The sequence below is a fragment of the Syzygium oleosum genome, unplaced genomic scaffold (assembly GCF_021117445.2).
Source record: "Syzygium oleosum isolate NSW1041296 unplaced genomic scaffold, Sole_v2.1 Sole_v2.07, whole genome shotgun sequence".
NCBI classification, from domain to species: Eukaryota; Viridiplantae; Streptophyta; class Magnoliopsida; order Myrtales; family Myrtaceae; genus Syzygium; species Syzygium oleosum.
In genome coordinates, this window is record NW_026607491.1 from 3876441 (window position 1) to 3978260 (window position 101820).

Here is a 101820-nt window from a genome sequence, read left to right on the forward strand (position 1 = left end):
ATTCTACCATCACTTATGCTTCTTGGCAAAAAATGGGAAAAAAAAAGCTTGGAAATAAACTAAATCTATGTACTTTTATTTTGTGCAATTCCAATTGAAAATGGTAATGTACGGGGATAATGACACAAATAGTCCCTGAAATTTAGCCCAATGTGCAATTTGGTCCCTGAACTTTTAATTTGTTCAATGTAGTCCATGAACTTTGGCCTAATGTTTAATGTGGTCCATGAATTTTTAATTTGTTCGATATGGTCCCTGAACTTTTGGTGCATGTTCAATGTAGTCCTTGAACTATATGAAAATGTTCAATGTAGTCCGTGAACTTGAATTAATGGAAGGACTACATGGAACATTTTCATAAAGTTTAGGGACTAAATTAAACATGCATTAAAAATTCGGGGATAACATTGAACAAATGAAAAGTTCATAGACCACATTGCATATTGGGTTAAAGTTCAGGAACTACATTGAACAAATTAAAAGTTCGGGGACCACATTGAACATTGGGCCAAAGTTCGAGGACTGTTTGTTTCATTTTTCCTAATGTATGATAGAAACTTTCAATTTGAATTGAATGCAAAGGAGAGTTATTTTCCATATAAATTCATTCCAACAGGCAGTCAGTTTTGGATTTTGATTAAGCGAACAGCATGCTGGACAAGTTCCCACTATATTTTGATTAATCACTTCGGCCACTTTGTGGTTGCAGGAGGATGGCAGCCGGCGCCCAAATCTTGTACCGGCCTCGCCCGAAGGGATTGGAATCGGAGCTCTCTCCCTCTCTTTGCATTCACCGCTGCAGATGTTGATATTGGTAAGAGAATCATCATCCTTCATCTTGCTCGAATGGAAACGCGAGCTCAGGTTGTTGGACTTGGACCGTTGACATTATAATATTCATTGTCGTTGTCAGCGAATTCCAGCTCGACGCCAGCATCTTCGACGATTGTTGTGGACAATCTGAGTGTGTACATGCAGATCACAGATGTGGCATCGATTTCAGTGGATTGTGACATTTTAGACCGCTCGTTTCAGTTGTTCAGGGATTGTTGCCTGGCGACTTGCTTAAGGAATTGGAGTGTCGAGGCTCTTGCTACTGCTGCTCTGGTTCAAGCTATTAGGGAGGCACAAGAACCTAGAACTCTTCAAATGATATCTCAGGATCCGTTACTTCTAGATAACTTAATACATTGCTTTTTCAGTCAAACGTGTTTTTGTAGAAACAATCGATAGCATTTCTTCTGAAAGGTATAGTTGGATGCTGCTATGCATTACACTTGAAGTGTGCGCCTGAGGTTGATGGCGGTCCCTGCAGCACATCCCTTTTGTTTGCAGATGCTACTGTGGTGGATGTAAGACTTCATAAATCGTTTCGTGCGATTATCCTATAATGGAATGCGTATCTGCAGAGGAATCCATGTTCTGCATCTTATACAGCTGGTTTAGTTGGAACTATGCTGCTATGCAGTAGACTTCCTGTTCCTTTATCCAATACTTAGTCTCAGAAAGATCCCTGGTGATGTGTTGTGGATGAGGATGCTTATTTGCTCTCTAGGCTTTCAAAAATGTCTGTATCTTAATAACGGAACTTTATGCTAGGATAGGATGGTCTGCGTTTCTCTTAGGTTGAAATTTTTTTAATTCATGTTGATTTCCACTGTTTCTTGGCAATTAAAAGTGGATCTTGGGACTAATTACACAAAGAGGGTAGGCTAAAAGTATGTTCTGCTATTGGAGAGACTGATGAATAAAACCTTGACAAACCTTGATTGTAACGATCTGATCCGATGAGGGTGGGGAGTGATCTTCGGGGCCAGAAGGCTCGAATAAGGAGCGGTCAGGCTTCTATGATGGCAAAGGGAACAAGAATTGAATCGAACTGCACACCTAATAGGGAGAGAAAGTGCCTGAGATATGTGTGTGTGTGAAACCTGGAATTAACTCACGAAAGCACATTTTGACATAAAATGGCTTTGCTGTGAATCTCCAAAGCTAAGCTTGCCTAACAAGATGGGTGACCTCCTGGAAAAGTGCCTGCCTATATGTCAAAGGATAAAATCGTGAGGCTCGGAATGGGACAAATTAAACCTGGACAATATCTCGAGTGAGTTTAGGAATGTCACAATATGGTATCAGAATGGGACTCCCTCTAATAGGTGTGTAGTTCGGGGACGAACCACATGAAAGCTAGTGGGCCTATAATGACCCAGTCTGACGAGGGCGAGGAGTGGTCGTCGGGGCAGAGGGCGAGGACAAGGAGCGGCTCCTAGCAGGCTTCTAGAATGACGAAGGGAGTAAGAAGGAACAGAATTGCACACTTACGAGGAGAGAGCGTGCCTATATATATATATTTATGTCTATGTGCGCCTGTGAAATCTTAAATTAAATCATAGATGCGCTTTTTGACGTAAAACATGCTCAAGCTAGAACACTACCAAGATTGGTAACCTCTTGAGAAAGTATTTGACTGTGCGCCAAAGAATAAAACATTGAGACTCAAAATGGGATAGGCCAAAATGAGCAATACCTCGAGTGGTATCTCCCGTTTGTATCATGCAAGATGAAAGAAATTGGCATCATGTGTAGACATGGCCACTAATCATGTGCGTGAAATGGTCTTTGTCTAATAGTTATACGTCCACTCAAAATCAGCTGTCGGTGTCGAACTCTCTCTTGGCTGTTTGGACCACAGCTGAGACAGTGGTCCAGGAAAACACGCTGCTAGCCACACACCTCAACCAAATACAACTCTATTAGTACATCTTTTCCGCAGGCCAATTGACTTTCAGAAGGTTATCGGTCATATCTATGGCATTAACAGTCTCAAAACCCGAAGATAGGTCTTCGTACATAACAACAGAACATATGTGCGCTCTGCAGACCTTGCGGTACTTAGGAAGAAATTAATGAGTTTTCTCTTGCCGGCATCAGAGAACATGTTATGGGATGCTTAATGATTTGCATCGTTGGTTGGAGCACAATTTGCATTCTTTGATGATTTTGTCGCACTTCTTCATCGTTTATATCTTTCTGGTATCTTCTAGGAACTTGCTCCTAAGGGAGATCTGCCACAAGTTACTTGTGTTCCATGTTCTGCCGGTGTTAATGCCCTTTAATTACAATCTTTAGAGCCTCTCAGACTTTCTTCATTTCCTTCATGGGCATCGACGTGAACTTCCTACTATATTCTTTTGCCTTTGTTTTTATCTTCTGCATTTGCGCTCGACAAAGAGTGAAGACGGTTCCGTATCATCTCGAAATTAAACTCATCGCAAAATGTTTGTAGGTAGACCATCCGAAATGAGTCCACCATAGCTATCCCTTGGAGACATTTTGAAGGTGCTCCGAAATACGCCTTCCCCGATCTACCCAAGCAAGTCAAATCGCGACAAACTGTACAAATTTCTTTGTTCTTTTTTACTAATATTCCTTATGCTGTAAAAACTTTGGACAGACGAGAATGTTGGTGTTTCGAGCAATAAGATTGCAATTTACTATTCGACATTCTTGAGTTATTACAGTACCATATCGAGGCAGTTACTTGAATGAAAAAGAATTCCAAGTGTCTCGGGCCACAAGAAAGAACCCAGACTCGGTTCAACAAAGCTTCTTCGCAGGGGAGGTGGGCCGCCAGAACGGGTGATCGGCCGGCCAATTAAAGAAAGCCCGGTCCACCCGAGTCTCGTTCTCTTTCTTGAATGTGATAACTGATTACGACAATGCATCTTTAACAAGCAAAACACTTAAAAAAAAAGTTCCAGTACCAGCACAGTGAGCTTAGTTTCTTTAGTAACTCTGGCTCTTTGTGCCTAGTTTTATCCAACATCAGAAACCTCTACATGGCTCTGCTCTGCTCTGATTTAACGCTATGACCTTGCCCAAAATTGGAAAGTACAGAAAGAAAGGGAAGTCAAAGGAGCATGCCAGGATGAGATCGAAAAGTCGAATGGACAATCCTCACAAAAACCTCGGTGGCATCGGGATCGCGTCACTCATTCCATGTCACCACCCATCCCCTCAAAGGCCTCGTACTCGTAATCCTCGTCAAGATTCTCCATTGTTTTTCCAAAGACGAAGGATTTCGTTCCCATCGTCGTGAAAGGCATGAGGCCGAAAGCTCGAGCGGTTTTGATCTCCCTCGCAACCTTCCTCCGTGCCTTGGCACTGATGCGAGTCTAAAAAAAGGGACAAACGGCAAATAAGCAAGAAAATCAATTTGCAGCTCAATTAATTTCCATAACCTAACTGATATTCGAACTTTACCGAGCTCCTCTTGATTATTATTCCAGCAGGAGTTATGAAATTTGCAAGGAACCTCACATTCTGCAGAAAATTGAACATTGAGAAAGTAAACCTCTAAGCAAAAAGATACCAACAGAACATGACAAACCATCCAAGCATGCAAAAGTTTCATGCAAGCTATGTCAATCATATATTATTAGGCGAACTACAGCGCTTTGAGAGAACTCATGCTGACATCGGGATAAACTCTGGCAACGCCTAAATTTATGTCATTCACCCCTTGATCTGAATAAGAGGTTTGTTCTTATAAATACACGGGATTACATTACAGAAACGGGATTGTGGCCTTCCTTCACTCTGGGGAAAATGTCCGCTCTTTACATCAGTAGATCGGGCATCTAGGCAAGATTGGTCATTTAACAGCTAGAAAAGCAGAACTAAGCGGAGCAAAATGGAAGAGAAATGTCAATGGAGCACAAATAACCAGAGATACGTATTGCCTGTAATACGAGTCACATGGTATCAATGGCCCCTAGAGATATACAATCTCCAAAGAAATATCAACCAATTTAAGAGCTTCAGCATGATGAAGGTATTAACCATATCACATGAAGCAGGGAACATGCTTGAAAAAGGTTTAATCAGAAGGGTATGAATGATTAACAGTGATCATCAAAGCACCTCTGGCTCATAAGAGGTGTTGTCAGTTCAACACAGCTGGTATACTATTTGACAATTCTAAACAAAACAATATGATCAACCCAATGCTTACCCTGAAATCAGCTTTTCTCAGCACTTCCGCTGTAGTAACTTCAAATTCCCGTCTTTTGGTGAACTTGCGCACTCCTGGTTTCTTAAGATCGAGATCCTAAAAGAAAGATAGATAAAGCACAGCGAAAATAAGGACACTTAAGTGAAAAGCAAAACACTGCAGGAGAAAGTTAGCAACATACATAAAGGACAACAGGTTTATGTATAATAGCTAAAACCATGACCCAATCCCTATAGGCCAATTAGTTTCCTGCCAAACACCGACGAAGTACATAATTCATAAGTAGCAACAGATTTCTCTCCCAAATCATAATATCCGGGCGGCGTGTACAGCACAAGCAGATTAATATAGAAGATTCACATAGGAAAACCCTCCACAGAGAGTAACCCTGAAAAATTAAAGTTATTCACAACAAAAATGCAGTTGATCAATCAAAGAGCATGAGAAAAAGGTAGATATAGTGCACAACTTCTAATCCCTCAACCACTTTATGAGTTTAAAGTGTTTTATTGGACTACATAGAATCACACTACGGTACCTTTATATCATATTTCATTCCCGGAAAAAATTTCATATCAGGTCTAAATGAATAATCTTCTTGTTCTACTTCGTCCCAATCGAACTTGAAGTACATGGCTTCTTTCTTCAATCTCCCATCCATACCATCTGATAATGTATTTAAACTATCTTGTAAGCCATCAAACATCCGGAAGCTATTATCTTCACCATTCAGTCTCGAACCATATCTGGCCTTGTCAATTCTGTCAAACTTCTGGAAAAAAGCATCAGTTTTTGAATCACTTCCAGAAAAGCCACCAAATATCCGCCGCTCAAATTCATCAGCAGGCTCGGATGAATTAGAACTTTCTTTGTCATTACTGTTATGACCTGCAGAACAATACATCAACAGGTTGGCAGAATCATAAAAGGAACAGGGCACATTATGAAGTTTTCTCAAGAACACCCATGTAAGAGAATTGCAAAGGAAACCAAACCTACTTCACAAATCTGTTCATGTAGTTTCATGTTGAGTATTTTCAAACATACATTATATCGATGGTTGAAGATTATAAGTCAGCCCCAGAAAAATAAGACAGGCCGCTTGTCAACAATGTTTACAACCAAACGCCGCTGAAGAAAGGAGAAAACAAAGAGAACCTTATTATAACAAGCAAACTCCCCACCAAGTAACGAAATGACTCACCCACAAGACTAAGCTTGAATTTTACACCTACACCATTTACAGTAAAAGGTATACACTTTGCATAAGCTTATTTCCCATGACAACAAGGAAGCTTAAGAAAGAAGAACCGCAACCCAATCCAACAAACAACACTCTCCATTCAAAACAAAACCAGACAAAAGAGCGTTCCCAACAATGCTTGGACCACTCCAACAGCTCGGAACGGCACCTGGACAATGAAAACCCAAAAGTACCTGACGCATTCACCGAGAGGGTTCTAGCTAAATGGGGACGATGGAATTGCCGCGGTAAGCCATTACTCAAGGATCGCATCACAGCCCGAGAAAGCGTCATCTCTCCTCCTAACACCAGAATCTTCCGTGTGCACGGCCGTTAAAGTCGGCTTTTGGACTCTTGTGAGACTGAATCACAGCAAGATCCTACAAATTTGAGCAAATCACTATCCAAGAAACGCGAATTCTTTACATTGCTCACGCCGACAGAGTTATCCGACATCATGAGGATTGCGAAGTAACTTCCAATGCTAGAAAAACAAACGAATTACCGACAGCTTAAGGTAATAGATGGCCACAGTCCCATTCAATACTCAAGAAACTAGAAAAAAAAGAACAAATTTAAGCTCAAGAAACAGCACAGGGGAATGAAACAGGTCAAAGTTCGCAAATTTATGGAGAAATGACGCCAAGAAACGCCAGAGATCCAAACCCAGAAACGAGAAAGCCCCCAACAAAGCGAACGAAAAAGAAGAAAGTGGAGGAAAGGCAAGCAAACCCAGCATCCCAAGCGGGCGTCGCCGATTTGGGCGGTGACGGCGAGCGCGCTCCCAATCGATTTCGAACAGAAGTGGCTTCAAACAGTGTCGAAGATCAACGCAGAACACGAACCATGCGTCGGTTTTGCAGAGGAATGGCTCGAATTCGGGTGCAATTTTTTGGGGGGGCTGGGGTTTAAGCTGGGAACTAGGGTTCTTTCTTTTTAGCTCCAGGAAACAAATTTCAGCATATAGAGAAAAATATCACACAAATTATTCTGTTTTATTGTCGTGAGAAATCCAATTAATTTTAGGTTAATACCGACAAACTCATTTACATATTTACCCAAAATTTAATCCTAAATCGATGCACATGTGATAATTTTCCGTTAAATTTTACTATCAATTACATGTGTTTGTCACAGGTGTACCGGTTTATAATTTTTCGTGGTATTAATCCAATTTAACAGAAATTAACGGATGGTAAAACTTGTCACAAATATACTATTTTTAGGTATTTGATAGTCAACAAATTAATATGGAGCAAATTTGTCACAAGTAAAGCAGTTTGGGATTTTTTATGAACAAAAAATTAATTTTTGAGTAAATTTATCACAAGTGTACAAATTTGAGGTTTTTCGTGGTTTTAATCCTTAATTTGAATAGAAAAGTGAGATAATTAATATGTATTAGGAATATAGGAGATAGCTTATTCCTGATTAATGTATATGATTTCCGGGGCCCAAAAAGATATACATTATTTCCTACTTTTAAAATCTAACTTAATACAAAGTTGCAGAGATACAGAGAAATTGAAAGTTATGCAAATTGGAAAAAAATAAACAAATGAATTGGAGCAATTTTAAAATGGTAGCTCGTTTTATTTCGACATCATTTGGTAGGACGAGGCAATGGAAATAAGATAAGAGAAATCGAGATGAATTGTGAAGAATTGAAAGATGATTTAATCAAAAGATTTTTGCTTTTTACGACATGTTGAAATGACATGTTTTGTTTTTTTTTTGTTGTTTGAGTTTTTTCTGTTTGTAATAGCAAAGTAAAGAAGTGTGCTTACCAAATCAAATTTCTTAATGAGGATAATTTTATTTTTGGTCTTGCAACTTATGTCGGTTGTGCAATCGAGTTCTTTGATTCTTAAATTGTCAAATCAAGTCCTTTTAACTTGATATTGTTTGGGCATTAAAATGAAACAAGAATTCTAAGGAGAGAACGAGGACCGAATTGTTGGAGTTGGCGAATACTTCGGGGACCCTTGTTTCTCACACCGGGTACGCCCACGTGAGCTTAGGGAAACTGAAGTGTTATCCCAGACGACATGTGACCCCTGCGTGTGGAATGCGGGGTTCGGGGGGACACGGGTGTCTGTTGCCGGTCGGCGAGCGGGGTTTGAGGGCGGCGTTGCCCCGACAAGGTTCCCAGTGGCCGGTCGGCGGGCTGCACCAGGGTGGCGGGCGAGGGCTCGGGCGGGCGCCCACGCATTCAACGGGGTTTGAGCTTTTATTTAAGGCTGTCGTATGGTGCGAGATTAAGATATTTCGTATAGGTTTAGGTTTTGGGCCTATTTGGGGGCACATATATATTTTGCTCGTTTTTCTGATCATTGTAACAAGTTAAGTGGCTGTAAACCGAAAATATAGCGAAATCTCTTTGCAGGACGTAGCCCTATTCGATGGTGGATCTGGGTAAATTCGTGCATCGTCTATTTTCTCTAATTTCTGCGTGATCGTTCTGTTTCGGTTCTCGATACATCCCTTCACGAATCACGTCTCGAACGGTGCAAGTGAAGCAACACGAGCATGCTTGCCCGAGTCGCAACCGTAAGAGGAGGTCACGCCTCAAGCAGAGGTGACAGCCGCATGGCATCCCCGACCCTCAAAATGAGGATCGAGAGCTAAGGACCCTCTCGACTCCGGTGAGGGCGGCTGATGGTGGTGATCGACCGACTGCTGCCACAATTGATCTCAGCCAATGCTCTAGAGTGGGTTGGTGGCGGCCGCCAACGTGAACCACCGGAACCACAAAGCGGACCGAAGTGACTGACAAACCAAAGAAAAGTAAAAGAGAATTTGACAGAAAAAGAAGAAGAAGAAGAAGAATTTGTCCAGCCAGGTTGGATTTCAGGAGTCGTGGTCAATGCGCTTTTGTTATTATTTGAGTTTTATTGTTTCAAAATGTCACGAGGAATAGCAAAAGTAAAGAGGTGTGCTTATCAAATCAAATTTCTCAATAAGGATAATACCATTTTTGTTGGGGCTAATTTAAAAAAAAGCAATAACTTTACTTCGAGCGATAATTTTAATCCGAATTTTTCTTTGTCTCAATAAAAAAAAACGCGAACTTTTACTCGAGTTCAAAATCTGGTCCCTGTAATTTAAAATTTTCACGTCTAAAAAGAGGGCAGGGGATGAATCATGCCTCGAGCGCAAGTAAAACCAAACAAGCATGCTCGCTCGAGCCGCGACCCCAGGCAAAGGTCACGCCTCGAGGAGAGAGGCGACGGCTGCACGGCGTCCTCGGCCCTCGAGTGAGTATTCCAGAGCTGAAAGACTCTCTCTCTCTCTCGCGACTCCGGCAAGGGCGCGCGAGACCAGCGGCGGTAATCGACCGGCCAACCGACACCGCCATCAATCTCGGTCGATGATCCACAGTGGGTTGGTGGCAACCAACCACCAACGTGAGCAACTGCAACCACAAGGCCGAAGCGATTAACAAACCAAACCCAAAAAAAAAAAAAAAAAAAGAGAGAGAGAGAATTTAAAAAAAAATGAAAAATTAAATTTGTCCAGCCGAGCTGGATTCCAGGAAGTCGCGGTCAACGTCGCCACCCCGAAGCTCGTAAGCGCCCACGTCAACAACCGTCGCGTAAAACGCCGACCGACGGTGACGGTCACCACGCACCGCAGTTCCAGAACCTTCTTCCCCTCCCCTCGCCACCGACACGTCACCGGGGCGCCGTGACCCACCCGCGGGTGACGCTAGCGCCTCCCCCCATCCTCCCCACTCTCGCCTGCCTTCACGCAACTTCCCCGAGGGCCGAATCCCCTCTTTCTTATCTAATCTTTATTCTAATTTAATCATTAAATTAAAATAAAATAATTAAAAAAAAAGGAAACCCTTTTTCTTTTTCTCGTTTTTCTTACTTTATTTTTTATTATTATTATTTTTAAATTTCGGGGATAGTTTCCTTCGTCTCCTCCTTTACCTTTTCGCCTTCAAAGCCAAAGCCCCCCCCCCCCCCCACCCCCCACAAAGCTGCGATCTTTACTCCTCCCATTCGAAATCCCAATCCCCCCGATCTCTCTCTACTCTCTGCTCTCTCTCTCTCTCTACTTTCTCTCTCTAAAAACCCTAGCTGACGATCGGCGGGACGTCCATGGGGCGCGATTCATTGGCGAAGTTGCTGGCGCCGGGGTTCCGGTTCCACCCCACCGACGAGGAGCTGGTCCGGTACTACCTGAAGCGCAAGGTCTCCGGCAAGCCCCTCCGCATCGACGCCATCTCCGACGTCGACGTCTACAGATGCGAGCCCTGGGATCTCCCCGGTAAATAATTCATTCCCCCCCTTCCTTTTTTCCCGTACAGATCTTGCTCCCGCGGTTCCTGATTTTGTTTGATCGTCTGGGCTTCCGGCGCGTCATTTGGTGCTTGCTTGTGAATTTGACTCGCTGTGTGTTTGACCGTGAAGACTCGCGGCGGGGGTTCTTTCTTTCCTTTCTTATCTTTTGCTTTTTGGGGATTTCGGCTTAGGTCAAGTTGGGGATTTTTTTTGGGTTCTTGGGGGATTCGCCTGACTGGAATTTGCATTGGTAAGCGAATTATCTTGCTATAATTGAGACGCTGTGTCTTGGGAACTTCAATCGGGCAGTGCAGGGGAGGCCAAAAAAATCTTCTTCCTCTGACAATTCTTTATGACCCCGCCCCCGCCCCCCCGAATCCAACAAGCGGAATTTGTTGAGACGCCTTGCGATTTTGACTGAGCGCGTGAACTGATCTTTTAGGTGTGTGTCGTTCTACTTCGTATCCTGGACAAAGGTGAGTGGGATGAAATTCAGTCTAGCTTAGCGGTGTCGGGTTCTGGCAGTTTTTTTCTTTGGTGTGGGTCCACCCTGGAATCCTGGATAGTGAGGACCCATCGTCCTCTACATCCTGAGGCCAGCGTGGAAGCTCATAATGCGTCCTTGGCGAGGATGCGTGATCGATTCTTCGCCCTGAATTTGTTGTGGTTGTATTGACTTGGTGGTGAATAGTGAGATTGAGGAGCTATATCTCTGGCGGCACCTTCCAGTTTTGCTGGAACAAGCATCAAGAGGCGAGGTAGGTCTGCAATTCGATGGATGAGGCAAGTTAGCTGCGGCAATCGATATGCCGTATTGCTTGTCGAATGTTACAGTGGATGATATTACTGGACAAATGTTTTTTTCCATGTGGCAAAGCCACATCCGGTTGACTACTATCAAGTCCATGGTCTGAAATTATAATGGAAATGGGTCCATTGAGGTTTTAAATTCTGATTTGGTAGGAGGTGTATTTCAAAAAGTAGTCGTTTCTTCTCTTCTATTCCAATTCATTTTCTTAATGAATTCAGTCGAGGCAAACTTATTTTGATTTCATTTTTGATGTTCCAGATAAGTCGAAATTGAAAACTAGAGACCGTGAGTGGTACTTCTTCAGTGCGCTGGATAAGAAGTATGCAAATGGGTCAAAGACAAATCGTGCCACAGAGAATGGTTACTGGAAGACGACAGGGAAGGACAGGCCAATCTTTCATTACTCTCGAACAGTTGGAATGAAGAAAACTTTGGTTTACCATAATGGGCGAGCTCCACGTGGACAGCGCACTAATTGGGTTATGCATGAATATCGTCTCACCGATGAAGAATTGGAGAAGGCTGGAATTCCGCAAGTGAGTTTATTATGCTGTAAAATTGTTAAACATAGATGGCATTTTGTTTTTTCTTCTTGACATCTCAATTACTATTGACACTTAACTTTTTGCTTTTTGGTTGTTTGTCGGATTGTTTGGGTCCCGAAGGATTCATTCGTGCTGTGCAGGATTTTTCAGAAGAGTGGTCCCGGCCCAAAGAACGGGGAGCAATATGGTGCCCCGTTCATTGAGGAGGAGTGGGAGGATGATGATGTGGCTCTGTTTCCTGATCAGGAGGCAATGGTGGTTGTTGATGATGAATATGTTGAGGCAGATGACTTGGATCAGGTTCGGTTTTCTTGTGTTACTTCCTTCAACAATTTGGTGTCCATAGTGTCACAGTAAAATCACACTCCTATAGAAGGTATTAATTTAGCGGATGTCCAGATTTATCTGTAAAGGCAATTGGTTTTGTAATCACGATTTGGAAGTGGGAAAAGAGCGATTTTTCATGAAACTATCAGAGAGGGAGTGTAGAACTGAAAAGATGCAACCGACTTCCATGGACTTGATCAATTCACAATGGGCCTCCAATTATAGGTGTCTCCTTGCAGGGCTTACCTTTGTTGATTGTTGGCAATCTTTAGTTGAAGCTGTTATATGAACATAGGTTTTAAGGGTTCTCCAGGGTTTGAACCTTGAAACAGTGTACTGGTGCCAAAAATACTTCAAAAGTGTGGTAACACAAACGGCAGAGATATCTTCTGCATCCTGAGGGTAACAAGTTGGGAGACCTTAACATGAAGTCGAGGGAATTTTGCTTTCCTTTTCCCCTTGGCGCTAGAGAAAATCCTTCATTTACAGAAGCACCTTGTATTTTATGTCTTATGTTATTTGTTATTTTTTTTCTTTGTTAATTCTGTGTTTTATTTAGCGGACGGAATTGATTCTGTGTGTTGCAAGTGTAATAGTGAGCTAGATTGTTTAAACAATTTCACAAAAGGGTGACACTTCTTTTATTAAGTTATAGTACATTCTTGTTACAAAAGAATTATAGTCCTTCCCATGAAGAGAGAGAGAGAGAGAGAGAGAGAGAGAGAGAGAGAGAGAGAGAGAGAGAGAGCTGAAAGTCAGGAGATCTGGTCATTTGAGGGATAGTAAAACATGAATAAATTTGGCAAAGGCATTGTCGACTGACCTGGACCTACCCTCTTCTCTTGGAAATGGCGATGAGCCCCACGAGCAATAGAACTGCCCTCTAGGTGAAGAAATTTTCAAACTACTCCGGAGAGAGTCGATTTTCTAGCCATTGTGGGCATCCTGATCAATGCCTCAGGAAGATCCATATATTTTAATAGTATTCACATGACCTCATGTTTATACCTGGATCTCTAGATGCCACCGCCCAATATCTTAAAGTGATATGGAAAGCTTAAAATTCTAGAAGTGAGGTGCTCTATCACCATCAAGCACTTGGCTATGTAAAGTGAGGCTCTTTTTGGAAACTCTCTTTGACTAATTAATTGTATTAAGGAATACTAGGTGATCACCTTTGACGGGACCCAAAAAAATCAACTTGCACGATAAATTAATCCAGGCAGTTGTTGGATATCTTATGCAGTCCATTTCATCTGCTGGGCAGAAAATTTTGTCGTGTGCAGTTCAACCTAATTTTACAGCAGCCATGCATCATTCTTTGCTGGAGAAGTAGAGAATCAAGATGAGGACTTGACCTGTGCAATTTTAATGAAGTTCATGCACTGTCAAGTGTCAGCCAGGATTGGATAACTAGAAAAGAGGGTTAGAGGGTGGAAAATCAGAAGATACGTGTACGGTTAAGTTTTTCACAAGCAAGTGGCTTCCTGTCAGGGCAATATGAAGTTCTGTAAAATCTGCTTAGTCTTTGTTAACTCTCCTCACATCACGAGATTATTAAGTCCTTGCTTTAGCATCTATTGTACTGTCTCTTTTTCTCTTCTTTTTTGGGCTTGGAAGGTTGGTCCTGATCATTGTATGTTCTCGTGTTTTAGTTACTTCCAATTATTCTTCTGTCATGTGTGAGATAATATATGTAGGACTACTATTTTGGCTTCTTTCTTTGCCCTTGTTTACACAGAGCCTTTATCGGAGTCTCCACTTGCATTACCTTAATTCTTACACCATTTTTGTGTTTCAGAGTATTGATGTTGGAATTGAATCTGGAGATGCTCCAGTTCCTCTGAACTTCCATCATGGTGAGACAAGCCAGGGCACTGAGCACTCAAATGACCTCACTGAAGATGAGCAAAAGCCTCTGATAGAAACCAATGCAGTTCAAGCCGGTTCGCAACAGCAGGATGAGCAGTTCTTTGTTTTACCAGAGCAATACCGGAGGGAGATGAAAGCCATTGAGAAGGGATACATTGACCAATCAGATGATAATGCCAATCCTGTGGATGCCAATTACTTTCTCAATGGGCCATACTTAGATGGAGCTGAAGATCACCTTCCAGGAGATGAGTTCTACCTCCAGACAAATGACCTTGCTAATCTCCTTGGGGAGGATGCGGCAGATTTTGCTGTTGACGACTACCTAACATTCTTTGATGCAGATGATGAGAACGTCTTGCCATATGAATCCTCTCAACTTCCATCTGAAAATGCGCTTTCTGATCACACACTTAATGCCGAGGTAAGTCTGCTTCATATTTTGGAGAAGTACTGTGGCATTTCCAGTTGCCGCTCTATTGAATCGTTTGTCTTGCAGCATGTTAATGGAGGAAATGAAGAAGTCCCTCTGGCAGGAGGCAATCTTCCTTCAGAATCTTGCAGTAAGGACTCTGCGTCAACTTCGAAGCCACATTTGGATTCAAAGGACCCTGACGAAAGTAAGAGTTGACCTTTATTATGACCTGGCACCATCTGAAATATCTCCTTTCCTTTGCGTCTTTAATTGTCCCTTTATTTCTATATGAATTGCTTTTCACATTTGCCTGAGCATAATCTGGATTTATTCCTGTAGGTTTCAAGTATCCATTGATGAAAGCAGCCAGTCAAATGTTAGGCAGCTTCCCTGCTCCTCCTGCTTTTGCTGCAGAGTTCCCGGTGAAAAATGTGGCACTTCATCTCAATTCAGCTGCACAGCCTTCAAGTTCTGCTCATGTTACTGCTGGCATGATAAGAATAAGAAACATGAATTTGGTTGGCAGTGGAATGGATTGGTCAGTTGGTAAGAATGGAGAACTCAATATCGTTCTATCTTTTGGGATGTCCCAAGCTGATGTCAGCCCCATCAATTCTGGCCTGCTTTCTCGCAAGACACCATCAGTGGTTTCATGGAGCTGGTGCTTCTTTTTGTTCTTTTGGATTATACTTATCTCGGTCAGCGTTAAAGTCGGGACCTCTATCTACTCAAGGTAGCAGGATACTGGAAAAGGTGGCAATCTCGGCCACTGGAATGGAGATAGCAGATAAAAACTCACATAGGAATATACTATTCTAGTTATCTTTCTGGAGGACTCTGACATATTTTGCTTAAGTTATCCTATGTCAAGTGCAAAACTATTGCTCGGCCTTTTTTAATATGTACCGACGATGTTGAACCCCGATGTTGATGGGTATCTGTTGTGGCGTTTGTTGTATTTGCTACAGCCCATGGATAGGATTGGAATCATCAGATCAATGTGTATGTCAGCTCCATTTTTTCGTTCCGCTTGCTGTTTGATGCAGATGGATCGCCTCGCCTTCTATGACGCCTATGATATTATTGATTTACCTTTAGGTGGTGAATGCATAATGTTCTGCACTCATATTGTCGGGAGTATTTTGTGTATTGGAGCAATGCGGAAACAAGTGAGAGATGGAATATGCCGTGTTCGAGTGGCGTTGGGGGACAAGCAAGTCAAGAGTAGCCAGATGAGTTTTGATTCTGTTGAGAGATTTGAAGTCAGGATGAATGGCCCGGCTGTGGATTTTTCTAATGGCATGCTTGCTACACACGGATGCAAGGATGGGAAGGCGTCACCATCCATTTGCTCGGCCGCGGCAGTGGAATTAGGACTCAGAAGAAAATTGTTTCCGAGAGTATCCCGATTTATATATTTGAAATATTCTGTACAAGAAATCTCAAAAAGAAGAAGTTTTGGATCCGAATACAAGGTGACAGCAAACGCTGGTCCCGTGTTTTTCTTCACTAAGGATTTGACGAGACTTGCCACCAAAGTGTCGATCCACATTCCGTTGAATGATTTAGTGGCATATGCGCACGCCAACTGCGCCAACTACTGAAGCTACTGAGTCAGTCAGCTAGAACAAACCGATTACGTCCACTAACCAATTTGAATTGCAATGAATAAGTCGCGGCGATCCTACCAAACAATGATGATCTCCATCAAGCGATGGTCGCCAGTATCGGAAATTAAAACAGAGGAAAATAAAAGCTTAATAATAATCAATAAAGCAAAGCAACCCTTTGGCCAAACGTGCCATTTGGAGTTCAATCAGCAGCTTATGACAACAGATTGGCACAATGATACAACTGAGAATACAGAGTCAATGGGCATAAAGAGTCCACGGCCAAGGCCATATGAGAATAATTTTGAAAGCACGAGCTTTAACTTACACCGCAATACACCACTGTCCGCCAAAATTTTTTTTGCAAATCTTGTACATGAAGCTACCCTATCCACCCAATTAGTTTATTCTTCTCTTCGTCCATACTTCACATAAATATTAATCTTCTTCTGAGTACATATTCTGATATCGAACCTGACAGCTTGTTACTGTTAACAACCAGCTCTTTGCAGATTCTCCAGGGAAAAGAAAAGGCCAGGTATGAATGAATAGAATTACATCTCTCCAGGAAGCATAGTGTCCTCTGGCAGATCACAAAAAGCAACACCCTGAAAGAAAAGAGGGATTTGTAAATTATAAGCCAAAAGAAGGGTTTTCGAAGGAAAATTTACGATGTGGCTATCCAAGGCTTACCCCTCCAATCAGGTGAGCTACACATCGCCTCTCTGCCAGCAACTCGGCTTCAGTCTGCAGAATAACAGTTCAAGTTAGATGAAAAGTAGCAAAGCCGGATTGGTCAAATGAGAATCTAGAGTTTTTCTCATCAACTATTGATTAAAGTTTAAAGATCACGCAAAACTCTATGTTTAAGGAATCGATATCTGGAAGAATATTCACAGCCCCTCATGATGAGACCTTGTTTCCAAGGAAAACACGGGAAGACATTCATATCTTTGAAGAATTAGAGATTCCAGATTCCATTCTCATCACATAAAAAATGTCCGTTCTGCAAAGATTGTGCGCCTCTATTTCACTTAAGAACTTCCGAGCCGTTCAACAAGCAACATAGTAGGCCAACCGCTATGGAGAAAAGAGTACCTTGGTTATTCGCTTGAGAAGGTAGTCGTCAAATATTACGTCCTTCACAAGCTCATAATCACCATCTCCCTAAAAAAATGGGTAAGTATTTTATCAAGGATTCCAATGAGATATGGGCGTTTAGAAACCACTGAACGAGAAGATAAACCATTTACTTACCTTAGATCTGCATGGCATGCTGAATACAATGCCCTCGGCAATGCCGTAAGGGTTTCCATCAGTATATACCTGCGCATTCATTTATGCACAATAAGACCAGCAACTAACTGACATCACAACACACTAACTCCTAATGCTACTTAAGCAAAGAACTGGGTTTGGCGGTCACTTCTTACTGATCAAATCTTAGTAGTTGCATTGCAGGGGGATCAGTTAAGTTGTTTAAGACTAAAAAGCCATATCTAGGGGCACAGGGATGAAGTATTAATCTTTCTCGTCATGCATTGTCCTCATTCCCACGTTTCTCTGTACCGTAATCTTTCCAAAATGTTGGAAGTGCTACTTTCTGAATGAACAAACAGCTTCGGTAAACCAAGCAAAATTAAATAGAAAAACCAAACTGCATTCATTCAAAACAAAGAATTTTAAAAAAGAATTTAAAGAGAAAAAGAAATATACTCATGAACGTTAAGGACAGAGATACTCACCCCTGAAGAGAACCAATCACCCTCGGGCGTGGGAGTGACAAGAGACTTCATGGCATCAGCAATTGACACCGCAGTTGATGCAGCTGAAGATCTTCCCCACTTCTTAATCAACACCCCACCTCTCTACAGATCAAATCCCTACTTCTCTTTAGTAATCAAAGGTGAGATACAAAATTCTTAAAAGAGTCGAAATCTAATTATACTTGTCCAATACAATGCATAAAACTCATCTGTTTCTTGGATCATACGTTCTGGACTTTTTCAGTGAACTCCTCTTCTAGCCACTTGGGATCCGTGATCACCTCCTTGACTGGAAGCCCATTGATTCTAGCATTTAAAAAGTCCGGCACCTGGATATTCCAATAGATTTTTCTTCTCAATCAAAGATGAAACAAGGGTGTTTGTACTTCCACTTTCCTAGAGCAAAATCTGAGGAATGACCTGAGTTGTCGAGTGGTTGCCCCAGATGGTCACATTTGACACCTTATCATAGAATGCGCCTGCCTTGAGTGCCAGCTGCACAATATTAAAGCCAAGATTTTGTTTCAATTGATCATATTGTCAGCACATAACAAAATGTAAAATTCTTCACTTTAATGAGCATTCTTGCCTGGCATTTCGCACGGTTCTCATCCAAACGTGTTAAAGCATGGAAGTTCTTTGCAGGAATATTAGGAGCATTTTTTAAGCAAATTAACGCACTGCCAAAAGAATGAAGCATTCCATTAGGGGCTACAATAGAGCTACACTCCTCGTGTTGTCTCTAGAAACAAAGAGCAAAAATCGAAGTATAACAAATAATATCTTACTTGGTGTTACAGGGGTTTCCTACAACAATTACTTTGACATTACGCGAGGCAACAGCATTTAGAGCCTTTCCCTGAAAAATAAGTGAAGGAGATAGAATTAGTACCACCACCTGTTTCTTGAGATGTTCATAAGCGGTTATATGCAGTCCGCAAAAGCTACTGCCACGCTACCTGCTCAGCAAAAATCTGCCCATTTATGTCTAGTAAGCCAGCTCGTTCCATTCCAGGACCTCGAGGCTTTGCTCCAATTAGGAGAGCCCATTCTACATCTTGGAACACCTCATAAGGGTCAATGCTGATCTGCACTTCCCTCAACAATGGGAACAAGGAATCCTCCAATTCCATAGCAACTCCTGCATGCATTAACATATTATCTCAGGAGTAATGAAATGATGGTTGATCAAGAGAACAGCCACTTGTCTGACTGTGAGCCTGGACACGAAGAATTGTGTAGTATATAGATAAATTGAGCAACTCTGGAACTGATACTTTTCTTACACTAGGATTATATCATATTTCACTTGCCAATCAGAGAGGATGATGAAGGGAGTCCTATGAACAGGTCACCCCAATGTAGTCATCTTCCTCTAGTTGCTTCGGTACAAGTCATGCGATTTTGTACTACCTTGATACATGTGTCTAGAGTAGACCAAACAAATGTGCAAACATGCATACAGTTCTCGTAAAGTACCACCAGGAGTACTGAAATGACTGCATTCAACATAGACTGCACAATATGTCCGTGGAAGTGTCGCAAATCCTCTCAAAAACTGATATTTGTGCTATATGCGAGAAAGCAGGGATTCAATGGACAATGGATGTAGCATGGTACCATTTTGCTGACAAATTTTAATGGTGCAATCAAGATAAGCGTCATATGAAAGAACACTTACTAAGGACATTCAAGATAGTCAATTGTAAGATGGACCAAGGCACCCAGTGACATGTATGCTTGATCCCACATTCATAAGATATCCTCAGGAACTTCCGATTATGTATCGAAAACAGATATTACTGGATATACGTCCATGCACTATTGATTAAAAATGATAATATTTTCCAGAAACTTGAGAGCAAGAAGTAGCTCTCCATTCGGGGCACATACCTTCTAGAGCTTGGAAGGACCTTTCTGAACCCAAAAGTTTTAAAGCAATGGGTTGATCAGGACCAAAAACCTGACCTGATGCAAGCTGGAAAAGAAGGAAAAGTTGGGTCAATCTTCCAAAGTTGAGAACCAAAATAGATTTAGAGAAATCTTGTGTACTAAATTGTGGCAAAAGATGTAGCAGTAGTATAAATCTGCAGAAACAAACAAACTCATGAATTTTCTCCGCCAAACAAATGATTATATCTCTTTGTATACTTTATTCAGACCTTAAACACAATTTGGTCAACTGCAGAGACAAGTAGTGTCAACAGTACACAGAATCGGAACCGATATTAGAAAAACGAATAAAGGTGTCAGTTCGCTGGCATAGACAAGCACACTTATAGTGGGAAATTCGGTTGGCGTTGCTTCCCTGATTACAACTATTACAAACTTGTACCGTGTAATTTGTCCCCAACTACTTCTGCAAAGGAAAAAGAAAAAGCAAAGAATGGCATGCACTGAAATATTGTCCCAAGGAGCTGCTGGTGACAATTGCTAAATAACTCGTGCAATAATAGTTCCAAGTTTGCATTTCAATTGGCAAAATGTTACTAAACTGATGCAGTTAATAAAACAGCAATCCTCCCAATTCACACTTTCAGAAAAGGACCATTGATGCTAGCATCAACAAGAATTCAGTAAAATGGTTCAACAGCAGACCAGAATCAAACACGAGAGCAGACGGAGAATAATATCTACCAAGAGACTGCCACAGATCCTTACTTTGAAAAGCAGATGATTAGAAATCATTCCAGCAGCACCAGATACTGCGACATTTATTAGTTTCTTCCAAGATTTTGTCTCTTCTTCCTGTGACCATATTCAACAACATGAAACACATTATTGTAGGAAAAGATGTCCCTGGAAGTTCAAACTGAAAATGGGATGGCATTAAACCAGCTCAATACCAGTCAGAAGAATAAACACATATACATCTTCATTCACTTTGGAGGAGTCAAACAAGAAGTGCTTGAATAAGTCGACTCGTGTTTAGTTTCTTTCTTTAAGAGGATCCATTTTCTCACATGAACATATTTACTTTGAATTTCCGCACCTCCAGAAAACATACCAATAGACATGGACACCATCATAATTAGGTGAGGAGGAGATCAAGCATTCAGAATCTAATGACTGATCGACCAAAGTGAAAATCAAGAACATTAAATGCACAACAGCCAAAACAGAGACTTTCAAAGTAACAGACACGGCCATAAGGGCCAACGCTCTTCATTTCTCTCGATCGAACATTTCAACAAGCAATTCTCATGCTACATACTTGACCTTCTCATTTAAGCTTTGTCAGCATGCAATATAGAGCACAGAAAACCAATGACTTGCTCATCACTAAGAAGCAACATTGAATCAAAGTCAAGATAATTCAACACATGCACCAAGTAAGTAAAGAAAGCTACACAAAATTGTCGAAAAAACATACAGCTTTGAGATCGTAAGTGAGGCAAAAGACACCGAAGCATTCAGGCTTAGGCTTGCTGCTCTTCGGAACTTCGGGTTGCACTGCCGCTGGAGCTTGAGCTTGAGCAGTTTGACTGAAAACAATCAAACCACCAACCTATCAAACTCAGTACAACACCCCCCCCCCCCGCTTTCCAAAAGAGAAAACAGAGCGTAATTAAGACATCTTAACAGTGAAAGGAAGCAGCTTAGTGAAGTAAGCACTAATGAAAACTTACTTGACAGAGCAAGAGATTCTTGAACCGTGGGTTCGCCGGAGAGGTCTGAAAGACAGGCGACGGGAACGGGAAGCGCGAGCAGATAAGTAGGAGAGCTGGGCTGAGCTAAGGCCCTGTTTTGGGCACGTGGGTGCGGTCAGCTCCGCCACCGCCATGGCAGCAGAGTTCAAGAAAACAGAGTCCTACCCAAAGAAAGGCAAAGGACGAGACTTTCTTTACAGGGAGAGCGATGCCCTTAATGGGTGATCGCGGGTACTCAGCGAGAGAGAGACAGAGAGACAGAGAGAGAGAAAGAGGGTGGAGAAAAGTTGGAAGTGAGGAGGAGGAAGAGGGAAGGAGGATGATCTTTGGAAGGAGGGTATAAGGCCACGACACGCACGACACTTGTCATCGCCACACGAGTCGTTAAATCTTCTTTGGGGAAAACAGGAGGAGGCTCCTCCCGTTTCCCTCCCTGCTCCTTCCTGCGGGCTCTGCTGTTTTGGTAACAGGAGCGAACGGTGAACCTTCTTGGTCCAAGAATGGACTTGCGGTTACCCCTCAACCGCTCCTCTTCCTCTCCATGCTGTGTGTAAAAGTATCTTTGCTAATATAGTAAGGAAAGAAAAAAGAAGATAAATTCTTTAGTATGGTAAATAAATATACTTGATATATATTTTACTCTAACGAAATCAAAATAAAAAGTTGGCCGAGAAAGTGAGATTTTGAGATAAGAGGGACAAAGAATAGATAATTGTTATAAGATTACTAATGAAGAAAAGATTTTTTTAGTTTTTTACTATATTAAAGAATGTCTTTTTTTGCTTGCTATTGACGAGATAATATTACACGAAGTATGTAAAACGTTATCGAAATATCTAAGAACACACTTTTCTTTAATACTCTAAAAAAATATGCAAAATGCTTAATTATGGTAAACTAGATCCTAAATAGAAAAAGGAAAAAAAATAATTTAAAAAAAGAACGAAAATTTAAGGGCAGTTTTGTCATTTTAGTGTAAATGGGGTGGATTTGGTAATTTAGGGGGTGGAAATAGTGCCGCCACTAAAAAGAAATGTTAATATCATCTAAATAAGGTGGATTTAGTCGGTTTTGTCTATTTAGTGTAAGTGTCTTCACTGAACTTTTGATCCTTCAAGAATTGTAACGATGGGTGAACTATGAAATCCCTATGTGAAGATATTTCGATGGAAAGCTTTTAAGTCACCTTCGGCGTTCCAACATGAAATCAATACATGGAAGAAGAGTGACCGAAGGAATACATGGGATGAGGATAGTTATCTATTATTTTTTACTGCGATGTGTCGATTGAAAATCAAATCGATCAAGACAACACCTAATTATCAAACGAGATCCTCTCTTACCATGCCTTATTGCCAATGTTTGAATCATATTCCCTTTTTTCTTTGTTTTGACTGTGCAATTTGTCCTGAACAAAGTCTCCTTCTTGCATCTAACGAACCTTTAGATAGCGGAGAAGTTCTGGTCCGTGACCGGAAACCCTTGTTGGTCCAAAGGAGGCTTCAAGAGAATGTCGGTTGATCACTTTTCAGCTGTACTTCTTCAAAGTCCCACTCCCTCCTTCTCACCAATAAAACCTCCAGCCTGACACGGTCCATGTGTCCCATCAGTTTTTATATTTGTGTAGCTAGAATTTGACCTTACACACATGCACATACGAGGAATCCGAAGCCATTAATAATCACTTCTAAACTGGTAAGCACATTCTGATTGTACACATAACTATGTTTCGTAACCTTAGAAAGAAACTAAAAAGTGCATAAAGTTCAAGGCTTTTAAAGAACAAATAGTTATCTCGATTTTTTTTCTTTTTTAATTGTGATTGGAAGTACTTGTAAAAGTTGTGGCATCAAACGTAAAAGTATTTACAAGAGGTTCCTCTCGGGTGTCCTGTCCGGCTAAATAGCAGCACGGATACATACGAATGGAGAAATGATTTATACATCGGTTTCATGAGTGGCGTAATATAACCATCTAGATCATGATATCCGCATGATGTGAATATAAACCATAATTGTATTTGAATTCTCTAATCTTTTGCTTATGATCGACTTGCTTCTCAATCAATCATTCTCACGTGACTACCGCACGAAATACCTTCTTCATATGTTGGGAAAGAAACGGAAGAACAAAATTCTTTAGCGCAGCATGCAATTACAATAGTAACACTAAAATATAAGAAGGTAAATGGTAATTGGTAGTCACAAGGCTTACTATGTGCATGGTTGAACAAGGACTTATCGGGCTCATATATGTTTCGGCCCATCAAGACTCGGACATCTCATTTTGGATTGAAGGACAATTTTAATCAAGAGTGGATTTAGCTCGTGATTCTATCAAAGATCAAGGATTCATTTTAGTGAGGTCAAGGTGACAGGCTCCTCTATAAACCCAGATTAATTTCCACCTAAAAGAAAGAACAGTAACAATCTACAAGCGATACTTCTAAGTCATTTGTCTGCTATTGACGAAATTATAGTTAGTGATCAAGTGCATATTCCATGCAAGAGGCTTGACAATGAGAGATTTCACCAGAGAAGCACCTTTTCTTCACGGCCACGAAAAAGGAGATAATGCTATTATGTCAGCTACTAGCTAACAAAGCTGAGAATGAAGTGTGGGGCATTTTGGTTATCCGAGCATGCTTTGTTTCGTTTGTAAATGCCAAAGAGGACACGATGAAACAGCCTAGAGACCTCAAAATGGCCCAAAGTTGTCGACCCGACAGCAACCTCTCTCAAACTTAAGTGCCCATTTCTTGTGGTTTTCAACCTTTGAGCTGTGACTTTTAATGTTGAGTATATGGATTTTTTCTTTTCATTCAAAATCCAAACTGTTCAAAGCATTTGGAAAATTAGCATTTGAACTCACTCCACAATTTTCATAGTCAAATGCGGCTCATTGAATGGCTTGGGGTAATTGCTAATGCAAACTCTTATCAGATTGTGCTAGTTTGAAAAGCAGAGGAAAGAGCTACACGAAATGCAATATTGGACGAGAGTGGGTAGTCTATGGTTCCTCCTGGGCATCGTGCCTCCACAGATTTTCACCGTTGGATCCAAAAGCCAGAGATCGCAGCCGTCCAGGATGGGATCTGGAGCAATGGGAAGTGAAAGAATGGTGTACTGAAAGTCCTGAATTCTGTGTATCAAACATTCACTGGGATTTAGATTTTCAGATTTGGTGCAATCAAGTCCAGGAAATTCTTGCCCTTGTATTCGCCGGACAAAAATAATGAAGGAAACTGGCTCAATCGGTCTGTTGGATTTGCTTCGGTAATGAGCTGCGGAGATGGGAGAACCACGCTATTGAGGGACAAAGCACAGAATGATGCAATCTGTGATTCGGTTCATTGAAGGAATCACAGAACCCTCTGAAGTTGAATCTCCCTCTTATGGAATGCCGATAGTAATTGAAGAAGCAGCATGAATCGATTCCGTGTTGATGCGTTAGGAATAAAGTATCGCTAGGCTGATCGTAACATTGCATAAAGCGATTACGGGTGTATAACCATGGACGGGAAACTAAGATGGCCACCAGCAGTGACCACCGAGGTATTTGGGGAGTGCTTCCACAGTTGTCCATCTGCCTTCATTCTGAATCCGAAGACCTTGAACGAATTCGTCCTGAAAAACAAGCGTGAGAAACCCATAGTCCGAGCAAGGCAGCACGCCAAGCGTGAGGTTGGACTCAGGGCACACGGGACAGCAGTTCACCACAAGAGTTGATTCCAATTTTATAAATCTTCCATTGAAATGTCGTCCTCATCTTCTTCAAGTTACTTTTCGTGGCGGTGTTTCCTTCACTCCTAGGCTCTACAGGATTGCCTCCATGAGGTTCAAGTACAAGGACTTCAATTTATTGGAGTAATCAACTGCTGTTTACCTGTGCTGAGAAGTGAAAAGGATCACCAGATTCTGTAGATCACTATCTTTTTCAACCGGAATACCCAATAAAGAATGATCTTGAAACAACTTCGTTTTGCTTTGTACACACAGTACATGACAATGTCTTGGGACTTCACTAGGAATTTCTAACACCTTAAATTAATCATGCTTCGGAAAGAAACATGGTTTGTGTATACCCTAGACCAGAGTTTACAGATGGGGCCATGTGCGTATTGGCTAGTAAGAACATCTAATTAAGACTCTCGTCAGTCTTTGTCTAATGTATCTCTGCAATTGCTCGAGCAGAGACGGCATATTTTCGCACAATTTAACACGTTTATGAAAGCAGACATTGGCAAGCTAGATAATCGACACAAATTTTTAAAATACATGATTTTTTGACATGTTCAACAAAACACAACCCAACACGAACTGACAACCCAAACTTGACAACGAACGCGAAGTGCCCTCCCTAGGCACAAAGTTGCAGGATGAGTGGAATATTAGGCATCTTAACAAGGAGACGAGAAGGGCTCTATGCCTTTGAATCATTAGTGGTCTCTGCAATGTATCTGGAATTGAGAACCTGAGATCTGTATGGAGCCTTGAAGAAGAGCAAAGTCAACGACCGGATGCTCGAGAGCTTGGCCACCCTACCACTTCTCTCTCTTTCCGAATTTGGCCTCTCTGAATGCGGCAACATGTGCTTGCTTGGAATTCTCTCTATCCCCTCTCTCTCTCTCTCTCTCTCTCTCTCTCTCTCTCTCTCTCTCTCAAAGGTGTCTCGCTTTCTTCTAAATTCACCATTCTCTGTTGCTATCACAAATTGTTGCCTCCACCAGTTTAAAAGAAGTTGTCAAATGATTTGTGAAAGCCCAGGTACCAGTAAGCGATTGAGGGTATAAAAGAGGAGGATTTTAATGTAACATTTCGAGAGAGGGTCCATCTATAGGGAACAGAAATGGTGGAAGACGTTACTTATATGGGCCTGCGTTGTGTACGCAAAAAAATCTGTGTGGCATTTTCTTATTAACAATCATGTAGGATTGAAAAGATAATAAAAGTTATCACTTGACATTTGCCATCGACTTAAAGCTGATAGAGTTAACGGAACGGCTTAACGTGCATCCAAGTTGCAAATTTTTATATATAAAAGGCATGAAAAGAAACTTTTTGCGAGGACTTATTACACTATTATGGCAAATATTTAGATTTGTCCTGTAATTATCTCCTAAGTTTTCTACTTTTTTTTGGACGGGTATGCTTATAGAGGCCGTCTAAACGACCCAACTTGATGATTGACCTTGCGACGACCAAACGCCAACAGTGAAGTTCGCAACATACGATTTGGTAAAATAATCTATTTTATCATCATATGTGATTCAACTAACGATAGAAAGGGAATTCAATTCCCATGTTCTGCTAATAATTGCTCAATTTGCAACTACAAATTGTCAAAATCGCCAAGGATTTCCTGGGTGATTAATATGCATGGTTAGGTCAATTTCCTGGTGTCTAAGAAATTCTTGTCCTTGTGTCCAACGGATGAAATGCAGTGAAGAAAACTGGCAAAGTCGGTGTCCTTGTAGCGCCTCGGATTAGCTTCGTCGATCAGCTTTGGCGACGGCCGGACTGTGCTGTCAAAGGATAGGCTGTGCAGTGAAGCAATAGAGATTCGGGTCGACGAAGGGTTCACCAGAACCCTATGAAGCACGCTCTTGAATTTCCCATTGCTGAATATCTGCCACAATTCAAAAGCCTTTGTAAGTATCAATTAAACCTATAGGAACTTTTGAATCCTATTGCAATAACAAAAGATATATTGTTTCCCTAACTCATTTAATTATAAACCGAAAATTTGTTTTGGAGGGTTAAAAGCAATGAACCAACCTCAAGATGGTCACCAACATTGACAACAAATGAGTTGGGGAGTGGCTCCACAGTCACCCATCTCCCTCCATGGTGAATCTGAAGACCCTGGACCGACTCGTCCTGAAGAAGGAGCGTGAGCATGCCATAGTCTGAATGCGGCGGCATGCCAAGCGTGAGATCGGGTTCGGGGCACGCCGGGTAGCAATTCACCATGACGATTTGGCTCCCATTCTCTAAATCTTTTGCCATCCGGTCACTTTCGTGATCTTCCATAAGTTTTGGTGCTGTTTCCTTCACCCCGAGACTCTCCAGAATAGCCTCCATGAGCTTTAAGTACAAGAACTTGGTCTTCGTGGAGTAGTTAGCAGCTACTTCCCTGTTTCAAGCACATTAAGAGATCAAAACGTCAGGGTCCATCTCACGTACTTGACAGGGAATAACATATATACCAGCGTACAGTAACTGTTGCAATTCTATGAATGCTATCTAATTAATTTGTGTAAAGTAGAACAAAACGAGTAAATTGTGATGGCTCGCTGCAAAAACAACTTCAATACAACGTAATTAATAGAGTTGATTAGAATGAACTGTTCCATAATTGATAAGGGCCATGGTTATCCAACCAAGCTTCAATAGGCCTCCTAGAACAAGATTGAAAGATCCATTTTCAGCTGTTCATTGGAAACTTTTGTACATAAAACTCAGTTCAGCTGCTGACACGACAGACCATAAGAACATGTGTCGTTCCATTGCTTCTTTTGATAGAGTCCATCGTGGGTTTTTGCAATATGACTACCATGATCTATCAGAACGGGTCTGTGCAATAGTACAATAGTGACTAGAGGTGATGAGGGCAATTCATGCCCAGCCCAAGCTTTAAGGTCAGACCTAACTTTTTGTCTAGGCCCGCCTATAGCCAAAAGGACATGTAAAGCTCTTTTGGTCAGAGTGGATGTCGAGATAGAGGGAGAGAGAGAGAGATGATCACCTTAGGTCCGAAGGATTGGAGGGCCAAGAGGGGAGATGTTGTGGCAAGGGGTGGCAACTGAGCTTGAGGAAGTCTCTCCAGCAGAAGAATGGGTCTGTGTTCTGGTTGAAGCTGGTGCCATACCTGACCGGGGACCTCATATCTGGGGTCATGTACTTGCACCTCTCCTCATATGGCAGCTCAAAGAATCTCCTTCCCACACTACCCATTTCCTCGATTACTTCACTTGGTATCCCATGGTTCACTAGCTGCATCCACAAATCCAAAGATTAAGCACTTAACATTTGTCGGTCGATGTGCGTTCGATCTAACATTGATAGGAGAAATGCTAATTGATTTTGTTTGGGTGTAGTGTATCTGAAATGCCATGATGGCATGACTTGTGCGCAATGAGTTAAAAAAGCTAAGTACAGCAAAAAAAAAAAAACTAATTAATGGTAATCAGAACCTTGCGATCCACTAAATGCTTGTGTAAAAAGTTACTCCAGGATCAGTAAACCTTGACGTTCTTGTTGGTTTCTTTGACTACTAATTATGTATTGAACCAACCCGTTGTATCGTTCTCTACATAGTTATATACATATGTATATATGTATACGTTGATCCCTGTGGTGTCTCAATCTGTGCGGCAACGATGCGCACGTCTCGACTGTTCAGAGCCATGCTCGACATATATATTACCTGAAAAAAGCCATATTCTTCACAAGCATTTGCGAGGCACTTGAGAACTTGGGATCTGTTGGAGCCTTGAAGACGAGCAAAGTCGATGACCGGAAGCTTGAGGGTTTGGCTGCTGCCATAACAGACGTTGCTCCTCTCCGTATCCAAGTCCGGCCTCTCCAAAACCGGAAACACGTACTTCCTTGGAACTCTTTCTATCCCTCCCTCACAAAGATGCCTCACTCCTCTCTGATACTTGCTCTCCTCCACTCCATGACCATTGTTGCTCTCCACTGCTAAACCCATCACTGCAAGCGACAGCACTTGCAGAAAACTTTGCCAAAACAAAAGAGACTAGAAAAAACTCAAAAGGAGTTGAGAACCAAATAGAGAATGATAGGTGGATAAGTTTAAGAGAGACGGTTGTTCGATGGAAGAGATTCAGAAGAGGGTGTGTGTATTTATAGCGGCGGGGGGGGGGGGAGGGGAAGAAAGAGGTGGTGGATAGAAATGAAGTTATGGGATTTGTCTCTTCTTCTTGCAAAAAGGGAAGAGAGATTTGACTTGGTGGTAGGACAAAATATGGATGCATCTGCATCAGCATGGTCCCAATCACTACGTGGCTTTGGCCTGTAAGGTCTGATACGACTTCTGCTTTTCCTTTCTTTTCCTTTCTTTTATTTTTTGCTTTTTGATTTTTGCTTTCTTTTTTTAGAGTCAAGGGATAACATTTTTTTTATATGCTTTGATAAACTAATCTTGCTCCAAATGTTGGCGTGATGAGGTGTGTCATGTGGCAAGAATACAGTTCATAACCGGACATAGCTCGAATGAGCAAATCGGGCTGTAACTTTATTTACGCAAGTCTGTCTATTTTCGGATAAGTATAAGTGACGATGCCTTTGTCATCCGAATCTTCTTTTTTTTACCTACGTGTGCACAATCTACATTTTTTTTGTTGGTTAAAGTTTAAAGTGTCATCTATATCTTTTATATAATGATCCTTAATTATGGCGGAAAGAAAAGTTACACTTCATAGGGGGATAAATTCAATCAAACTTTAGAAAATTCAAGGAAATACATTTTGGTTTTCTTGAGGTATAGTATAGGTTATACCATTTATTGATATGAGATTACCTATATGAATATATATAATCGCTTCTCATTGTAATTGGTGATAACTTTGGCTATCAACAAGATATTCATAAGCTAGTTCTAAATTTGATTATTAATAACACGAGCATAGAGGTCCGCAATAAATGGGATTTGAACAAATTATCTCTAGCTCTTTTGAACTGAAAATCCCTTAGGCCCCCAATCGACTTGGACCTTGGAGGTTGATGGTTAAGTTGCTACTTCAGTTTCAATTCCGCTTCTCTTAATAAAACCTTGCCAGATATTATAAGCAGCAGCAGCAGTAATTCGAAATCAACTGAAGTGTTGGTAAGACATAACATACTATGTGAATATCATTGCTGTAAGCACATTATTTTTGGCAAAAGTCTCCAGAAACCATAAAACTATGCTCAGTGTAACGTATTTATCTTAAACTTTTTTTTTTCAGTGATGTCAAAAATCCCAAATTGGTATCTATGTGACACATTTATTCTTGTCAAAGTTCTGTCAATGAGAACCGTTAAAAATCTGCCTATATGGATGTCAGAAAGCGAACCTTGTTAACGACGTTATTTTGACTAAAAATCATCTAACGGAATATTGACGGAGGGTAAATGTATCACATGGATACAAGTTTGAGATTTTTTATGTCATAATAAAAAGTTTAGGGTAAATATATCACGGTGAGCATAATTTGTATTTTTGATGTCACCAAAAGAGTTTAGAGTAAAAGTGCCACGTTGAATATATTTTTGGATTTGTTTTTAACTTTTTCCGTCTGTTCTCTCGCATAAAGGCGTTGAGCACGAACATTTATTGGTGAGAAAGAAAAATAAACAAATGAATAATAATAATAGCCGAACGAATCTAGTATTTTCAGTTCATGCACGAGGATCGAGATAAGCCTAGCCCCACCACATGTCCCTCCCCTCGTCGTCCAAAGTCAAATGCCGGTTGAAATAAGAGGCGGTTAGCAGTTCAGCATGCACAGTTGAAAAACGAAGCAGAAAAGAGAGAGAGAGTCCCAAATCGATTGGCCACGGAACGCCCACGTGTCCTCCATCCCCCAACATCATTTGCATGCAGCATGGCCATGTGGACAACCTAAGGACTCGTGTTCTAACCTAAAAATCAGCAAGTGATTCTGCATATCTAACCCGAATTGACTGCTCAAGTGTTAAACGTGTTCGTCGTTCATAGCCTGTGTTCACCCTCTTTAAGAGTATGCCGTCCGGGCATTGCCGCAACCGATGTGATTAGTATGGTGCTCAAGCGACGCAGACGTCCAAAAGAAAAAGCATGGAAGGGCATTATCATGTCAAGGTCATTACAAGCACTCCAGTTGACAAATACCATGTCATGTCACGTCGCGAACTTGGTGCAGTTGACTTAGTGATTTAGAAAATGCGTAGCAGGTCCGGCATGCAGAATAGGTTTGGTATCTCATTCTACGCCAGCAAGCTTTCGGTTATTTAACTCGCGTCTTATCTTGACTCATTAAATTCGATTTAGTAAGATGTTCCGTGGATTTTGATCCTGTTCATCTAACGTGCGTGTTCTCGTCATTAAGTTAGTAAGATAATTTATTTTTTTTATTACATTCATGATCTGTTCTTGAAAATTTTATATTTATCACATGTGAAATTACCATTATTATTATTATTATTATTATTATTTTCTTTTCAGCAGAGAATTTTGTGGTCACCATCAAGTTAGGGCATTTTTAAATAGGTTTTCAACACCGTCCTAATAAAAATAAGAGTTGGTGGTTCATTTTGCTACGGCAGTCATCTCTCGACCGGCCAAACTTAAGTCCAAAACCAAGATGCTAACAAATCTATGTCATCTCCATAGGTCAGATGCTCATGCCGGAGAGCTTATTACTTCATTGACTTGTTCATGTACTCTTCTACACTCAAAATTGCTTAATTTTGCACCCATTTAGATTGTATTTATATAGGGATAAGTACGCTGGAAGTCCTAAAATTTGTTACGAAAGTACAATTGAACCAATCAAAATCTTAAAACTTGTCGAGTTGGTACAATCAAGTCCTAAAAGTTATTGTCATTTTCCGTTTGTCAAGTCGGATGGGCTTAATGGAAGGACTTGATTGCACTAACTTGACGAGATTTTAATTGACTCAATTGCACTTTCGTAACAAGTTTTAGAATTTCCAACACATTTAATGAATTAATAACACTTTCCTCGTTCTCTAATTTTTTTTTTTTGGTTTTTTGAATATTTTATGCTTGTCCTTGTGGGGTCACCTGATGTCAAGAAAGATATATTAAAAGTTATTAAGGGCAATATTATTAAAAGAGAGTATCTGAGATGCTAACGCATTCTTAGGACAATTCTTACCATAAACTTTTTAGATAAGACAGATTACGTGAGTGCTAGGTGTTTCCCAAGTTCAGATTTTCCAATTTTCCTACGTCCAATAACAACTTAAGCAACATATATAGAATTCCTAGTACATTGTCCCCCCTTACCTGTATCTGCGTCACTAGTTGTTTAATTAGAAGAAAGTCCACTATTTTAAAAATGGGCTATGATGCAGATCGGCCTAATTCCATTAAAACCCCAAACTATGGGTATTGTCCTAATTCTACCCCAAACTATTTTTTGTCTCATAAAAAATCACAAACTTCCACTTTCTTCCCAAATATGCCCTCTGCTATTTTTCGTCCAGTTATACCCTTAGAATTTGACTAGTCAGTTCCACGTCATTTTAATCTTCCAAATTAATGTTTTTTTTTCATTTTTTTTCCTTTCTTCTTGTCCCTTCACTTCTGCCACAAGAAACCACCATCAACCCAGCCATGAGATCAACCGGTGGCCTTCAGGATGCCGCGTTCGACGGGGATGTTGCAGAGGGCACCGCCAGCGGTCCTGTAGCCACAGCAGCTGTTGCAAAAGTGGCGTGACTAAAAGAGGTTGGAGTTGTTGTAGTAGCAGAACTTGGTACTGATGGAATCACAGGGAGGGCATTTTAGCTGTTCTTGCTCTGGGAATTGAGGACTTGTTGTGGGTTGAAACAGTGATGATGGGTCTTGGTGCATTTTAGTGAGACTTACCAAAAGTAAGTTCAAGTTATGAGAATTTTAAGGACTAAAAATGGTCGAAATCAGGGGTTTTGAGGCCAAAATGATTCGATTTTGAAGTGAATATGTGAGTTAGAGCTCAAAGGCATGTGCGAAACTGAGTCTTGGTTCCGTTTTGTTCAGCTCAAGAGGAGAGATTAACTCAAATGTGAGGTCGCGTGCCTTAATTGCGGGTGGCAACCTCCATTAATGGAGGTCGACCATAGAGCATAGAGTGAGAGAGAGAAGAGCTTGGGCTCGTTCTGTCATCGTCTGGGCACGAAATGGATCTACAAAGCTTCGGGGATGACTAAGCAAACGTAATGTCCAATAAAAATGCCTTCTTGAAGCTTGAAAAACTAGAACCAGAAATAGGGGTCTTGACTAAGACTGCCGGAGATGATTCCGACGACTGCCCATAGTCGTGGGGGGGTTGTCGGAGGTCGTGGTGGGCGTCGGAGTTTTGGGTGGAGATGGGTGAGTGCCGATGAACTGTGGCCGAGCATGTCTGTGCAAAGAAGACGATGAACAGTGTCGTTCACACAGGTTGTCCATGGCGGCGGTAAAGGGAAGAAGGAGAAAAAAAAAGAAATTCAACAAAGCTGACGTGTAAAAGAAGACAAATAGATGACACATCAGGCTATAAGGGTATAATTGGATGGAAAAATAATAGAGGATAGATTTGGGTATAATATAAAAGTTGGTGACTTTTTATGAGATGGAAAAAAGTTTATGGTAGATTTGGGACATAACATAAAGTTTGGGGTTTTTAATGAAATTAGCTCGATGGAGATCAAATGTACTTTTGGGTGGAGTCAAAATGCATCTATTTGATAATCCTCTCCCCAAGCTAGGCTAACCTAGCTCGAAAATTTGTATATAAAACTTTGATGACTGTCAGGGTTTTGGTAAAAAATTGTAGACCTGACCTTAAAACTGTTAGGATTAGACACACGAACACAATAAAATAGAAAGTACATGTGACAAAGAAAATCGAGACGCATGATTTTATTCTTGTTTACCCTTAAAATAGGGCTACATCTAGCAAATGATTCCATTATAATTAGTACCTCTCACCTGTCTATTATGATTTTCGATTACAAGATAAAGAGATTTTATGTATGTATGTATGTATGTATGTATGTATGTGGTGGTCTAAGCCAAACTACCAATAAAATACGAGTCAAAATTATAAAAGCTCTCTAGTGATTCGGGGATGCTATCCCGTGACCCCCACCCGCTCACGGGAGAGCGGAACCACCGCGCCTTCTTGTTGATGGAGAGTATGAAGCACACTCTAACAAAGCCCATTCGATATGCGCCTGACTAATGATCAGCTCTAGTCTCCATGCTCCAATTCCCATTGCCTATGCACCGTTACATGGGTGCAACGTATCCCCACTCTACCACACATCTCCTCTCATCGCTGCATCTCCACTCATCTCAGACGGCTACATCCCATCTCCCATTGCCATACAGATATCGAGTCATACCTCCCTCCCTCCCTTCAATCAAGTAAATTAGGTGAAACAAGTGTAAGAGAGAATGAGGTTGAACATATATGGAGGCACAAATGCAATAGATTTATAACTTTTTGATAATTTTCTCCATTTTTATTTATCACGTGACGCGCATCCAACTATTTGTCAGGTAGGGTGAGAGACGGGCTGAGCAAGTGGAGATGAACCCCTTTTCCCATTCCCAACTCTTGGATGGTTATTTGATGTCATTTATCGTAAGAAAGTATACTAAAATTTTTCTGCGATATTTTGGGCCAATAATGGCTAGGTGAAAAATGAAAGTGATTGCATGTCTTCATCTAATATTTAATTTATTATTTTCTAATTTGATATCGAGAGATAACTTTCAACAATTTGTCATCAACGTAAAAGAATTCTTGAGCCAACTTATCTCCAAGCTTTATCGAGTCTTCGTGTAAAGCAAAACATCAAAAGCCATGAAGATTCGAAGTCGGCTTGCTTAAAGCTAATAGGTGAGAAGAAACCCGCGTTCATTCGTATGAGCTCTAGAATTTTGTGGGTTACGGCTTTTACCCGGTCTTCATGTAAACCAAAGGGTCATCTCCAAAAGGTATAATTCCTTCTTGGATTCAACCCGTATTCCAATTTGGTTTATTCTATCTCTCCAAAACGATATTATATATTTTATTTTGTTCCGAAAGAGCCGAAATCATACTTGTTTATTTGTCCATTTGTCCGGCTTCCGATTCATCCACGTGGCGAGTTTCTCTTTGATCCCCAAGATGATGGGATCCCACCCTCTTACTCGTTCATCATTAAAAACCAAACGTTCGAATACAAGAGACTCTTGGATCTTCCTACTAATATTATTTTAATCATGATCTCGCCGCCAAATTCATCTCACACAAAAAGAGCCAAATCAAGGGTTAAAAACAAAAGGAATGTACAGATGAAGATATTGCCTACTTCCACGAAAGAAAAAGCCACTTACGTGCGTCCAAATTGATTACATTACAAGTTCTCACCTAATCACATATGACCCGCTTGATTTGGCGGATTAAGTATTCAGTTGATACTCAGAGTGTATTTGTTTAGCTGAAAATTTTGCAATAAAGGAAAATATTTTTCATGGAATTCATTTCTTTGGTGGTCTAAGGAAAGTTTTCCGTCGTCCAAATACCGAAAAGTGAAAAAATAATTTCCCGTAAAATTTTTTTTTCCTTCAAACAAACGAACCTTTAAGATAGCTTTTATGGCCAAATTTCAACTTAAAAGTTAAAAGAAGTGGCTGTTCATTAGGGTTCGTTCCGGAGGGTTTCTACATCTTGAGAATTAATTAGCAGTTAGCACTTCAAATTCGCCTGTGGATAAGCATTGTGATTCGGCTGGATTCGTAAGCACAACATCACTTTGTCCAATTCTTGTTTGTTCACACCGAAGGTGTCCCTCGCATAGTTGTTACATACATTTGGTCTAATGTGTTGTTGGCACACGCAACATATATTTGATACCTTCGTATATATTCAGCTGGACTTCCACACATCGAAAAACTTGACTGAACCGCACTAAGGAGGATTCGAGATTTAGCTAATATTGAGAGTTTCGCACGTGCATTTTAATAATCTCCCTCGCACATGAGACTCCTATATTAGGTGAGCTTCCCTTTAATTTTGGTATACCTTGTGCACCAACAAATCTAAATTTAACCTCATTGATGAGCATTCTAAACCTATACATCGCCATAACACAACACGCGCCTTCACCTTCGCCCATGGTATCTGTTCCACCAAACAAACCATGACGACAATTGTCATGTGGCAACCGCATCAATCCCGACGTTCTTTCATTGAATTATTCATTAAGCATTGATATACTCTGATACCATTTATTACAACGGCACAGAAAAAGCCCGATACCTAGCATCAGGGAAATCATCAAGAGAAAGTTTTAAGTTCGAGTCAATTAAACCAATGAGTAAAAGTTAATTAGGAATATTAACCGATCTATGCCCCATCCATTCTATAACATGGTTTCCCACTGGCACTCCCTCGCACGTGACATGAGGAGGGATTTGTAAGAGAAAAAGGATAGATTTTCTTGTAAGAGATGCGTGCCTTGAAGATGTCGAAGCCCTTCGAATTTCCATACATCCTAAAAGAAAGATTTGCCAAGCAAACAAATATCGTTTTGACCTCATTAGGTCCGACAAAGTATGACAGTACATGCTATAGGCCAGACTAAACTTTAGTAAAAAATATGAATTAGTTACAAATATATATGTTCCATAATGTGAAGTGGTTGATGATAATTTGAGATAATATTAATATAGAAAGTATATTAATATTACCTAAGTTTAGTCAACATTTTTCCCCTTTCTTTTTGTGCTAACAAGTAACAATACAAAGAGATCCCCAATTTGCACCTGTCCAGCATCGTGCCTTCGACTGCCAACCCAGATCAATAACCCATCTAACCCAAATGTCATGTGGGCTAGGAAAAGTCCGACAATGTCCAGAGTGGCCTATGTTCAATCTCATCTATTGAAGAAGCCTCTCTCTCTCGAGATCAATAATGACACTCGTAGTTCTCGAACTTTTTTGTTCCGCATATAATGTTGTCTCCAAAATTTCAATTGGTTCAATTAGGCTACTTAACTTTTATCAAATGATCAGTGTTATTCCTAAACTTTCAATTAGTTTAAGGGAAATAGCCACTAAAGCCCTAAATTATGTTCATTGTGATACATTTATCCTAAACTTTTTTAGTTTAAGATATTCAATATCATAGCGTCAAAGACTTCCAGACCAATGTAAGATCTCTTAATCAACATGAAATAACGTCATCTTCCTCAAATTGCCAACTGTAATAACGTGAAATGCTCCTAATCACTATGAATAAAGCAATAAAATTTCTCAATACTTGTTATTCACGAAGATTTTACTATTGTTTTTCTCTTTCTTCACGTCTCTCCATGAAGTTTTTGTTGTGTAAATAACCTCGAAATCACCATTCAAAAAGTTAAGCGGATTTGTGCAAGGGGAAGATTAACAAAAAATAAAAAGACATAAATCTATTACACTTATACCAATTCGGTCGTAAAATGTTAACCGTCCTATGCATCACAACCAATTAACGTGGAAATTTTTTAATTTTTTTATAATTCCTTATTCTTCTTTATTTTATCTTTTTCCCTCTTCCTCAGCAACTCGGTGATGATCGGCAACCGCCACAGGCAAGGTGAACTCATTAGGCTTGCCAAACCTCGAGCGAGGCTGACTCTTGCCGGATCACACATCATTTCACTTATACACATCCTTCATCGTCGGGGAAAAGGGTAGGAAAAGGGCATTACCCTGCTCTGCGCCCTTTTCCTACCATGGTTGCTGTCTTGAGGCTATACTACGTGCTTCGTGGAGTTTCTTTCCTGCACTTCACTTTTATCGCATTGGTTGTGATTGTGTACTTTTGCTTGATTGCATACTCATGCATGGACATCGTTTAGTGGCATATGTTAATAAAATGGTCAAAGATCGTCTAAATCATTTAGGTAAAAAACCAATCAAGTTAGGATACCAAAATGGCATTAGTTAGACAATTAATGTAATCAAATCTCTAACCCAAGATTTCTAGTTGCGTAGGAAGTGAGTCGTACCTGACTTGATTTCTATCCGAACTTTGTTAAGCCAGTGTTGGCTCCTAGTTGCATTGAACTTCATAGATAGATTAATTCCAATTGAATTTTACAATGTCGCATGAGGTAATGATTTGAGAGAATTTGAGCCATTTGGGGATCACCGGTTTGCCTTTGGCATTACCTCTAAATTCATTTTTTCCCTCACACACTCCTCGGGAGGTCGCGACATTGGCGAGGTCGCCCTTGCTGGCCATAGCCGAAGCCCAGCGACCGACAGAGGAAGAAGGAAAGAAAAGAAAAAAAGAAAAAAAATAAGAAAGACAAGATTTAATAAAAAAATTATACAATTGTAAAATTTGTCCACGTAAGTGCTAGTCGTGCCACGTGGGATGGTCAGCGTCTGCATTAGTGATTTCCGGTCAAAATTAACCCTAATAACTAAATTGTCAAATTGTCTAAATGACTAAAGTGGTTAATTTGAAAAATCTAGGACTGAATCGGCACAAACGCGATAAGTTTAAGACTTTTTTTTGATAATTTTCACTATGTGCAAATGACTGCGTGAATGAAAAATTGGTCGTTTAGAGAGAGTGTACCTAGGAAAGTAAGGTGTATTATATTTGCCTATCTTAAATATTTTATGTGCATTGACTCCTAATTTTGCCGGTCCAGTAGATTGTCTTTTCCTTATGAAAGTATAAAAAAGGGATAAAGACACAAACAATCCCCGAATTTTGGCTACGCCCTAATCTTGCAATTTGGTCAATGAACTTTTAATTTGTTTAATATAATCCCCCGAACTTTAGGTTACATTGTTCAATGTGGTTCCTCGAACTTTTATTTTGTTTAATGTCATCCTCGAACTTTTGGTACATTTGACATTGTTCAATTCCCTCCCGAACTATATGCAAGTGTTTAATGCAGGCCCTCAACTTGAATTAATGGAAATGACTGTATTGAACATTTTAATATAATTTAGGGATCGAATTCGAATTGTACCAAAAGCTCAGTGGACGATATCAACAAAATAAAAGGCATTGACTTTCGTCAGTTACCATTGTTTGAGAAAAAAGTTGTGGTGGTGAGCGCGGCGAATCTCTTCCATGGCGTGAACTACATCAAACATTACCCTAAAGCTGGAGATATTTTTACTTGCGGTGAAGAGAAAGCAACCACATCAACAAATTAAAAAGTCACGGATTTATCTAGTGGAATAATCAAATTGGAAAACATGGTTTTAAAATAAGAGCGGATTTGGATTTAATGAAAGTTTGTCTTTTACGAGACAAAAATTAGGGTGTTTGGCCAAAGCTTTTTCGATGAAAAAAGTTCGGGATTGTCCCTCGTTTGTGTCATTTTTCCTATAAAATATATATAATAGCAAATAGTAATATGGCTTTCTAACAAAAAATTCAATCAATTGAAAATTTTAAAAAAATTAAAAATTGTTAAAATACTCGGACCGGTTCGACCCGGTTCGATTGGACCGGTCCGATCCGGCCCAGCCTCTTCTCCTTTACTTTTCTCCCCCTTCTTCCCTGTCCTCCACGCTCGCTGCAGAGGACAGCGAAGGTACGAGGCAGGGCAGAGCAGAGCGGGGGACGTCGACCGTGCGTGATTTCTTGGTCGGGCGACGCAGGCCGGCGACGACGGGGAGCCAGGCGCGGCTGCCGGAGAGCCAAGGGGGGCGGCACAAAAGGAGGAACGTGAGTGAGAGAGAGAGAGAGAGAGAGAGAGAGAGGCCGAGGAAGTTTCTCTTCGCTCGGCAAGCTGATCGTTCACCGAGCAGCGCCGGCGATCTCTTCCGACAGCGACGATAGCCGCGGCCGCCGCCGCCGCCGCCGCCGCGCCCTCGATGAGTAAGCGGCCTCCCCCCGATCCCGTCGCGGTGCTGCGCGGTCATCGCGCCTCGGTCACGGACGCTTGCTTCCACTTCTCTCGCCCCTTACTCTTCACTGGGTAAACTCCTCATAAACCCGTTTCTTCTTCTTCCCGGTTCTCCGTTCATATCCCCGCCGCGAAAATGCCCCCTCTTCCAGTTCTTCACACCCTCCATGGGCTTTTTGATGTCGCAGTGCTTCGGACGGCGAATTGCGGATTTGGGACACCACTCAGCGACGGACTGTTTCGTCTTCTTGGTCGGTGCTTTGCTTCCTCAAAGTTTCCTTTTTTTTTTTGGAGAATACTTTGCTTGTAGTTTTCCATGAAAAGTTTCAGTTGTAAAATTTTTGTTTTTAAGCGTATGTAGTTGTTTTCTGTAAATGGATTGCAGGGTGCACAGTGCGGTTCATGGGATCATCTGCGTCGCTACCAGCCCTGTACTTGGAGCTGATAAGATTCTCAGGTTTCCCCTTTTTCCTTTTTGCAGATGCATCAATTTTGTGTCTTTGTCGTTTGAAGTGATTGTTGGGTTATGATTGTCTTGTTGAGATTGTAGCCAGGGAAGGGATGGGACAGTTAAGTGCTGGGACATTGAAGATGGTGGCCTATCCAGGTATTGGGTATCCGTTATGCATGCTTTCATCGTTGAAATGTTGCTGGATTTTTGTCTTGTAAATAGCTGATTCTAAGTTGAGGTGGTCCTTGTGCTAGTGTGCGAGAAGAGAGTTACCATGAGGGCGGACATATTGTGCTTGACATCACATTGGAATTGGATGAAGGGGCAATCGTCATGGAGATGGTTATGCCTCAGATATTTGATAGTGTAGATAAATGCCGTACGTACTGAGAGTGTATGCTAAAATGCTTGCTAAGTGATGCATTAAACCTTCTTTAGCCATTTAGATGGAGACTGTTTCTTTGAACCCAGGCTTCGAGGAATCAATCACTTGTACTGGCACATCATTTTGCTGGCAAGATTTAGCATATAGTTAGAATCCTTGTTTGTACTAACACGTGTTCCTCTTCTCTTCAGCAACGTATTCAGACTTAGTTACATTTTCTTGCTTGTGGCAGAAATCCCCTGCTGACTATCAAGGCAAACTGTTATCACTTTTGCAAGCTTTCCTTGGTGAAGAAGGCTTCTGCTTGTGTAAGGCCTGCTGAAGAGTCTGCACATTTCCAAGACGTGGGAGTTGGAGAAACTTCCAATTCAGAAGCCGGAAATGGCATTGGAGGACGGGTTGAGGGAAGTCAAGCAGAGTGTTCCCATGCCTCTGAAGGTTTGTTCAGTTACATTTCCAGGAAATACATAGATTTACTACAATCAAGACCGTGCCTTACACAAGTTTCTTTTCTCAAATGAAAATGCCTGAATTCAGATTCATCCTATGTGTAAAAATATGCATCAAAGCACTATAGGTTTTTCTCACAAAAAATTAATAGTCGAAGAGTTAGCTGTCAGTCATCGAGGGCATGTTTTTGCTGTGAGATTGTTATCAGTCTTATTTTTTTTGGCTGGGATTGGGAGGAAGATACATGTTTTCTCTTAGTCATAACTTACAAACAAATAGCAAAGTGCTGTACTTTTTTTAATGAAGCATACTGATAATAATATATGTGCATTGTACTTGAGCTGTTAGTCTGAGCAGTGGCTTTGACTCATAGTCTGATATAACGCGAGTCAGAGAGAGCATGTTAATGGAGTTCATTTATTCTCTATGCATCATGATAAGGTGATCTTGCAACTGTAGTTTTCCAAGTGTCACACGGTTCTTTATGCATGGACCCATAGTACCAGCTGTTGCTCTTCTTATTGTCCTTTAGTTTCTCTTGTGGAGGTTTAGCAGTTGTTCTGGATAGATAACTTTTCGGCTGCACATAATTTACCATAAGGATGAAGTTGATTTACCTTTTACCTCTATGGTTACTGACAAAGGTTTTATGTGCTAAAGGTCCCATCTACGTAGCTATAGCAGGGGAGCAGACTTCACAGGTTCTTTTCCACTGATTTTGTAAACTATGTCAAATTTCTGCAATCGTATTGCACTCTTCTTATTGGTTTTTTACTCATGTGAAATGAGCAGGTCGAAATTTGGGATCTTAGAAATAATCAAAGGTCAGTTCAACTACCTCCAGACAATCTTGGAGCCTGCCAAGGGGTCTCAACTAAAGAAAGAGGTATTCTTACGTCTGTCTTTTCTTTTGGGAGACTCTTGCATGCTCATGTTATGTTATTGTGTAACTGCTTCTTGAATGTTTTGCCGACCAAGTTTGTCTAAATTATGAATTCCTGAGAATAGCTGGCAATTGATGCATATGTTCGCTTTACTTGAATGTTCACGAAATGCTATTTGGCAATATTCATGTTAATACATCTGTATTTCTTTTCCATCCATGAAGCTGTTTTTTGGGTTACTACTATCATATCCAAGTCAAGTAGTAAAGAAGGCATACAGTTGTGAGGAAATCGTTTGACATAATTATTACTGACTGGCAGTTATTTGTCTGATTAGCCGGAAACTTTATTATCGGTTGACCGTCCTAATCATGTGGCATAATTATTACGAACTGGAAGTTGACTGTCGCGTAATCTCACTGTCAAAAGCACATGGGAGATATTCTTATATTTTACTCTCTGTTATGTGCTGCTCAAATTGTTCTTGACACTTGACACAGTCTCTCACACATGAGGGAACTATGTGTTTGTTTTGTCCGACTTCCTGTGGAACATAATAGTGCATGTTTGCTACATTTTAAGATGCTAAATACTTGGCCAATCAGCCGGCACCTTTTTCTTTTGGCAAGAACATCTTACCTGCAATGTTGTCATGAGGTTGCTCGTCGTAACAATACTATGTTAGGTCCTGGTTCATATAGTTGCTCGAATATCTAAGATTCAGTGTTCATTTGTCTACTTAAGAGTTTCATTATAACTCTGAGAGTAATTAGACTAGTTTTTGGTTATTTCTGTTTTCACGTGATTTGTTTTTTTTAAATATTTTTATTATCTTTGAAGTACAATTTATTGTTTCTTGGCAGGTATGTGCATGGCAATTCAAGCCTCTATACCATCTGGCTCACAGGGGTTCCTCAATGTTTTGGCTGGGTAACGTCCTCCTCATTCTCTTTAAGAACCATGTTATTGTCTGGACCAATTTTCTGATTCTTTTAATGCACATATTTGTTGAGAGATGAACAGCCTATGAATTCTGGTAATTGTAATTTTTTCTCTTGGGGTATCTTGACAATTTTGTAAATGCAAAAGTTTATTTTAACGAGTCTGTCCTGTATTTGAATGTGGGCTGTGTAATAGGACGTTTGACTACCCTCTCTTGAACTTTTGCGCTGATGTTTATCCTGTTGCTTTTATATCCTTCATCAAGATGAGTGAGGTGAAGGATAAATTACAGTAGAGAATGGAGATGCTTGACATATCCTGTAAACATTGAAAAGAAATTTAGAAATTTGTGTTTCTTTCTTATTATCTATTGATTGTCAAATGAAAAGTTTCTTTTTCTGGTTTAAAAGACTACGATTTACCTCATTGCTTCTAAGATGCTTGTTGCAGTTACGAGGATGGATCAATGCTGTGGTGGGACATACGTAATCCTCAGATTCCAATGACTTCTGTAAAGTTCCATTCAGAGCCTGGTGACAATCCTATACACTTTTTTGTTCATATATTCTGCTTCTATTTCATTAATATATTTACAATGAGATTTGGTCAATTCTTCGTTCACTGTGCAGTTCTGAGCCTGTGCATAGATCAGTCAAACAGTGGGGGTATCTCTGGTGCTGCAGATGACAAAATCGTATGGTACAGTTTGGACCATTCTCTGGTAACTACCCTTATGAAGACAATTTGTTCTATCAATATACAGTTTCTATTTAGCGATACTTCTGTCTCATTGTCATAGATTATCTAAGAACTAATTCATTGAGGTTCGGCAATAAGAAAACGCATTGAGATGCTTGATGTTGTCACCAGCATGTTTTCATCTTATGTCATATCCTGCCGAATTTTCTTTAGCTGCATTCACCTGGTCAGTGGCATTTTGACGTGTGCAGGCTATGAGAAGATTGTGTTTAGTTTATTAGGCTTCCTGTTGATTCTGGGATTTTTTAGGCTTCCCATTAATTCTGGGATTTTAATTTTTCCTAAATACAAGTTGAATTTAGAGTTGTTGACACTGTGTAATGGCAAATTGGGTATCTGATATGCGGGAAGTCTCTAATTCCTTTTTTTGTTTGAAAATGAGATTCTTACTAAAGTTACATTTGTTTAAGAAGCTTAGGGATACAGTTACCCCCCTTCTCTCTCCATTTTATGGGCTGGCAACTTCAGAAGAACATTTTTTTTTAAAACAAAGATGAGAATTTATTTGAATATGTGACCAAAAAGGTAAATGTAATTTCCATTCGTGCTGGAAATTGTCTCAGACTTGTTTTCACAAACAAATTAGACAATTTTATGTGAAAAAAGATGACTGAAAACATTTTGGAGAATTGAAATTAAATATTTGGCATTAGGTCATATCAGTGGAGATGTGAACATTATTCAACAAATTAGGTAATCGAGTGCAATCTGTGGGAATGGATAATCCAGTCAGCTTTTCTTTGTACTTCTCTGGCTCGTGAAGGGTACTATTTTACGGACTTAGTCTCCAAATAGCAGGTAAAAATCTTATTACGAGAAGGGATTTTATTAGGTTAATCATATTAACTTATTCAGGCCTTTTTTCAGCTATTCTTCTGTTTAAGTTATATATGTGTGTTGTTATGTGACAGTGGACTATCTTTCTCCAATCTGTCTTATTTCCGTTATAATTGCTTGTATTGTGTGTTCAGGGACGCTGTGTGGCTAAAACAGGAATTAATTTGGAGCGAGGTGGCGTCGCCAGCGCATCAATAAGACCAGATGACAAAATTGCTGCGACTGCTGGCTGGGATCACAGGTTGGACATCCAAACTTGCAACGGGTTTTTTTGTGTGGTCATTATTAACGAGGAACGTGTACTCACATGCTATGCTGCTTGAATTCTGGATGAGGAGTCCATTTGCTCTTTGTAAAGCCACCAGCATTGAGTAGTTACCTGTTTTCTTCTGTACCATGTTTGATATGACACCTTATATTTTATTTCATAAGCAGAGTACGGATATATAATTATCGCAAAGGAAGTCCTTTGGCAATATTGAAGTATCACCAGGCAACGGTACTTGATTCCTTTGTCCTTTAATCAAGAAGTTTAACATTTTTTATTCCCTTTCTTTGGATCACCAAGCATGCACAAATTCTTGAATATATCAACATTCTGCACATTTTTATGGATCTCTCTCTCTCTCTCTCTCTCTCTCTCTGAGTTATGGCTTGCATTGGCAGTGTAATGCGGTTTTATTCTCAACTGATTGTAAGCTGATGGCCTCTGCATCAGAGGACACTATGGTCGCGCTATGGGAGCTCTATCCTCCTCGTACTTGAAAAGGTAATTGTGCATTGTGCAAGGGTAGCTAGATGGAAAGTATCTTTCGGTTTTCCTGTGAGTTTTTTACATATGCTGTCACTTCACGCTAGTGGCTAAAATATGATGTCACTTCACTCTAGTGAATTTTTACATATGCTTTAACTTTTTCTATTTCAGCTCCATCTCCATCTCCATCTCCATCTCCATCTCCATGGGATAACAAGCTTGGGAGATATCAGAAATGGGAGGCGGAAAGGCCAGATCTCATGTGGAAGACCGTACTTCAAGCAATGTCATGGGCCTGCAAATTCGTCTTTCTATGGATTAGCAAATCTTTTGCGACTCTGAAAATAGCATTGTCTACTGCAGGAAGATAATCTTTCGGACATTTGCATTCGAGACATCTGGGCTATCAAGAGAATCCTGCTTGCACATGGACGTTCAAATTTGAGACTGTCGCATGGGTCACAGACTTCTTTACCTTGACGGTAAGAATCAACTGGGTCATCTCAGTTTTGCAATCAACTGTAGAGAAAAAGTCCTTTCTAGAGACCAACCCAAAACTTGGCAGTGAAGCTGTGCGGTTTGGATTGTTAATCATCGTAGGGCATTGCCAGGAATAGTACCGGACGGTTTTGCGAGGACTCTTCAGTTATCACTCATCAGTATCACAACTCTAATGTCATATGCTGGGATTGCCACTTTGGTCATTGCCTCTGCAGCCAACTACTCATTCAGAGATCGCTGGATTATCTCGAGTTAGTCATATACTTGTACAATTGTTTATAATGCAAACTATGATGCCGTGATGGTTAAGTCAATTCCCTCACCATTACTAATCTTTTGCTTTGGCAATTGATTTTGTGTTTATGACGATGCTTGGGAATTGAAGCGAACGCCATAATCTCTCTCACTCACTTATTCGAAGTGCCTCTCTGGGTGAGGGCTGTGCAGGTTTCAACCCGACCGTGGCGGAAAGGTGCCAGTGAAGACTATTTACACCGGACTAAATCTCACCGTCGTTGAGGTAGACGTGGCGGAAAAGTAGCTTTTCTTTTTCATGGTTTGACTAAAGCTGGTGTCGTCATTGCAAAAACAATCACGGGTCGAAATTTGTGCCCTTTGCACTGGGTCGTTATGTATTCGATCCGGTGAAGATCAGTTCACAAAGGCACATGAGTGGTACTTAATCAATGTTAAACGAGTGGGACGAGTTCAATCATCCATTCGGTTTTTGTCGATTCACTTCGTAATTAAATTGGGTAAAACATAGCTTTTCACCTCGTAGTATCATTCATGATGCAAAAGGAGATCAGCGAGATTAATTTTGATTATACTTGTTGAAGTCCTTGATGATGTTAGAGAGTGCTCCTATGGCATTGTCAAGCAAACAATCTGGAAAATGTCTTAATTTTCGATATATTGACTTCTCTTTCACGACACGTGAAGTCAACACTTTGCAAATCGAGTTTTTCTTCTAAAAATATGATTAATAAGTGATTTCGAAGCATTTGTTGAAGTGACATCAGTAGCAATATCCAAACCTTAACGGCCCAAGACAAAAATAGCCCGACAAAACTCAACAGTGCGGTTAAAAACATGCCAGATTAGAACGCTCGGTAAGGTGATATCTTGAGTCAATTTTCTCGCATCATGCTAAACCAGCATCGTTGGCCTAGCCAAATGCAGAAAATTTGTGATTGGGACTAGACGTGTAGAGTAGAGTTGAATATGTGAGCTCATACTAAGAAATTTGAAGTGATCTAAGTTGTTTTATCGACTGTGCAAGTCCTCGGAGGACAGCGAAAATTATACAAAAAGTCATAAATCTATTATATGGCGGTCAATTCGGTACTAAACATTTCAATTATGCCAGTGTAGTCCTAAATCTTTTTAACGATTTGCTAATTTAGTTCTAAACCGTTCAAAAGTACCTATTTAGTTCTAAACTTTTTAACGATTTGTAAATTTAGCCTTAAACCTTTTGTTGATTTGTCAATTTAGTCGTTAGAACTAAATTTGGCCGCAAATTGCTGACTTAGCGGTTTACTCAGTACTGATTGTTCTACGTGACATGACTAAGGCTGACATCGATAACTTTCAATTTTTTAAAACTTATTTGAGTTTTTTTATGTTTTTAATTTTTTTTTTTTCATATTTGAGTTTTTTTTTATGTTTTTAATTTTTTTTTCTTTTTTTTTCACTTCTTTCTTTATTTTTTTCCCCTTCTTCCTCCGCCAATCGCTAGCCTCTAGCAAGCCGGCAAGACTTGATTTTTTGGAATTATACTCTTCAACACGACATCGATGCCAAAGTAACAGGTTTGGATCCATGGATATACACCCCTTTTCGAGGATCATCAAAATTAAGCATTTTATGACGAGCAAAAATAAGAACAATTTCGTTCCCCACAAAGGGTCCGAAGAAACTTGGATAGCAAGAGAAGGGCCTAGGACCGTCGCCACAGCCGACGGCAAGAGTCGCAGCCCTTGCCAAAGATGTCACATATAACCAAGACAAGGGTCATTTCAATGATACCTCTCTCTCCCTCCGGAAGTAGACATTGGATCCCCATGGTCCATCACCCGTGATGCTACCCTCTCTCTCCCCCAAATTCCCTTTTCATCTGTCGCGACTCATGATTTGATGATGTTAAGTGCCAAGCGAGCAACGTCCGTAGCACCAGTAAAAAGGACCAGAAGATTAATAATAAGTCGGGGAAAGCAATGTAAATCAAGACGAGCGAAACAGCCGCGGCAGGCGATCATTGTTACCGATGGAACAGTTAACATTGTGGACAGCAAGATTCCTCTGCAGATATGGAAAGCCCCAAAAGAAAGCGACAAGACGACGGAAATGCGGCACATGCTTCCTCCCGAGGCATATGGATACAGAAAGTGGAAAGGCTACTTCCACGTAACGCAGCGTGGAACACGAAGAAGGTCCCAGTGCCCCCCACAACTTTTGCAGTCTTACCTCACAAGACAAAAGCGGATCCATTCCTAAGTACACCCAGATGCGACAGGCTTCAGCTTCACTTTTCCCTCTCTCTCTCTCTCTCTCTCTCTCTCTCTCTAGTTTCATTGCATGCTTCGTCGTCTCCTTCGCTTTCTTTCGGCAAGTAAAAGCGGGCAGCTTACGTAACGGGGGACGGTGGGATCCATAGAAAATGCTCCGAGTCACATCGTTCAGTTGGCACAGCAGAAGGCTTTGAATTCACGGTTTTCTTGCGTCAGATAAACGGTTCTGGGAAGAATTTGAGACCCTCGGAAAACGGGTCGATAATATTTTCACAATATATAAATAAGCGCTCCATCTCACGTTTAAGATGATCCTTACGTGCGCAAGACGTGGATACACAATTGGCGGAACAGAAAAAACGGACAGAATAACGGGCAATATCGAGCAAAAGAAAATTGAGAGGGAGCGTCGGGATTAAAGTAGCTCTCAGCCTATGCTTTAGTATTATGTTAGACAAACCGTTTTTTCTCAAAACCTTAAGATATCGAGAAAATTGCCAACGATGGTTTACTAGCATATGACTCATCAACTCGAATGGGCCTTATATTCGTATGTCTTGTAATAACTAAGATATAAAATATGTGGCATGTCGTGATTTATTGATTTAAGCTTTTGAAGGAAATAATTTTTCCATGAACATAATTTCAAGTTGATGTTAGGATTAAAACTCTTGAGTACACCTCTATTTACCTATTTATTGTTTCCCATTCATTATGCCCATTGAGCTTCAAAATGCTTTGATCATACGACTATTGTTCCTCGATTATGCTATTAGTTCTTATATATCTCTATCCGCAGATACTCGAGTTGAGATTTTCTTTCTATTTTATAATATGAGATATTCAAATTTTTTCGGCTCGATTGACCCCTCCAAATACATGCAAATTATAATGTCCATATGCACCGAGCAAGACTTCACTCGCCGGATGACTAGTCCTAAGTAAATATTGCAAAAAGGTCAGGTTCCGGAAAAATACACCACATCAGGAGCCTGGTTAGACGTGAGGGCCGGCTCGGCCCGACGGTCGATCGAGTCTGGTCCCAAGAACGGAACACGTAAAAGCAAATTCACAGACTTTGAGCCAAAATAAATGAAATGTGTTCATTAAGCTCCCACAGATAACTTATGTAAGAAGCGAATAACACTAATCTCCTTTTGTGGAGTGGGAAGGCAGTTTTCCTCGTACCCGCATCTCGCCGATCTTCATGTTGGATGCTTTCCGTGACGATGACTCCTCTCCCGGCAAAAGCATCATTCTCCTCTCTCTCTCTCTCTCTCTCTCTCTCTCTCTCTCTCTCTCTCTCTCTGATGGAAGTCACAGCTTTATCTGATGGAAGTCACAGCTTTATGAGGAAGATGGTGGTGATGATGCTGCTCTTTATTCCGTCAAAATTAAGATACGCTGCTTAAGATGAGTACTCCTTAAGCTCGCCTCAATATTCTTCTTCTTTTGGGAGAGTTGAATCGGTTCCTTGGACGACGATTCAGTGCGCTTAATCGCCTACGAACCCGTCTTGTTCGCTACTCTCCGCTTTATTCCATCGTGGTCTAAAAAAGACCCAAGAAAAAGAGAGACCAGATACGTGAAATTGAAGCCAGAACGAGTGCAAGTTATTCTCTAGTCCATGTTGGACGAATCCATGAAAATGTACGTCGGTATATATGACTGAGTATGAATTGGGTTCTATGGAAGTTTAAGGCAAAGTGTTTTTGATTATGTTTTTCATGTTTAGCATCAAAAGTCCGATCCAAAAGTTTAAGTCAATAAGTGGATGCGATGCATATTATAATTACGTATTTAAGCAATACGAGATTATACGTAATTAACAAGTGGATTGCCTCGGCCACGATGTAATATCCCCCCAAAAAAAAACTTTATCTAATTGTAGAGAAATTCGGCTTTTTTGCTTCTTTTAAACGTGAAAATAGATCTCTGGGGGGTGACCGTGGACATGTGATATTTCAAGATCTTGTAGCATTGAATAAGTTAGGGAAGGGGGGGGGGGGTGTTCGAATACAAATTATTTTGATTTTTCTATTCGGTAGCGTCGACGTGGAGTGATTGTCACGTAGCGTCCTCGCTCATTAAGTTTGGAGGCTGAAAATGAATGGTGGGCTGAAACTTATTTTAATTAGATCGAGGTCTGGGGATCGGGAGAGCCCTAATTGGTTTTGTGTCAGACATTTAATTTTGCAAAAACATATAAATACAAAACAATATAAATAAATATGCATGCATAGTCAACGTGGCGACAATAATTAACACTCGGAATTTGTCGAAGAAGACAAATCGTGCCCACAACATCCAGCAGTGCACATGATGCTGCACATTCCATCTCTTTTGTGCTTATTGAAAGGCACACACATGGAAAATAAAAATGATGATGATGATGATGATTTTATTAAAAAAAATAACGTGGGAATCGATCCCAAAGCCGTGCCTAACACTCAAGCACTGAATTTGTCAAAGGGAATACAGATCAACCATCTTTAACCAAGATCTAATAAAAATACCATTGATCGATCCTCCCCATCAACCCCACTCTCTTAATCTTCACATAATCTCCCCCACCAACTTCATCTACCATATCTATTATTCCAACCTCCCCCCACAAAAAAAAATTAAAAATAGAAATATAGAAGTGAATAGTGTCACACCATGTTTGATCTCTTCTTTCTCTCCAATTTGTAATGGACCAAAGATGTGTGAATTGCAAAGTGTGTGATAGATACATTTGACCAACGAATTTTTTTATACTTGAACCGCCATCCTTCACTCTACAAGGGGGCGTCTCCTTTTAGAAACTCCGGCGGCGGCAGAGGCCAGCTCGAAGAAAGCATCGACCTCGCGGCGGTTCACGATGTCGAAGAAGTCCAGCTCGGACAGCTTCCGCTTGCACGAGGAGGAGCGAGAGAATCTCGGCTTCTTTGGCGCTGGAGGACAACGGAGGACCGCAGGGATCCTATGCTTCTCGGATGTCGGTGTCCGGCAGGATTCGCCGCCGCTGCCGTCACCATTGCCGTGGCGGTTGTCGGTTTGGCTCGGCTGCAAATTCGAATCGGAGGATTGTCCATCTGGGGTGTAAGTGTGGATTGAGGGTAAGTTTAGGGTTTGGAGGTCGAGGACTTGAAGATCGGTGGACATGATTTTTTGGGGGGAGAGAGATTGGAGAATGAAGGGATGATAATGATGATGTGATGATGGCTTTTGGCGTTGTATTTATTTGTGGAGGAAATTGACACGGAGAGAGCCGTGCAAAGGAAGGGAAGAGAGGTCGTTGGTCATGCTTCTTCCATATATTTCAATTTTAATTTTCTTTTCTTGGTTTCATTATTTTTTTTTAAATTTCACACGATAAATTTGCTCTCTTTCTTTTGTTGAACTCACTGCCCTGAAAGAATTGACAGAATTTTTAATTTGAAATATAGATTTTATTGTTTACTATACAATACAATTACTATAATAAACTGTAATTGGCTTTGGTACTCCATTTCAAGAGTATAAACGGGTGTGTGAAATACTTAGTCAACCTAGATCTAGAAGCACTTGAATAACGTGAGTCCAACGTAAAAGAGTTTGACTCTACTGGAGATCTTCTTATGTATGAATAATATAAGTTTTACGAAGATTTCTTATTATACATTGTATTTGCCAAATGAATTGTAAGATTTTGAGGGAAAATTGTCCGAAAAGTCTTAAATGTAGTGCACTTTTGCCAATTCAGTCCTAAACATTTTTAATTTTGCCAATTGAGTCCTAAATCTTTTCACATTTGGCCAATTGAGTCCATTCGATCAATTTTGACAGGAAATCGATAACGTTGACGCTAGTCGTCCTACGTTACGTGGCATAGTCTGAGCTGACGTGAACAATATTTAATAATATTTTAATATAATTCAAATTTTTATTAATTTTTTTTATTTGTATTCTTTTCTTTTCTTTTTTACATCTCTGGCTGCGAGCCCCTCGCCTGCGGCCAACAAGGGCGTCACGACCCTTGCCTGGATCTGGCAAAGGTGTCGACCTCGTCACGGCCCTCGCCCTGGCTAGATCCAGGCCTTCGCCCTCGCCAAATCCCCATGAGGGTGTCGCGCTCTCACCCAGACCATGCCTGTGGGTCGCCGGTCAGAGGTGTAAAAAAAAGAAAAGAAAAGAAAAAGAAAGAAGAAAAGAAAAAATACAAAAAAAATTCGAAAAAAAATTAAAATGTTATTAAAAATTGTCCACATTAGCCCTGGTTGTGCCACATAAGACCGCCAGCGTCCACATCAGTTATTTTCGGTCAAAATTGTCCAGATGGACTCAATTGGCAAAACGTGAAAAAGTTTAGGACTCAATTGACAAAATTAAAAGGCATATGAATGAATTGAGAAAAGTGCGACACGTTTAGGACTTTTTAGATAATTTTCCCAAAATTTCGATTGGGTGTTTCAATTAGTGGGACCCGTGTATTTGGTAACCGACGCAATCAAACAACAAATTGAAATTTGGACACATCATTTCGTAAACATTTAAAGAAGTTTTAGTATCTCTAATATTAGGCGTGTTCAATACAAAATAAGAAAAGAAAAGAAGTGACCCAATTAGATGAGTCAAGGCTAATAAATGGCCTAAACACCCAACATCATCATAGAAAAGAGTCAAATTCGGTAAAATTCTGTAATGTCTCGACATATGCCATTTCAACACATAAACGATTCACCTCCAAGTCCTCAAGTTATGCGCGAAAATCTATGTCCCAAAAAGAAAGTTACATGTGAAAATCTATTTTATTTTAGGTCCGGGATTCTTTAATTTACAGGCTGGAACGTTTTTCATAATAACAGGATATATATCTGAACCTTTCGATTTCACTAGTCTTCGTAGATGCACACGATGGTGGGGGTGACTAAAGGTGGCTCTAGCTTAGACTTGTCATTGAAGGCGGAGGGCGGTGGTTGGGAAATTAGAATTAGGGTCTTTTTTTTCTTAGGCAAATTTGAATCATTAAATGTGTGTTACATGCAATACTGTCGACCTTTTAAGATGGTCAATTCCATATACGTATACGAATCGCCTAAATGCGAACTTTACTAACCTTTTTTTCCCGTCGAAGTAAAATTTGATAACTTTTCCCTTTTCATATTTTTTTTCCTCCATCCTTTGTCGAAGAAGATTTCATACATCTTGGGTTGAAGGAAATTGTAGCCTAATAAAAAATAAGGGAGAATTTCAAAACCTCTCCCCCCGCCCCCACCTTCTCCCTCTCTCAAAATACGAAATGGGTGCATCGTATTAATATGAAAGAATTACCAAAAAAGTTATAAATTTATTGTACGGCCAACTCAGTTCTAAACCTTTTTAATTTTGCCAATTTAGTCCTAAACATTTTGATGATTTGCTAATATAATCCTTTCGGCCAATTTTTGCTGGAAATCGCTAACATGGAAGCCAGCCAGCATTGATATGGATAATTTTTTGGCGAGGCTTGACCTCCTTGGCCCTCGCTTGTGGCCAATCGCGGAGGAAGAAGGAAAAAAAGAAAAAAAAGAAAAAAAATTATAAAAACTCATAAAAATTAGAGAAAATGCAAAAAATTGTCCATGTTAGTAGCAGCTGGCGTCCACATTAGATGGCTGGCGTCCACATTAGCGATTTACGGTCAAAATTGGCCAAAAGAACTACATTGGCAATTTATCAAAAGGTTTGAACTAAATTGGTCAAATTAAAAGGTTTAGACTAAATTGGCATATATACAATAAGTTTAGAACTTTTTTTTTTTTGGTAATTTTCCCTTGAAAGATAGACCTTGAAACCTTTAAATTGGTGCATTCAAGTCGATAAACCCTTTTTTGACCAAAAAAAAAAAAGAGATGCTAAACCCTTTGAAAAAGTAAAATCAAGTTCTTCAGTTAATAGTAATGTTTATAAATATTCATGGCATCGAAAATTGCCCATGTGACTCTGGAAATTTTCCAATGCTTGGTAGCTAGAAATTGCAATTTTCAATATGAATTTAGGGATCGATTGCACTTAAATAGATGTTTAGGATTTGGTTGCGCCTATTGAAAGGCTAAGGACTTGCAATTTAGATAAATATTTAAGACACGACTGTACAAATGTAAAAGGTTTAGGAGAGTTAGGTTCATTTCACAAATAACATGTAGGTGTTTGGGTCCCTAATCATGCTTTCAAGCTGGAGTACTAAGAGTCCATTTTAATAAAGATGTAGCTGCACTGTAACCATTTTGTGTAGTAATCGTGCTGTGAAACACCGTAAATTATATGTTTTAAAGCTGCAGCATCTCAAAGTTGGGCGAGAGATGAGCTTCCAAAAAGCTACTTTGTGGGGCTCTCGATATGTCCGAGTGGTTGATTAGATTAGGGCTTTGCATTATGAATCTTATAAGTAAACTCTCTCTACTATGATCCAACAGACGATATTCGCAAGAAATATCTCAAAAGATAAGTGTTGGGTGTACGCGTACAGATACAGTAAAAGAGAGATATTATCAAGCTACACGGATAGATGGCAAGTGTGTACTGATAACAGGCTCTTTGCACAGTTAATTGGCGTTGGGGATAATTTGTCGTTCTAAGCAAAAACCCAGCATCGCCTGACGTTGATGCCATTGTCAGGACAGGACCAGTATCAATCATCATTATCATAACCAGCTCACCATCTATGAATTGTCTTCTTCAGACAAAAAATGATCTAAAGAGAGGAAAAAACGACACAGACCACCCAAACAAAAACAGCCTCTTAAGCACTGTCTGCGTGTTCTTTCCTCCTAGTCAATGTTTGTTTTCTCCTGTATTATTCAGTGGAAACAAAGCTGGACGAATAGAAAAATGTTGAAATTTTCTTGCTCAAAGCCAATGGCAGATTCGAACTTAAAGCGCAGCAAAGATCGAAATGAAGATTCATTCTGTAGTCGAACTTCACAGCAAAACCATCTATGAATTGTCTTCAATTCATTCAGACAATAATGATTTAAAGAGAGTAAAAAAAACACAGACCACCCAAACAAAAACAGCCTCGTAAGTACCGTCTGCGTGTTCTTTCCTCCTAGTCGATGTTTGTTTTCTCCTGTATTATTCAGTGGAAACAAAGCTGGACGAATAGAAAAATGTTGAAATTTTCTTGCTCAAAACCAATGGCGGATTCGAACTTAAAGCGCAGCAAAGATCGAAATGAAGATTCATTCTGTAGTCGAACTTCACAGCAAAACCATCTATGAATTGTCTTCTTTTCATTCAGACAATAATGATTTAAAGAGAGTAAAAAAAACACAGACCACCCAAACAAAAACAGCCTCGTAAGTACCATCTGCGTGTTCTTTCCTCCTAGTCGATGTTTGTTTTCTCCTGTGTTATTCAGTGGAAACAAAGCTGGACGAATAGAAAAATGTTGAAATTTTCTTGCTCAAAACCAATGGCGGATTCGAACTTAAAGCGCAGCAAAGATCGAAATGAAGATTCATTCTGTAGTCGAACTTCACAGCAAAACCATCTATGAATTGTCTTCTTTTCATTCAGACAATAATGATTTAAAGAGAGTAAAAAAAACACAGACCACCCAAACAAAAACAGCCTCGTAAGTACCGTCTGCGTGTTCTTTCCTCCTAGTCGATGTTTGTTTTCTCCTGAATTATTCAGTGGAAATGGAGCTGAACGAAAAAAAAATGTTGAAATCTTCTTGCTCAAAACCAATGGCGGATTCGAACTTAAAGCGCAACAAAGATCGAAATGGAAGATTGATTCTGTAGTCGAACTTCACAGCAAAACCAAGATGACAGAACAAGAACATGTTATTAATATTGAGATCCCAAACTTTCCTACACATCGTAAAAACCTAGATCAAGGAGGAGAGAAGAGAGAGAGAGAGAGAGAGAGAGAGAGAGAGAGAGAGAGAGAGAGAGAGAGAGAGAGAGAGAGAGAGAGAGAGAGAGAGAGAGAGTAGTTTAAGAATCTCTATATACTTACATTCAGCAACATCTGGTCACGAGATTACACGTTTGATATTCGATATAAACAAATTGGAATCACGAATAGTAATAATAACAATTTGCTCAAGAAAGCAGAAAAAAGAAAGATAAAACAAGAATTAATCAGAGAATTGCGACCACAACGCCCTTACTCAGGTACCTCCTCCTCACGACCCCCCCGCGAGGCCTGTCTCTCAAGCACAGGGCCAGCTCGCAGCTCCGGAAGAAACCCTCCACCTCCTCGCGGTTCGCCGTGTCGAAGAACTCACGCCTCCTTTTCCGCGAGGGCACTGCTCGGGGCTTCCTTGGCGCCGGCGGGCAGCTCGCGGCAGCCTGGATCCTGTGCTCACTCGACGTTGGGGTCCGGCACTCGCTGTCATCGCTCGGGATCTGAGTTGCACCCGCGTCCCCGCTCGAAGCTTTGTCGTCAACAACAGCAGTAACAGAAGAAGAAGAGGGTACTCTGATCTTGGGCAGTTCCAGATCTAGAGGCATGGTTGAAGGAGATGGAGAGAGCTTCATGGTTGAGACTGTGTTGTGATCTTGAGTTTGCGTATAAAAAGAACTCTCCAAGGGAGAGGCTTGCTTGACAAGGTTAGACAGAGAGAGAGAGCGAAAGAGAGAGAGAGAAAGAGAGATGATGATGACCTGGATTTGCTGTACTAAAAAGGTTGTTCGCTGGGGGCACATCACTCCCACACTTACCTTCAGATCATAATAATTATTAAATTATTAAATGCGAGGTTCCTTTCTTTTCAGCTTTTTCTTGGAGCTTCTTTATTTCTTTCCAATTAGAGTTCGTTCATGATCGCGAGATTGCGATTTGACGTTACATGGTTTTCCTAGCCTTTTAGCTTCGGGAACTCGGGGATTCACCAGCTGAAAGAAACCAAAAAAAAACAAACCTAGAAGGTAGGCATTAATTTTTCATTTTTCTGTTCATTTGCATTTACCCATGATATATATATATCTATATACATTCAAAGCATATGTGATTTGTAAGGAAATATTAAGAGAGAGAGAGAGAGAATTTACGTAAAAAATTTCGAGCGATAAATTTGGGTACAAGGTGAACTTGCTCTCTCATAAATTCATCACCCTATTTTATAAGATTAACCATCTTGAAAGGTTAGTTCAAAAAGCTTTTATTGGAAAAAAAATAAATCCCCCTAAAAAAGAGAGAGATTGGTATTGGGCAGCTGTGGATTTATCCTTGGCATGAAGCTAAAATAGGCTAGATGGTGCATGCAAGGAAGAAATGCTATGAGAATTGTTGATTGCCACATTGGGCACTCAATCAATAGATTAAATAATTAATTTACACTTATATATGTTGCTAAAAAGGTAGCATATATTCCTCTATTAACACACCTTAGTAATGAATTTGATCAAAGGGATTAATTATGTGATGAATTTTCCCGCGCAATTATAATAATGATTCTTATTCGCTCTCCTTATAAAGTTACGACATATTTCGCACCTTCCTGTTAGTGGTCTGCCCTAGGAATCAATCAAGGTTGATACTCTAATATTAGTTGTGGATTAGGTTGTGTCGGAAAATCGACCTTCACTATACTTAGGTAGTCATAATGTCTTGCTAGAGACGTGGGCCAAAAAGAGTTTTGAGCATACTGCTAATATTTAGTGAGCCTATAGGGTCGCACACAATAGTGAACGGACTTAATATTTTCTATGCGCCTTTATTCTCTTATTTAAATTATCTATGCGATCGTGCGCGTTATGAGATAACGATTAAACGTACGATTAAAGGTGGACGGTTTGGCGGGCCCAAATTGCCCGGCCCACTTCTTTTAATTCCGCTGGATAATGAGGTTGTATAAATAGATAGAGAATCGTTCTCTGTCTAGGGTTTTTTTCGATAGAGTATCGAAAATCAAAAAGCGTTCAAGAAAAAGGAACTTCAAGATCTTTCGCTAGCACGTGGATCGTTGGAGAATTCCGTTCGTGTGTGTGGATACCAGTAGGGGAAAAGTGTCAAAAAAGTCCTAAACCTTTTGCATTAGTGCCAATTTAGGCCTAAACCTTTTTTTGGTGCCAATTTAGTCCTAAACCTTTTACATTTGTGCCAATTTAGTCCTAAACCTTTTTTTGGTGTCAATTTAGTCCTCAACCTTTTGCATTAGTGCCAATTGAGTCCTAAACCTTTTTTTGGTGCCAATTGAGTCCTAAACCTTTTGCATTGGTGCCAATTCAGTCCTAAACCTTTTGCATTGGTGCCAATTCAGTCCTAAATCTTTTTTAGCTAAATTAATCGGAAGGACTGAATTGGCACAAATACAAAAGGTTTAGGACTGAATTGGCACCAATGCAAAAGGTTTAGGACTCAATTGGTACCAAAAAAGGTTTAGGACCGAATTGGCACCAATGCAAAGGTTTAGGACGAATTGGCACAAATACAAAGGTTTAGGACCGAATTGGCACCAAAAAAGGTTTAGGACTCAATTGGCACAAATGCAAAAGGTTTAGGACTGAATTGGCACCAAAAAAAGGTTTAGGACTAAATTGGCACCAATGTAAAAGGTTTAGGACTTTTTTGACACTTCTCCCATACCAGTAGAGGTGCAACACTTGGGGCGCTAATCCAGACACAATTGGTTCCTGATTTATCTTCGATCTGCAAAAGGTACATTTCGAAATTCCTTTTCGATTTCAATATACACATGGATCCTGTCTAGGGTTCTATATTCCGCTGCGTTGTTTTTCGTTGATGAACCCTTCACTTCCGTCCGCCGAAAGAAAGTAAAGACCAAATTGCGGCTCCTAGCTACGCTTACGACATACGAAACAAATTAAGCGTGTAAGATCATCGAAGGGGGTCATGATAAATCATCATACGTTACAACCAAAATCGAAATTATCGATTGCCTTGAAGATTTTTAAAGTTAGATTTACTTTTTTATTTCCTCGGAAGTGAAATGGACCCTTAGAAACAACTTCGTTTACAGCACTTTTTTTGCACGTAGCTTCGGATGTGAACGAATCTATTTACCTAGGAAAAGTCAGTAAATGCTTTCTTTATTAACCTAGCACCAACCAAGAAAGACCTACCCAAATTAATTGACAACATCTAATTTTTCTATGCGGTAATTACTCTATGGTCCGATGCTATGCATGAGCTTGGGTGGAAAATCCTCAGCGTTTCTCCAATGGCAGTTGATTCGGTGAAAGGAATAATCATGGGTTCGGTGTAGGTGCGGCCTCTAATGTAATAAAGAAACAATTTTCCACTCAACTGCTCTCTTGATAAGTCATTTATGCCTAAAGACTAGGATGACAAGACCCGCAAGGGTGACAATAAACTAAGCAAGACCGTCACATGTTGTAGATGTATGCAACAAGCAATCATCTTAGTGGTTAATTTGTATAAATACTAAATCGCGCCTCCATATAATTGCTTATGCTTTTAGTTTGGTGGAACTATGCAAATAACAATGGAGTGACCGGGGTTCTTCGATTACTCAATTAATCTTCACTTGATGTAGTCTGTAATCTTCGAAATCAGATCTTGTGTGGAAAAAAGATAAAAAAGAAGAAGATTGGGTTTTAATACATGATCAATAATAGAGAATAGAGCCTTCCCAAAAAAAATAATAGGGAATAGCTCGAATTACATAAATAATTTCGTTTGGCCGAATGACTTAATTATTCGATCGACCGAAATATTTAAATATTAAACCACGTCTTCATCCAACGGTTTAAAGTTTTAAAATAGTTAACGGTGGTTTCACAAAATTTTACCTGGTATCAAAGCAGAAGTCCCGAGTTCTAATCTTTCTAGTCCCTAATTGCCTCATGTATCATATATTTTCACGTTTTAGTCTTAGGTCAAAATCCCATAAACGCATGATGGGAATAGATATTTAAATGTTAAACAACACATTCATCTAATTGCTCAAACTTTTAGACCAGTTGGTAATGGTTCCAAAAAAAAAATCACACCATCTATACTCAGAGGTGTGGAAGCAGAAAAATATTGCATTTAACAAAATTAAACGCTCGAGAGAGAGAGGGGTGGGGGGGAGGATTAACCCTTTTAGCATAGGATTTCCTATTGGATCTTTTGTTAATAAAAAGAAAAAGAAAAGAAAAGATGGGTTTCAGTACAAGACTCGATATCAGAGGATAGCTCGACACACATGACTAGTTTCGTTTAACCGAACGACCTAATTATTCAACCGATTATCTCGCGTTTGAAGGTTCAGAAGTAGGAAAACAATGAGAGAAAATTGCAGATCAAAAATCTCTCCCTCTCTCTCCATCTCTCAGTCTCTTTCACTCTAAAGAGAGGATCAACACTTTTTAGCATAGGATTCCATGTCGGAGGCCCTCCGAATCTGGCCTTTGTGAGGGAATGAATCAATGAAATGAAGGAAGCAGATCTCAGTGGTTGTGGGCGTGGGTGTGTGTTTGTGGGGGGGATTGGGTTCACCAAAAATACCAAACCCGAACGACCTTATTGGTTGTATTATTATAACTGCCAAAAGGGCGACGATGAATCTTTGCACGTGAAGCGTGTCCCGGTTGTTGCCACCTTTGCATGGGTTTCACCGCCGCTGGCATCCCATGGGGGACACGAGACGAGAAAAGTGGCAAATCCCTATCCCACCTCCTTCCTTCTCTTCTCTTCTCTTTTCCCTCTTCTCCTCCTGCCGGAATGAATGAATGAATGAATGTTTACTTAAACCGTTAACTGCACTGAATATCATGCTGCGCCCCCACAACCCCCCACCATCTTTTGACAAGTGGAGCCCGCCCCTTTTCATTCTCTTCTTTCTCTTTTCCTGAAGAACCATGTTAACCGGTTTGGAAATAGTTGGATTTTTACTTTAAAAATATCGATTGCACGAGATGTTGTCGAGGCTCCGTTTGTTTCGCGGAAAATTATCAGTTTCCGGCGTTTGGTTCACTTATGAAAATGAGTCGACGGAACATGATTTCCTACTCGAAGGAAAACTTATACTTAAATTCGAGAAAATGATTTTCTCTTTGAAAAATCGAAAATCATTTTTCAAAATATGACCAGGTATTGACGCTTGAGTTCAAAACTCTATACTTAGGTATGGAAACCTTAAAGCTAGTTCTCGGGTCCCCGGTGTCCAAGACCAGGTTTTTGGCGCCTAGGCCCGGATCCATCGAAGCTAGGCCCAGGCCCTGGTGCCCGTCTCCAAATCCCCGATGCCCAGGTCCATCGAGGCCGAGCCCGGGATCCGCTACCCTAGCTCGGGTTTGGGCCTAGGTCCACAAAGGCTGAGCGTGAGATCCTAGTACCTGAGCTCGGATCCCCAACAACCAAGCCCGGGTTCACAAAAGTCGTGCCCAAGTTTATCGAGGCCAAGTCTAGGACACCGGTGCTAGCACTCAGGTCTATCAAGGCCACGCCCGGGACCTAGGTGCCAGTGCTCCGATCCCCGACGCTTGGGTCAAGGTCAATCGAAGTTAGAGTCAAGACTCTAGTGCTCGTACCCGGTTCTTAGGCTGACTATGTGCAAGTTACTAAAGCCCAAACAGTATATATTTATTTAGGAAATGCAAATCATATTTTCCATATCAAACGACAAAAAATATATTCCAATTCATTTTATGGTTTCAGCTAAACACCATAAAATATTATTGTTTTCCTGGAAAATGAATTCTTGGAGAACGTTTTCCAGAAATTTTGTATTTTCCGCGAATCAAGGAAATATCCCAACTTTCAATGCACTAAGTAGGCTAGTGATATGTACAATCAATGTTTCGAAGATCGAATATTTCTTCGTTAAGTATGTTCTTTTCATTGCATAATTTTCTAATAGATATTGAGTTTGAAAAACACCCGATGCATTTGTCGACGAATCTCAGGACTATGTCGAATTGTAAACTACACTAAGGAGAGAGTAAACCCTGATGTGGGACAAGAATCCCAAATTGGAGCTTTGATTAAGTATGTTTACCGGTGTCTCGAGGACACTCGTTAACGAGATCTTGTTTTTTATTAATTTCTTAACCAATACCCTCATGGCGTTCCTTAATGCAATCTTGCATTAATTGTGTAGCTGATTATCTACGGTCTCAGTTTTTTGGGGGAAGGAAATTATAAATTTACGTAAGTTTTCGCTTTTTTAGCGATTACTTTTATTTCGCTGACTATCAAATATTTGCATCTCAAAGTCGTTTATGTAAACGGATATTGATTAAACTAAACATATGACTACTATTAATAAATCAAGTCAATATATACTTGAAAAACAGCAGACCTACAAATGTCAATTTTAAGAAGATGCAGTATGTATTCTTTTTTTAATTGTATAGGCCATAGTTTCTGGGAATGTTAAAAGTGGAAACTATCTACCAATCCAAATCCGTTCATATGACACGCATTTAAGATAATTTGGATAAATCAAAATTTACTAAAGTTGTTATCCCAGTAGAAATTTTAATTCAGTAATCTCTTTTTGCAATGTCGCTTTGGAAAATGAAAAATAAGTCTTATTTAGTTATTTGCAAGAAGGACGGAGATGAAGATCTGGCTGCAATCGGCTTCCTTTGGCAGAGAGCTAATCACACAACATTCCAAACCCCACTCAGTCGTCTCGAATCGAACCAAGCAACTTTATTCCCTGTGTCGAGGCAGCAACCCTTTTTCCCAAAACATTAGACTATTCTTAAATTTTTTATTTCACTATCTTCCAACGTAAGACGACACATGATTCATTAATTAAACAATTGATTAGTTTATGGTAGAAGCTGCCAGATCCAAAGATGGGAAGGTCGATTTCGTCACAAGCCATTGTGATGTGTGTCTTGAGGATACTTTACGTAAAGGGCGAAAGATCAGATCATGTTCCGGGGGCCATGTTGGGGGGGGAGAGTTTAAGGTTTATTTTATTGTGATTTTTCCCTCTGGGAAAAAAGTGATACTCTTATAGTTAGAATCGAAAACGAATAGTTAATTTAGATTTATTTTGGTGTGTCGAGTTTCCTAGACAGCTAACACATTGCTGGTCGGGTTTTGCACACTTTAATGTCTGCTCTCGGCCACCTTTCTTTGGTCGTTTCTTTCTTCTTGGAACATCCGATGAACTTCGTGGCATGTTTAATCATTTAATGTTACGTTTTCACCTCATAATTTTAGACAATATTTAATGGGTCACTCAAGAAAATTTCTCTTTTCATTTTATTTTCTCTAATGTAAGCATTAATGTTTGCATACACGTAAGAGGAACAAATTCTATTCCAAGAAATAGAATGGTGACAGATATTTTCTAAAGTAGTGAATCTAACGATTGAAGTTTAAATTTGGACATACATATTCCTTTGGTAGCAAACCAACTCGTGGGTATTCATCTTTGAACAAAACTAAGCTAATCTCGACATACATGTAGAGATTTTTTAGGCTGTGTCGCTCCATCCCTAATTAGGGAAAACTTTCTCACTCAATGCGCGTGATGTTCATATCCGTAACTCGTCCGTCGGTATATGGATCGGAATCCTCCGATCATTATCGGAGGGAAACATGATCTCTTTACGCTAATATCTAGTTTGCGCCATTTGATTCCTTAAATTGAATTTATTATACTAAGTTGCGCAGAATAAGTTTAGAGATTTGCTGAGCTGACATTCTAGCCATTAGGATTTGTCTAGGTGATGATGACATGGGGACTATTGGCAAATTACTGAGCTTATGTAAATTTGCATGATCTTACCTAGCTATATATGGAAGAAAGAGCAATCAAATTTATCAGGTCAGTAATTACAAGATGATCAGGAGATGATTGGGCCTAGATCACTTTTAAGCCCAAATTAAGATGGGCTTAATGAGATCTGAAAGCCAGAAAAAGAGTAGGTAAGATCTGATTACCATGACATTATTTTGACCATAATGGAAAAGACATTAACGACTGAAAAACTGTTTATTTCAATAGTAGAAACCGAAAAAAATGCAGAAATAATAGTCCTAACTAAAGAGACAAGAACATTCCCATTTCGTTGCGATGCTGATTCTTTGCGCAATTTTCTTCCCCCCTTGACGCAGTTGAGTAGAGTAATTTTATGTCGAGGAATCTGAGCTGATACCACATACTTAGCAGTCTTCCAACATGTCGTGTCTATTTTCGATCGTTCGACTGCAGATCAGGCAATGACAGCTTTGATCGCCGGCCTGGCGGGTCGATCACTCACTAAGAGGGGAAGTCCCAAAATGAATCAGAGTTCTTATAGAATATGTAGTATGCAACCGCCGATGCCAGAAACAATCCTAGAAGCATTCCATATAGTTGCCAATCTGCATTTTCAAAGGTGAATGGTGAGAAATCGCGGCTTCGATAATCGGCAACGGAAAATGTTCTTTGTGTGTGCGTGCGCCCGAATTTAGGGGAGCGACCTTTCCACTCGGCTGGGACATTTAGCTTTGTCACCGATGCTCCGCGTTCACTAGAAGCACTCAACAAGACCCTGCGAAAAGAATCAAAGACTCTATTGGCACTTACTGACAAAGCGAGACGATACTGAAGTTCTTAGGAATCTTAACGTTAAGACTAGTTGCCGGTTCACGCAATTTTCACTGGTATGAAGTGTAACGATCATCTAGCTTTCGATGATGGTCATTACCTCTCGGTCGGACAAAATTCCAGCAACGAAATGCTGGTGCCCGAGTGCAACCTCTTACTCCAATGGCATATCTCCATCTTCTTTAGCTCGACCACACAGAAATCACCATCTCTGCCTCCCCTAAGTTGTTGTTTCGGGGTGCAAACAATTAATCCCTTTTTCAAATACAAAGAAAAGCAAAAGAAAACATAGAATTGATTGTCGAAAAGATAGGATTCGAATTCCAAGTGATTACAGTGCGAGATATGTTCCGTCCGAACTGATGGACATAGCTGAAGCCGGCTTTCCGAGCAATCTCTTGTGACCAATTCTGTCCCATGAGCCTATGTTCCAAACTCCCGTCAAGGCTTTATCACCTGCCATTCGACATATGCAAGCACCGGATGATGCGATGATCAGACTACTCTAGTATGCGCAGCTTCGAGGAAAGGGCGCGCTGAAGAATGAACCAACCTTTCTGAACCGTGCAGAACAAGAACGGTCTCGCCCCGTCCCTAGAGAAACGACAGAGCTCAATTCTTTCATCCTGCGGGGGGATAAACATCAAAGGCTGATGAGAACTCAAATAACCTCCCAAGTCATGCTTATGCCGGCGTGTTTCGGTTGTACTTGGCCTTACCGGACCACGAGCCAAGGTAGCCAAGGGAATGCCATCTTCAGCTCTCCATATTCTCGCCGAACCATCGGTCGAGGTCGAGGCCAGCAATTCCGAGTCTAGGCTGCAAAAAATGAGAAGCACTGTAAGTCTTATGTAGAGGCCACCCCGAATGGGTATCCCCAGGAGCCAATCAATTTTCCAAAGAGAAGATAGACCCGTGATTGACCTAAAATCGAGATCCCGATAGGAGCTGCGCTCGGCCGGTTCGTCCAGCACGACTTGGAGGCTCGGCCACTTGAAGATCCTGAGACGACCATCCTGGAGTTTTTGCACGAGAGTAACCATCGAAACACCAACATGCTAATTCACAAATCTTGAGAAAAACACAACGGCGACAGGGCGATAGAACGTTTGATCAGTTTACCATTCCGCCAGCCGCAAGTCTGGATCCATCACCGCTGAAGGCAAGACATTGCTGAGGACCAACGTCTTGAAGAAGAGGTGGCTTTCTGGCTATCAGCTTCAGACTCGATTCTCGACCATACAGTTCCAAGATTCTGGGAAAATTATGGAAAAGAAAAATGGTATTAACATAACACCAACGTGCTTACATACCTGGTTAGAGATGAAACAAAGCAATTTTGTTTTCCGACATTAGGAGAAGAAACTGAATTACTTGCATCCGCCAGAACTTGTGGAGAACACAATGTCGTCGCCGCTTGGGTGCGCTGCGATTGTCAAGGGATGGCCTTCACTTGCTTCGAGCACATGAGCTGCCTGACATAAACAAAAACTACATATAAGAACAGTACACGTAATGGTGTACAATATGATGATGCACAAAAACTAGTCATCAAAATCAACAAGTCTTGATAATCGAACAGAAGAAATCTTGTGAAATTGCTATTGAATTTTTCATCTCATGTTTTGGTATATAATTTATTTTCTTTATTTGCTTTTTCTGCTAGGCTATGAAATTCAATATCTTGAGAGAGGGGGGGCATACCAGAGGGGCAGAGGGAAGTGCAATAGTCTTGGGATCAAAAGAGAAAATCTGTATCAAAGATGGTGAAGAAGGGTCGTTGCTCCCTGGCTTGCCCAACGCTACCAGGTTCGCTTTCTCGGGTTGTCGGATCCATGACCCGCATGTCGCCTTGCCCCGATCCGGCCCGACTCCCTCCATTACTGTGGAAGCAAAACTGATGGAGAGAGAATTCGAACAGTGATCAAGAACTCAAAAGGAGGGTTGACAATATCGGTTAAGAATGCTATATGCGTGATTGGTTTTATTCATTACAGTGTTTCAACAAGAACATAAGGATCATCGTTTTCTTGTGGATGAATTTGCGGAATATTCAGGAGATTATTCCCCCTAGAAGAAAAAATTGGACCAAGGCACATGGTTAATATCTAATTTTTATCCTCGTGGATAGAAAAAACAGAGAATTAAGTTGATATCTGGATTTTGCTTGTTTTGGGAATTGGATTCTTCATTCATCGTCTTGTTTGCTTCTTATGAAAAAGTAGAGCTGTCATTTGTCAATTTGATGATAAAATAAAGAGACAAGTGTACTGGAAATTCTAAAATTTATCACGAAAATGCAATTGAGCCCTGAAACTTTCAAAAAGTGTTATCAAGTTCTGAAATTGTTATATTTGTTCTATCAAGTCCTTCCGTTGATTACACTTTTTGAAAGTTTTAGAATTTGATTGCACTTTCCTAACAAGTTTTATGACTTAATTGTACTTTTATGAAAGTTTTATGACTCAATTGTACTTTCCTAAAAAGTTTTAAGACCTCATTGCATTTTTTTGAAAGTTTTAAGACTCAATTGTACTTTCGTGACAAGTTTTGGGGCTTGATTGCACTTTTCGAAAGTTTTAGAACTCAATTGCACTGTAGTGATAAATTTTATGACTTCTAATACACTTATCTCTAAAATAAAAGAACTTCAAATGAGAGAAAGGGGTATGCATTACTAAACACATAAGTTGCGGGATAAGGCAATCTGCCTCGCTCAAAAAAATTTTTTTTTTTGATCGAATGCCTTGCTCAATTTAAGGTACCACAATTTCAAAACATACATTGCCGAGCATACAAATTGCAACGCCATAGGAAGCAAAGGAAAGGGTCCTCTTCTTCTCTCTCCGCTGGAGAGCTTCCCCTCTATCCATGGAGATAGTCGTCCCACTAAACCCTAACCTCCCGAGTAGATTTCTTCCCTTTTCCATCCTTCACATCCCGAGTATGGAAACAACACACCACCCACAATCCCCCACGCCACCGACACCCCACAGCCACCCAATCACCCACGTAACCAGCCACACAAAAACCCTAGCGTTCATTTAAGATTTCTGTCTTCCATTTAGTTTTAGGAATCAATCCTTCCAAACAAACCTACATGAAAAACCACGTATTCTCAATCCACCAACAGTCACATTAACCCGACTACTTTCTTACTATCATCCACCCACTTCTTCAACGAAATCCATCCCAATGACTCGTACCCGTAAAGTGCAAAACGAGACTTTGAGCTCCCTTCAATCCTGGAACCCTTATCCCTTCTTAGCAATTGTCTTGAAGCCGAAAGTAGAACCAAGGTAGCACTTATCCGAGGAATGAGAACTCCGAAGTGCAATAGAAGGCGCACTCCAGGTTTGATGTTTTCAATAAACTTTTCTTTCTCGTGGCCCACCCTCCGAAATGAGTTACCCCGGCTTTGCCGCAATAGTATATAGAAATGGAGAAAGAATTAGAGAGAGAGAAGAAAATGGCAGCACTTTGCAAACGTATGGGTAAAATGTGGACAAAAGACTACTGTAGTTAAGGTGTTTGAGGAAATTCCCGAGAGGAAAATAGAGGAATGTCATGACTTTATTGGGGAAACTCCATTCAAAGCCTAATGTTAACTTCCAAGCCTTCCAATCGACAATGTTGAAAGCATGGAAAACGTAAAGGGTAGTGTGTGATCGAGCACAACAAGGGCTCTTTACCTTCACTTTCACATCCGAAATGGAGAAACGAAGAGTGTTGGAAGCTAGCCCGTGGTCCTTCTCGGGTAATCTACTTATTCTTCAACAGTTGAACCCAAGTTGCCCATACACCGTCACACCTTCACTCATTGCCCTTTTTGGGTACAACTTCATGGGTTACCCTTAGTGCGCATTTTCGAATCAATTATCAAAGAAGTAGCCTCAAAAATTGGAGATGTATTGGAAGTAAACTCGGGAACAAAGGAGGGTAGCCCGTGTAAGGTTGGTAGGGCCCGAGTGTCACTTGACTTGTTGAAACCTTTAGTCTCGGGGTTATGATAGATTTCGAAGAAGAAAATTTTTGGATAGATTTCGGATATGAACGCCTACCCCATTTTTGCTACTCATGCGGAAAGATAGGCCACTATACAACTAGTTGTGAGGAGGTGCTTTATAACGAGACCAAACTCAAACCTATCGTTGAAGGACTATATTGGCTAAAAGCGGAGGCTAAGGAGCATAGCCCATTCTCGGGAGATGTTTCACAAGGTGGAGGGTGAAGAGTCGGAGGTGGAAGAAGTTATTCCGGTGACACCGCTTCAGAAGAACCATCCAAAACAGTCAAGCTATGGGCACTACGGAGATACAACAACCCGCAATAGTCCAATACACCAACCGTAATCAAGAGGGAAGCATTTGGAGGGCTTTGGGGAAGAGACCACAGAAGCTCCCATGCTGATTTCCGATGTTCCTTGGGTGGAAACCCCTCGGTAAGCATTCCAAGGAAAGCAAAAAGCTCTAGAAATGGACTAAAAGTTCCCGCAACAAAGAAGGTACGAAGGCATAACCCTACTTACCTCGGGAGCTAATTTGAAGAGAAGTGATGATGACTCCGTCGCATGATACCTCGATAAGGGTAGAGAAGACCCCCAAGTTGTGGGCTTTGGTGGCTAGCCCTAATAAGCCGGGAGATAAATGAAGTTCTTGAGTGGAATGTCCGGGGTTGGGTTCTACCTCGACATTCCAAGATCTTAGCCCACAGTGGTTCAAGAAAGACCCAATGTTATGTTCCTAATGGAGACAAAAATAGAAAGGAAGTAGTGGAAAGAGTCCGAAGCAACTAAATTTTCGTAAATCCACAATAGTGGATCCGGTAGGAAGAAGAGCGGGAGGGCTAGTGGTGATGTGGTGTGAAGAAATCCAATTGGAGATCTTGGAGTGCTCGGCTGATTTTATAGATGTATCTTGTCAAGAGCCAATGAGTGGACAACACATGAGGATTGGCTTTTGTATGCTTGTGTATGCTTCAACAAACTATCGGGAAAGACTTACTTTATGGCAAAGGATGCAAAGAATTCATATTGAAAACGTCTATCCATGGGTTTGTATGGGAGATTTCAATGAGATCTTATACCACTTGGGAGAAGATAGGGAAGAGAGAAGCGGACTACTACCGGCTAGCGACATTTCAAAGGATGATGACAGATCGTGAGCTCATGGATGTGGAAAGTAAGGGTTGTGCTTTTACCCGGACAAATAATAGAGAAGGAAGAACTAATCCGAAAGCGGCTAGATAGAGTTGTGTGCAATATGAACCGGCGTGTCATGTTCGCGGAGGCGGAAGCTATTGCACTACCGGCCATTGGCTCGGACCATAGCCACTATCTTGCTATCGATACACCCCCAAAGAAGAAATCAAAAAAAATTGTTCGGGTTTGAGGCTTTACGGCTTGAAGATCCGAATGTGATGAAATTGTTCAAAAAGCCTGGAGAGGCCACAGGACGACCAACCAAAACATGGCAAGCAAATCGGATGCAAGTTGAGGAGGGCATTAATTGAATGGAGTAGGAGGAAGTTCTCGAATGCACATCTTCGATTACCAACCTTATGGGCGGGCTCACTATGCTTACTAATAAACCGTAAGAAGGAAGCCAAAAGAGAGGATATGCGGGGAGACAAAGAGAAAATTGAGATCTTTGTGGAGACAAGAGGAAATGTCTTGGAGCATGAGATCTAGAATTAAATGGCTGAAATGGGGCGATAAGAATACTGAGATATTTTCATGCTACCACAATCCAGAGAAGGCGAAGAAACAGAATCACTACCTTAAAGATTGGGGAGGACCAATGGACCCGAGACTATCGAGCATTAAAAGAACATATACGGGCCTTTTATCTATCGTTGTTTTCCTGAAGGGCCTACAAATATACATCCAGTGTTGAATCGTTGTCCGAATCTAGCTAAGGAAGGAATGAATGAGGCTCTAATGGCTAAGGTTACAATGGAAGAGATTAAAGCGGTGTTTCAAATGGGGGCCACAAAAGCACAGGGACCAGATGGGCTAAATGGACAATTCTTCCAAAAGCATTAGGAGCATGTGAACCAAGATGTGTATGGAATGGTGGAAAGTTTCTTTAATCTTTGGTCTTCTTGACGGGACACTAAATCGCACACACATAGTAGTGATCCCTAAAGTTATGAACCCGAGAGCCTCAACCAATACAGCCGATCACCTTGTGCAATTTCAGCTATAAGATTATTTCTAAAGTTATGGCTAATAGGCTTAAACAGTGGCTTCCGACCTTATTTCCCCGAGCAAAGTGCATTTGTCGGTGGTGAAGCAAATACAAGATAACATCTTAATTGTACAGGAAGTCTTACATCGCTAAGAGTGCGGAAAAGGGTAAAGAAGTTCCAAGCGATCTGAAGTTAGATATGCAAAAGGCCTATGATAGGGTGGATTGGGACTTCTCTGTTAGATGATTCGGATGGGATTTTGTGAGAGGTGGGTGAATCTTGTTAGACAACAGTGCATATCCACAGTCTCTACGGAGTTAGAGTAAACGGGAAACTCTACCATATTTCAATCCTACTCGGGGCATTCGACAAGGTGATCCTCTTTCCCCTTACTTATTCATCATTATGGCTAACGCTCGTCATCGTTAATGCACAAAGCAAATGGAGGACGATACAATTAAAGGAATCAAACTCAATAGGTGGTGCCCGACCTTATCGCACCTACTTTTGCAGACGATGCTATCTTTTTCCTTGACGGGTCAACTCAAGAATGTCAAAATGTGGCAAATATCATGAATCAATATTGCCAGGCTTCGGGACAAGCGGTTAACTTTGAATAAATCAGAATCTTCTTTAGCAAAGGATGTCCACAAAGGGGTGAAAAATAGACTAGCCAAGGAGCTTAGAGTGCCGATAATTGACAAAATGGGGAAATACTTGGGCATTCCATCTGGATGGGGCCAATCAAAGAAAGAAATGTTTGCATGGGTGCTTGAAGGGTGCATTCCAAGCTAGAAGGTTGGAAAGAAAGGCTTATGTCGAAAGCGGCAAAGAAATCCTCATTAAAACAAAGAGTCCGGGCGCTCCTCAATATGCGATGTCAATTTTTAAAATCCCGATCTCCGTTTGCAAGGCCATAGAGAGAAGAATTGCCGCATTTTGGTGGAAGCAAAAAACAGAAGGGATTCACTGGAAAAGTTGGGAAACTTTGAAGAAAAGAAAAGACTTGGGAGGACTGGGGTTCAGGGACCTTATCACTTTGAACAAAGCCATTTTGGGGAAACAAGCCTGGAGACTGGTGCATGAACCTGAAGCTTTATGGAGCCAAGTTTTGAAAGGCCTCTATTACCCACAAGGACGGTTTGGCATGCAAAAAAGGCCATCGACCATCGTGGGGTTGGCAAAGTCGATTGTGGGAAGAGAAGCTATAGAAAAGGAAGCCATATGGAGAGTCGGGGATGGTAGGAAAATTAAAACTAGAGAGGATGTATGGCTCCCTATAGGGAAGATTGGAGGTCCAAGCAAGGCGTAATGAACCACAACAGTGGTGACCTTATCAACCAGGAAACCCACGAATGGAAAGAACAAGAATTGAAAGAAATCTTTCAAGAGGAAGTGGTGAATCGATATTGCTAATCCCTATCAAGACAACTCCAGTAGAGGATAAATTGATATGGGGGGCACCAAATCGGAGATTATACAATCAAAGGGGGCTACAACCGCATCCGAATGACAGATAGCATGCAAGATAATAACAACCAGGCCTCATCATCATACCACCACCTAGAAACCTATGGACTTCAATTTGGCGGCTACCGGTTTACCCAAAGATACGTTTCTTCCTATGGAGCTTATGTCAAAATGCTCTCCCAACTCGGGAAAACCTCTATAAACGCAAGTGCGTACCTGACCCTCTTTGTCCCATCTGTCGCAACCATCCTGAAACCACAGAGCACCTATTCCTGCTATGTCAATGGACAACCCAAGTTTGGTCGATTACGTGAATTTGCATCAACATACACCGGCCCAAATTACCCGTGCCGAAGCATGGCTAGCAACGTACACTCGCAATTGGTCCGAATAGCTGAAACGTCCTCCTCCTCCGGCACGCATAGCGGATCGCTTTATGGCAGATCTGGAAAGGGCGAAACGCCCGATTTTTCGTGCGAAAGCCGAACCCATGGCTGGTGGTAGAGGAAGCCATTAATACCGGGAATAGCTACACAAAGTTCGCCATCATCAAAGAGAAAACACGAGGCGTAAACCGAAGGAAGCCCCCAAGTTTGGAAGCCGCCGAGAAGGGGAGCCGTAAATGGAACGTAGACGCGGCCCGGAGCGCCGAGTCGGGAACGGATCTCATGTTGCGGGACTATGCCGAGATCACGAAGGGAGGATGATCGACGGGTTCGCCAAGGGTATCCGGGCACCGGACTCCTCCGAGCACTCGAAACCCTAGCCGTTCGAGAGTGCCTCGCAACACGAGCTCAAGAAGGCGAAGCACAGAGATGTCCACGAACTAAAGGAGGGGAAGTACAAAGAAGTTCACGAACTTGGAAGTACAACAGTGGAGTTCAACTCGACTGTTCCATGTGTATTAAGTGGATAATGGGCCTTGAAATTAGCCCATGGTCAATCCAATCGGTCGTCCAAGACTGCCAAAGCTTATTAGTCCAATTACCGCACGGATCAATCTCTTTTGCGGCCGAGAAACGAATCAAGCCGCCGATTGCCTAGCCCGGCCCATCAAAAAGGCCTTCTCAAACCGAACTGGCTCTTGCACCCCCTTCTTTCCTTTTATCAATACTTTGTTCGGATATCATGATCTCTTGTAACGAACTATCTTCTAAGTAAATAAAATTACAAGAGCTTTATGACCAAAAAAAAAAAAAATACAAATTGCAACGCCTCACGGTGCAATTGCAGTTCGCCTATAGCTATACCAAACGGGCTATTAATCAGCGCTCCTAGCCAATTAAAGGCGAGGACTCGCAATCGAAAGTTTGAATTATGCCCTAATTGCTGCTTTGTGTTTGGCATTGGAGATTGACATGCATGTCTAGTGACCAGTCAAATTTTTCCAAATAGATTAAGTTCAGAGAATATCCATGCACATTAGGGGAAGCAATCGATGGGAATGCTAATAGAGCTCTGCTCATTCACTTGTGCAGGCACACCCCCAGATTTTAAATGGGTCTTGCTTTGATAAAGCCTCAATAACTGAGATTTTCGTAGGTGCGGGACGTAAGGAGATCTTCTATATTGCAAAGAAATTTTATGCGGCATTTCATCTAACTAATCATCAATGTCGAATGTTACGAATTATATATATATTTTAAAGTTTCGAGGAAGATTTATCCATGGTAATTGGTCAGTGGAATCACTTGCGATGCTTCGAGAGCACTTTAAAGAGAAAATGCATGGAGGAAGCTTGAGCCAATCTCCCCTTGGTTGAGGCCCAGCCAAGAGAAGATATTCTCTTTCTTCACTCAATTTTCTTTGGACAAAAACCCTAGCCTCCACATGAAATTGATCATCACATCTCTAGTAGTAATAATACCTCGAGGTCAAGGCATGTAAGACCTCTCTCGCTCTCGAAACTCACACCAACTTTCAATTACATCCGCCCTCCTCCGCCCCCTATCCCTGCCGCCACTCCCAGCGACGGAAACCAGCGACTCGTTGCTGCCACCTTGACAAAGGACGGCGAACACTATCAAACGTCCGTCGCCATCCTTTCCGGTTCCTTTGCTTTCGGTCCTCTTGGTTGCCGTTACTTTGGGCGATCGGCAATCGACATTGGCGATTTTTCTTTTAGGCGCCTTCCAAACCGGCTCAAGCCATAAAATGGTCCCGGTCGAACCGGGCCTCGCTCGGCGGTCCGAGCCGATCACCTCTTGATTTTGAGCGGGGCCGGCTTTTCGGGTCGAGGGAAAGCCCGGGCGGCCGGTCCAATATAATCGGGTCGGGTCATATGGACCCGATCCGTTTGCAGCCCAAAGCCGCCACCCGCCCAAATCCAACGTCTTCTTCAGGACTTCGGCTAAAACCCAAAACCCTAATCTCCTCCTCCGATCACCTGCTTCCGCGATTTCGCTCGCCGCCGGCGAAGAACGAAACCGTGCGAAAGATCGATCGGAGATTTCTCGACGTGCTTGCTCCATCTCGAACCTGTGCGCGCTGCTTGCGGCCGCTGCATCACCTTGTTGTTGGAGGTGAAAATCAAGTTGCTAATTGGGGTTGCTGTTTATCCGTACGCGCGAAGCGGAAGAGCTGCGAAGCGAGAATGACGGACGCGGAGCATGAAACGGGCGCTCCGGAAAAGATTAAGCCTCCTGCCGGACTGGTTGGTGCCGTGAAGATTTTTTGCGTTACTTTTCGAGCTTCGTGATTCATTCGTGTGTTCACGACGTAACCCAGAATCGCCTGCGTATTTTAGTCCCGAAATTAGGAGCTCTTTCTTGAATTTTTTCGGTAATTTCTTGCGTGTCTTGGAATGTTCAATGATGTAATGAACCCGGGTAGTATCGACATTGTGATCATTGGCAGTGCAATGGTGTTTAAATGTTTTGTCCCCTTTTTCTTGGATGCGTGTGATGTTTATATGATGACCAGTGAGACTGAACTTGCCCGCCACCTTTTCAGTGGTCATATCTTTGATGGGTCTAACATTTAACCGAGTCTGGAGCTCATGTCTCTGTTACACTCCGGTGCAGGAGGACGCTGGCGAATTGGAAACGCGAATTAAGAAATATCTGAGAGGTGACGGTGCTAATTTAGAGGTATGCTAGGTTGTGATTAGACTAAGTTTCATACCAAGCTGTCTGTTTTTTGTGTCTTGAAGAATATCCTTTGTCACAGGCTTTGCAAGACAAAAAATTGAGGGGCCAACTTACCGTTAGAGAAAAGTTATATGGAAAATCTGCTGAAGCAGCTGCCAAGGCAGAAAAGGTAAATGTTCTTGTATATGACTACGATTCCCAGTTTGGTCATTGAACCACAAACCACACCCCCCCCCAAACACAAAAAGAAGAAAAAGAAAGGGAAAAATCCCGTTAGTTTGTCTTCAACATTTAGTCAAAAGGTTCAGCCTGAGTTTCAAATATGGCTTGAAGCCGGCCTTGGTTTTAGCTTTGAGATATTTGCCATAGATGTTGTAAAAGCTGAAACACCTTATTTTGTAGTTGTAGCTACTATATCGAAGCTTTATCAAACACCATCTTGGTGTGGATAGATGCGAGTGACTTACTGGCTGTATCTGATCTGCAAAAGTTTTTGCTGAAATGACTCTTTCACTGTTCTTTTGGGTTTCAATGGAGTATTTGATTTTCCATCAGTCCTTTGAGCATTTCAATAATTGGTTCTCTTTTTTAGTGGCTTATGCCTAGTGCGGGTGGCTATCTGGAGGCTGAAGGTATAGAAAAAACTTGGAGAATCAGGCAAGAATCAATTGCTCGTGAAGTTGATATATCTAGCTCAAGAAATCAGTATGACATCGTCTTACCAGGTTGGTTTTAATTGGCTGATGCTAGACATCAATACTGGTTGATATTGTTGCCTAGAAAGCGCATTTTAAAGGGAACCTTCTGTAACCCGTAGAAGAATGTACGCAGTATTCCTTGATTGCCTGCAAACATAATCTAATGGCACCTTTTTTCTGATCTTGAATGTTCAGTGTTCATCCGCATGGAATAGTGTAGTGTATTGGATTTAAGCTGGCTTGATCATTTCGAAAGACAAAGATCTCTCTCTCTCTCTCTCTCTCTCTCTCTCTCTCTCTCTCACATACACACACAAATTTGACCTTTTACTCTAACAACCATCTCTTGTATTCACTGTTTTGATCATCTGATCTGTGAGGTTTTATGCAACCATTTTTCAATTATTTGGTGGCAATTCTATTTCTAAATCCTTGGTCGGGAATATTCCACTGCTTAACTGAGTCATTTCCTTTTTTTTTTTGAAGTTTTGAAGTCATGCTAAGAAATTACTCTTTATTTTTCACTTCAAGTAATAAATTAATTAATTCGCAGATCTTGGTCCTTACACTCTGGATTTCACCTCTAGTGGTCGATATATGGCAGCAGCTGGACGCAAGGGCCACTTAGCTGTTGTTGACATGAAGAACCTGAGTCTGATTAAAGAAATTCAGGTATAAGGTGACTTAATAAAGACAATAATTTGGGTGGCACAGAAGGATTTCGTTCGAGGTTCTGAGAGACGTCATCCCTCCATAACTTGTCAGTAAGGATAATAATGGAATTAGTTGGCTGGAAGTAAGCTTGAAAGGCATCTTGAGTGTTTCTGGGTTTCATTTAGAATGTTCATATAACAGGAGTATCATCTCCAGTCAGTTTCAGTATGAAAATATATAAATGGTGATTACATCTGGGAGTGATAAGGGAGAGATGAGCTTGTAGCAGCAAATGTAGAAGCAAAAGTTTATTGTTGAGAGGACATAATTTTTATTATCTTTTGCGGTAGGAAATATTCCCTGTCCATTAGATGGATTGAGTGGATAATTGGAGTAGTAACAATAAAAATGAAAGCTAATCAAAAGAAAGTTGGACTGAAATTTCCAAAAGGATCTATAGTGGGGAAACTTTAGAAACCCTTTTGAATTAAAAATGCTTGATGATGCCAAGAAGGTAGTTACCTTTCCCACCTTATGTAATGAACGCTTGGACCCGTTTGATTTGGTATTTTGTGCTTGTTGGATATCCTGAATGTCTCGAGTATCAAGAGCACTTAACAATACTGAGAAGTGTGGAGGGCACCACTTGAGTTTTAAACACACGATCAATCTTTGAGACCAAAGTCTTGCAACCAAACTGAGAAGTTGTGGACTCTATTTATTCGCAATTTATCTATATTTAGCTTTGAAACTGGGAGAATTGTTGTAAAACTTAAATGTCCAGGATTTTCAGGGTAAACCACTGCTTAGAGAATTGCTAAATAAGTAGCTGAAGTCAGCCTTCATTGAAATATCTGTGAAGCGTGAAAAATATCGAGGGATATGGATTTATCTGTTTCTTGGCATTGGTGTGTAATTCCCTGTAGATGGACAACTAAACTGATTTTCGTCATTCTTGTGACGCAAAAATTGATAGGGACACTTTTAACTTTAATTGTCACAATGTTACTTTGGATTGTTGTGGGACTGACTTGTATAACCATAATTTCTTTTTCAGGTAAGAGAAACAGTACGGGATGTCGTCTTCTTGCATAATGAGCTGTTCTTTGCTGCAGCGCAGAAGAAGTATCTCTCTCTCTCTCTCTCTCTCTCTCTCTCTCTCAAAAGTAGAGAAGCATCTCTCTTTTGACTAAGTTTCAATCATCATCTAAATACTTTGTATACTAAATCGCGTGCATGGCTTGATGCCAATTGTCTAATTTTGTGTGGATGGTTATGATGGTTTCTGCTTATCATTTATGTAATAAGATGCTTGTTCTGAAACTACTTTACAAAAATGTCTAGGCACCTGTTATACTCTGGCTCAATTGAAATTTGACCTCGTGAACTTGTTGCTTTTATGAAATAATTTCCCATACTATTTAAAACTAGATGATGTCTCATCCATTTATCGACAGCTAGGTTCTCATCAATTTGCTGAACCCCATACTGTGGGTGCAAAACGCAAAATGTTCCCTATGCTTAGGAGAAAGTTGGAAGTTGAGCCCTCATTTGGAAACTTTTGTGAAGTGACTCTTTATATCTTAATGAAGTTTATGTCTAACAGCTGATTGATGAAGTGGGATATGATTGCTCCCACCCAAAAAACAGTCAGGTGGTCGAATTACAAATTACATAATTGCAATAAATAAGGATATGTTTCAACCTTTTTCTTTTTTATTCAAGTGAACTTTAATCGTTTTGTTGTTTATACATCTTGAAAATGTATGGACATCCGAACTGGTAAATAGACAATTGTGGTGAATGTGGGGTTAATTCTTCTCTTGGATTAAGATGATCTGCTTTTAAGACTCATAATCACATTGTAAAAGAGGCTGAGGAAATTCTAATGATGATTCATGGATTAAAGTTGTCAATTCACCAGAATTACAGTGGTGAAGTTCTAGAATAATCAAAGTAATGTGTTGTTTAATTAGTTTCAGTTAGGAACTTTTTGCAAATTTTGCAGCTTTTGGATGAGTAACACATCTTGATGGTTGATCCTCATATGTATCTTCCGTAAACTTGGCAGGTACCCTTATATCTACAACAGGGAGGGTATCGAATTGCACTGTCTAAAGGTTAGTATTTTGTTTTCGAGTAATACCTAAATACATGTATCAACTTTTTGTGGCAGTTATTGTTTTAATTAATAAATTAGTTAATCTCTTGTCATGTTGCAGATGACTTTCCTCTATCCTTGTGTATTGTTATTTGGGATTCGTTTTTTGCTAGTTAACACATTTAAAGGGCTAGGAATTCATAAAATTGGTTCTTTCATGACACTAGATGGGAAATGTTTTGTGAGTATCCACGTGGTACTTATATTTTCTGTCTGCCAAGTCTCTCTATCACAATAGCTTTCCTTTCAGTACATGAGATCTTTGAGTATTTCCAGGTTCCACTTGTACATGATATTGCTTGTCCTTGTTCTTTTTTCCTGTGAATACTATTGTCATATGAAATTGGTGAACTTCAAAGCAAAAATTTGGAGTTCAAGCTTTGGGTAACTAACATTGCATAGCGTGATTACCACCAAATACCTAAAGCAACTGAAAGCAGATCAGATCAGATCAAATTCTATCTTCCGCTTACCACTTGTCTTTTTCTCTCTACTTCTCTTATGGCCCAGGAGTGGCTTTGGATATCATATTTCAAAATAGGTGTTGCTGTGGCTCTAGTATTCTGGTGTTGGCAGCATATCACTATGATAGGGTCACATATATCACTTTTGCTTGTTAAAGAAAATGTGAGTCCCTGTCTACTTTTAATAAATTTAAACATATGCACACTCAGAAAAATATCACACAAAAATAAAACAGTAATAGAAATCCTATTGATGAAATTCACTTCCATTTAAATTCCTTTTTAGGGGCAACTGAAAATTACGACGGAATCTGAGAGTACATCCATAAGGAAAATGTTAAGAAATGCTCTAAATTACTGGTTTGGAAGATGCTCTTAGAATATTGGTAAGTATGTCAATTTTACTTTGAAAATGAGAGAAGAGATTTTCTTTTGGTCTGTTCAATTGTCTTGTGATACATGGAAACGGTATAAGCATTTCGAATGCACTTTTGGGTTCATCAATTATAATGTCCTGAGGATGCTCATAAACACGATTATTTCTAGAATATTTCACCTGAGGAAGTTGCTTGAATTTTGAAGTTTTTCTCCAGTGGGTGACTCCTCTGAATTGCTTAGTAACTTGACTGCTCGCAAGTTTACTCTTGTTTTTAGTGGCAAGCGGCTGTGCAACTTAATATTGCAGTACATGTATCCACTTGCTGTGTGCCAACAAAGTTGTAATCTCTACTTTCACATGAAAAATTTTCTTTTGTAAATTTGGACAACTGACTTTCTCAGAATGATCTTAGTATTGCTGACAATTTTGGATCTTGGAATAAAACTCTGGTTTTTCATTTTTCTAGGTCTTAGATTGTACAAATGATAAGCTACTTTTATATGCGTAGATGCAGAGTAGCAACGGATATACTCATAAAAATCTGTGAAAGAGCAAATAAATCATGGGGCTTCTAGGATGGCTTCATATCTTTGTTTTTGTTGCAAATTCATAGAAAATTATTTAAAGACTACTGTGGATCGGTTTCATTCTAACTTTTTCATCTTCAGGAGCATGGAGCAGTGCTTAAGCTTCAATTTCTGAAAAACCATTTCCTCTTGGCATCCATAAATAAGTTTGGCCAGCTTCATTATCAGGATGTTACGACGGGGGTGATGGTTGGCAACTTCCGGACTGGTTTAGGTCGTACAGATGTAATGCAAGTGAATCCCTTCAATGGGGTTGTTGCTTTAGGTCATTCAAATGGGACGGTAACCATGTGGAAGCCCACCACTTCAGCTCCTCTTGTCAAGATGCTGTGTCATCGCGGCCCCGTGTCAGCACTGGCATTCCATCCTAACGGCCATATTATGGCAACTTCTGGCAAGGAAAGGAAAATCAAAATATGGGATTTGAGAAAGTTCGAGGTTCTTCAAACTTTGCCTGGCCATGCGAACACCCTGGATTTCAGTCAGAAGGGTTTGCTTGCTGCTGCAACTGGATCATTTGTGCAGATCTCGGGAAATTTCTCGGAATCTCAGAGCTACAGCAGATACATGACTCATTCCATGGTGAAAGGGTACCAGATAAAAAAACTCTTGTTTCGTCCATATGAAGATGTCTTGGGCATAGCTCACTCTATGGGATGGTCTTCTATCCTAATTCCGGGATCAGGAGAACCCAACTTCGATTCTTGGGTTGCAAATCCATTTGAAACATCTAAGCAGAGAAGAGAAAAGGAAGTGCGCTCTCTCCTTGACAAACTTCCTGCAGAGACCATCATGTTGGATCCATCAAAGATTGGCACGGTGAAGCCACCAAGTAGAAAACAGAAGCCTACGAAACAGGAGAGAGAATCAGAGATGGAAGCCGCCGTTGCAGCTGTCAAGGACATGCCGATGAAGAAGAAAACAAAGGGGAGGAGCAAACCGAGTAAGAATGCGAAGAAGAAGCAAGAAATTATTTCGAAAACCAAGAGGCCTTTCTTGGAAGAACAGATGAAAGAAGAGGAAGCATTATCTAGAAAGAAGCAAAAAACGAGCGAGGAAGCTGAACTGCCAAAGTCCTTGCAGAGATTTGCTCGGAAAAAAGCGACATGATCAACTTTCCTCCAATTTCAAGGTATATGTCCAGTGATGGGGTAGCTCGATTTTTTTTTTTTACCATTACAATGGCATCTGGAGCAATAATCCGGTTCTTTCTTTGTTTTTCATGGTCTACCATTTTAAGGCCTCACTCTAGTTGGTGCACAAGGCTTATTGACTTGATCTAATTTGTTGTAGAGTATAATTATTTGCTGTGTCCAGCTGCGTTAGGGAATGTTTCAGCAAAATTCCATGCTATGTACTCGTTCAAATGGGCGAAAATGTTGGTATATGCAGCATCGGCAAGTTTCTTGTTCGCACTTGCATCGAATCTGTGCAGGTGATGACCTCTGGTACTGGTCATGAGTCCTCTTATTCATTGTTTGGGTGGTCGATGATTCTTTTTATATGGCAAATTGGCTTGGATAGCAATGGTTTCTTGATTCTTGAGACTACCCACTATACGATGGTTCAGCCAAAGAAAACTCCATTCTGTCATTGAATGGTCATGCCCAGAGAGCATCCTTCTGGTTCATGGATCTGACCAATACTTCATCCAAAGGTCTAGTCAATTTATGCTCGCTCTGGTTGGTCCCCTCTCCAATTTATTGGAAAAAGTATTATTGTTCCCGAATACTATGAATGTGTAACGCAATTGATTCGTTTTGTGGACCACTACATTATGATCATAGACCGGTCAATCAGTTTGAGGCCACGGCATGGGCTGGCTGGTCAAAACATGGGGCCTATTTTTCTACTTGGAACAGATCAACATTGCGCACATTATTGCGTTGTCCAGCTCAAACATACCAAATTTGCCTAACCGTAGGAGTATTATTTCTTTACTCACGTGATTGTGTATCGCACGTCGGCGCAAGAAGGTATGCAAAAGTGTCTTCAGTTGACGTGGTGACGAGACGTGTTTTGGAAGCTGCCTAAATAGCACGCAAAGTGAATGTTTTAAGCGGCGATATTGCTATCGAACGTTTCGAAAGATGTCGGCTGATTATGTGAATGGTCCATGCATGTAAGTTGTATTTTTTCCTCCACTAAGCCTTGCCTTTTCGGCGATGTTTAGTTACTAGTTGTTGATTTGTACTTGTGATTTTCCTCATTTAATCTTGATCATGCAAAAAAAAAATATTTGGAAAATTACAAAAATTATGAATAGGTGTCAAAATTCAAGTATAATAAAAGGTTCCGCGCATTTAGAGTTAAGTAAAAAGCAAATTGTGATCATCGGAAGATTTGCTGTAAATACTAAGAAGTCATATGTACACAAGCTTCTACTCAGGTCAGGTTCCAATGACTGGGTTTTGTTTTAATTAAGTGCCTGGCAACACTTGCGTTTTTTTTTTCTTTTTGGTCAAGCTCCAAGACACTCGTCGAACATTGAAGTTAAAGATGTTTAGTGATAAGTGCATTGGAAGTCCTAAAACTTGTCACGAAAGTGCAATTGAATCTTAAAAGTTTCAAAAAGTGCAATCAAATTCAAAAACTTATCAAATTAATTCAATAAAGTTCTTCCGTTGATTACACTTCAATAGTGTTATGCACAATCGGTGTGTCAGACATAGATACATTTGCTTCTTGAGTATCTCGAAAGTACTCTTTAACAAGACTTTTTGAGTATATATATCAAAATAAAGCCAACTTTAAATTGACACCAGGAGCTTTGAAGGCTTAGAGGGGAGGATTGGAAGTCGCTTGCCTAACACCTTTCCTATCCCAATCAACTCACTAAGTTGCAAATTAGTCTGGATGATCACGTGAGAACCACTGTTTATTTTTTTCTTTTCTAAGAAAAAGGATCATATGTTGGCAAAAGGTGGCAAGCTCAGGTCACATTTCAACACCCGCTGAACTAAAAAATTGAAGTGTCATGGTACAGTTGTGCTATCTAGCTGAAAAGGTGCGTACTGCTGTGCCTTTTCATTCTATGGACTAGAATTTTGCATCTCTTTTCTTCACCAGGAAGTAATGTTGACTAATTGATATGATTTTTCACCTTACAAAGTTTAAATTGATGTAAGATGCTGAGAACCTTGCCGAAGATCACGCCGTAAATGCCATTTGTTGAGCATCGGATATGTCTCTAATCTCCTATTGTCCATATCTCGATTGTGGGGCTGATACTCTTGTGGGACCTCAAATAGCACGAACCTTTTTAAAATAGTGTCGGCATGGGTGAGCCGTCACAATCGGAGCCGGCAATGTCGTCTTGGCTGAGTTGGACTCAGAACAACAATTAAGAGGGAGCGAATCGATTCTTTTAGTAAATTTGAGACTTTTTTTGCGAATAAGTGCTAGATAGTGCATGCAAGGTGCACTGACGCTGTAAAAACTTGTACTTGTACACTTGTGCGGAATTACAAAATCCTATCAAACAAAAATGAGAGAGCCTAAGGGGTGGAAGAAGTGCGAGTAGTTCGGTACTTTCCCTTGACCTACTCCACCTTTCAAACTCTAACAACCCTACAAGGCTACCCACTATTTAATCCTCAAGGTTTACATGTTGCACGGAACATGCTGCTTCTTGAAGTTTCTAGAGTTGCTTCTACATCCTCAAGCACCTCTCGCAACACTGTATCACCATTTTCCCATATCACAAGTATTCACACCATCTACAGTGATTTGCAATGAGATATCATTCATTTTTGCACAAAGAAAAACAAGAGAAATTAATGAATCATAGTGAAAGTTGTTCGTGAGCTTCTTGGATATGACCAACTACTTTGATATGTGTCAAATAGTACATACTTCAAAAAACCTGTTGAAGACTTATTCAGTTAAGTTGGTTTGCCCTTCTTTGACCAACATAACGTATTTCTATTGAGCAATGTTTTTACAGTGTGCTTGACATCGTTTTTCTTCATCCAAAATCAATAGAACCAGTTTGGTTTATTGTTGACTGCTTATAGCGGATTCCAACACTTGAAGACAAGTGTAAGCTATCAAGTCAAACTCACATCAGTTAAGAGTTGAGTTTTACCATTAGAATCATAGAGACTTGTATGTAGAACCATCTACACCTTTTACAAATAGATTCTTCCAAGCAAATTGACCTAGATTTTGTGGGACCTGGGCTTTGGCCTACGATCAAGCATTGAAATATGAAATAAGAATTGGCCTAGAAAGATTTAAATTTAGGACCCCCTAATCTTATACCATGATAAATTTTGTCCTGCAAATCATTCGAAAAGTTTAAATTATTAGATGAAAACATGATTAATATTTAACCATTCTAATAGATATGTCTCTCTTCTATGTTCCATGTCTGGAGCTATTGCGTTGGTAGAGATAAGTCTTGCGAAACCAAAAACTAGCACGACTCTATTTGAAAGCAGTGCTGGCATGGGGAAGCGACTATAGCAAACAATCTCATGCTAGCGACTGGGACGAATACTACCGTTATGGGACAAAGCAACCTGAACCCTCTTTTTTAACAGTATATAGATTTTGGAATGACCCACGATTGCTCGTACTTGGTGTGAATAAAAACGAACCTTGAGAGCTTCACAAGACAGCCAATAACAGCCAACCCCAATTTACCCAAAAGAGATGGAAAAGGTTCTTGTCTTTTCAGCTTTGTCCTCCCTATGCAAATTCACTAGAAAGTGGCAACATAGCCTAGTGTCGGACGAGCTCTTCACTGACCGGTTCAATTAACAGATGAGGCAACTGAGAGCGAAAAATTGACAGCCGTCATTACTGACATTACTATGAAAAGTGCATGCTCCCAACACACATGCAGGTACAGGCATGTGGGGCTACTACAAGACATCAACTGCGTCACGAGATAACTGGGATTACATCAAAAGTCGAGTGGATTCATCAAACTGACTACTTCCGCCCAAATCTTCCCTTCTCGACTCATATAACATGTCTGTAATTGGATAGAAAAGATGCGCTCAATCCGATTAAGAAACCGATTCATGAAAAATGGGGATTCACTCACGTGATAGATATATCAAATATTTTTCTCGAAAATTATGTTGTTCTTATTGAAATGCATTAAGAGACATGCCTTTCATAATCAATTCTGAGTATTATTAGAGGCGGTTGAGAGTATACAGAGTCCAGTTCTTTTTCTTTTTTTTTTGGTCGGATATGGAGTCCAGTTCAATGACAAGAAAGGGATCGAATTTTTCTAAATAATTGTATTTGGTACCGTGGAACTGAATAAAATTAGGTTGGAATAAAGATTCGAGTTCCTTTGTTTTTTGATCGATGGAAAAGCAACAATGTCGGAGAATAAAAGAAAGTAATGACAAGATGTTACATATGTCCTTAAAATGGATTATGAAGAAGACAACAATAAGGGCAAACATGAAAATTTATGTGCGAAAGTCGTGGAATCGTGACTCTTTCAAGAGATAAATTTATATTTTAGTTTTGTGTCCCCTCAACTTAAAAAGGCCTATTTATCCTCATGCGCACTCGCAATCTACACTTAAAAAGTGAAATCCAATATTGAGAATTTGGTAATTTGAAAAAGAAAATGGCAAATCGCCAAATCATGTGCGGGCGAGAGAGGCAATTGGAAATTGTGAGGATGCTAACTGTAATGTGAAGAGGGTATTTGATATAGAGCAAAGTTAAGAATCATATCTGTAATTTTTCCGTAAAAATAAAGTCCAGTTAGATAGGAATGTTCGCTCCTTTTAACCAAATACAATGTTAGTGTCCTTAAATAGTGACCACCAAGCATAATAGCCTATGGTAAAAACTTTAACTATCTTTTATGATGTCAAAAGTTCAAATCATGTCATGAATGAAACGGTTAACTGTGCCTTGAGAATTTGATACATCATGTGGCGAGACTTGCTAGCTACGGTGATGAATTTGTCAACTTCACACGTTCGGGTTCTTGATGGACTAACTAAGGCTCCGTTTGTTTGACGGAAAATATTCTCCTTTTGGAAAATATTTTCCCGGAAGTCATTTTCCTGGAAAATGTTTTCCCGGAACATAATTTTTTGGTGTTCGGTGGTCAATATGAAAAAGTTTCGGAAAATATTTTTCATCGGCGGCGGCGGGCGGGTGGCGGCGGCGGCGGCGGCGGCGGCCGGCGCGGCGGCGGCCGGCGACCTTAGTGAATAAGAAGAAGAAGAAGCTCGGAAAATGATTTCCGCTTTTGAAGAAACGGAAGTCATTTTCCATAGACTTAGGCTATTTTGTGAGGGGGAAGGAAAATATTTTTCCACGGAAAACGTTTTCCGCCCCGAACACCGGAAAATCCGGAAAATTTTTTCCGGGAGAATATTTTCCGCCAAACGAACGGAGCCTAAATATGACTTTAACTAAAAATTTTGTAAGAAGTGTGGGACTCTTAGTGATGCACAAAAGGGAGCAACTGGGTTGGTTAGTCATCTTCGGCATTTAACCTATTAACCAGGGCTTTTCTTGGATCCTTAGTATTCGGTTAAGAGGTAACCTCATCAAAGAAGGGAGCCGAAGCTCTTGCGAGGGCCTCCGCAGCCTGGGCCCATCCTGTTGGCAACCTACACGGATACGTTCATTATTTTAATGTGCCGGTGCTCGTAGGCCCCGTAGCATTTTGTGATTCATTGGTAAATCCACGCACCCCCAATTTCCCCGTTATCTTTGTCTTCTCGAGGAAGATAGAATACCCTATGGAAGTTTTACATCCTGATGATCCAGAAATCCTGACGAAAATCGAGATGAAGCCTTTTTAAGGACATGCTTAGGTCCAAAAGATTAAATTATATAAAAGAGTATCCTTTAAAAAAGATTTAACTAGTTATTAAAAGCAACAAGCAAAAATGGCAAACTTACTCGTGTATAAAATATGAAAAAATTGTAATAGAGGAAAGGGAAAGTGTGATTTGATTTATGTCTGGAAATAGATATGAATCATTGTACAATAAGAAAGGTTACTTTTAGAATTTACGTACATTTATTGGAAGACAATAATTTTTGTTCATATATTTAATCACTTTTTCGCCCGTGATTTTTTAATACACAATTATTGTTTATTATCTTAGTTAAAATAGGTATTTTGTCGAATTCGAGGTTGAAGGTTTCTTTTAGATTTGTTTTATTAAATGAAGACAATTATTGCTATTGGGGCACTATGCCATCTCATATGGACACAACGTAACCACATCCTTTTTAGGAATGGTACCCCCTTCGTGCCATCCCTCAGGGTCCACCTTGCCAAGGTCGTTAGAGACAAAGGTCTCTCTCTCAAGCCGGTCCAAGATAATTCTCTTAATAGAAGGATACAAGTAAATTGGGGCATTTCCGATTCCATTTTCACTTGTAATTAGCTGTTCTTTCTGTAGTTCTTTGGCCTGTCTAATGGTCTCTGTATAGCTTAGTTTTTATGGGCTCTTGGCTTGGTTAGCCTTTGCCGTAACACCTTTGAACCCGGGACATTCTTAATACACAATTATTGTTTATTATCTTAGTTAAAATAGGTATTTTGTCGAATTCGAGGTTGAAGGTTTCTTTTAGATTTGTTTTATTAAATGGAGAGATTAATGATAATAGAACCTTGTCTTACAACTCTCCGTGAAATTATGTTACAAAAATCATGAATGGCATAGCTAATGTCGCGTTTGTTTATGGAGGAATGGTATGGAGTAAGTATTATTTTGTTTGGTTATAAAACACATATTATGAGAGTGGAATTGGAGAATCAAATTAAATTTCTACTTTCATTAGTCTAAAATCAAATTTTCGAGGTTTCAAACGGTTTATAAATTAAAAAATAAGAGGCCATACATTATTCAGAATCACCAAAAAATAACAGTATTAATTATAAGAATATTAAATTCGTTTTTAATATCCTGTAATCTATTTGATAATAGGTAGTTATTATGACTCGAAAGAAATATTAATCAATGTCTATAGTGATATAATGTAATTAATTGAACATCACTTGTATAAATTTACCAATTCATTTATTAGTAGTTAATTTTATTATTAGTAATTATTTGGCCAAGGTAACAAGCCCGTGAAATGGGAATGGCCATTCCACAGTAGAAGGAATGCACATTCCATTCCCTTCTGCAATTGTGCACCAAATAAGAGATTGTGAACTAGAACTCGTACGTGCATTCCATTCCTAGCTGATTCCCTCCGATCAAACGAGTTGCAAGTGTTTTAACTTTGTGTTTCCATATTACACAAAGTTAGCTTAAATGCTTGATTCATACGACTCAAATTCTTATAAATACTGCTTCCTCAGTTTCAAACAAGGGCATGAAATAAGATCATTTTCTCAAAAAAAAAAACAGTTCAGAATGAACATTGTCTCAGATAAAATCACAAAGTGGCCAACTTAATCTCAAACGTGACTCCGGAGTTATTTTTCAAGCCATGGCTAGGGGCATTTTTGTCCGGTATATGTTTTTTCTTTTCCCTTTTGCCCTTTCCTTTGTTCATCTTCTTCTTTGTTCTTTTCTTTTTCCCACTTTCAATGCCTCATGTGGCTCGACTTCATGAAGTTGCCAATGAGCCTTTGTACTAGCGTCACCTACGACGGCTCCTTTAAGCTAGCACTAGCCCGACGACACCGATGCCCGTTCTCTCTCTTCCGTCACTCGTGGTCGTGGCCATATATTCAAGCTCTCGACCACGGCTAGAGTCGCTGGATCTCCAAGCTAGTGGCCACACCATTCTAGCTTCGAGCTCGTAGTCATGGCCGCTCTCTGTCTTTATCTTCTCCTTCATTATAGAAAGTGAGTTCAATTTTTAATGGCGAAACTAAAAGAGAAATGTTTATGTGACTATCATTAATCTACTATGAGATCAACAGCGTGTTCTGGGTCAAAAAAAAATAATTATAAATTATTATGGGGTCGGCTCCTTCCAGAATTTATAATAATTTATGGCTCACGACATGCCTTTACTCTTACAATGGCCCAAAAACTGTTATACTAGTAAAGCCCAAACTGAAATGCGGGATACAGTTTAGACATCCTCAAGTTTTCCGGATGCTTCTAGCCTCCTATCAATAAACCTAAACTTTGGATCACATTAATTAAGTTCATAAGTGACTCCAAATTAAGTTTTAGCAAAAAAAAAAAGTCACTCCATATTAACAAACTAAGTGAGTAAAATTAGTATCTCCCGTGTGTATCGCATGAATACCAAATTTTCTTGTAAGAGTCCGGTGAATATTTTCTACCACAACTTCACGGATAAACATCACAGATTATAGTGAAATGAAGAGAGAGCAGCCATGGCCGCGAGCTTGAAGCTAGAGTGGCCATGGCCACCAGCTCGAAGATTCGACGACCATAGTCAAGAGCTTAGAGCTCAAGCGACCACGGCCTTGGACATGGCTAAGAGTTTGGAGATATGGCTGCTATGGCCGCAAGCGAGAAGAGAGAGAACAACCATTGGCGTCGTCAAACCAAAGTTGGAGGGAGGAGCAGTCTTAGGTGATGCCAATATAGAGGCTCATTGGCGAATTTATCACGAGAAAAGAAGGAAGAAGAAGATGAATAGAAGTAAGGGGGAAAAGGAAAAGAGAAAGATAAAAAGGAAAAAAAAATCCTTAGAACGAAAATGCTCTTGACTATTAGGGGTGATCGGTTTTCGATCCGGTCCGATTCCCAATTTCTAGGATCGGGAATCGGACCGGCCGATCTTGGAACCGGGAACTGGACCCGACCGTTGATCCTGTCTGATTCAATAGAACCGATCAATGTAGAAATTTCCCAACCAAACATGGTGAGATTCCCCAACCATACATGATATTATCATACTCAAAATGGATGAAGATGTATGCTGACATCATTTTAATGTTTAAACAGCAAAAGTCAAAACATCAAAAATAAGAATGTAACTCACGCCTGCATATATATATGGTCGGTTTGGTCAGTCCGGTTCCCACCTTTGAACCGGGAATCGGACCGCCGGATACCGGTTTCACTTTTTGGAATCGAGAACCAGACTGACACTCTCAGGAACCTGACCGAACCGGTCAGTCCGGTCCGGTCCGAGTGGTTCCCGATTCAAGCGGTCCGTTTGCACACCCCTATTGACCGTAGCTTAAAAAATGGCTCTTGGAATTTATTAAAGACTAAATTGGCCATTTTAGGGCAAGACAAGATTCACGCTAGACTTTGATTTTATTTTATATGGCTCTGTTTCATATCTTCATCAGAAATTTTCCATCTTCGTTTTGCACTTCATATTTAATGTAAGAATCTCTAATTTTATCAGAATTCTTTGTCATAAATGAAACTTTAAAAATATATATGGGCACAAAAAAGCAGTTTAGTGTTGACAAAAAGTTATAAACAGAGCATCTTTTTCTAGTGAAATATACTTTTGTGCTCGTGCCATAAACAGAGCATTCTTTGTGCAATGAACAACAGTACCTCTTCTCCCCCCTTTTTAAAATTGCACATAACTGGAATTTTATTTCATTCATATGAAATTGCTTCAATTTTCTGTTTTCTGCAGATTGCTTGAAGAAACAGACTTTCTTCTCATTTTCCTGTTTCCAATCTCTCTTTCCTCAGAAAACAGAAAATTGACATGGCAACCTCATTCCTAATCATAGACAGCATCAGCAGCACCATCACTGCCCACTTTTCATTCCCTCCCTCCCTTTTTTAGGTCTGCCTAATAATCTGAAGAGAGAGAGAGATAATAATAATAATAATAATAATAATAATAATTAAAATGGGAAAAAAACTAATCTGGAAAGAGAGGGTGCTGTGTTTTTGTGTGTTTTTTGTTAAGGGGAATGAATGAATGATCTCCATCATTCAATCCCATGTGCTGTTCCCCCTACCCTTCCTCAATCCCCATACCCTCTTCTTCTCTCTTCCGCCCTCAAAATCCCACATTCCCCTCTCCTTCCTCCTCCTCATCATCATCAACCCCTTCCTTCCCCCCTCACTTTCTGTGTTCTTCGAAAGCAAAAAGCTGATCATCTCTCGGACCAAACCCCCCCAAAAAGAAATAAACAAAACCAAAAGACCAGCCTCATGTCATAGACCACACACATAGGAACACAAAGGAATCAAAAATCATTCATCAGCTTTTTCTTCTTTATCAGAGAATCCCACCCAAATACCAACCTCCCAAGAAAGAAAGAAAGCAAGAAACAAAAAGAGAGACCCGAACACAAGGAAACAATCTCTGATCCAATGTGGGTTTCCCTTTGAACGGTCAAATCTCTCCTCCCCAGATTTCTTGAGGGGTGAAAGTTTGTGAAAGTTTAAATCTTTCTCTTTTTTATCTTCCCCTGGAGAGAGAGGGAGAGGAAGGGTTGTGTTGAAAAGTTGGTTCTTATGTAGGGTAAGAGCAATTTTTTGTTCTTTCTATTTGGTTGGTCTGAGGGAGAAATGTTGGCAATGGAGAAGGAATTTGATTCGAAGCTGAAGATTCAGGGGAATAATGCCAACAATTCGTCTAATGGAGGGAATGTTCAGAGATCTAAGAGCTTTGCGTTCCGAGCTCCGCAGGAGAGCTTCACGATTCAGGACTTTGAGCTGGGGAAGATCTATGGGGTTGGCTCTTATTCAAAGGTTCGTTGTTTTCTTTCTTTCTTATTTTTTTTCCCTTTTCTTGAGCTGGTAACTGGTATGTTCGTCGTTGTTGATTTGTTTGGTGTGCTTTCCATTGATGGCAATTTGTTTTAGTTTGTGCTTGGTTAATTGAGCTGGTTGGTGATTTTGCGTCGCTTGTCTTTCAACCTGGAAAATATCGCTCATCCTCAGCCAACAAAAAGAAAAAAAATTAATGAAAAGAAATTAATTGCTTGCATTAGTCATTGGAAGCTTTCTTGCTAGCTCATCCACTGGGGCAGTTAATTCTGTGTGAATCTCTCTTCCTTTTCGTTCTGTATGTTTCGGTCAGTATATCCACGTTGCAAAGCGTAGAATTAGAAGTAAAATATGTTGTGTGTTAGCGTGTTTCCATAGTCCATAGTATATCATGAACTGGGAATCTAGGAGAGAAATTTTAGGCGGGAGCAGTCCAGAAGAGCACATGCATTGCTCTGCTATGCTATGAGGTGATGATATATTTACAGGGCAAAGTTTGATGAACTAGTAGGAAATCTTCTGCAAGTCACTCTTCCATGCAATGTGTGTAAAATCTGTTTCATTTCAATAGGCTAGTTACTGTTAAATTGTACGAATTGCTCTCTCTCTCTTTTTGAGTGTGTTGCGATATAAAAGATTTTACCATCTGATAAGCTTGTAGATTATTCTGGTATTAGTGTTACATGTCTCATGATATCACCAGGTTGTGAGGGCGAAAAAGAAGGACACAGGAATGGTGTATGCATTGAAGATTATGGACAAGAAATTCATCACCAAAGAAAATAAAACAGCTTATGTGAAGCTGGAGAGGATTGTTCTTGATCAGTTGGATCATCTGGGCATTGTGCGGCTATATTTCACATTCCAGGACACCTTTTCACTATGTAGGTCCTGTTGGTTCTGTCTGTTCAGATTTCTATTCCTTCTTCAAGTGCTTCACCTTTCATTTATATTTTGCTGCGTTTTGCTTTCTTTTCTCTTCTTCTCTTTGGCTTGACTTTTTTCTCATCTAATGATGCTCCTTTAATTTTCTAGATATGGCACTTGAATCATGTGAAGGTGGAGAACTTTTTGATCAAATTACCAGGGTGAGTTCTTGTAAAATGACCCCTACGTTGCTTAATACTTGTCTGGTGTAGTTCTCCTGATATTACTACAATTGCCATTTACATGAAATTTGCTGTCCATGTTACTCTTTGTAGATTCGACCTGATTATTACATTAGTTGTGATTGCCCTATATAGTTTATGATTATATCACTTTTATTTATCTATTTGTAGCCTGCAAATTTCAAATTACCCTTAGATTGCAGAATCCATATCTATTGGAATGCCTTTGACCTTGTCGACATTTTTCTCTCTCCGATTTATAGATGAGGAATATCTCAAAAAGCAACATGGGCACCACCATAGTAATATGAGAAACATTCAGAAATTTTAATAAAACATACTTTAGAGGAACAATTAAAGCATGAATGGGAGCTTTCCTCCCTTTTGGCGCACATTCAGTGTAAAATCATCTTATTCAATTGCGGGGAATTTCTCCCCTCGTTCATTCCCCTCTAGAGCAATCCAGCTGCTTCTTATTCCTTGTAGAATTGCCTTCTTTTGTTGGACAGTAGCTTGGACCAGGATTCTTACTATTGAGAATCTTAGGAACAGTTCATTTTCATGGACTGATGTTGCATGTGTGAGCATTCAGGGGCATCTGTTGATCATCTCTTTCTTCGTTGTGAGTTTGCTCTTGAGCTTTGGAATCGTATCCTTAGCTCGTCTAAGATGGCATGGGTTATGCCAAGTCATGCCATCAAACTTTTTGGCCATTGGAATGCTTACGGTGGAGACTCAATGTCTTGGAGTGCTGCACCACTCTGTCTCTTGCGGTGCATTTGGAAGGAACTTAATGAAAGATTGTGTGAGGCTTTAGAACTTTGGTTGCTTCTAAGTGGTGCTCTTTACATTTGGCTTTGGATATCTTGTTTTGATGAAGCATAGTCTTGTGATGTTTTTCTTTGTTTTTTGCTTTTCTTTCTTAATTTCTTTACATATATACCTAAAATACAATCAAAGATTCTGGTTTAAACATTTTAAAGTAGAAATAGTACTAAGTTTGTGCTACTTCATGATCAATCCTATACGAACAAAGAAAAGAAACCCAAGATCATTTTTCTTACAACTCAACTATCTACCATGTTTCAGCTGGCTTTCGTTTTGCTTTATTTGATATTAGTTAGCTTGTTTTTGCAGAAAGGTCGCTTATCAGAAGATGAAGCTCGCTTTTATGCGGCTGAAGTTGTTGATGCTCTAGAGTACATTCATAATCTTGGATTGATACATCGGGACATTAAGGTAATTTTGTAATATACTTTTCTTACCCTTCATAATTTGTAAAATGCTAATGGTCACTTAAATGACAGCCAGAGAACTTGCTCCTTACCAATGAAGGTCATATTAAAATTGCTGATTTTGGGAGTGTGAAGCCTATGCAAGATAGCAGCATAACTGTCCTTCCAAATGCTGCGTCAGGTGAGAGTTGTTCTCGTTTAGAGTCGTTCCCATGAAATTTTACCTTTTCATCGCATTTGAAGTTTATTCTATTTTACTCCATTTCAGATGATAAGGCCTGTACCTTTGTGGGCACAGCAGCATATGTTCCTCCAGAGGTCCTCAACTCCTCTCCAGCCACTTTTGGGTATGGGACCCTCCACTATTCTCAGTACTAGCAAATTTGGAATAGCTTTTTTGGGGGCACGACAGTGAAACTTTTGTTGCTAACCTTGAATTCTTTTAAGGATGATAGTTTGATCTTCTGAACATATATTCAAACAGAAATGATCTCTGGGCGCTGGGCTGCACATTGTATCAAATGCTTTCAGGAACTTCTCCTTTTAAAGATGCAAGTGAATGGCTTACGTTCCAAAGAATTATAGCGAGAGATATAAGATTTCCAGAGTATTTTTCTGATAAAGCTAAGGACCTCATTGACAGGTTGTTGGTAAGCTACTGACTTGATGCTGAAAAAATTGTTTTGTAAAACATGTAACCACTCTACAAGGATTGAAAACGATTTCGTAGGTTTGTCTAGTTTATTAACCGGAAGTGATTAATTTTCCTATGCTGTCATCAGATGTCAATCTGCAATGAAACTAATGGTAGGGTTAATTTGTGGTAGTCTTCATGAGTTGATACATTGATTCATGATATGAAGGACTCTATATTAGGATACATTTGAGAAGCAATGTGAGAGAAAGAGTCCATACTCCCATCATTAGAAATCCTCATATAGTTTAGCAGCTGAAAGGTGGGGAGAGGGGTTGAAGGGGGCATAGTTTTGCCAAGATAATGTTGCTTTCTTATTGACTATTATGTGAAGAGCCTCCGTTTCCCCAGCAAGTATTGAGAGGGACCTTTCTGTGTTGACCATTCTTTTCTTTCAGATGCTTCATAGACTGGATTTCAACGTATATATGCAGCTATGATAGAACTTATGCCTTGTTTAGATAACAAGGCTAAGTCTAGTGGGAGGTTTGATGGAAGTACAGTTTTGAGCTCTTCACATGTGCTCTCCATTGGTTTTGCGAGAACAGATGGACGGTGTAATGCATGGAGCTACATTTTAACATAAGACTGAGATGACTCTCTGAGCAATAGTAGTCTTTTTCTGGCTGTCCGATATATTGCATATGCATATAAAATATCGCTGATTTTTTGTATTGGTTAGTTTATATTTTTGTTTTTGTATCTCCGGTTCTTCAACTCGTATGTGTCAAGACATGAGTTGCATGCAGATTAATCACATTATCCGGTCATGTTCAGAAATACTTTGGTTCTTTCTATTCTCACCCATTTTTATATGAATGCAGACTTAGACATTTTACCATTTGTTGCTGAACATTCCTTAACAAAATCTCGTCCACTATTCACACTTGTTTAGAAGATGATGAAAAGTAAATCAGATTCATGACATGTTTCAGTGATTTTTCCACATCCATGTGCTGATAATTCTGTCAACAGCAGTACTATGAGGTGCTTTCTTTGCTTTCTGGGAAAGGTTGAATGGACTAATATGTACATTTGAAGCAAATGGCTTCCTTGTATATGAGATCTGAATTCCCCTCCAGGTTGTCTGATATAAACGCATGTATTCCGCAACTGGGATTTATCATGTACAAGAAGATGCTGCTCACACAATATGTATGCTAAAAAGAAAATACACAAGCCAAGAAATAGTGGAGTTATTTGTGAAACAATATATGCTTAGTGAGCAAGTAAATTAAGGGGCAGAAAAAAAGAGATGGCTAGTGGTGGTTGAGGTGGGACGATATCATGTATACTGTCCTGCTGTTTGATTATGGATATTTGGTAGTGCGTGGTTATAAATGGAGAACTTCCAAAATGACTTGTCCATACAATAACTATATCAATCAAAAGAAAGGATATCGCATGGAATAAAATGATGATAGGGATCTAGGTGGTGGTATTGTATTTGCATGTTTTCATCATATAGCAGTAGTCCTGTACCTCATCCTAATAATTTGTTTAAGCTTCAATGAGATTTAACTTGGGGGATGAAACATTTGAAGCTTGAATTGTTTCTTTCGAGATAAGAAGCACTTAGTGATGGGCACCAAGGAGGTGCTCCTGTAAAACTTCGAATATTGGAACTCCAAAGGCTGTATCATGAATATTTTGGCCAATAACGTGGAGCAAATCCTTGAGTCCAACTTGTAGTTGTCACTCTGGAATTTCCTACTGATTTATTTTGAGGGAGCATGAGTTATTACGTGTAAATGGGTGCAATTACACATACAGTTAATTTGATTACTTATATAGGGAGGTAGAAGTATATGAAGCATCGTACTATGATATGTATGAGATTTTTGAAATATGTAAATTTGTATGTAGGAGGACTGAATTTTGGAACCTTATTTTTGTTGCAATTTGTGCTTTTGAGACTGCCACACAAAACGTCTCAGTTTAATTATGAATTTTGTAGTTCAATGGGGTCAAAAATAAAAAAATTATAGGTCAATCGGTCTCTTTTTATGAAAAAAGAGATCATCTTTCTCGGTGAAAGTGATTGCCCCCGTCAAGTATACCACGGACTATCCTATATGCACCTCATGTTGCTTTACAGAGCGTGGCAAGTGTAGTTTATAAATGCCCAAGTAATTGTGTGCAGGACATTGAACCTACCCGAAGGCCAGGCGCTGGACCTGATGGTTACAACGCACTCAAAATGCACCCGTTCTTTACAGGAATTGACTGGAAAAATTTAAGAAAGCAAATGCCACCAAAACTAGCTTTGGAGCAAGTGGTACAATTTATTTGGTTTTGAAGCATATGGACATCCAAACATTTGGGATATCATTTTAATGGAACATCTTTTTGTAGGTTCATTCAGGGGATGCTGATGATTCTCAGGAATCTTCATGGAACCCTACTCACATTGGGGATGGTGCATTGAGGCAAGTTGAAGGAAATAGCGGTCCTGCATCATCTTCCGAATCATCTGCTCATATAACTAGGCTCGCTTCCATCGACTCCTTTGATTCTAAATGGTATCACTTCATCTGCTTGAAATTTGTCTACATTGGTCATTATTTCTGTCTGTTACAAATGAAAAATAAAATTAGCTTGTTGTTTTGGTTCTTTAGTTTCTTTGGTGAGGGATATGGGAAAAGCGGTAAGATGCACGGTGTAAATAGTTCAATATGCAAGTAAAAAAGGGTTGTATATGACAATTGGCATCCCATCCTTATCTAAAGAGTGTCAGGACTTCTTGTTCGTTTGAAATTGATATTAAGACGGTCTATCAGAATTCAGGTTATTCTTGTTGCTCAATTTTGTGGTTAGATGGTGCTTAGTGTTCTCTAGTGCGTGAAAGATGGAAATTACTTGATGCTTGGTTGAGTGTATGTATATTAATCTACTTATTCTATACACACATTTCGACTTTAGAGGTGATGCCGTCTTAGGAAATGACACTGTTGGACTTAACTCAACGGCTGATGGCATATTCTTATCAGTCTCCTATTCTGCCCATATTTTGGATTTTGGCTTCCATTTAAGTTTTTAATTTGTTGCGTTGCTAGAATTTTTTCAAGCAGAAAGTTGTTTGAGTTGTCATTTTTGTGTGGCTTTGGGCTACTATTAGTTAGCATGGTTTCTATGATTCTTGGGCAATCTGACAACCTTAACATGACAGGCAACAATTTCTGGATCCCGGGGAATCCGTCCTCATGATCTCGACGGTGAAGAAAATAAGGAAGCTGACAAACAAGAAGGTTCAGCTTATTCTTACTAATAAGCCCAAATTAATTTACGTGGACCCGGCAAAACTAGTTGTGAAAGGAAATATTATCTGGTCCGACAATCCTAACGACCTCAGTGTCCAAGTCGCAAGTCCTTCAAGCTTCAAAATCTGCACGGTACATCTCTTTTCTCTGTTATATTTTGAGCTGAGTTTTCTCGGTCAAATTCTCTGTGCAAACTATTTTGCTGATAAAATTATAATGTACTCTCGAGTTCTGCTGGGACATTTAGCTGCAGAATATGTTTGGGTTTCAATTGCATAGCCATATAAGTACTAATCTTCATCGACATCAACCATCCAATCAATTTGACCTCAAAAAATGGCCAACTGATGTTTTTTTTTTTTTTTTTTTTTTCTATCTTAGTAATTTTGTGATACAAGAATAAGTGAATCTGACAGCTCTGATTGGGATGCTTAGTGTATTAGAAAACTGTGAGGCATTGTCTATGCATCGTAACATAAGATGAGGACTGTTGGCAACATTTCTTGCTTTATTCCCAAGACTAATTACAGGCATAGCACATTCGTGCATTATTTTTCTCTACCCGGCATACTATGATTGGTTGACGCTCTTCCATCTCTTTAATTAGCTGTTCGTTTGCCTGATTCGATTTGCTGCTGTTACAGCCAAAGAAGGTAATGTCATTCGAGGATACGAAACAGAGAGCGTGGCAATGGAAAAAGGCGATTGAGGGTCTTCAAAGTAGGTGAGACTCCAACACTTTCGGATGTTCCGATACTGTAGAGGCGCAAAGGGGGGGTACTCGAAGCAATCAACCCCCAAGAAATTTTTTACACGACAGACAAGCGAAATTCGAAGTTCGGGATTCAGAATTTAGGTGCACAGTGTATCCCCCCTTAAAATCTCCTTCCCAAATTCTGCTGGTAACTGATGCAAATGGCAGGACCAATTTTCTATCTTTTTTTTTTCTTTTTTTCCCCCCTTTTCCCTTTTTTCCCCTTTTTATTTTATAAATTGTTTGATGTAATTCCAAGCTTGTTTGTAAAATGGAAAATGGTTGTAGGGATTCTAAGGGGGGTTTCTCTTTTATAATTTTGTTGTAACTTGTAAGAACACTCAGCATCAATTTATTGCAAAAAAAAGCAAGACAGACACAAATTCTCTGCAGACACTTTACCGGTCCAACTTGGTCTCTCATTCTCATCGGATAGAAGTCAACGTTGCACAGCTCAGAGCACCCAAGCTTTGCAAAATTATATAGTAATATCACTTTCTCCTTTGTTTATATATTTTGTTAATTTTAACATTTCTCAGCTCTTCTTCTTTACAAGATTTTTCTTGATTTTTTTTATCCTTAATTTCTGTAAAAATCTCAATCCATATTCACTACATTTCATCATTAGTGCAATTTTACCACGTCGCGGGGTAAAAAAATGGATGAAATTCTCGATGCGAGCTTCCAACTATAGTCGATGCTTACTAAATCGCCAAAAAAGAAGTTGCTATAGTTGTGTAAAAAATCGCTAATTACCAAAATTAAGTTAGTTCACATTATAAAAAAAATGTTATTAATCACATATCATTGCTACTTTTCATAAATAATCAAAGAGCTACTTTCTTTTTTTAAATAAGAAACCTCACTAGTAGCATGTATGAGTTATTACCCGCATCAAAATTCTTCTTTTTTTTTATGAGGAAATTGATATATGCTTTGAAAAGTTACTAATAGGTTGGGAACTACTTTTTCTAGGGCAAGGTTACTAAGAGAATAGAGAAATTATCAGTTACTCATAGGTTTTCAAACATAAAAAGTTTCACCATATGTTGCGGGAATAATTACTTAGTTTTCTGAACGGACAATTATTAATTATAATAAAATGTTATTTCTTACATGAAAAAAGTTCTACTTATTGAAACCTACTCGTTTACTTTGATAAGGAAAAGTTACAATCACCATGAAAAAAGTTGCTTCATCTATTACTAATTACTTGGAATGTAGGAAGTTCTAAAATTTACTATCAAAGTGTAATTGAGTTCTAAAACTTTTAAAAAGTATAACTAAGTCATAAAACTTATCACAAAAGTGCAGTTGGGTCCTACAACTTTCAAAAAGTGCAATCAAGTTCTAAAACTTGTCAAATTGGTAAAAAATTATCCAAAAAGTCATAAACCTACTTTTGCATTTGTACCAATTCAATCCATTCTGCCAATTTTGGCCGGATGGCATTGACGTGGATGCTAGCCAGTGCTGGCCGTTCGACCGATGCTGACGTGGCAATTTTTAAATATTTTATTGTTTGTCAAATTATTTTTTTTCTCGTCTACCATAGGGAAGAAGGGCAGAAAAAAAAAAGAAAAAGAAAGAAAAAATATAAAAATTCGAAAAAAATTATAAAAATGTTTAAAAATCGCCACATCAGTGTTGGGCGGACGGTGATAAAGAAATTTGTTATAAGTATGCTAAGCATGAATCAAACACGAAACCTCACATTTTGTGAAGTGCAAAATCTGAACCATTTTACTGCTTGACTACCTTTTTGGAATTCAAGATATGTCTTTTTTCAGGCTCCAGAAATTGTTTTTTGGATTACCCGACGTTCAGTTCACGGAAAATAAATTAGTCAAGGAAAATATTTTCCATCAATGAAAAAACACCTTTAAAAGTGAGGAAATTCTTTTCATTCTTTTGCTATTCATTTTAATTATTTCTTTTATTTTTTAAAATATAATTTTAAAATATTTTTTATTTTGCTTATTTTTGGTTTTCTTTTTCCTTCTTCTTCGGCCGGTCGTTGGCCATGGTGAAGGCCGATGACTGGCCATAAGTGAGCTCGAGCTTTGCAGATCGGCGACGCTCAGGCCTTATCATTGGTCGGCGAGTGAGCTCGCCGCTGCCTGGTGAGCTCGAGGCCTTGAGCTTTGCGAGGCGGCTCACCTACCTTTGGTCAGGCCTTGAGCCTCGTCGATCTAGCAACGCTCAAGCTTGCCTATGGCTGGCTACCTGCCGGAGAAGAAGGTAAAAAGAAAAGAAAGAAAAGAGAAAAAAATAAAAAGAAAAAAGATAATTAAAAAATCAATTTAAAAAAAAAATCAAATCGGATTTTTCATACCAAACAGC

General features: G+C 40.1%; 10 protein-coding genes and 1 long non-coding RNA gene across 13 annotated transcripts; 5 read left to right on the forward strand and 6 right to left on the reverse strand.

Annotated features, from left to right (window-relative positions):
* Positions 1-3670: 3670 nt before the first annotated feature.
* On the reverse strand, positions 3671-6980 carry LOC115662228 (uncharacterized). The gene is made up of 5 exons (XM_030584401.2): positions 6452-6980; positions 5553-5902; positions 5015-5110; positions 4264-4323; positions 3671-4175 (listed from the first exon to the last, which is right to left on the reverse strand). The coding sequence occupies exons 1-5, from the start codon at positions 6549-6551 to the stop codon at positions 3993-3995; spliced, it is 789 nt and encodes a 262-aa protein (XP_030440261.1). The 5' UTR covers positions 6552-6980; the 3' UTR covers positions 3671-3992.
* Positions 6981-10268: 3288 nt separating this feature from the next.
* On the forward strand, positions 10269-15544 carry LOC115662229 (NAC domain-containing protein 78-like). Its single transcript, XM_030584402.2, has 6 exons — positions 10269-10532; positions 11616-11893; positions 12023-12202; positions 14031-14525; positions 14601-14721; positions 14856-15544. Exons 1-6 carry the CDS (start codon positions 10364-10366, stop codon positions 15251-15253), a joined length of 1641 nt encoding a protein of 546 aa, XP_030440262.1. The 5' UTR covers positions 10269-10363; the 3' UTR covers positions 15254-15544.
* Positions 15545-16289: 745 nt separating this feature from the next.
* LOC115662230 (malate dehydrogenase [NADP], chloroplastic) lies at positions 16290-21868 on the reverse strand. Of its 2 annotated transcripts, none has more exons than XM_056313334.1 (14): positions 21522-21868; positions 21266-21377; positions 20554-20640; positions 19786-19870; positions 18852-19033; positions 18681-18751; positions 18482-18572; positions 18313-18387; positions 18120-18221; positions 17872-17994; positions 17384-17452; positions 17225-17293; positions 16820-16873; positions 16290-16734 (listed from the first exon to the last, which is right to left on the reverse strand). In XM_056313334.1, the coding sequence occupies exons 1-14, from the start codon at positions 21674-21676 to the stop codon at positions 16681-16683; spliced, it is 1329 nt and encodes a 442-aa protein (XP_056169309.1). In that variant the 5' UTR covers positions 21677-21868; the 3' UTR covers positions 16290-16680. The 2 variants fall into 2 exon arrangements, with proteins under 2 accessions (XP_056169309.1, XP_056169310.1); XM_056313335.1 differs by having other exon boundaries at positions 21266-21357; positions 21508-21629.
* Positions 21869-26775: 4907 nt separating this feature from the next.
* On the reverse strand, positions 26776-29367 carry LOC115662686 (probable 2-oxoglutarate-dependent dioxygenase SLC1). The gene is made up of 4 exons (XM_030584790.2): positions 28971-29367; positions 28290-28537; positions 27320-27677; positions 26776-27170 (listed from the first exon to the last, which is right to left on the reverse strand). Exons 1-4 carry the CDS (start codon positions 29253-29255, stop codon positions 26925-26927), a joined length of 1137 nt encoding a protein of 378 aa, XP_030440650.2. The 5' UTR covers positions 29256-29367; the 3' UTR covers positions 26776-26924.
* A 10441-nt stretch (positions 29368-39808) lies between these two features.
* On the forward strand, positions 39809-45657 carry LOC115662687 (protein DECREASED SIZE EXCLUSION LIMIT 1). Its single transcript, XM_056313336.1, has 13 exons — positions 39809-40223; positions 40340-40402; positions 40537-40608; positions 40702-40758; positions 41220-41425; positions 42098-42138; positions 42230-42323; positions 43185-43251; positions 43714-43796; positions 43893-43984; positions 44994-45100; positions 45295-45358; positions 45526-45657. The coding sequence occupies exons 1-13, from the start codon at positions 40120-40122 to the stop codon at positions 45622-45624; spliced, it is 1149 nt and encodes a 382-aa protein (XP_056169311.1). The 5' UTR covers positions 39809-40119; the 3' UTR covers positions 45625-45657.
* Positions 45658-45805: 148 nt separating this feature from the next.
* LOC115669661 (uncharacterized) lies at positions 45806-46448 on the forward strand. The gene is made up of 2 exons (XR_004004416.2): positions 45806-46095; positions 46214-46448. It is a non-coding gene; the product is annotated as an uncharacterized LOC115669661 (long non-coding RNA).
* Positions 46449-51402: 4954 nt separating this feature from the next.
* Positions 51403-51774, reverse strand: LOC115667201 (cyclin-dependent protein kinase inhibitor SMR3-like). Its single transcript, XM_030588807.1, has one exon. The coding sequence runs from the start codon at positions 51772-51774 to the stop codon at positions 51403-51405; it is 372 nt and encodes a 123-aa protein (XP_030444667.1).
* Positions 51775-56569: 4795 nt separating this feature from the next.
* On the reverse strand, positions 56570-57251 carry LOC115691642 (cyclin-dependent protein kinase inhibitor SMR1-like). The gene has a single exon (XM_030618346.2). The coding sequence runs from the start codon at positions 57117-57119 to the stop codon at positions 56721-56723; it is 399 nt and encodes a 132-aa protein (XP_030474206.1). The 5' UTR covers positions 57120-57251; the 3' UTR covers positions 56570-56720.
* A 7176-nt stretch (positions 57252-64427) lies between these two features.
* On the reverse strand, positions 64428-66985 carry LOC115664531 (SEC12-like protein 1). The gene is made up of 10 exons (XM_056313099.1): positions 66809-66985; positions 66479-66579; positions 66227-66359; positions 66029-66120; positions 65824-65923; positions 65658-65730; positions 65440-65560; positions 65205-65324; positions 64978-65048; positions 64428-64878 (listed from the first exon to the last, which is right to left on the reverse strand). Exons 1-10 carry the CDS (start codon positions 66983-66985, stop codon positions 64775-64777), a joined length of 1092 nt encoding a protein of 363 aa, XP_056169074.1. The 3' UTR covers positions 64428-64774.
* An 8316-nt stretch (positions 66986-75301) lies between these two features.
* LOC115665778 (probable U3 small nucleolar RNA-associated protein 7) lies at positions 75302-82205 on the forward strand. Of its 2 annotated transcripts, none has more exons than XM_056313328.1 (8): positions 75302-75416; positions 75787-75852; positions 75932-76021; positions 76445-76577; positions 77104-77222; positions 78262-78329; positions 79276-79324; positions 80877-82205. In XM_056313328.1, exons 1-8 carry the CDS (start codon positions 75357-75359, stop codon positions 81903-81905), a joined length of 1614 nt encoding a protein of 537 aa, XP_056169303.1. In that variant the 5' UTR covers positions 75302-75356; the 3' UTR covers positions 81906-82205. The 2 variants fall into 2 exon arrangements, with proteins under 2 accessions (XP_056169303.1, XP_056169304.1); XM_056313329.1 differs by having other exon boundaries at positions 75302-75393; positions 75785-75852.
* Positions 82206-91598: 9393 nt separating this feature from the next.
* Positions 91599-99873, forward strand: LOC115663400 (3-phosphoinositide-dependent protein kinase 1-like). The gene is made up of 11 exons (XM_030585402.2): positions 91599-92407; positions 93129-93309; positions 93461-93513; positions 94672-94773; positions 94842-94950; positions 95038-95116; positions 95254-95419; positions 97607-97741; positions 97819-97985; positions 98633-98855; positions 99368-99873. The coding sequence occupies exons 1-11, from the start codon at positions 92225-92227 to the stop codon at positions 99449-99451; spliced, it is 1482 nt and encodes a 493-aa protein (XP_030441262.1). The 5' UTR covers positions 91599-92224; the 3' UTR covers positions 99452-99873.
* The last annotated feature ends 1947 nt before the right edge of the window (positions 99874-101820 follow it).

Bases quoted from the DNA above. Each gene is read 5' to 3' on its own strand.
- LOC115665778 (XM_056313328.1), top strand. From the start codon at position 75,357: ATGACGGACGCGGAGCATGAAACGGGCGCTCCGGAAAAGATTAAGCCT. The intron at 75,853-75,931 runs GTATGCTAGGTT...CCTTTGTCACAG, and splicing joins GTGACGGTGCTAATTTAGAG to GCTTTGCAAGACAAAAAATT. The intron at 76,578-77,103 runs GTTGGTTTTAAT...ATTAATTCGCAG, and splicing joins GTATGACATCGTCTTACCAG to ATCTTGGTCCTTACACTCTG.
- LOC115664531 (XM_056313099.1), bottom strand. From the start codon at position 66,985: ATGGAGGGAGTCGGGCCGGATCGGGGCAAGGCGACATGCGGGTCATGG. The intron at 66,580-66,808 runs GTATGCCCCCCC...TGTTTATGTCAG, and splicing joins CACTTCCCTCTGCCCCTCTG to GCAGCTCATGTGCTCGAAGC. The intron at 66,360-66,478 runs GTAATTCAGTTT...TAATTTTCCCAG, and splicing joins ACAAGTTCTGGCGGATGCAA to AATCTTGGAACTGTATGGTC.
- LOC115663400 (XM_030585402.2), top strand. From the start codon at position 92,225: ATGTTGGCAATGGAGAAGGAATTTGATTCGAAGCTGAAGATTCAGGGG. The intron at 93,310-93,460 runs GTAGGTCCTGTT...TTAATTTTCTAG, and splicing joins CCAGGACACCTTTTCACTAT to ATATGGCACTTGAATCATGT. The intron at 97,742-97,818 runs GTACAATTTATT...ATCTTTTTGTAG, and splicing joins AACTAGCTTTGGAGCAAGTG to GTTCATTCAGGGGATGCTGA.
- LOC115662687 (XM_056313336.1), top strand. From the start codon at position 40,120: ATGAGTAAGCGGCCTCCCCCCGATCCCGTCGCGGTGCTGCGCGGTCAT. The intron at 40,609-40,701 runs GTTTCCCCTTTT...TTGAGATTGTAG, and splicing joins GGAGCTGATAAGATTCTCAG to CCAGGGAAGGGATGGGACAG. The intron at 43,252-43,713 runs GTAACGTCCTCC...TGCTTGTTGCAG, and splicing joins TTCCTCAATGTTTTGGCTGG to TTACGAGGATGGATCAATGC.
- LOC115662686 (XM_030584790.2), bottom strand. From the start codon at position 29,255: ATGGGTTTAGCAGTGGAGAGCAACAATGGTCATGGAGTGGAGGAGAGC. The intron at 27,678-28,289 runs GTGATCATCTCT...TGCTTGAAACAG, and splicing joins TCCAATCCTTCGGACCTAAG to GGAAGTAGCTGCTAACTACT. The intron at 27,171-27,319 runs GTTGGTTCATTG...GAATTGTGGCAG, and splicing joins ATGTTGGTGACCATCTTGAG to ATATTCAGCAATGGGAAATT.
- LOC115662230 (XM_056313334.1), bottom strand. From the start codon at position 21,676: ATGGCGGTGGCGGAGCTGACCGCACCCACGTGCCCAAAACAGGGCCTT. The intron at 18,573-18,680 runs GTAAGATATTAT...TTCTTTTGGCAG, and splicing joins GGAAACCCCTGTAACACCAA to TGCGTTAATTTGCTTAAAAA. The intron at 17,453-17,871 runs GTGAGTATCTCT...ATGAATGCGCAG, and splicing joins GTGATTGGTTCTCTTCAGGG to GTATATACTGATGGAAACCC.
- LOC115662228 (XM_030584401.2), bottom strand. From the start codon at position 6,551: ATGACGCTTTCTCGGGCTGTGATGCGATCCTTGAGTAATGGCTTACCG. The intron at 5,111-5,552 runs GTACCGTAGTGT...TCTTTCTTTTAG, and splicing joins GAATGAAATATGATATAAAG to GATCTCGATCTTAAGAAACC. The intron at 4,176-4,263 runs GTAAAGTTCGAA...CCCTTTTTTTAG, and splicing joins TAATAATCAAGAGGAGCTCG to ACTCGCATCAGTGCCAAGGC.
- LOC115662229 (XM_030584402.2), top strand. From the start codon at position 10,364: ATGGGGCGCGATTCATTGGCGAAGTTGCTGGCGCCGGGGTTCCGGTTC. The intron at 10,533-11,615 runs GTAAATAATTCA...TTGATGTTCCAG, and splicing joins CGAGCCCTGGGATCTCCCCG to ATAAGTCGAAATTGAAAACT. The intron at 14,526-14,600 runs GTAAGTCTGCTT...TTTGTCTTGCAG, and splicing joins ATCACACACTTAATGCCGAG to CATGTTAATGGAGGAAATGA.
- LOC115667201 (XM_030588807.1), bottom strand. From the start codon at position 51,774: ATGTCCACCGATCTTCAAGTCCTCGACCTCCAAACCCTAAACTTACCC.
- LOC115691642 (XM_030618346.2), bottom strand. From the start codon at position 57,119: ATGAAGCTCTCTCCATCTCCTTCAACCATGCCTCTAGATCTGGAACTG.